This window comes from Triticum urartu, chromosome 7A, assembly GCF_056163025.1.
Source record: "Triticum urartu cultivar PI428250 chromosome 7A, HENAU_Tu73, whole genome shotgun sequence".
Taxonomy (NCBI): Eukaryota; Viridiplantae; Streptophyta; class Magnoliopsida; order Poales; family Poaceae; genus Triticum; species Triticum urartu.
The window spans coordinates 84992809-85136987 of NC_141879.1; the positions used below are offsets into that span (position 1 = coordinate 84992809).

The 144179-nt window shown below is 44.2% G+C and overlaps 7 protein-coding genes and 1 pseudogene across 11 annotated transcripts; 3 read left to right on the forward strand and 5 right to left on the reverse strand.

Annotated features, from left to right (window-relative positions):
• Window positions 1–22379: 22379 nt before the first annotated feature.
• COQ3 (coenzyme Q 3) lies at window positions 22380–27492 on the forward strand. Its single transcript, XM_048687577.2, has 9 exons — window positions 22380–22848; window positions 23495–23584; window positions 23832–23910; window positions 24737–24814; window positions 25221–25269; window positions 25471–25520; window positions 26177–26326; window positions 26858–26938; window positions 27016–27492. The coding sequence occupies exons 1-9, from the start codon at window positions 22571–22573 to the stop codon at window positions 27142–27144; spliced, it is 984 nt and encodes a 327-aa protein (XP_048543534.2). The 5' UTR covers window positions 22380–22570; the 3' UTR covers window positions 27145–27492.
• Window positions 27493–28132: 640 nt separating this feature from the next.
• On the reverse strand, window positions 28133–30533 carry LOC125524301 (transcription elongation factor 1 homolog). Its single transcript, XM_048689375.2, has 5 exons — window positions 30399–30533; window positions 29392–29532; window positions 29224–29294; window positions 28614–28635; window positions 28133–28521 (listed from the first exon to the last, which is right to left on the reverse strand). Exons 2-5 carry the CDS (start codon window positions 29502–29504, stop codon window positions 28458–28460), a joined length of 270 nt encoding a protein of 89 aa, XP_048545332.1. The 5' UTR covers window positions 29505–29532; window positions 30399–30533; the 3' UTR covers window positions 28133–28457.
• Window positions 30534–32745: 2212 nt separating this feature from the next.
• On the forward strand, window positions 32746–41580 carry LOC125521349 (uncharacterized). Of its 3 annotated transcripts, XR_015609633.1 has the most exons (6): window positions 32746–34935; window positions 36508–36831; window positions 38438–38750; window positions 39028–39116; window positions 39369–39990; window positions 40962–41580. XR_015609633.1 is itself a non-coding variant. In XM_048686415.2 (2 exons), the coding sequence occupies exon 1, from the start codon at window positions 32842–32844 to the stop codon at window positions 34927–34929; it is 2088 nt and encodes a 695-aa protein (XP_048542372.2). In that variant the 5' UTR covers window positions 32746–32841; the 3' UTR covers window positions 34930–34935; window positions 36508–37901. The 3 variants fall into 3 exon arrangements, 1 of the variants encoding a protein (XP_048542372.2); XR_007289212.2 differs by lacking the exon at window positions 40962–41580 and having other exon boundaries at window positions 39369–40936; XM_048686415.2 differs by lacking the exons at window positions 38438–38750; window positions 39028–39116; window positions 39369–39990; window positions 40962–41580 and having other exon boundaries at window positions 36508–37901.
• LOC125521350 (GDSL esterase/lipase At5g45910-like) lies at window positions 37878–39980 on the reverse strand. Its single transcript, XM_048686416.2, has 5 exons — window positions 39686–39980; window positions 39352–39555; window positions 39082–39227; window positions 38549–38822; window positions 37878–38118 (listed from the first exon to the last, which is right to left on the reverse strand). The coding sequence occupies exons 1-5, from the start codon at window positions 39978–39980 to the stop codon at window positions 37904–37906; spliced, it is 1134 nt and encodes a 377-aa protein (XP_048542373.1). The 3' UTR covers window positions 37878–37903.
• A 417-nt stretch (window positions 41581–41997) lies between the features above and the next one.
• Window positions 41998–44472, forward strand: LOC125521090 (F-box/LRR-repeat protein At3g26922-like; annotated as a pseudogene). Its single transcript, XR_015609634.1, has 3 exons — window positions 41998–43037; window positions 43214–43399; window positions 43692–44472. The product of XR_015609634.1 is annotated as an F-box/LRR-repeat protein At3g26922-like (transcript).
• Window positions 44473–46300: 1828 nt separating this feature from the next.
• LOC125524060 (GDSL esterase/lipase At5g45910-like) lies at window positions 46301–48886 on the reverse strand. Its single transcript, XM_048689134.2, has 5 exons — window positions 48577–48886; window positions 48290–48502; window positions 48051–48196; window positions 47418–47691; window positions 46301–46746 (listed from the first exon to the last, which is right to left on the reverse strand). The coding sequence occupies exons 1-5, from the start codon at window positions 48854–48856 to the stop codon at window positions 46526–46528; spliced, it is 1134 nt and encodes a 377-aa protein (XP_048545091.1). The 5' UTR covers window positions 48857–48886; the 3' UTR covers window positions 46301–46525.
• A 6445-nt stretch (window positions 48887–55331) lies between these two features.
• Window positions 55332–58535, reverse strand: LOC125523681 (uncharacterized). Of its 2 annotated transcripts, XR_015611919.1 has the most exons (4): window positions 57981–58535; window positions 57100–57186; window positions 56780–56993; window positions 55332–55635 (listed from the first exon to the last, which is right to left on the reverse strand). XR_015611919.1 is itself a non-coding variant. In XM_087537266.1 (3 exons), the coding sequence occupies exons 1-3, from the start codon at window positions 58372–58374 to the stop codon at window positions 56917–56919; spliced, it is 558 nt and encodes a 185-aa protein (XP_087393392.1). In that variant the 5' UTR covers window positions 58375–58535; the 3' UTR covers window positions 55798–56916. The 2 variants fall into 2 exon arrangements, 1 of the variants encoding a protein (XP_087393392.1); XM_087537266.1 differs by lacking the exon at window positions 55332–55635 and having other exon boundaries at window positions 55798–56993.
• Window positions 58536–63101: 4566 nt separating this feature from the next.
• LOC125522892 (uncharacterized) lies at window positions 63102–65169 on the reverse strand. The gene is made up of 6 exons (XM_048687937.2): window positions 64537–65169; window positions 64346–64435; window positions 64077–64229; window positions 63843–63967; window positions 63585–63714; window positions 63102–63425 (listed from the first exon to the last, which is right to left on the reverse strand). The coding sequence occupies exons 1-6, from the start codon at window positions 65113–65115 to the stop codon at window positions 63300–63302; spliced, it is 1203 nt and encodes a 400-aa protein (XP_048543894.2). The 5' UTR covers window positions 65116–65169; the 3' UTR covers window positions 63102–63299.
• Between the last annotated feature and the right edge of the window lie 79010 nt (window positions 65170–144179).

Here is a 144179-nt window from a genome sequence, read left to right on the forward strand (position 1 = left end):
CAAATCCCTGCTTCCCTCTGCGAAGGGCCTATCCATTTACTTTTATGTTGAGTCATCACCCTCTTATTAAAAAGCACTAGCTGGAGAGCACAGCTGTCATTTGCATTCATCACTATTAATTTATGTTGGGTATGACTATGATTGGATCTCTTTTACCATGAATTACAATGTCTAGTCAGTCCTTGATCTTTAAAGGTGCTCTGCATTTATGTTTTGCGGTCTTAGAAAGGGCTAGCGAGATACCATCTTATTATATCACATTATGATTGTTTTGAGAAAGTGTTGTCATCCGAGATTTATTATTATGACTTGCTAGTTGATTATGCTATTGATATGTGTAATTGTGAGACTTGAGAATTATTGCAAATGTGGTTAGTTATGATTTATGCTGAAAACATGAATGCTGGCTTGACATAGTTACAACAACAAGAGCAAACAGAGTTTATAAAAGTTTTGTTTCTTTCTTTCAGTTTGTCAACTGAATTGCTTGAGGACAAGCAAGGGTTTAAGCTTGGGGGAGTTGATACGTCTCCGTCATATCTACTTTTCCAAACACTTTTGCCCTTGTTTTGGACTCTATCTTGTATGATTTGAATGGAACTAACCCGGACTGACGCTGTTTTCAGCAGAATTACCATGATGTTGTTTTATGTGGAGAAAACAAATATTCTCGGAATGACCTGAAACTCCACGGGAGGTCTTAGAAAAAATAATAAAAAATCCTCGCCAAATATGAAGACCAGGGGGCCCACACCCTTCTCACGAGGGTGGTGGGCGCCCCCCTAGGGCTCGCCCCCCTATCTCGTGGTCCCCCTGGAGACCCTCTGACGTCAACTCCAACTCTATATATTTGCTTTCAGAGAGAAAAAAATCAGAGAGAAGAAATCATCGCATTTTACGATACGGAGCCGCTGCCAAGCCCTAAAACCTCTCGGGAGGGCTGATCTGGAGTCCGTTCGGGGCTCCGGAGAGGGGGATTCGTCGCCGTCGTCATCATCAACCATCCTCCATCACCAATTTCATGATGCTCACCGCCGTGCGTGAGTAATTGCATCGTAGGCTTGCTGGACGGTGATGGGTTGGATGAGATTTATCATGTAATCGAGTTAGTTTTGTTATGGTTTGATCCCTAGTATCCATTATGTTCTGAGATTGATGTTGCTATGACTTTGCTATGCTTAATGCTTGTCACTAGGGCCCGAGTGCCATGATTTCAGATCTGAACCTATTATGTTTTCATGAATATATGTGAGTTCTTGATCCTATCTTGCAAGTCTATAGTCACCTACTATGTGTTATGATCCGGCAACCCCGAAGTGACCATAATCGGGACCACTCCCGGAGATGACCATAGTTTGAGGAGTTCATGTATTCACTATGTGCTAATGCTTTGTTCCGGTTCTCTATTAAAAGGAGGCCTTAATATCCCTTAGTTTCCAATACGACCCCGCTGCCATGGGAGGGTAGGACAAAAGATGTCATGCAAGTTCTTTTCCATAAGCACGTATGACTATATACAGAATACATGCCTACATTACATTGACGAATTGGAGCTAGTTCTGTGTCACCCTATGTTATGACTGTCACATGATGAACCGCATCTGGCATAATTATCCATCACTGATCCGGTGCCTACGAGTTTTCCATATACTGGTTCTCGCTTATTTACTTTCCCGCTGCTACTGTTACAATCACTACAAAATACCAAAAAACATTACTTTTGCTGTCTTTACTTTTGTTGCCGCTACCACCACTATCATATTACTTTGCTACTAAACACTTTGCTGCAGATACTAAGTTTCCAGGTGTGGTTGAATTGACAACTCAGCTACTAATACTTGAGAATATTCTTTGGCTCCCCTTGTGTCGAATCAGTAAATTTGGGTTGAATACTCTGCCCTCGAAAGCTGTTGCGATCCCCTACACTTGTGGGTTATCAGGCCTCCAAGTGCAGAGGTTTGTAGGACAGTAGCAAATTTCCCTCAAGTGGATGACCTAAGGTTTATCAATCCGTAGGAGGCATAGGACGAAGATGGTCTCTCTCAAGCAACCCTGCAACCAAATAACAAAGAGTCTCTTGTGTCCCCAACACACCCAATACAATGGTAAATTGTATAGGTGCACTAGTTCGGCGAAGAGATGGTGATGAAGGAAATATGCCCTAGAGGCAATAATAAAGTTATTATTTATTTCCTTATATCATCATAAAAGTTTATTATTCATGCTAGAATTGTATTAACCGGAAACATAATACATGTGTGAATACATAGACAAACAGAGTGTGACTAGTATGCCTCTACTTGACTAGCTCGTTAATCAAAGATGGTTATGTTTCCTAACCATGGACAAAGAGTTGTTATTTGATTAACGGAATCACATCATTAGTTGAATGATCTGATTGACATGACCCATTCCATTAGCTTAGCACCCGATCGTTTAGTATGTTGCTATTGCTTTCTTCATGACTTATACATGTTCCTATGACTATGAGATTATGCAACTCCCGTTTGCCAGAGGAACACTTTGTGTGCTACCAAACATCACAACGTAACTGGGTGATTATAAAGGAGCTCTACAGGTGTCTCCAAAGGTACATGTTGGGTTGGCGAATTTCGAGATTAGGATTTTTCACTCCGATTGTCGGAGAGGTATCTCTGGGCCCTCTCGGTAATGCACATCACTTAAGCCTTGCAAGCATTGCAACTAATGAGTTAGTTGCGGGATGATGTATTACAGAACGAGTAAAGAGACTTGTCGGTAACGAGATTGAACTAGGTATGGGATACCGACGATCGAATCTCGGGCAAGTAACATACCGATGACAAAGGGAACAACGTATATTGTTATGCGGTCTGACCGATAAAAGATCTTCGTAGAATATGTAGGAGCCAATATGAGCATCCAGGTTCCGCTATTGGTTATTAACCAGAGACGTGTCTCGGTCATGTCTACATTGTTCTCGAACCCGTAGGGTCCGCACGCTTAAGGTTACGATGACAGTTATATTATGAGTTTATGCATTTTGATGTACCGAAGGTTGTTCGGAGTCCCGAATGTGATCACGGACATGACGAGGAGTCTCGAAATGGTCGAGACATAAAGATTGATATATTGGAAGCCTATGTTTGGATATCGGAAGTGTTCCGGGTGAAATCGGGATTTTACCGGAATACCGGGAGGTTACCGGAACCCCCCGGGAGGTATATGGGCCTTAGTGGGCCTTAGTGGAAGAAGAGAAGAGGCAACCAGGGCTGGGCCGCGCGCCCCTCCACCCCTAGTCCGAATAGGACAAGGAGAGAGGGGGCCGTTGCCCCCCTCCTTCTCTCTCTCTCTTTTCCCACCCCACGAATCCTATTCCAACTAGGAAAGGGGGGGAGTCCTACTCCCAGAGGGAGTAGGACTCCTCCTGGCGCGCCTCTCCTGGCCGGCCGGCCCCCCTCCCTTGAACCTTTATATACGGAGGTAGGGTCACCCCCTAGACACAAGTTGATCCACGTGATCATATTCTTAGCCGTGTGCGGTGCCCCCTTCCACCATAGTCCTCGATAATATTGTAGCGGTGCTTAGGCGAAGCCCTGCGACAGTAGTATATCAAGATCGTCACCACGCCGTCGTGCTGACGGAACTCTTCCCCGACACTTTGCTGGATCGGAGTCCGGGGATCGTCATCAAGCTGAACGTGTGCTAGAACTCGGAGGTGCCGTAGTTTCGGTGCTTGATCGGTCGGGCCGTGAAGACGTACGACTACATCAACCAAGTTAACGCTTCCGTTGTCGATCTACAAGGGTACGTAGATCACACTCTCCCCTCTCGTTGCTATACATCACCATGATCTTGCGTGTGCGTAGGAATTTTTTTGAAATTACTACGAAACCCTACAGTGTTATCCGAGCCTAGGTTTTACATGTTGATGTTATATGCACGAGTAGAACACAAGTGAGTTGTGGGCGATATAAGTCATACTGCTTACCAGCATGTCATACTTTGGTTCGGCGGTATTGTTGGACGAAGCGGCCCGGACCGACATTACGCGTACGCTTACGCGAGACCGGTTCTCCCGACGTTCTTTGCACATAGGTGGCTTGCGGGTGACAGTTCATCCAACTTTAGTTGAACCAAGTGTGGCTACGCCCGGTTCTTGTGAAGGTTAAAACATCACCAACTTGACAAACTATCGTTGTGGTTTTGATGCGTAGGTAAGATTGGTTCTTGCTTAAGCCCATAGCAGCCACGTAAAACTTGCAACAACAAAGTAGAGGACGTCTAACTTGTTTTTGCAGGGCATGTTGTGATGTGATATGGTCAAGACATGATGCTAAATTTTATTGTATGAGATGATCATGTTTTGTAACTGAGTTATCGGCAACTGGCAGGAGCCATATGGTTGTCTCTTTATTGTATGCAATGCAATCGCGCTGTAATGCTTTACTTTATCACTAAGCGGTAGCGATAGTCGTGGAAGCATAAGATTGGCGAGACGACAACGATGCTACGATGGAGATCAAGGTGTCGCGCCGGTGACGATGGTGATCATGACGGTGCTTCGGAGATGGAGATCACAAGCACAAGATGATGATGGCCATATCATATCACTTATATTGATTGCATGTGATGTTTATCTTTTATGCATCTTATCTTGCTTTGATTGACAGTAGCATTATAAGATGATCTCTCACTAAATTATCAAGAAGTGTTCTCCCTGAGTATGCACTGTTGCGAAAGTTCTTCGTGCTGAGACACCACGTGATGATCGGGTGTGATAGGCTCTACATTCAAATACAACGGGTGCAAAACAGTTGCACACGCGTAATACTCAGGTTATACTTGACGAGCCAAGCATATACAGATATGGCCTCGGAACACGGAGACCGAAAGGTCGAGCATGAATCATATAGTAGATATGATCAACATAGTGATGTTCACCAATGAAACTACTCTATCTCACGTGATGATCGGACATGGTTTAGTTGATTTGGATCACGTAATCACTTAGAGGATTAGAGGGATGTCTATCTAAGTGGGAGTTCTTTAAGTAATATGATTGATTGAACCTAAATTTATCATGAACTTAGTACCTGATAGTATCTTGCTTGTTTATGTATGATTGTAGATAAATGGCCCGTGCTGTTGTTCCGTTGAATTTTAATGCGTTCCTTGAGAAAGCAAAGTTGAAAGATGATGGTAGCAATTACACGGACTGGGTCCGTAACTTGAGGATTATCCTCATTGCTGCACAGAAGAATTATGTCCTGGAAGCACCGCTGGGTGCCAGGCCTACTGCTGGAGCAACACCAGATGTTGTGAACGTCTGGCAGAGCAAAGCTGATGACTACTCGATAGTTCAGTGTGCCATGCTTTACGGCTTAGAACTGGGACTTCAACGACGTTTTGAACGTCATGGAGCATATGAGATGTTCCAGGAGTTGAAGTTAATATTTCAAGCAAATGCCCGGATTGAGAGATATGAAGTCTCCAATAAGTTCTATAGCTGCAAGATGGAGGAGAACAGTTCTGTCAGTGAGCATATACTCAAAATGTCTGGGTATAATAATCACTTGATTCAAATGGGAGTTAATCTTCCAGATGATTGCGTCATTGACAGAATTCTCCAATCACTGCCACCAAGCTACAAGAGCTTCGTGATGAACTATAATATGCAAGGGATGAATAAGACTATTCCCGAGCTCTTCACAATGCTGAAAGCTGCGGAGGTAGAAATCAAAAAGGAGCATCAAGTGTTGATGGTCAACAAGACCACTAGTTTCAAGAAAAAGGGCAAAGGGAAGAAGAAAGGGAACTTCAAGAAGAACAGCAAGCAAGTTGCTGCTCAAGAGAAGAAACCCAAGTCTGGACCTAAGCCTGAAACTGAGTGCTTCTACTGCAAGCAGACTGGTCACTGGAAGCGGAACTGCCCCAAGTATTTGGCGGATAAGAAGGATGGCAAGGTGAACAAAGGTATATGTGATATACATGTTATTGATGTGTACCTTACTAATGCTCGCAGTAGCACCTGGGTATTTGATACTGGTTTTGTTGCTAATATTTGCAACTCGAAACAGGGATTACGAATTAAGCGAAGATTGGCTAAGGACGAGGTGACGATGCACGTGGGAAACGGTTCCAAAGTCGATGTGATCGCGGTCGGCACGCTACCTCTACATCTACCTTCGGGATTAATATTAGACCTAAATAATTGTTATTTGGTGCCAGCGTTAAGCATGAACATTATATCTGGATCTTGTTTGATGCGAGACGGTTATTCATTTAAATCAAAGAATAATGGTTGTTCTATTTATATGAGTAATATCTTTTATGGTCATGCACCCTTGAAAGAGTGGTCCATTCTTATTGAATCTCGATAGTAGTAACACACATATTCATAATGTTGAAACCAAAAGATGCAGAGTTGATAATGATAGTGCAACTTATTTGTGGCACTGCCGTTTAGGTCATATCGGTGTAAAGCGCATGAAGAAACTCCATACTGATGAACTTTTGGAACCACTTGATTATGAATCACTTGGTACTTGCGAACCGTGCCTCATGGGCAAGATGACTAAAACGCCGTTCTCCGGTACTATGGAGAGAGCAACAGATCTGTTGGAAATCATACATACAGATGTATGTGATCCGATGAATATTGAGGCTCGTGGCGGATATCGTTTATTTTCTCACCTTCACAGATGACTTAAGCAGATATGGGTATATCTACTTAATGAAACATAAGTCTGAAACGTTTGAAAAGTTCAAAGAATTTCAGAGTGAAGTTGAAAATCATCGTAACAAGAAAATAAAGTTTCTACGATCTGATCGTGGAGGAGAATATTTGAGTTACGAGTTTGGTGTACATTTGAAACAATGCGGAATAGTTTCGCAACTCACGCCACCCGGAACACCACAGTGTAATGGTGTGTCCGAACGTCCTAATCGTACTTTACTAGATATGGTGCGATCTATGATGTCTCTTACTGATTTACCGCTATCGTTTTGGGGTTATGCTTTGGAGATGGCCGCATTCACGTTAAATAGGGCACCATCAAAATCCGTTGAGACGACGCCTTATGAACTATGGTTTGGCAAGAAACCAAAGTTGTCGTTTCTGAAAGTTTGGGGCTGCGATGCTTATGTGAAAAAGCTTCAACCTGATAAGCTCGAACCCAAATCGGAGAAATGTGTCTTCATAGGATATCCAAAGGAGACTATTGGATACACCTTCTATCACAGATCCGAAGGCAAGACTTTTGTTGCTAAGTTCGGAAACTTTCTGGAGAAGGAGTTTCTCTCGAAAGAAGTGAGTGGGAGGAAAGTAGAACTTGACGAGGTAACTGTACCTGCTCCATTATTGGAAAGTAGTGCATCACAGAAAACTGTTTGTGACACCTACAACAATTAGTGAGGAAGCTAATGATAATGATCATGAAACTTCAGAACAAGATACTACTGAACCTCGTAGATCAACCAGAGTGAGATCCGCACCAGAGTGGTACGGTAATCCTGTTCTGGAAGTCATGCTACTAGATCATGATGAACCTACGAACTATGAAGAAGCGATGGTAAGCCCAGATTCCGCAAAATGGCTTGAAGCCATGAAATCTGAGATGGGATCCATGTATGAGAACAAAGTGTGGACTTTGGTTGACTTGCCCAATGATCGTCAAGCAATTGAGAATAAATGGATCTTCAAGAAGAAGACTGACGCCGATGGTAATATTACTGTCTACAAAGCTCGACTTGTCGCAAAAGGGTTTCGGCAAGTTCAAGGGGTTGACTACGATGAGACCTTCTCACCCGTAGCGATGCTTAAGTCTGTCCGAATCATGTTAGCAATTGCCGCATTTTATGATTATGAAATTTGGCAGATGGATGTCAAAACTGCATTCCTGAATGGATTTCTAGAAGAAGAGTTGTATATGATGCAACCGGAAGGTTTTGTCGATCCAAAGGGAGCTAACAAAGTGTGCAAGCTCCAGCGATCCATTTATGGACTGGTGCAAGCCTCTCGGAGTTGGAATAAACGCTTTGATAGTGTGATCAAAGCATTTGGTTTTATACAGACTTTTGGAGAAGCCTGTATTTACAAGAAAGTGAGTGGGAGCTCTATAACATTTCTGATATTATATGTGGATGACATATTACTGATTGGAAATGATATAGAATTTCTGGATAGCATAAAGGGATACTTGAATAAGAGTTTTTCAATGAAAGACCTCGGTGAAGCTGCTTACATATTAGGCATAAAGATCTATAGAGATAGATCAAGACGTTTAATTGGAATTTCACAAAGCACATACCTTGACAAGATTTTGAAGAAGTTCAAAATGGATCAAGCAAAGAAAGGTTTCTTGCCTGTGTTACAAGGTGTGAAGTTGAGTCAGACTCAATGCCCGACCACTGCAGAAGATAGAGAGAAAATGAAAGATGTTCCCTATGCTTCAGCCATAGGCTCTATCATGTATGCAATGTTGTGTACCAGACCTGATGTGTGCCTTGCTATAAGTCTAGCAGGGAGGTACCAAAGTAATCCAGGAGTGGATCACTCGACAACGGTCAAGAACATCCTGAAGTACCTGAAAAGGACTAAGGATATGTTTCTCGTATATGGAGGTGACAAAGAGCTAATCGTAAATGGCTACGTTGATGCAAGCTTTGACACTGATCCGGACGATTCTAAATCGCAAACCGGATACATGTTTACATTAAACGGTGGAGCTGTCAGTTGGTGCAGTTCTAAACAGAGCGTCGTGGCGGGATCTACGTGTGAAGCGGAATACATAGCTGCTTCGGAAGCAGCAAATGAAGGAGTCTGGATGAAGGAGTTCATATCCGATCTAGGTGTCATACCTAGTGCATCGGGTCCAATGAAAATCTTTTGTGACAATACTGGTGCAATTGCCTTGGCAAAGGAATCCAGATTTCACAAGAGAACCAAGCACATCAAGAGACGCTTCAATTCCATCCGGGATCTAGTCCAGGTGGGAGACATAGAGATTTGCAAGATACATACGGATCTGAATGTTGCAGACCCGTTGACTAAGCCTCTTCCACGAGCAAAACATGATCAGCACCAAGGCTCCATGGGTGTTAGAATCATTACTGTGTAATCTAGATTATTGACTCTAGTGCAAGTGGGAGACTGAAGGAAATATGCCCTAGAGGCAATAATAAAGTTATTATTTATTTCCTTATATCATGATAAAAGTTTATTATTCATGCTAGAATTGTATTAACCGGAAACATAATACATGTGTGAATACATAGACAAACAGAGTGTCACTAGTATGCCTCTACTTGACTAGCTCGTTAATCAAATATGGTTATGTTTCCTAACCATGGACAAAGAGTTGTTATTTGATTAACAGGATCACATCATTAGTTGAATGATCTGATTGACATGACCCATTCCATTAGCTTAGCACCCGATCGTTTAGTATATTGCTATTGCTTTCTTCATGACTTATACATGTTCCTATGACTATGAGATTATGCAACTCCCGTTTGCCAGAGGAACACTTTGTGTGCTACCAAACGTCACAACGTAACTGGGTGATTATAAAGGAGCTCTACAGGTGTCTCCAAAGGTACATGTTGGGTTGGCGTATTTCGAGATTAGGATTTGTCACTCTGATTGTCGGAGAGGTATCTCTGGGCCCTCTCGGTAATGCACATCACTTAAGCCTTGCAAGCATTGCAATTAATGAGTTAGTTGCGGGATGATGTATTACAGAACGAGTAAAGAGACTTGTCGGTAACGAGATTGAACTAGGTATGGGATACCGACGATCGAATCTCGGGCAAGTAACATACCGATGACAAAGGGAACAACGTATGTTGTTATGCGGTCTGACCGATAAAAGATCTTCGTAGAATATGTAGGAGCCAATATGAGCATCCAGGTTCCGCTATTGGTTATTGACTGGAGACGTGTCTCGGTCATGTCTACATTGTTCTCGAACCCGTAGGGTCTGCACGCTTAAGGTTACGATGACAGTTATATTATGAGTTTATGCATTTTGATGTACCGAAGGTTGTTCGGAGTCCCGGATGTGATCACGGACATGACGAGGAGTCTTGAAATGGTCGAGACATAAAGATTGATATATTGGAAGCCTATGTTTGGATATCGGAAGTGTTCCGGGTGAAATCGGGATTTTACCGGAATACCGGGAGGTTACCGGAACCCCCGGGAGGTATATGGGCCTTAGTGGGCCTTAGTGGAAGAAGAGAAGAGGCAGCCAGGGCTGGGCCGCGCGCCCCTCCACCCCTAGTCCGAATAGGACAAGGAGAGAGGGGGCCGGCGCCCCCCTCCTCTCTCTCTCTTTTCCCACCCCACGAATCCTATTCCAACTAGGAAAGGGGGGAGTCCTACTCCCAGAGGGAGTAGGACTCCTCCTGGCGCGCCTCTCCTGGCCGGCCGGCCCCCCTCCCTTGAACCTTTATATACGGAGGTAGGGGCACCCCCTAGAGACAAGTTGATCCACGTGATCATATTCTTAGCCGTGTGCGGTGCCCCCTTCCACCATAGTCCTCGATAATATTGTAGCGGTGCTTAGGCTAAGCCCTGCGACAATAGTATATCAAGATCGTCACCACACCGTCGTGCTGACGGAACTCTTCCCCGACACTTTGCTGAGTCCAGGGATCGTCATCGAGCTGAACGTGTGCTAGAACTCGGAGGTGTCGTAGTTTCGGTGCTTGATCGGTCGGGCCGTGAAGACGTACGACTACATCAACCAAGTTAACGCTTCCGTTGTCGATCTACAAGGGTACGTAGATCACACTCTCCCCTCTCGTTGCTATACATCACCATGATCTTGCGTGTGCGTAGGAAATTTTTTGAAATTACTACGAAACCCAACAGATGGATCGTTTGGACTCACTTGATTTTGAATCACTTGAGACGTGCAAATCATACCACGTGGGCAAGATGACTGAAAGGCCTCGTTTTCAGTAAGATGGAACAAGAAAGCAACTTGTTGGAAGTAATACATTTTGATGTGTGCAGTCCAATAAGTGCTGAGGCATGCAGTGGATATCGTTATGTTCTTACTTCACAGATGATTTGAGTAGATGCTGAGTATATTTACTTGATGAAACACAAGTCTGAATTATTGAAAGGTTTAAGTAATTTCAGAGTGAAGTTGAAGATCGTCGTGACAAGATGATAAAATTTCTATGATATGATCATAGAGATGAATATCTGAGTTACGAGTTTGGCACACAATTAAGACATTGTGGAAATTGTTTCACAACTAATACCTCCTGGACCACCATAGTGTGATGGTGTGTCCGGACATCATAACTGCACCCTATTGGATATGGTGCATACCATGATGTCTCTTATCGAATTACCACTATCGTTTATGGGTTAGGCATTAGAGACAACCGCATTCACTTTAAATAGGGCACCACACAATTCCGTTGAGACGACACCGTATGAACTATGGTTTAGAGAAACCTAAGCTGTCGTTTCTTAAAAGTTTGGGGCTGCAATGCTTATGTGAAAAAGTTTCAGGCTGATAAGCTCGAACCCAAAGCGGATAAATGCATCTTCATAGAATACCCAAAAATAGTTGGGTATACCTCCTATTTCAGATCCGGAAGCAAAAGTGATTGTTTCTAGAAACGGGTCCTTTCTCGAGGAAAAGTTTCTCTCGAAAGAATTGAGTGGGAGGATGGTGGAGACTTGATGAGGTTATTGAACCGTCACTTCAACTAGTGTGTGGCAGGGCACAGGAAGTTGTTCCTGTGGCACCTACACCAATTGAAGTGGAAGCTTATGATAGTGATCATGAAACTTCGGATCAAGTCACTACCAAACCACATAGGTCGACAAGGATGCATACTACTTCAGAGTGGTAAGTAATCCTGTCTTGGAAGTCATGTTTCTAGACAACAATGAACCTACGAGCTATGGAGAAGCGATGGTGGGCTCGGATTCCGACGAATGGCTCGAGGCCATAAAATCCGAGAGAGGATCCATGTATAAAACAAAGTATAGACTTTGAAAGAACTACTTGATGGTCGTAAGTCTGTTGGGTGCAGATGGATTTTAAAAGAAGACAGACAATGATGGTAAGTGTCCCCATTAAGAAAGCTCAACTTGTCGTTAAGATGTTTCCCGACAAGTTCAAGGAGTTGACTACGATGAGATTTTCTCACTCGTGGCGATGCTAAGAGTCTGTTGGAATTATGTTAGCAGTTACTACATTATTTATGAAATCTTGCAGAAAGGATGTCAAAACATTGTTTCCTCGATGTTTTTTTGAGGAAAGGTTGTATGTGATACAACCAGAAGGTTTTGTCAATCCTGAAAGATGCTGACAAGTATGCAAAGCTCCAGCATTCCTTCTAAGGACTGGAGTAAGTATCTCGGAATTGGAATGTACGCTTTGATGAGATGATCAAAGGTTTTGGGTTTATACAAAGTTTATGAGAAACTTGTATTTCCAAAGAAGTGAGTGGGAGCACTATAGAATTTCTGATGAGTATATGTTGTTGACTATTGTTGATCAGAAATGATGTAGAGTTTCTGGAAAGCATATAGGGTTATTTGAAAAGTGTTTTTCAATGGAAAACCTGGATTAAGCTACTTGAACATTGAGCATCAAGATCTATAAGGATAGATCAAAATCGCTTAATAGTACTTTCAAACAAACACATACCATGACAGAATTTTGAAGGAGTTCAAAAATAGATCGGCAAAGGAGTTCTTGGCTGTGTTATAAGGTATGAGTATTGAGTAAAACTCAAGACCTGACCACGGCAGAATAGAGAGAAAGGACGAAGGTCGTCCCTTATGCTTTAGACGTAGGCTCTAAAGTATGCAATGTTGTGTACCGCACCTGAAGCGTGCTAAGCCTTGAGTCAGTCAAGGGGTACAAGTGTGATCTAGGAATGGATCACAGGACAACGGTCAAGGTTATCCTTAGTAACTAGTGGACTAAGGAATTTTCTCGATTATGGAGGTGGTAAAAGAGTTCGTCGTAAAGGGTTACGCCGATGCAATCTTTGACGCTAATCTGGATGATTCTGAGTAGTAAACCGGATTCGTATAGTAGAGCAGTTATTTGGAATAGCTCCAAAAAGAGCGTGGTAGCTGCATCTACAAGATGACATAGAGATTTGTAAAGCACACACGAATCTGAAAGGTTCAGACCCGTTGACTATAACATCTCTCACAAGCATAACATGATCAAACCCAGAACTCATTGAGTGTTAATCACATGGTAATGTGAACTAGATTATTGACTCTAGTAAACTCTTTGGGTGTTAGTCACATGGGGATGTGACCTTGAGTGTTAATCACATAGCGATGTGAACTAGATTATTGACTCTAGTGCAAGTGGGAGATTGTTGGAAATATGCCCTAGAGGCAATAATAAATTAGTTATTATTATATTTCCTTGTTCATGATAATCGTTTATTATCCATGCTAGAATTGTATTGATAGGAAACTCAGATACATGTGTGGATACATACACAACACCATGTCCCTAGTAAGCCTCTAGTTGACTAGCTCGTTGATCAATAGATGGTTATGGTTTCCTGACCATGGACATTGGATGTCGTTGATAATGGGATCACATCATTAGGAGAATGATGTGATGGACAAGACCCAATCCTAAGCCTAGCACAAGATCGTGTAGTTCGTATGCTAAAGCTTTTCTAATGTCAAGTATCATTTCCTTAGACCATGAGATTGTGCAACTCCCGAATACCGTAGGAATGCTTTGGGTGTACCAAACGTCACAACGTAACTGGGTGGCTATAAAGGTGCACTGCGGGTATCTCCGAAAGTGTCTGTTGGGTTGGCACGAATCGAGACTGGGATTTGTCACTCCGTGTAACGGAGAGGTATCTCTGGGCCCACTCGGTAGGACATCATCATAATGTGCACAATGTGACCAAGGAGTTGATCACGGGATGATGTGTTACGGAACGAGTAAAGAGACTTGCCGGTAACGAGATTGAACAAGGTATCGGGATACTGACGATCGAATCTCGGGCAAGTGCTATACCGGTAGACAAAGGGAATTGAATACGGGATTGATTGAATCCTCGACATCGTGGTTCATCCGATGAGATCATCGTGGAGCATGTGGGAGCCAACATGGGTATCCAGATCCCGCTGTTGGTTATTGACCGGAGAGTTGTCTCGGTCATGTCTACATGTCTCCCGAATGAGATCCCGGACGTCACGAGGAGTTCCGGAATGGTCCGGAGGTAAAGATTTATATATAGGAAGTCCAGTTTCGGCCACCTGAAGGGTTTCGGGGGTCATCGGTATTGTACCGGGACCACCGGAAGGGTCCCAGGGGTCCACCGGGTGGGGCCACCTATCCCGGAGGGCCCCATGGGCTGAAGGGGCGTGGGAACCAGCCCCTGGTGGGCTGGTGCGCCCCCCCCTTGGGCCTCCCATGCGCCTAGGGTTGGAAACCTAAGGGGTGGGGGCGCCTCCACTTGGCTTGGAGGCCAAGCCACCCCTAGTGCTGCCCCCCCTCCCTAGATGGGATCTACAAGGGGCCGGCGCCCCCCTAGGCCCCTATATATAGTGTTGAACGCGGAGGTGCCGTCCGTTCGACGCTAGGATCATCGGTGATTTGGATCATGACGAGTACGACTCCATCAACTCCGTTCTCTTGAACGCTTCCGCTTAGCGATCTTCAAGGGTATGAAGATGCACTCCCTCTCTCTCGTTGCTAGTATCTCCTACATTGATCTTGGTGACACGTAGGAAAATCTTGAATTATTGCTACGTTCCCCAACATCTTCATCATCCCGGTGCTCTCCATGACGAGGAGGGAGTAGTTCTCCCTCGGGGCTAAGGGTATGTGCCAGTAGCTATGTGTTTGATCTCTCTCTCTCTCTCTCGTGTTCTTGAGGTGGTACGATCTTGATGTATCACGAGCTTTGCTATTATAGTTGGATCTTATGTTTCTCCTCCCCCTCTTCTCTCTTGTAATGAATTGAATTTCCCCTTTAAAGTTATCTTATCGGATTGAGTCTTTAAAGATTTGAGAACACTTGATGTATGTCTTGCCGTGCGTATCTGTGGTGACAATGGGATGTCATGTGATTCACTTGATGTATGTTTTGGTGATCAACTTGCGGGTTCCGCCCATGAACCTATGCATAGGGGTTGGCACACGTTTTCGTCGTGATTCTCCGGTAGAAACTTTGGGGCACTCTTTGAAGTTCTATGTGTTGGTTGAATAGATGAATCTGAGATTGTGTGATGCATATCGTATAATCATACCCACAGATACTTGAGGTGACATTGGAGTATCTAGGTGACATTAGGGTTTTGGTTGATTTCTGTCTTAAGGTGTTATTCTAGTACAAACTCTAGGGCTGTTTGTGACACTTATAGGAATGGCCCAACGGATTGATTGGAAAGAATAACTTTGAGGTGGTTTCGTACTCTACCATAATCTTTTCGTTCGTTCTCCGCTATTAGTGACATTGGAGTGACTCTTTGTTGCATGTTGAGGGATAGTTATGTGATCCAATTATGTTACTATTGTTGAGGGAACTTACACTAGTGAAAGTATGAACCCTAGGCCTTGTTTCAACACATTGCAATACCGTTTATGCTCACTTTTATCACTTGCTACCTTGCTGTTTTTATATTTTCAGATTACAAATACCTTTATCTACTATCCATATTGCACTTGTATCACCATCTCTTCATCGAACTAGTGCACCTATACAATTTACCATTGTATTGAGTGTGTTGGGGACACAAGAGACTCTTTGTTATTTGGTTGCAGGGTTGCTTGAGAGAGACCATCTTCATCCTACGCCTCCCACGGATTGATAAACCTTAGGTCATCCACTTGAGGGGAATTTACTATTGTCCTACAAACCTCTGCACTTGGAGGCCCAACAACGTCTACAAGAAGAAGATTATGTAGTAGACATGAAGGACGCCCATGGTGCGCCAACGGAAAGGCTGCGCATCTGCCAGCGCGTTCGGACGCTAGAGAGACCGCACCGCACTCCGGTGAGGCAGTGATGGCATCCCTACCGACGGATTCACGCACCATTTGTGCAGACGCAATAGATTCCGATGGAAGGAGTCCGAGTGCTGCCGTTGGGCGGCCTCCCCCGAGAGTGGCGGAGCGCAAACCATATAATCATCTTCTATCGAGGCCATGATAATCGAACTAGAGAGGAATCGTTTGGATCTATCATAAAAAATCGATGGTTCGAAAAGTAGCCTTTCCGGTGGTAAAAAAAAGGGTTAAATAGCTTGGTATACATTTGCTTTACAACAATTACACCGTGTCGAGCTTTTTCGGTGGTAAAAAAGGGTTAAATAGCTTGGTATACATTTGCTTTACAACAATTACACCATGTCGAGCCTGAGACCATACTTTGAATCTCAACATGGGAATAGTGTTTTTCTCCCTCCCGCAAGAACTTGAATTTGAGGGTCACCATTTCTTTGTCGAGAAAAAATTCGAGTGTTGCCATTTTTTTCTTGAGAAAATTTTCGAGTGTCACAAGCTTCTAACAGAAGGGGGGAAAAAACCTTGACGACTGAACCAGAGTAGTGGCCTACTGGCCTTGACGAATATAAACTGCCTAGCGTTTGTCATAACACTCAGCAAGGCCGGTCCAGCTGGTCACCGAGGGTGCCGCACTTCAATCCGAACGTGCAGATCGTGAGTTCAATTCCTTTTGATTTTTCCTTTTTACGCGAAAAAAGAAACGACCGACGAGAGCTACACGATTTAATACGTACGGAGATAAAAGCGTTCTGATCTGTCGCTAATTTACTGCCGACTAGAAAATAGCTTTCTCGTATAAAGTTTGATCAAAGTCAAGCTTTGTAAAGTTTGACTAATTTTATTTAAAAAATAGAGAAAAGTATACTTTTCATCCCTTAATTCTTGGCGAAGTCTAGATTTAGTCCCTCAACTTCAAAACCGGACAACTTGCACCCTTAACTACTGAAACCGGCCAAGATTCATCCCTGGTCACGGTTTTGACCGGTTTTGGTGCTGTCTCAACCCGGTTTTGACCGTGCCGACTCAAATTCGCATACCTTTTCCAAGTCCTTTTGATTTTTCCTTTTTACGCGAAAAAAGAAACGACCGACGAGAGCTACACGATTTAATACGTACGGAGATAAAAGCGTTCTGATCTGTCGCTAATTTACTGCCGACTAGAAAATAGCTTTCTCGTATAAAGTTTGATCAAAGTCAAGCTTTGTAAAGTTTGACTAATTTTATTTAAAAAATAGAGAAAAGTATACTTTTCATCCCTTAATTCTTGGCGAAGTCTAGATTTAGTCCCTCAACTTCAAAACCGGACAACTTGCACCCTTAACTACTGAAACCGGCCAAGATTCATCCCTGGTCACGGTTTTGACCGGTTTTGGTGCTGTCTCAACCCGGTTTTGACCGTGCCGACTCAAATTCGCATACCTTTTCCAAGTCCGTTTAATGTTTTCAAATTCGGGTATTTTTTTCAAATACGTGAACTTTTTAAAAATTTGTGTACTTTTCCAAATCTGCGTACTTTTTCCAAGTTCACGTACTTTTTTTCAAATCCACGTACTTCTTTAAAGTTCCTGTGGTTTTTTTTAAATTCATGTAATTTTTAAAAATTGACATACTTATTCCTATTCACGTATATTTTTTTGGGTTTGAAAATTTTATGTGAAATTGAAAACGTATGCGGATTTGAATATCTTCGCGAATTAGAAAAAAATGTGTGGATTTGAAAATTTATGTCAACTTGAAACAAGTATGTGAATTTCAAACAAAGTTCATGGATTGGAAAGGAACACGGATTTGAAAAAAATACACGAACTTTAAAAAGTATGCGGATTTGAAACAAGTACGCGAATTTTAAAAACAGATGGATTTGAAAAAAAATACTTGGATTCGATAAAATTACACGAAGTTGAAAAAATACACTGATTTGAGAAAATTACGCAAATAAAAAAAATCATGGATTTGGAAAAGTACACAAATTTCAAAATAGTTCACAGATTTGAAAAAGGTATGTTTATTTTTGAAAAAATTGCACGACCTTGAAAAACTATGTGGATTTGAAAAGAGTATGTGAATTTTAAAAAGTTCACGGATATGAAAAAATTATGCGAATTTTAGTCGGCACCGGTCAAAACCGGGGTCAGTCAGCACCAAAACCGGTCAAAATCGAGACCAGGGACAAACCTTGTCCGGTTTCGTTAGTTGGGGGTGCAAGTTGTCCGGTTTCGGAGTTGAGGGACCAAATCTAGACTTCACCAAAAGTTGAGGGACGAAAAGTATACTTTTCTCTAAAAAATATCAATATTCACAATATGCAATCAATATTATCAGATACGTCATGAAATGTATTTTTATACTATATTGTTTTAGTATTCTAGATGCTCATATTTCTTGATATAAAATTGGTCAAACTTTGTGTAGTTTGACTTTGACCAAAATTTATATGCGGAGTAAAAAGAAACCGATGAAGTACCACATAAGCAGCCACCGAGCACACCACATAACCAAATCATATCTATTGCCCTTCCTATAGAAATGGAAAAAAGCACATTAATCTATTTGTGTTTATTTCCATGTGATTTCTTCCCATGATTAAAAATATGCCATGGAAATGTGCATGCTTTTTGGACGACGTTTAGTTATGAAGTCTTACCCTTAAAGTCAAATAAATTACAGACCATAGATCTACTAAATCAAGAGACTTATATTTGTGCACTTATCTTAAGATTTTGAAATGAATGCAATACATACTTGTAGTTCAAAATCCCAATTTGAAGAAAATATGACTTTGTAATCCTTTGAGGAAATAAATACTATCTAAATGAAAATTCAATTCGGTGTCCGGACTCATCTGTAACCAATGAACAGTACATTGAAAACAAATTTAAAAAATCTGAAAATTTTACACATGAAAGTTTAGAGAATCTTCTAGGTAATGTGTCAAAGTTCGAGGTGTTTGGACATTTTAAGAGCTCGTGGCATAAAGAACAAAATCCGGTCTACACAGTGCACTTTTTGAAAGTTTCTTTGAGAAGCCAATTTTGTTATTTCTGCCACAAGCTCCTCAAATGTTTAAACACCTTGAAATTTTGCACGCGCCTAGAATATTCTCTAAACTTTCGTGTGTAAAATTTCAGATTTGTTTGATGTTTCTTTTTTCAATTTTACTATTCATCGGAAGGTGCAGCTGAGCCTGGGTGCAGAAACGTCACATCCCTATCTAAAAGACTATCTCTCTTTCCATACTTAATTATAGTCCCGCTAGCTCTATGTATCAGACAACGCATGGTACCGATATGAGACTGTGGGTGGCCTCTTCCTACTCCTAACTATGATACCACGCTTGGGTTGTTGTGGATGGGTCACGCGACGATACCATTGCTTTGCAAGGTGTCATGTTGGCCATAGGTGCGCTAGCAGCGGACCCTGTCACGCCACAGACATTAATATTGCGGTGATGGCTAAATTAGTTTTAGTAGATTCACCATTAAATATATGTTTGTATCGTATGTACACGGTGATATACATTTTAAGATTCTTTTCATAAATTTGATTAAACTATAAATGTCTGACTTAAGATAACGCTAAAACTTTAGTTAGGGTTCCTTCGATTCAAAATAATTTTATAGGATTCGAATCTTTAGAAAATTTCCCTAGATAGCATGTTTAATTCATAGGATTGGAATCCTTAGAAAGAATTCCAAAGGATTGCTTTGCACTTTGTTTTAAAGGAAATTTTCCACCCACTCAAAACTACTTTTATAATTCCTTGTTTTTCCTACTATTTGGCATCAAGCACTCTATGGAGGTGTGCGCTCGTTTCTCCTTCTTGAAGAAAAAAGAGGGGAAAACCTAGGCTCTATCTCACAAAAGAAATAAAAACCTTTTCACCTCAGCCAAATAGTAGATGACACGTGGCCCTCACATCCCTCTTGAAAAGGAAAAACCTCACTTTCATATTAAAAAAGGAAAAACAAAACTTTTCTAAAAACACATTCCACCGTGGTCAACCAGCAGGTGCCACTTGGCATAGTTGGTCGGTCGCCCTTTCTTTTCTCTTTAATGGGTTTAATTCCAATAATTTGCTTATCCTATAGAATTCAAGTGTGTTTGTAACTCGAATCTTATGTTTTTCCTATTTTTTTTCTATTCCTACTAATCAAATATCTAAAATCTAACCATGTGATAGGACTACTTGGGAAAGCAATGAATGAGAGAGTGTAGTTGTCCTTGACATGATGACCGCTGCTCAACATAATATGACCGGTCACTATTGTCGTGGGGTGTGTGCCTGGCAAACCAGAATGCAGTGTTTAAATGCGGCATGGCCCATGTTGGGCACAATTTGGATAATATAAGTTATTTAGGTAGACTTATACAATTCTTTTCACATTGCATGGAGACTTTGTGAGCCAACTCAATTCTCCCACATCACAAAGAAGTAGTCCATGTGCAACGCCTGGGTAACACCATATCTAACCTTTGTCATTCTTTGCCATATTAAGATTACAGACTAATTGCAAAAGTCATCTAACTTTCGCTATGTGCATCTACCCTCTGCTAGGCTCTCAAGCAACATACCGCCAAAATAAAAATATCATACACAACGTTTGAGATCAATCATATTGTTTATTTATCTCTACTACTATAGCGTAGCAGTTTTGAATTTGGATTTACCACTTCCCTCCCAGCTTCCCGCCAAAACGCTTTTGAGGTGCTTGGAGCCGTTGATTTCCCACATTAGGTTGACATCTACCGTTCATCAATTGTCAGTGCTACATATCCAACGGCCGGATTCGCCTCTCATGCCGTGAGTCGCAGGTCCACATTGAACCAGCTGCAGGAACCACCTAGAAGCTTTATGGTATTTCCCCCTTAAGAAAATATATAGAAGCTAGAAGGTTGTTCCAGAAACTTACCCGTCTGCGGCTGGCCGGCCGGTCGCAATGGATGGATTTTTTTAGCTTGACCGAGACAATACGTGTCTTATCACATAACTAGGAGTACTACGATTTTGATGTAAAAGAAAAGGAGTACTACGATTCAGCCGTAGTAGAAAAAGGGTATGACGCACCACTATCCAGGATATTTTGTGGCCAATTAATCTAGCTAGCGTGTAGGAGTCACATTTTTCTCAGCAAAGATAGAGATTTCTACCAATCCATAAACATAGAAGAAACTAAATAGATGCTTCACATTCTAATATGCTCACTATGTCATACTTCCTCCGTACCTAAATATAAGTCTTTTTATAGAGATTCCAATAAAAACTACATACGGATATATATAGACATATTTTAGAGTGTATAATCACACATTTTGCTTCGTATGTATTCCACATTAAAATCTCTATAAAGACTTATATATAGGAATGGAGGGAGTAATTTAGATGGTAAAGGTTTTATTAAGCAAGGCTAAAGCTTTGCATTTTCATTAAATGAGCAAGGATTAAAGAGCATGTACAAGGTCGTATTAAAAAAGAGCAAACAGACTACTCTCTAGCAAATTCACAAAAAAAAACTACTCTACAGGAATGATCGCCCCTAAGTGTTTCACCTCGGTGACATACCACAACCTAGCCCCTTTCTTGATATTGCTAAATACAGACGTAGCCAAAGATGCAAAATTGCGAAAAACTCGAGCATTCCTCATTCAAAATCTCCCATGACACGCGCTTAAGAAGATAAGCCATGTCATTGTTTGGCTGCTCATTTGAGTCGGCCGCTTTGGTCCACCAAGTGTGGGTGGAGTTGAATGATGCCAGTTTCCGAGGTCGAGGTCCTTGTTTCCAAGCCAACCTTTGATCATGCACCAAATTCTTTGTATATATTGGCATTGGAATAGGATGTGTCCCGAGGTCTCCATGTGACATTTGCAAAGATGGCAAAAGCTACAATTAGGCTATCCTCTTTTTTGCAATTTATCATTTGCCAAGCAAAAAAATTGCACTTTGAAGACGCCCAAGCTTTCCAAACCGTCAGCTTGATCAACGACGAAGTCAAACCAAGAAAATGGGCATTGGATGCCGAGACAGTGGAGTAGCAAGCATTGGAGATGAGCTTCCAAATGCAAACATATAAAACTCTCCAATGTGCTCCATGGTTAATTCATCAATCAAGCGCGTGCTTTATAGGTTAGCGTGCAAAGCAGCGTGCAACTTACTAGTACAGTATATAGACCTCTCTCCACGACGTTTTGCTTATTTTGTCACCAAAAAACAAAGTATGGGAATGTCTCGTGCGTTCGGCGTATCAAATTCCTTGTGTGAGCTCCGTTTAAGTTAACACGCTGCTGATCCACCTATCGAATACCTTCGATATATCTGTCATACCATATACTCCACACAAAGAAGCAATAACGGGAACATCTGCCTCCGTGTGCAGACACGCATTTTTCCAGGAGGAGAGCGGTGCCTTCCACGGAACTTTCCAACCCGAACCGTGGATCGGGATCGTACGGCCGTGATCTCGCCACGTCCAGCCAGACGACCCCTTCGAAGCGACGCGACAGATTCTAGAGCGCCGCCACCGTGGTCGCCGCCGGCTCCGCTCGCGCAACAGCACACGATGCTGCGCCGCGTCGCGCCGTCGCTCCGCCGAGCCCTCGCCGCCTCCGCCGTCCCGCGCGGCGGCTGCGGCGCGCGCCTTCCCGACCCGGGCCTCTCATCTCCCCACGCCCTACCCCCGCAATGGCGCCGCTGGGCTTCCGCCGCCGCCGCGTCCTCGCTCCCGCCGCCTCCGCCGTCCCCTCCCCAGGGCCCGCCGCGGCACGCGGGCGGGGGGTCCGCCGCGTCCTCGCTGAACCCCGCCGAGGTGGCCAAGTTCGCCGCCATCGCCGAGACCTGGTGAGATCCCTCCCTGGCCCTCTGAGATGGTGAACCCCGGTGCTTATGCTCTGAATGTTTGGTTAAAATTTTGGAGCAAATTGGAGCTGCAAAAATTGCTGGGCCTGTTTGTAGGATCCGAATAGCGAAATAGGTCTGCCACGGGTCACAATGATGAACATTGTGCACAGGGAATCAGTCACTGCTGGCATAGCGAACACCAGAATTAGGTGCAGCCATGAGTTTCTTAGAAGTTAGAATAGCCTGCAACAGCTAGTGTAGTTTGTCGACGCTTTCCAATGAATTTGTATACATTTTTGTTCTGTAGATATCAACATGCCTCTAGATATGTTCTATACGAGTACATATCAATGTGCCTCAACATGTTCAGGGAATTGCATGAAAAGTACTACGGTGTATGGGCTACTGTACGTTGAGAATGCCTACATAGTTTTTCCATGTTTAACAATGGTTATTAAAATCAAATCTGGTGTTTGGGGTCTTTCTATTATGTCATCTCTGTTCTATGAAGAAGCATTTGCTGCCACTATGCCAGTGCAGCACTTAGTATGTGTGTATGTTAAGATGCTCAAAGTGAAGGGTGTGACAAGTTTTTCCTTTGCATATGATTGGTTACTGATGATGATACTTCTTCTGGAATAAACAGGTGGGATTCTCAAGGTCCATTCAAACCATTGCATTTGATGAATCCGACAAGACTATCTTTTATTCGCTCCACACTCTGTAGACATTTCAGGTACATTTAATGTATCCTGTATTTTGTTTTCTGTGGAGCATTGCTGTTGTGGTTGTTAGTTTTTCTTTTCCCCCGAAGAGAAGACAAGTGCTGGACTGCTTATTGTACCGTTCCTTATTCCGTATTGTGATTATTTTCCCGTTCCTCAGTTCTCATCATCAATATCGCTGCCTTTTGTTGTATTTTGCCTAAGTTCATCCTACGGTATCCACATCTGTTCTACTTTGTCTAAAGTTAATTCTTCCAGGAGGGATCCATATTCCGCTAAGCCACTTGAAGGTCTTAAAGTTATTGATGTTGGATGTGGAGGTGGCATTCTCTCAGAGGTATAAAGCTTTGTCAGCCAATTTTTTTAATAATTAAAACCTTCTGGTGGTTTACATACTAGATGGTAAATACCCTTTGAGGGTTTTTCATCTGTGTGAAAGGGAGAATTAAGTCATCTAGTTCACTGATATAGAAATGGATAATGGATATGCAATATTTTCCTTCTTACTTGTCATATTTTTTTAATGTCAGGTATCACATTATGCAACTTACTCACATTGAACTTTTAGATTTAAATTCATATTCACAACTATAGCTATCTTCAGCATTTTGACTTACTAGTCTCTATAGCCTATAATGAATGTCTTATACTACCCATGGTATGTTCCCCTTGCCTACAGCCTGAGTTAAGCTTATTGATGTGTACTTATTGCATTTCTAATCTAGATATATACTCCCCCCTTTCCAGAATACTAAGTGCTAGGTGTGTCCTAACTTTATAGAAAACTTTGCTAATATGTGTGTGTGTGTGTGTGTGTGTGTGTGTGTGTGTGTGTGTGTAGTGGTAGTAGTAGTAGTAGTAGTAGTAGTAGTAGTAGTAGTAGTAGTAGTAGTAGTAGTAGTAGTAGTAGTAGATATTGGCATATTTTTCTACAAACCTGGTCGAACTTAAAGAAGTTAGACTTAGGACAAACCCCAGAACTTCAAGTACTTTTGAACGGAGGGAGTACTAACTAGTTGGTTTGAAAGTGTCAGTCTTTGCCTCGGATCAAAGTCTTTGTAGTGTTACAATGCAATTTGGACTTTGACATGTGTTTTCTTCTGTGATTGAACTGCCGGATAAAATATTTGTTGACCTTTTGGATCATCTTTGTTGGATGACAGCCTCTTGCTCGGATGGGAGCGACAGTTACTGGTATTGATGCTGTTGACAAGAATATAAAGATTGCGCACATTCATGCCGTATGTATTACTCATCTTCATGTCAATTGTTTAGTAGAAATAGCTGTGCTTATTTTCTTGTCACTTATTTTATGTATAATTTAGACGAGAAAGGTATACTGCTAAGTTTTATTTATTGGCTTCCTGCTGATAACTGTGAAACATATAATGCTAATAAATATGGTCTTATTCATACTTTGCCTGATGATATAGCACATGATAACTATGCATGCAGTATTAAGCCTTTTAGGACTGATGACTTCCATGTTTTTTTCTTTGCCTTTTAACTTTAGTCCTTTACTCATGTAAACATCAAATGCCCCTAAAAGTGCATCGATTGTTCATGATTTTACACTGCCGGAATTGCCAGAACCATGATGGATTTATTACATTTTTCACCAACGATTTTTGCTTCATACCTTTGCAGGCATCTGATCCAACAACTGCTTCCATTGAGTATTGCTGTACAACCGCTGGTAATGACTTCCAGGGCATATTCCAGTGACAGTTAGTTATGTAGCTCCTCTATGTAGAGTAATTAACCAGACTGTAAAGGAAGACCGGCAGCTTCCAAATTTAGACAAGATAGATTAAATTGAGATATACAAGTAATTTACATCTGCTGTTTCTTATGGCTGAAAATAGCAAAACTTATATGTATTATTGTTCATATGCAGAGGATTTGGTAAAAGAGAACAAGCAATTTGATGCTGTAATTTCTCTTGAGGTATGAACATTTTTCGTCCTGTCTTACACCCCTAGCCCCTGCTGTCTTCCAAAGGTCTTTGATCAAGAATAGATTGCCTCCATAGCTCATTTACCATAGCATTCACTATCAGAGAGGTGTTTTGGTAATTCATTGATGCGTGATCCCTTTTAAAACCTTTGTTTGATATTGAAGACTGCTTTTATCATGTATTACAGGCATATAGGCTATAGCTTCTGCTAGAATCATGTGTTAGGGGAGCTGCTGGCTCTAACCACTCAAAGAATGGATACAATCTAATAAGGGATACCATCCCATTAGTTAGGACAGTTTGACTTATATTTTATTTGTCAGGGGCATCAATACAAAGAGAAGAGCCATCTGCGCCATCCAATCAATTAAGCTACAAGAAGTTCATCAATCTATTCTGCCTGCATGTGTAGTCTCCCTCATTTTTTTGTCGTCTCTCAACCCCTAGAGTCAAGTCATGTGTTCATCGAAAAGGAGACACCAGTGCAAAATATTGGGAGAACTTTGTGAATATCATAACACATAACACACTGTATAAGCTCTTTGTGAATAGGATGATTAAGTACTGTGTGCCTTGCACGTACAGCTTTCTTAACTGAAACTAGTGTACTGGATCAAAAATAAGAATTGCCTTAATATCTTTGCAGGTGATTGAGCACGTCGCCAATCCTTTGGAGTTCTGCAAATCTCTATCAGCTTTGACAGCTCCTAATGGTGCCACTGTGATTTCTACAATCAACCGGTCAATGAGAGCATATGCGGCCGCCATTGTTGGTGCTGAGTATATTCTCAGATGGGTCAGTCTCATTGTCCATTTTGCATTTTTTTTTTGTTTCAATTCCTACAGAAGATTGATTCACATAGTTGGTAGTCTATTATGTTGGGAGTAATATGCCATTTCACGGTCGCTAGCTTAGCAAAATCTTGACTCCTGAGATTGTAAGATGTCCTAATGCTAATGCTCATGACCCATGAGCAGTCTCAAGCCAAAAGAAATGTCGTTCAATTCATCAGCCTAACATATGGCTTTGTGTATGCAAATGGTAGGAAGGGCCGTGTTATCTTGATTTTTAATATGCAAGGTTGCACAGCTCACAGATAAACAAAGGTGTATGGATATATTGATCTGTATAGCTGTGTTTGTTGGGCTAGAATTCAATAAGGGTTCAGATCCTCCAAGGAAATAGAGTGCTATCATGTTCATTTGCAAAATAATCAACAACCTGTTTCAACATATGCTCATTCCTACTAAGGTTGATGCTCCGATGAATCTGAATCAATGATACTGTACTCCTAAAGTCTTGATGGTTTTCTTTGTACTTTTACAGCTTCCTATAGGCACACATGAGTGGTCCAAACTAGTCACCCCCGAGGAGCTAGTCCTAGCACTGCAACGAGCCTCAATCTCCGTAAGCTACTAATCACTCCCACGCGATGATCTTGCCGGCACTTTATATAACTGACAGCTTTGACATCTTGTCTCCAGGTGGAGGAAATGGCAGGGTTCTTCTACAATCCGTTGACTAGAGAGTGGTCCCTGTCTGATGATACTAGTATAAACTACATTGCTTACGGCATCAAGAAAAGCGAAGCACCCTCAGCGACACCACAGTAGCAAGATTAGCTAGTCATGGTTGGAGAGGATGGATCGTTTGTGAATTACTGGAACAATTTTTGGGAAGCAAAACTTATGCCACTTAAGATCTTGGCAGTGATCACAACCAAGTAGCGGCAAAGAAAGGTTGTACTCCTGGAGTAGTCTTGTTTTCTTTGAGAAGTTGATGGGAGAGACCAGCTAACAAGTAGTGCTAGTTTAGTTTCCACTGTTTGTAATAAATGTATGCTTCATACAAGTTCATCAAGTTTGGGGTAATCCCCTGATCTACATCACATAAACAGAAATATACTACCTCTGGGCAAGCAGGAAATGTCAAGTCAAGTGAAGGCTAATGTTTTTTGGTCATGTTCATGTCTGCATTTCTATTTGCATTTCTTGTACTTGGTAGATTGACAATTTGTTATGCTAAATAAAACGGATTTTCTGGAGGGGAACTCAAAATATATTCTGAATTTCTTAAGACCAAAGCCATACTTCCAATGCCATTTTTGTGCCGTGAGGAAATATATAATAGTCAAATTTTGCTACTCCCTCCGTCCTTTAAAGTGTGTACTTTCTACTTTGTTGGAGGGTCAAACTATCTCAAAGTTTGTCCGAGTTTGTGAAAAAATATATCAATGTTTGTGAAACTAAATAGATATATGATGAAAATATATTTTACCATGAATCTAATGTTACTAATTTTCCTTTTTTCTGAACATAGTACAAATGCAAGCAACTCATACATACACGCACACTCATCCCTCGCACACCCTACCCATATGAGCATCTTCTAATTTGATGGCATAAATGTTGGTGTATTATTGTATAAATATGGTCAAACATAAAAAAAAATTGACTTTCAAACAAAGTTGAAAGTACACTCAGGACAGAGGGAATACTCCTTAACCTGCAAGCTTATTCTCCATTGCAGATTTCCACTCCATTTCAAACTTAAAACAAGCAAAGTCAGCCTGATGAAAACATGAACATACCAACCACAGGCTTGAGAACAACCACCAACATAGCATTCTTCTCTTGTACTAAAAATTAGTCCTAATCTCAACCATGATAACATACTGGAAGAGAACCAACCTTACACAGTCTCATATATGATGGATCCATACACATCGGACATGCAACACTACTATTAAGGTTCAAACACAAGTACACAATATCATCACTTGTTTATTAAACGCAGGATGAACTGCCTACTAACGGTTCGATCAGCCATAAGGCTAACTACAGGGATGGCTGAAGGTGGCAGCCAATAACACCAACGCATTACAGTCATAGTAGTAATAACCATTTCATTTTGCAACCAGACATGCTCATGCACCATCATCATCTTCAACAGTGTTGACGCGCTCGCACTCATCGATCCATTCGCTGTATCTGCAGGAAAATTAATATGATCTTCAGTTCCTGGTCTCTGACGTATTTGCACCAACTCACTAGTCAAGAGTTATTTGTTGAATTTGACTTACATATCAATAGGCTCAGTCAGCGCTGCACCAAAGAAAACAGAGAATTAGTACAATACCAGAAACATGTAGGTCAGCAAGGGTAAAAAATTCTACTGAACACTGTTTCCTTTACATGAGATAGTTATACACAAACTTGAAAACATGTGGCACAACAATGGTTAACCCTCTACAACACTGTTTTTCATTTAAGCAATATTATTATACAGGTTCAGTTCTGAACTTGTGATGATGCAGGTTTGTTTCAAGCAATTCAGTTAACTCAGACTTGGACACGATAAACATAGGGAGCCACATGACCTGCCTTACAGACATGATGGTGTGATTAATGGCAACCAGGTAAGAATATAACTGTACATGATTGCTACCTCGGCTCTGCTTCATTATGACCTAGTTGATTAGAATGACTAAATCCCCAAGAGTATATGAGATGGACATGGCTGTAGGAAATTTATAGATAAGCTATACCCTGTTCTTAAAGCTGTAAGCATTAGTTTGAGAAGAAACAAAAACAATTGAGATGTCTAGAGCCAAATTTCTAGCTGAGAATCAATCAGTACAACATCTGCATTAGGAGGTAAAATCTGCAGTTTTATGTAAAATTTGGGCATACCGTTTACGGTTGTGCTGAAGCTTTCCTGGCAGATTCGACAATTTGCCTCACCAATCAGATTCTTCATATCACTGAAGAAAAAAAGGGGGAAACCCCAGTCACAATGCTGAATTGGTAGCCATCCAATATCAACCAATGAACAGGAAAACGTGTGAAGGTAGTACTAACATTCGGCATTCAACACTGCTCCCGTGATTGCAGAACGGGCAGGAAAAGACCGTGTCGAGCTTGTCCATCCGCTTCTTAGGGGGTGGCTTAGCAGCTGACTTTCTCTTCCCCATGGTTCAACTTCTTTTCTTCCTTCAAAATCTACCAAGTGTAATTGTTATAATCCATCAAATGATGATAAGACAAATAAAAACATTAATGGAGTTGCTAGTCGCAAAGAGCATGCCACAACAAGTATTACTCCCTCCGTCCCATAATATAAGAGTGTTTCTGCGTTTTTGACACGTGTCAAAAACGCAGAAACGCTCTTATATTATGGAACCGAGGGAGTAGTTAATATCTTTTGAAAATGGCAACGATTATACACAAGGAAACCCAATGCAATCTGCGTAGTGCAGAATTGCAGAGTCCTAATTACCATAAAAGCAAGCACCGAAGGGATTTTAGCCAGTACCAAGCTATCTGGCACGCCATTTTCTTCTAGAAGCAACCAAAACTTGTAACCACACAAGATAGCAAACCAATCACCTACGAATTGGAATCCAGGAACACGATACCAATGCCTAATCCTGCCGCCATGAACAACGCATCCACTACCAAACTATCAACAAATCGACCAAGACGTGCTTAAACAAGAGATAATTTGGCACAAGCAGGGCCCCCAATCCAACCCAATCTACCTCTCCCCGTTGAGAATTCGACGAGAACGAGAAAATTTTGGGGGTAACCCTAGCCATCCATCCGTACCGCACGGGCCAACCCCAACCCACGACAAATCACGAAGACACCACCCGGGAACCCGGTCAAGAGCGCCGCCGCGACGGATCGCGCCCCTCCCTCCCAGAACGAACACGAATCGCGCCCCCGACACGAGCCAGGGAGAACCGCGAGAGAGAAAATCCACGGCGGGGGCGTCGGGACCTCGGGGCAATCGGCGAGGCGCGCGGGCAGGGGCCGAGAATGCACGCGGATTCGAAGGGTATTGGGTGGGGATTCGTCGTGCTCACCTCGGGGCGCGCGTCGCGTCGGGCGAGGAGGCTTCGGGAAACGCCGGGAGAGGAGGAGAGAGCCCGAACGGAAACCCCCCGTTTTATGACGCGACTCGCGACACGCGGCGTCGGCCAGAATCGCCCTAAACCCTAAGAAAAAAACAACTCAAAAAGAAAAACCCTAGGAAAAAAAAATACTTGGGCAAACACAAAATGAATATAAGTGCTATATCTCGCTTATAGCGAGTGTTCCTTCGGGGTCTATCATGAAGCATTTTCACCCCCTGCCGTATTGGGCCGGTCTGTTTCTCATCTGTTTCTTCCGTTCGCTGATTTCGATAGAGAAGATCCCTCGTGGTGGTTGATGTATATTGGTTGCTTTCAGGTCTTTTCTGTTTTATTTTTTTCTTTAGGTTTTCTCTATTTCTTCAACAGTTTTCTTCCGTCTTATGTTTTTTAATTGGTTTTTTTCATGATTTTTATTGGTTTTGCTTTTCTTTCTTTCTTTCTTTTGTCTTTCGTTGTTTCTTTCTTGGTTTTTATTTGGTTTTTGCTTTCAGATTTTCGGTTTTCTTTCTTTGTTCTCCATTCTTCTTTTGTTTATTTCTTGGTTTTCATTGATTTTCTTCCTTTTCTTTGTTTCTTTCTCGGTTTATGAATTGGTCAACATTTTTTGTATACACGTTTTTATTTTTTTCAAATGCTTAATTAACATTTTTAAAATACAAGATTTTTTAATAAATGGGCAACATATTTTTTATATAAATGTTAAACGTTTTCAAATGCTTCATTAACATTTATCAAATACAACATTAACATTTTTGTTATGCATGGTCAACATTTTTTCTATACACATTTGACATTTCTGAAATGCTTGATGAACATTTTTTCAAATGCAAGATTAACTATTTTTTAATACACAACAACATATTTTATATACATTTTTTTCAAATGCTTAATTAATTTTTTAATACAATACAAGATTAAAAAATTCAATACATGGTCAACATTTTCTTTATACATATTTTACATTTTTCAAATGCTTGATTAACATTTTTAAAATATATGTAAATAAATTGAATACATGGTCAACATTTTTTGTATATACATTTAACATTTTTTTAAATACTTGTTCGAAAAAATTTCAAATGCTTGATTTAAAAAAAATTACTCCCTCCATCCCATAATACTCTCTCCTCCTCCACCAAATCCCTCCCCAGCTTATGGATTCTCCTTAAAAAAAACTCCTCCAATTTTTTGCGGTTAAAACCTGCTATTTTAGGTGCATTGTTTTTGCTTGGTGGCCCTAATTTATGTTTTCCCTAACTTTTTTGAAGATTTTCTGGGTTAGATTTGGTTGAGAGAAAATAGATACGGTGTGTGCAATGACAAAAATGACCAACAATACTTAAAAGTCGCGGTTCATGGGTTGAACGTCCATAAGGTATGGTAAAACACTTAAGCATCATTCTGAGCTACATGATACATGCCTGAGTTTCTATAGGTCATCACTCTCAACAGCCTAGAAAGGTGGTTGCATGCTTCTTCGTACACCATTCTAGGGGCGATTTGCTTGTCCTTCTATGCCTTTCCATACTTCACTTTTATATCCAAAGAGAGTTTGCACCAAAGTAATCATCAACTTCAGCTAATGGTCGAGTCTACGACTATATGTGTCGTCAATTTATATCCGATGAATTCAGAGGCCAGCTGATAATGCGTCTTGAATGCATTAGTTGTTGGTGGTTTTGCACAGGTGAATAGCATGACAACTTGATATCTTTCACCATCCATTTTTTCATGATTCTTGCATGGACTTTCCATGAGCATCCTCGTCTCTAATATTTAACGGTGCATGTCTATGGTGCTTAACAACATTCCCACGCAACCACATCTTGTATTCTAGCATGTCCTCAGACCGCAAGCCTTTCTTTAGATAGGATTTACCGGTCTCCTCGGATGTACTAGTTGGGCACAATTTCGGCTCGATCACCTTAAGCATGCCGCCACCAGCTACAACCTTATGGGCCAGGCTAAGGTCACAAAACAATGGTATTCTGTACTCCCGACTAGTGACTTCTATGTAACAATCAGTTTCTTTTGCCGTGAATCCTTCTCGTAAAATCCTAACTCTAACCCTAGGTCATCCACATCACAAATCACTAATATTTGACAAAATCTAAGGGTTAGTACACATCACAAACCACAGTTTCAATAATTCAGCATGGACTTGGAAGAAATCTTCAAAAGTAGTGTCAGAGCTCACATTAAAAATGCCATCAAAATACACAACTCCAACCAACCAAATCGTGAGATTTTTGGCCCAGCGTTAAGGTCAAAACGGTGAATTTGGCCGGCGGCCGTTGGGTCAGTGGCCAGCTGACCACCGGGTCCCACCAAGTCGGCACTCCCAGCTGACCCAAATGCCGCAGGCCCGTGCGCCGCCGCCACGCACCTGAGCATGGCGGCCGCGCGGCAAGCGGCGGGCGCCTCCGGCAGCCACCACCAGCACCCGGTGCAGCACGCGCACCTCGCGGCGCTCCTCAACCCGACCCCGCGCACGCCGCCCCTCCCGTCCCCGCTCCGCCGGCGCCACCTCCCGCTCTCGCCCCAGGCCGCCTCCCGCCTCGCGGCCTCCTTCCCGCCGTTGCCGCTCCTCCTCGCCCTGCTCTCGGCGCTCCGCCTCCTCCCGTCCCCGCCACCACCGCGGCCCTTCGATGCGCTCATCAGGGCCTACGCCTCCCTCCCCTCCCCGTCCCTCGCCGCCGCAGCGCTCGCGTTCGCCAGGTCGGCGGGCTACGCCCCCTCCCTCCCCGCCTACAACGCCGTGCTCCTCGCGCTCTCCGACGCCTCGCTCGCCTCCGCGCGGCGCTTCCTCGAGGGCTCCATGCTCCGAGCCGGCGTGGCCCCCAACGTGTACACCTACAACATCCTCGTCCGCGCGCTCTGCGCCCGCGGCCGCCGAGAGGAGGCGCTCGCCGCCGTCGTGGACGGCGACATGCGCGCCGCGGGGTGCGCGCCCAACGCCGTCACCTACAACACGCTCGTCGCCGCGTTCTGCAGGGCCGGGGACGTGGGCGGTGCGGAGAGGCTCGTCGCCGCGATGCGTGAGGCCGGCGTGAGGCCGAGCCTGGTGACGTTCAACACGGTGGTGAACGGGATGTGCAAGGCGGGGAGGATGGAGGACGCCCGCAAGGTGTTCGACGGAATGGCGAGGGAGGGATTGGCCCCCGATGGGGTCAGTTATAACACCTTGGTGAGTGGGTACTGCAAGTCAGGCTGCCTGCATGAGGCACTGACGGTGTTCTCGGAGATGTCTCAGAAAGGGGTCGCGCCAGATGTTGTGACGTTCACGTCGCTTATCCACGCGATGTGCAGTGCTGGGAACTTGGAGCGGGCAGTTGCCCTGGTGGGGCAGATGAAGGAGAGGGGCCTCCGGATGAATGAGATCGCTTTCACAGCACTGATAGACGGGTTCTGCAAGAACGGGTTCTTGGATGACGCATTGCTCGCACTGAAGGAGATGAGGGAGTGCAGGATCAAGCCTTCGGTAGTGTGCTACAATGCGCTTATCAATGGTTACTGCAAGTTAGGAAGAATGGAAGAAGCGGGGCAGTTAGTCGATGAAATGGAGGCTAAAGGAGTGAAGCCTGACGTCGTTACATATAGTACAATTCTCAGTGGGTACTGTAAGATTGGTGATACAGATTCTGCATTTGAATTGAACCGGAAAATGGTGAAAAAAGGTGTGGTTCCAGATGCAATCACCTACTCATCGCTCATAAGGGGTCTTTGCGAGGAGAAAAAACTTGGTGATGCATGTGAACTCTTTGAGAAGATGCTTCAACTCGGCCTACAGCCTGATGAATTTACTTATACAACGCTGATTGATGGCCATTGCAAGGAGGGGGATGTTGAGAAAGCTCTTTCTCTGCACGATGAGATGATAAAGAAAGGAGTTCTCCCTGATGTTGTGACATACAGTGTGCTTATAGATGGGCTTAGCAAGTCAGCACGTACAAAGGAAGCACAACGGTTACTCTTTAAGCTGTACTACGAAGACCCTGTTCCAGACAATATTAAATATGAGGCCCTGATGCGTTGTTGCAGGAAAGCTGAGTTTAAGAGCGTGGTGGCTCTTCTTAAGGGATTTTCCATGAAAGGCTTGATGAATGAAGCTGACAAAGTTTACCAGTCAATGTTGGACAGAGATTGGAAGCTGGATGGTTCAGTGTATGGTGTACTCATTCATGGGCATTGTCGGGGAGGAAATGTTCTGAAGGCTCTCAACTTCCATAAGAAAATGCTGCAGTGTGGTTTTCCTCCTAATTCAACAAGCACCATTTCATTGGTTAGGGGCCTATTTGAAGAGGGGATGACTGTCGAAGCGGATACCGTGATTCAGGAGTTGCTGAATTGCTGTTCGCTAGCAGATGCAGAAACATCGAAGGCTCTTATTGATCTCAATCGGAAAGAAGGTAACGTGGACGCTGTGGTTGATGTCCTCCGTGGCATGACAAGGGATGGGCTACTTCCAAGCTCAGGGTGAATTGTGGTATGTAGGAACCTTGTTGTATTTGTGGAGCACTGAATTAACTGATGACCATTGATCTCTTTGGAGCACTTCTTGGCTCATGCCTTGCTGAGCGTTATTAATGATACAGGATGATATGCAGTGAACAAGTATTTGATTTATTATTTTTTCAGATCCTATCATGTGAATACAAGTTGTTTATAAATCCTTGACTAGGTACTAGCACACTGTTGCTTAGGTAAGAAGAATGGTTATTGCTGTTATCAGGTTAAGACATCATGTGATTATGTCCTTGTTTAGGACACTAGAAGATCACGATTAGATATTTGCGAACTGATTAAAGTTGTCTTGTACCCTGGTCTCAGTTAACAATTGACACATTGATCCCAGCTAGCACCTCTATTGGTCTATTAACATAATTCCTTTTTTTCTTCTTCCAAGAAACTGGGCAAGAGCACCGCCTACTTAAGGTGAAAATAGTGTGTGGTCACAATTGATGGTGGGGGCCTGTTTTAATGGGAAATGGAACAGGAACCATAAGCAAAAATATGTCAGATTACTCCAAAAAAATTGGACACTACGCCGTCCAACGGTGTCATGACCGGTCGATGGCATTACGAGTGAGGGAGGCCACCTCCTGGAAAGTGAGCCTTTTATGTCTGAATATTTTGTGGTTGTGTTCCTTCCAGGCGTTCCACAATGATACACAGCACAGCAGGATTCTGCTCTGTTCCTTGTTTGTCGCCTCAGGCAAATCATCCTGCCAAGGGGGGGTCATTTGGAAGCTGTCCTATCTATATTCATGTAAAATTTCTATTTGTATTTTGCCCAAGTTTTGTAAGACGGCACGGGATATCTTCTTATTTTTAACTCAACCTCGTAACAAGTTTTAATGCGCCAACTGCCCTTGTATATTGGTCTTGACTCTTGAGACAAATGTCTACATGGGCAATGACTTCAACTAATCTACATTCATTTCCTCCTTTTGTTTTTCATTGTTGAGCTAGGTTATAGTTATGAACTTCGTATGACTAAGGAAATCTGATGCAGAATCTACTAAACTCTGGTGAGTTAGACTTGCTAGCATGATGAAATGATGCCATTTTTCGGGGTGCCTTTCTCTTGGCAGCAAGTGCTATCCTTGATGACCTACCAGTTGTTTAGCCCCTTTGAGCAATATATCAAATTATCCTGACTTAATAACAATGAAAAATTGCTAGAAGAGCTCTTGACCATATCACTCGTGTTTTGGTTTTGTGTGCCCTTCTTTTCTGAATAGTTTGTCTTTTAAACATAACAATATACTCTAAATCTGTATACTGTGACACTGCCAGTCCCACACTCCCAGTTGGTTTATTATGGGCAGCCAACGGAAGATATGCTTCTAGTATTGTATCTTTTACTATGATAGGCTAAATGAAACAAGATGGCTCCTTGTTTTCACCATTTTATTTTACTTGGACAAGAGCTAATCTTGATAAAGAAGGGAATGCGCCATTGTTTGTATGTGCTGGTTGTGTGTTTCCTTGTTTTATTATTAGACAAATTACCTTGATTTCATTCACTGACTTCAACTTTTTGGTTTTGCTGCAGAATGAAGAACATAAGTGCCCAAGGGAGCTGCTTATGTTCCACCAACACCAAGGCACTTGAGAGAAAAAACGAACTGTGGAACAGGGATAATGAAAACTGGCAATCATGAGTCATACAACACTGTCAAATGGGGTGTTGAAGGTTTCTAATACCATTTTGTGTAATCTCTACCGCTACCAATGAAAAAGCTTTGCACATGATGTGCTTGCTGCTCATGGGAATGAGGAGCACGAAGAAAAAGGGATAGTAACTGCCGGTTCAAGTATGCATGCAGTTTGAACCTATCATTTAGGGATGCAAGCGGGAGCCTGCATAAACCCATATGTAAGTGTAGTAAAAGATAACCTAGTGTATTTTTTTAGATTAACATAGAATTGACTTTTGATATACTTGTATGTGGGCTTCACAACTTGCTTGCATCTTTACCTATCAGGTATGTATGTATGTGTTTAAATACCATTTATTTCAGAAGTAATTACTAACGATTTACAACTTCACATCAAGTAGTATTTTTGTCACCTCTAGCGACTTGATTTATATTCTCTACAAGGAAGCAGATTTAACACCTAGTTAGCTTCTGAAGAAGTCACCTAACCCAGTTACATAGTAACTATACGATGCTACAAGGAGCTTCTTCCAAGTGTCTTTTCTTAGGACGTTATAGATTCCTATATTCTAGACCCATATAATAATTGTGACATGAGTAAACTACAAAAAGCCACCACTTCTGGAAACCTTGTTACACGCGATTATTGCTATTTTTCTTCTGCGCGAAACCACCATGTTTGAGGCATGGTGTTACTAGTTACCAAAATGGCCGGTTCAAAGCTCTGATGGAATGCAACCAGTCAGCCTGACATGTCAACGCTTATCTGGTGGCTAGCCCTGAAGATTCTCCTACTCAGATATTAGAATCACATGATGAATAGTTGGATACAACTATTATCCAAGTTTTTCTTTGTTAGTTATTACAATAATTAAAATCACACAAATACAACTCTATTTTTAAATACAGATGCATGTAGCTGGGTGAGAATGTTGATTTACATCGGGGTATCTGCACATAACACCATGTAAGTCAAGTATGTGTGCACTAGTCTCTTTTACTCTGACCCATTCACTCTTTCACAACCGATAAAGCCGAGCGAATCAGCCGAACACATGGATAGAATTTGTGGTGTTGGGCGCGCATGGGAATCTGATGCCCCGCGTCCACTCGCATGTGTGTACATAGCTTGCATCAACCACATTAATCAGCACCAGAAAACAGCATGTTTCAATATTGTTTTGTAATCTCGGTACATAGGATATCCCTACAAAGGAAGTACAGACAACACATGCATACAGTTACCAAAGTCCGTTTGTGTGTTTATATGCACCCATTTAGCTAGGACCTTCACTGCAGAATCGGTGGGTGGCAGTACGGGCCGCTGAGCCAGCCCTCGGCAATCCGTCTGTTAGCGGTGTCGCTCAGGTGCATTCCATCCCAGAGGAGGTGGCTCGCTGGGTCATGGCAAACGCTCGAGCCATCCATCCCGCACAAGGTGAACAGATCAAATCTATGCGGTGCACCGGCCTTTCCGCAACAGCTCATGAAGGCAGTCTCAAAGCCTGCATACCGAAATCAGTCTAACAATATTTAGGTGACATTCAGGGTTCACGATTTCATTTTCTCAGTTTGAATTATAGCAACAACAGGAAGAGAAGAAAAAGAACACTGATATTGGTGTTTAATTTGCTCAAACTACTGAAATTACATTTGAATTTAACTGAAACCCAAGAAATACCGGCCTGATTTCCTTTAAAACCTGGCCCAAATTCAAGTGATATTGATTTTTAACTGAAACATAAATATTTTAGTAACACTGAAACGTTGAAATTTTGTTCCTATTCTTGAGCCTAGTAACGTTTGAATCATTGAATTTGGCAGGTTGCTCAATTATTCCTGAGTGAATTCCCAACTAATAATTGTTCTTTCGAAAGAAAGAATCACCGGCTGCTCATTTTGCAAGGCATCGCTAACATGGTTGCCGAGACTCACCGAATTTTCTGGGATCTTGCACTATTTGGTAGATGTGGCTTGCGAGGTCGGCATACATGATCCGTGCGTGTGGATGCTTCTTTTGAAGCTTTGGGAGGCTGCTCTGGAGGAAAGAGTTGTGCCTTTTGAACAACGCGTTGTGGTTTCTCAGGCACCCGTACTTGTCATAGTCACTTTTGTTGGAGCTCTCGAACATGCTCAGGTAAAATGGAAAGCAACCCATCAGAGCGATGTTTGACACCACAATGTCAACTGCGCCGAGTGTCATTAATTTCTGCATGTTTAGAGCATATGTTAGGATACAAACTGCATGGCTGGCCACTTTATTTGTTCATGTATTTGTCACTTTTCCATCTGTGAGGCATGGTTTCCAAAATAGTTGTACTTCTCGTGCTTGAGATATTGTTACTGTTGTAGCATACTTCGGTCCAACTGAACGTAACTAATTATTTCGTTGGTAACTTGGTATGCATGTTCAGGTAAAAAACGACAAGCCTGCAAACAGAGGGAGAACTATAAAGCTTTGCAGTTACCTCCACACCAGATATGATGGTGTTCACTGTTCTGGGTATGTTCTTGCTGGCCTCGTCTACCGTGGATCCATTCACCAGCTGGATGCTGTAGTCATTCTCCCCCAACTGAAACACAAACAGGGATTTGGCCAAATACATCTTGCAACCTATATACAGGCACATATTTAAGTTAGTAAACTTTAGTTATGGCACCAAAGAAAATATTCTCGTGTGCGTAAATCAGTCGATCAAATGATTGAATATATTAGAACGAGTTCAGTGTTTAATTACTCTGCTGTGTTCCACAGATTGAAGGCAACAATTGTTGGAAATTGTCGATCTGGGTGTTCATGGAGCCGTCGTAGGCAGTGAACTTGAGGCTGGCGTTGCTGTAGTCAAGTACGGTGCCGCCGATGATGGCCATGTTCGCCCCTCGCTGGAAGTCCTTGCGGGGCGCCTTGGATGGCAGGGGGAATGGCAGCCCGAACGCTCGCGCTGCACTCACTTAAACTATGTCAGTGTGATGACATTTTAACAAGAAGTTCACGGAATGCCCACATAAAATGGGCAACTCCAGGTTTTTGAAGCCAGTCAGATCAGAAATGTTTGGACACTGCATTTTTACCCAGGAAGTCGATGTTAACCCGGCCATCGCTGCACCGGCAAGTGGGCTTCCCGAAATAGGTGACACCGTAGGGGAGACGGGTGAAAATGCCCAACAGGCTGGCAGGCCCGGGCCGGCCATCAACACATAAGTTACCGGCATCGGACCCCGAATCGCCGAAGTTGAAGATGGCGTTGTACAGCGGTCCACTGCTGCCACCTGATCTGGCCGCAGCAGCGGTAGCTGGAAGTGCAACCATCAGGCAGCAGCATGAGAAGAGAGCGGTCGCCGCAACTCGGGCAATGCCTATGCTCATGATGGCCAAGGTACTTTATCTTTGCTGTGTCTCACCCTCACGTACTGCCGTGTATATATAGCACTTGCGGGTGCCATGGGTCCATGGGCCCTGCAGCAATTGGCTCGCTCGCATTGAACCTGATGGAGAGATGCGCATTTGATTTATCCCTGTGTCTGTAAACCACAAAGCCTGTGATACCCGACTGAGCCCCTTCCCTCTGGGCTTCGCTCCCCCGTCCCACCTCTCTCTCCCTCGACTTGTATGTGAGACTGCTGTTTCATCTGGACTTTGGGTCTATACATCTATAAAAGATTCAGGTGGGGAAAACTCCCCCCCGGTTAAAATTGAAAAAAAAAAAGCCTGTGATGATTGATCCATCCGCCCGTCTATAGTGTGGGCGCACAAGATCACTGAATCTTGTTGACCCTAATTGGTATGTTCATACTTCATACTACTTTTGGTGATGTATCGAGAAAATTAGTGAATCATGGTTGTGATTGTTCCCCACAAATGATATGATTTCTTATCATTCAATGATTCTGTTCCACAAACCATATGATTTCTTATCATTCAATGAGCATCTTGCATTTCATGAAAATTGGGGGTTATATAGTCCTTACATAAGGGCCAGCCTATCCAACTTTCAGACATTAGGATACGTTCAAGGCGTGGGTGTTTTTTCAACATGTATAGTGGTCGAGCCAGCCATATCTTGACAATTAACATCGGCATGGGTGCACATGCAAGATTAATTGGGATCTACTCCCTCCGTCCCATAATGCACGATTTTGGATGGGCTCCTAACGAGCTTATTTTCACTATTTTTGTTTGTAGTTTTGCAGGATGTTTTTTGGCACTAGTGTTGTGTCAAAAAACGTCTTAGATTATGAGACGGAGGGAGTAGTATCACAGAAAATTATGCAAAGGCATCAATGTTGTTGCTTGCACAGATCTACAGCAGAGGCCACATGCTTCCCTCTTTAACTCGTATGCATGCAGGTGGTAGGCATACTATCTCTATGTTAGGATGTGTACAATAAACACACAAAATTAAAGGTGACAAGCAGAAGCAAAGAAGGGGTGACTGAGATACAGTGACTTGCCTCTAGCAAGATGAGGCTTGGGTGTTTTGCAGCTTTCATTTAATGGGTTTTGGGTGTTTTGTAACTGCCCCCCTCTCATCTGCCCAGCAGTGAACTAAAGCAAACAGGATACCTCAAGTTGGTATGAGATTCAGAGATTCAGATGAGGCTTGGGTGTTTTGGGTAGAATATGGAGGTCACATAGGTTTTGATGCGAGGAAAAGATGCACCAACTTAAGCAAATTTGATCGGAAGGCGACTTCATGCAGATTTGTTTGTTCCAAAGAGGGCATTAGAAGGAAAGGGCAAACCCCGATCGTGAGCGTGAGCCAAAGCGTTTTAAAGCTGAAACAAGAACTAATTGTAGAGTTCAGATGGTTATTAGATCGAATGTTTATAGTACTGCTTGCTGCTACAAGCATGATCTGAATGTTTAGTTCATTGCTCATGTGTGCATCCAGTTCATTATTTGGATGAAATTGTAGCCAAGTGTACAAGCAGACTTGCCTAATATATCCAGTGTTCAGTGCTACACATTTGTTCAGTTGTACCGCTTGCTACAAATTTGTTGTTCTGTAGCGGTTCGATTTTTCGGTTGTAGAATCTGAAGCATCAAAATTTATGTATATACTAATGCTACACATTTTCAGTGTTCAGTGCTACTCCCTCCGTTCCCAATTACTTGTCGTAGATATGGATGTATCTAGATGTATTTTAGTTCTAGATACATCCATTTCTGCGACGAGTAATTTGGAACGGAGGGAGTACAAATTTGGCCAGTTTGTGCATTTCTGCAGCCGTTGTTTCTGTGCCATGTCGCTATGTTTCTATGCTTGTGCTTTTCTGTAGCTGTTGTGGCTTGTTTTCCCTTGGGACAATGTAAAGCGTTGGATCTGCATTGGAGGGCAGATGAAAGGGGGCCAGTTACCTCTGCATTTCGTTCCCCTTGTGCTCCGCCGTCCCCGCTCCAACTCCACTCCACCGCACGCGCCGCTCAAAACCCTCGGCATGCCGCCGCCGGCGACGGCCCAGGGCACCCTAGGGGCGAGGGCCGCGGTGCTGGCCGAGCTCTTGCACCCCGGGCGCGACCCAGACGAGGCGGACGAGATCTTGGCCCGCCTGCTCTTCTGCACCCACCACACCCTCCCGGACCCGCCCGTCTCCGCCGCCGTCCGCCTCGCCGCCCTCCTCCCCGGCGACGCCGTCGACCGCTTCAGCCGCCTCCCCGACGCGCTCCTCCGCGGCGTCGTCTCCCTCCTGCCAGTCAAGGACGCCGCGCGCACCGCCGCGCTCTCCCGCCGCTGGCGCGGGGTCTGGCGCTCCGCCCCGCTCGTCCTCGCCGACGCGGACCTCTCCTCCTCCCCGGCCGCCCCCGCCCTGTCCCGCGTCCTCGAGGCGCACCCGGGGCCCTTCCGCTGCGTCCACCTCACCGGCAGCTGCACGGAGGAGTCCCGCCACCTGCTCGCGCCCTGGCTCCAGCTCCTCGCCGCCAAGGCCGTGCAGGAGCTCGTCCTCGTCAACCGCCGCTCCCCGCTCGACGTCGTCCTCCCCGCCACGTTCCTGCCCACGGCCACCCTCACCCGCCTCCACCTCTGCTTCTGGAAGCACGGCCGGGCTCCCGCCGGGCGTCTCTTTCCCCAACCTCTGCGAGCTCGGGCTTTACAGCGTCGTCGTCGAGAGCCGGGATCTGGACTTCATGCTCGACAGGAGCCCGGTGCTGGAGACGCTCTGCGTCGAAGGGAACCTGTTCACCCTCCGGCTGCGCCTTGTCAGCCAAAGCCTCCGGTGCGTGCAGATCATCGGGTCCTTCTTGGAGGAGATCTTCGTGGTGAACGCCCCACTCCTTGAGCGCCTCATCAATTTGGAAGGTTGGACCGGTGATGCCAGATGCACCAAGGTCAAGATTGGCCATGCCCCCAAGCTGCAATTGTTGGCATACTTGCAGTTGGACACACGGAATCACGTCCTCGAGATCGGCAACACAATCATCAAGGTGCCTCGTCTGATCCTTCCATTTGTTTGGACACTGTAAACTCTCCATTTGTGGGGTTTTCCTCTCTTAATAATTTGGTTGCAATGTGAATTGCATTGGCCCTCTCCCTTCTCTCTACGCTCATCTGTAATCTCTAAAATGTACAGTTTTTTCCCTCTCCTATAATGCAATGACAGAGCTCCTGTTGGTTCGGGTCAAAAAAAGAATTGCATTGGCAGGCTGGTACAAGGGTGAGCCCAAGAACCATGGTAACAAGTGTGACAGTCCTGGCTTTGGAGGTGCGTTTCGGAGTGCGCAATGATGCCAAGATGATTCCCAGTGTCCTCAGATGCTTTCCTAATGTCGAGACACTCTACATCAAGGTGAGACCCTCTTTCAGCTTTCATGTGCATCAGTGCATGTGCCCATTATCATCCCATACTACTCCTTCCGTTCCTTAATATAAGACCTTTTAGCTTTTTCTTGATTCGTATGTATGTAGACACATTTTAGTATGTATGTTCACTCATTTTAGTACAATATGTATGTAGTCAATATTTCGAAATAGCTAAAAGGTCTTATATTGTGGAACGGAGGGAGTAGTATATTACTAATTCCTATCAATATAGCTGATGAAGAACTTCATGTGCATTTAACTGATGGGATTTTTTTCAGTCTGGAAAGCCTGATCAATCCACTGGCAAGCTCAACCAAAAGTTCTGGCACGACTCTGGTGCCATAGAATGCACCCGTTCACGCATCAAGCAGCTGATTTTCCATGATTTCCAAGGGGATTGAAGTGAGCTCGCCTTCCTCAAATACTTCGTCGAGAGTGCATTGATGCTCAAGCAGGTGGTGATCCTTTTGTCCTCTGGCTCCACTTTGGCGGCGGAGGAGGTGCATTCCAAAATGGCGAATGTGAAACGGGCAGGTGAAGTCTCCATAGCGCTGGTCACTGGCTATTCCGGTCTTCAAGGACGTTTCAAGAGAGGGTCTGAGTTTTCTCTTGGCGACCTTTTGTCTCTTTTGAAATTTTGAAATTTCCTTGTGCAAACTATTGAAGCCACAACAGGTGCGTGCGACGCAAATTGCCTTGGAAGTTATTGGAATGTCCTGTTCCTGTGGTCTGTGCATGCAAGGCACCGTTGAGGTTTGTTTTCAGTGTTTGGATATCCGCCCCGTCGACTCTTGTTCCATGATTAGCTATGTGTCCAAGTTAGTACACTACTTACAGTACCATTCTGTTGCAACCATGAAGTAATTGATGTTTGGTTGGCAATCACGGACCTCTGTACTCTGTGTTTCATGCTTGCTGTGGTCTGATGACATGACAGTGGTGTTACATTGCAGCGTTTTTTGCTTAACATATGAGGCTTGATGGATGCTAGTTTCTCTATGCATTAACATGGAAATAAAATTCCTTCCCATCTGGTTGCCAATTGTGTTGTGGTAGATTTGCATAGTTATGCCGAGTCAAGTATTGTGGCAGGTCGATTCTCCTTTATTTATCTGGTTCTTCAGTTGTGAAATTTTACTTGCTGTTGCTAGGGTGCATTTCATGGACATAACTCCGAATAGAAAACGAGCTGAATCGTTGTACTGTCATGTTGAGGTTGTCAAAACTACGCCCACTCGGACATATTCTGCTGAAATCTTTTTGAAATCACTATAGTGTGTGCTTTTGCTTTTCTGCACCCTCCTCATAGATAATTGCGTGCTTACTTCTTCCTTTCGGCATCTCCTTCTAAAACATTCCACCTTTTAGATTCTAGCCCCTCCGAGTGAGAAACACAGATCACACCTTCAGTCTACTGTGTCTCCTCCAAGTCCACTCCCTTCAAGCTGTGCCCATGTCATATTTTCTCCATGGTTGGTACTCTACATCTGAAGGTCATTTTACATGTTTCAACTGATAAGCTACCAAGGAGCTGTTCGGCAGTCCTCCCGCTCCGTGAAATCTCAGGATCTGTGGAGCACCTCTTTCCCCGCTCTGTGATTTTCAACTGCTGCTCCACCAGCTCCGGAAGCGGAGTTGTGGAGGGGAGAGACTCCGAACAGGCCTTAACTAAGAGTCAAACATCATAAACCGTGTCAGTTTAGGTGGAACTGAGCGGTATGCTACGTAGATGCAACTGAGGAGCATCACTGCTTAGAAGCGCACACAGCGGACTCATTTGTACCACTGGAATGAGTGGCATGCTACTTAACCAGTTAAACCATCGTGGTGGAGCATCACTGCCCAACGAGTGAACAAAACCATTCCACGGCTGGTTCTAAACACGTAGATGCAGTTTACCTCTCTAAACATATAGTCAACTGCAGAAAGCTGAAGCCATGTGATCCATATAATGTTTTGGCGTACATTTAAGGCGCAACAGAAAGCTGCAAAGTCATAATCGACACACTTCGTAAATCAGTTCAAATGTATTTAAGGAACAAATAAAGCTACAAGCTGGCATTTGGATTGGTCTCTTGAATGGACTTTGATCTACAGCCTAAAGTGTAGCTGATTGCTAGTACAGTGCTGCTAGAGTGCCTGTTGCTGTAGGTGCAGTAGTCATTGTTGACCTGCCTTGATTTGCCCTGATCGGGGGCAACCTCATCCAACAGGTGTAGCCCCCCCTGACCCACGGTGCTCCTCTAAGAGGAATGTTTCCCTACGGGAGAAAGTGGAATCTGCTCCCCTAAGCTACTCCCTCCGTTTGAATTACTTGTCGCAAAAATGGATATGCGACAAGTAATTGGGCGGAGGGAGTCCTATTTAAGGGCATCTCCAACCGGATATCTTAAATTGAGCACACTGTCCGTCCGCAGACACTTGTCAAAAACTCTTGAGATGAGTATGTAGAAATATTCTAAATACATACTCATCTTAATTGCATAACCTTTTTAGAGAGAGAAAAGACACTTGTCAAAAACTTCATCTTTTTTTCTCCGCGAATTTCCCATCTTTTCCCGCAATTTTTTTTGCATAACCTTTTTCTATGTACTGGAAATTGAAAATTATTTCAAAGGTAGCCCTTCCCCACAGGTGAAACTATGCAAGTAATCATCTACTATATATATTGTTTTGTGTCTCACCAAAATAGAAAACCTCACTTTTATGGAAAAAAAATAGGCCACACAAATGTTCAAACATACTACATAAAATAAGCTTCCAAGAGAAAAAAACATTGTCTGCTGCATATTGTATTGTTAAAAAACGCAATAAGATTAGGCACTACCCCTCTAATCAAATAAACATGGTGCGCCTTCTTGATTAGAATCTGCATAACATCTATGCCTCATATAAATACAACTTTATTCTTAATACTTTATAAAAATACAACTATATTCTTAATACTTCACAAATACAAGATGCATCTAACCCCACAAATAATATAACATATTTCAATATAACATATAACATATTTCAATATTATTTCAAACTTTGGGGTACAAGTGCGCATAGTTCTATAAAAGTTTGCCCGTGTGTGCGTGTATCTATGTACACATTTTGGCAAGGAGCTTCACTGCAGAATCGATGGGTTGCAGTACATGCCACTTAGCCAGCCCTCGGTGATCAGTTTGTTGGCAGCGTCGCTAAGGTGCATACCGTCCCAGGTTAGGTGGCTGCCCGGGTCACGGCAGATGCTCGAGCCATCCATCCCGCACATTGCAAGCAGATCAAATCCGTTTGGCGCATTGGCCTTTCCACAACATCCCATAAGTATGGTCTCAATACCAAAGCCTGCATGAAAGAAATAGATCAAACTGAAAATTGGGTGGCATATTTAGGTTCACGGTTTTACTTTCAGCCTAATATTTGGAAACCACTGAAAACAACTGGTGATTTTTGTTTGGATTTCAGAACAATGTAATTCATTAAAAGGTGTACTTACACAAAAAAATGTGCAATTAAACTAAAACCAAAAGGTGTAACTGAACTACACAAAAGTGCAAATGGTCTGGTGGCGGTCTATTGAGGTGCGAGGTGAGAGGTTGTTTCTAGTTGAAGCTCCTAATTAAGGACATGCCTAGTGGTTGACAAGGCGGTCTTTTTCGATGTATTCTATGTCATATAGATAAGCCAATAAAACATCTTATACAATTGAGTATCTCTTAGTATTATCTTTAAAATTAATGTTACGAGGTCATAAAATTGTCAGGTGATTAAAAACAAAATAAGAAAACATGTGAGTAAGAGAAGACATCTTGTAAGATAATATCTTATCTTACTTTGTAAGAGATCATCTCTTAACTAAGAGAAGACAAGACTCTTTTCTCGTTTCTTTCCCTTCCACGTCATGAAATTATCATACATGTCATCACTAAGTTAGCACCATTGTACGTAACCAGTTTATGTTTTAATAAAAGAATAAAACACTTTTTTCGCAAGCACATTTGTGGAATGAAACTTACCAAACCTTTTGGGATCCTGCACCATTTGGTAGACGTGGCTCGCGAGGTCAGCATGCATGATCCTTGTGTGTTGATGCTTCTTTTGAAGCCTTTTGAGCCCGTTCTTGAGGAAAGAGTTGTGCCTATCAAACAAGGCGTTGTGGTTTCTCAGGCACCCGTACTCGTCGTAGTCATCCTTGTCGGAGCTCTCAAAGAAGTTTAGGTATAGCGGGTAGCACCCCATGGGAGCAACGTTTGACACCACGATGTCAACCGCGCCGAGAGTGATTAATTTCTGCATGACATGTTAGTTTGGAATATAAGTTTGTTAGGTGCAAACTTCATTTTATTTATTGGTTGACATATTTACACTTGTCAATTTGTCATTTCTGCATTCGCGAGTTACTCTTTTTTGCTCCAAATACCGTCTTGTTTCAGACCATGACATCAAACAAATAATTACTCCCTTCATCCCAAAATATAAGATCATTTTTGACACTATCCGTCCTAAAATATAATATCCTTTTTTGGCAGTATCATATTGTAGAAAATGATTTTATATTTTGAGATGGAGGGGGTATTTGGCGGAAGCATCAATGAAAAGGATATATGCATGCTCAGGTAAAATTGACAAGTTTTAGCCTTTGCGGTTACCTCTACGCCGGATGTGATGGTGTTGACTATGCTGGGTATGCTCTTTCTTGCCTCGTGCACCGTGGACCCATTCACCAGCTGGATGTTGTAGTCGTTCTCCCCCAACTGAAACACAAACAGGGACTTGGCCAAATACTCCTTGCAACCTATAGATAGGCACATGAACAAAACCAAACTTTACTTGTTATTGCACCCCATCGGTCGAATGGTTGATCAGATGTGATCGATATTGTGTATACTCTGCCGTGTCCCGCAGATGGAAGGCAGCAGCCGGCGGAGGGCCTCCATCTGGCTGTCCATGGAGCCGTCGAGGTGCACGCCGTAGCCGGTGAACATGCTGCTGCCGCTGTAGTCGCGCGCGGTGCCGCCGATCATGGCCATGTTGGCGCCCCGCCGGAAGTCCTCGCCGCGCGCCTTGGACGGCGGGAGGAGCGGCAGCCCTAACGCTTGCGCTGCGATTCAGCCATGCATGCAGTTATGTAACTGGCTGGGGTCGTGACGATGCTACCACTAGGCTCTTATTTACCGAGGAAGTCGACGTTGAGGCGGCCGTCGCAGCAGCGGCAGCTGGGCTTGCCGAAGTAGGTGATGCCGTAGGGGATGCGGGCGAAGATGCCCAGCACGCCGGCCGGCTCGTGCCGGCCCCGGGGGCAGATGTTGCCGGTGTCCGACGTCGAGTCGCCCAGGTTGAAGATGGCGTTGTACCGCGGAGTACCGCCGCCGGCCGCTGCAAGCGCAGCCACCAGGCAGCACGAGAGGACGACAAAGGGTGCAACGCCGGCGATGCCTCTGCCCGCGACGGCCATGATGCATACACACTAGCTAGAGCTTCGCCAGCTGCGTCTAACTTAGCACACCCTCGCAGTGCACGTCCCGTGCATATATATAGCATTTGCCGGCGCTGCCATGGCTGATCGACGGCCCCAACCCGGAGTGAATTGAAAGCTGACGGAGATGTGACCAACCATACTACCTGTGATGATCGCATGCATCGATCCGTAACGTGTCGACCCATGGCTGCCGACCAGGCCGGGGCTTTGTCTTTTCCCCAAATCGAACAACAAAAAAAATGGTTGCCGACCTGCTGCCTGCTGGTTGCCCTTAATTAGTTTTGTTTTTGAGCGGTGGTTGCCCTTCATTATTCGCAAAATAAAAGTTGTCCTTAATTAGTTTGTTCGCCGGTAGCACTTTCCACTGAGCTAGACAGTCTGCACAAGCTTAGTGAAAAATAAATGGCGTATAGTCCAACAGCCTCTCTGTGCTTCTGGGAACTACTTTTTTTTTTAAAAAAAACTGGGCATTACCCCTTTCCATTACTAAGAACGGAAATACAAACCAGTTCAAGATAACAGGAGGAGGGAAAGAGGGTAGAGCGGGTTCAAGCATTACCAGGAAACCCACCACATCCGCCCGTCATCGAAACGGATGTCATGGGGCGAAAACCTGATAACACTAATATCAAGTCTATTACATCCAACTAAAAGAACGACCAGACATACGCAAACCACACATCAGACCGCTCGAATTGGCAGAACTAGACAAAAGTATCAGACGATGAAAAAGGACAGCGAAGATCTCCTCCAGCTCCCGCCACGCGCGAGGCCACAACTTGGACTTCATGTCTGGATCGATTGCTTGACGGAGTCACACAGTTTCATCAGCTGCAACATGCCGTTCCTGATCATCTCTGCACCTGTGCGAAGTTCTCCAGCCACCTCTCCTTTCTGTAAACCTGTCCAGTACAAAAGAAACGAACAAAGGGAGAAAACAATCTCAAAAGGAGTCTTAATCTGTTTTTTCTCAAAGGTAGCACGATTACGCGCCAGCCAGATGGCCCAACAAGTAGCAACTAAACCCACAGTATAGAAGGTATCTTTGCCAGGAAGAAATTTACTGCACCAGACGAAATACTGCCAATAGTTGTTAGGGCACACATCAGTGCCTAGCACCACCCCGATAGATCTCCAAACCACCCTAGCAACGGGGCAGGTGAAGAAAAGGTGGTTAGAGGTTTCTACCTCCCTGCAGAAAGAACAACAAGGATTCCCTGGCCACTTTCTCTCCCTCATCACTTGTCTTGTGAGCACTGCGTCTTGGGATAACTGCCATAAAAAGATTTTGATTTTAAGAGGAATTTTTGCTTTCCATATCCACTTATAGTTACACCCAGCGAGGGGTTTTTCCAACATCTTATACACAGATTTCGTGGAAAACTTGCCGTTCTGGTTAAGCCCCCAGGAGATTTTGTCACCATCACCGCTCTTAGCAAGAGGGGTGTTATTAATGATAGATCGCAACGCTTCCCATTGCTTAAGCAGATCAGGGGTAAGCATGCGTCTAAAGAAAGAGCTGGCATTGTTGCCGGCCAACTTGTTCACAGTACAATCTGGAAAATTACAGATATCAAACAACTGAGGGAACTGATCTTGAAGAGAAGGAGACCCATTAATCGAGTCTTTCCACAGCCTGGTGATGTCTCCTTTTTTTTGTTTCTATTTTTCTGCCCAACATATACACATTTTTTACTTTAAGCAAAGATTTCCAGCAAGGTGAGTCAGAAAATCTGGCAGTAACATCCGAACAGTTTTGTTGCGAAGGTATCTGGCCCGGACAATATCCTGCCAGAGTCCTTTTTGCGTTTCAAGTTTCCACCACCATTTAACCATTAAGCTAATGTTTTGTTTTCGCAGATCCTTGATACCCAGACCTCCTTTATCCTTGGATCTGCAAATTCTACTCCATCTCACAAGGTGGTATCTCTTTTTCTTATTACACCCTTGCCAGAAGAATCTCCTTATGTGTTTATCCAGTCTCTCAATAAAGGTTTTATTCATCAGCCACATCAACATATGATATAGAGAGATTTGTGTAACCACGGAATCTAGCAGGGTATGTCTCCCACCCATCGAAGCTGCATTACCTATCCAGGTCTCGAATCTCTTCAGGTATTTACTCACAATGAACTCCCAATCAGAGTTTTTCAGGTTTGCATAACTCATAGGCATGCCCAAGTATTTAATGGGAAAACTGCCTATCTCACAGTTAAACAACTCTGCATACTTTTTCACAGTATTTTCATCCCCCCCCACGGTGAGGATTTCACTTTTCTGAAAGTTCACTTTTAACCCAGACATCATTTCAAACAGATATTGTAGCAACTTCAGGTTAACTACCTTATCGATATCATCCTCCAAGCAAATGATGGTGTCATCTGCGTACTGCAGAACAGCCACCCCTTCAGGAATAAGGTCAGACGCCAGACCCGTGATCAACTTATTATTTTGGACGTTTTTAATCATTTTGGTGAGGCATTCCACAACCAAGTTGAACAGGAAAGGAGAGTGGGGGTCGCCTTGGCGGACCCCTTTAGCACTTTGAAAGTATGGCCCCGTACAGTTATTCAACTTAACGCTAACTGTCCCCTCGTATAGTATTTGTTTAATCCATCCACACCAGGTTTCATTAAAACCACGCATTTTATGACATTCAAGAAGGACAATCCCAGTTTACTTTGTCATAGACTTTTTCGAAGTCAAGTTTAAGGACAATCCCCACTTTTTTCTTGACATGTGTATAGTTAAGAATCTCATGGAGTGAGAGCACACCATCCATGATGTTCCTCCCTTTCACAAAAGCATTCTGGGCAAGGCTGATGAGTTTATCAGCGTATACAGCAACCCTACGGTCAAGTACTTTAGTTATGAGCTTATAGGGGCAACGGAGTAGACAGATAGGTCTAAATTGCTGGATTCTCTCAGCACTAGACACTTTAGGCAGAAGGGTAATAATCCCATAATTGAGGCGTTTCACATCAAGCTTACCTTGATGGAAGTGGTCGAAAAGGGCCATAATATCGTCCTTGACTATATCCCAACATACTTGATAAAATTCAACAGGAATATTATCAGGTCCGGGGGCTCTGTTTGGGGCCATGTCAAACAGAGCAGCCTTAACTTCCTGTTCTGTAAATTCTCGACAAAGATCCACATTATCTTCCGCAGAAAGTCTCTCATTATCAGTCCACGTCTCAGGACTAAGATGAAACAAATTGCCAGGAGCTGGGCCAAAAAGATCTTTGTAAAAAGTAGTGGCATGAGCAATCAGATTATCAGTGCCATCTACGGTAATATCATCCCCCACTTTAAGAGAATGGATGGTGTTTTTACGCTTTCGGCCATTAGCAATCTTATGATAGTAATCTGTGTTTAAATCTCCTTTAAGGAGCCAACGCTCATGTGATTGTTGCAGCCAAAAGATCTCTTCATTGACAAGCAACTCGTGCAACTCGAAGTTGGCATCCATCTTCCTACTATAGAGCTCAGGAGGAAGTCGTCCATTTTCTTCGAGCTCTTCGAGCATGGATAACTCCATTTTAAGGTCCTCTTTCCTCTTATTATTATGGCCATATCGATCGGAGCCCCACCCTTTGAAAAAGGTTTTGAATCTTTTTAGTTTGATATTTAGGATGTCAATGGGGTCAGAAGATTTAACTTTTCTAGTCCAGATCCGACTGACTAGCGGCAGGAAACTATCGTCTTTAATCCAGGAAAGATCAAAACAAAACTCACTTGATTTAGGGGCATCTCTCCCCTCCTCACCCATGGACATAAGCAAAGGATTGTGATCAGAGATCTCACGAACTAGTTTTCGAACAGAGACAAGCGGAAACATGTCTTCCCAATCTTCAGACATAAGGATGCGATCCAGTTTTTCCAAAGTGGGGTGGGCCTGTTGGTTCGTCCAAGTATACTTACCCCCATTAATGTGGATCTCACGAAGAGCCAAGGTATTGATGATAGAATTAAACAGGTCCGAGGATTTATGATTATTAAGTTTCTTATTCTTTTCACCGGAATGTCTCAGGATATTAAAGTCGCCCCCAACAATGTAGGGTACTTGCATCCCAATGCAAGTGGCAGCTAGTTCGACCAGAAAGTCCCCTTTCAGTTCTTCATAAGCTGGACCATAAACTACAATCAACCCCCACTTCAAATTCTTAGGTTTGTCCAGCAACACTAGTTGCAGCATATGTTTCCCCTTAATACAGGAGATGATATCAAGCTTGTCACACCTCACACCACAAAGGATGCCGCCAGATTTCCCAGCAGAAGGGATCCAGTTCCAATGGAAGGATCTAAAGGGGTCAATTCTCCTCAAGCACTTGGGGGAGAAATTTTTCTTCATAGTTTCTTGAAGACCCAGGAAATCAAGGGAATGGTCACTAATCATGTCGGAGAGGCAGGTGGCCATCCCTTTCTTGCCCACCCCTCGACAGTTCCAAATGAGGCCTCTCATTTGGAACACTTCTTATGAAAATTGGACCGAGTAACCCTACCAGGAGGCATTGTAGGGTTACAGATTATATCTGTCTCCAGGGCACAACTTTTTTGACTTCTAGTCACAGGTCTAGAAGTTTTAATACCTACTTTCTTTCTATTATTCTTTTTGGATTTACTGGAAAAGATCTTTTCAAGGACGTGTTCTTCTTGATCAAGCCATTCTAGATCCACAGGGTTACTTCTGCCCAACCCATCAATAACCACAATATCTTCATCCATGAGCAATGGATTCAGTTTTGCTCTTGTTAACTAGCTCGGCTCTAACAATCTCTAACTCTCTAATAACATCCACAGAAGTGAACGAGTCATTAGGAATATTCACCCCCATTTTACTAGCTCTACACACTAGTTCATAATTGGACAAGACATCAAAAGAATTTTTACAAGCAGGTTTGGAAGTACGTTCAAGGTATTTTTTGCAGGCCAGCTTCACCGCCCTATCTTCCATCTCGTCCTGCATTCTGGATGCGTTACGCTTGCTGAACCTGAGAGTAGCTTCAATTGCAAGAGGAGGTGTGAGGACAAACTCCTCAAGATGGTACGGGGATGGGAGTTGTACCACATAGTCACACGACGTTTTCATGCCTGGATCTGTTTCACCCACCACCTCCACAACCTGATCAAAGTTAGTAACATCAGCTACAGACTTTAAGATATCAATGTTACAAACATCGCCAGTCACCTGAACATCTTGTGAGTCTGTCCCAAAATTAGCAGATTCAATAGGCACGATCCACTTGGAGGAGTTCAACTCTTCCTTTCTAGCACAATCATCAATCTCCTTCTGCATTGTTTCAATAAGGAAGTGTCTGCCCCACTATCAGATGAGGCCTCCTCCTCAATTTCTTCATTATCACTAGGTAGCAGGCGACAGGCCTTGCCCCCACGATAAGAGTAGTCATTTTTGCCAGATCGATGTTTATCAGGTGGGCTCTCTTTTTTCTCCTGACCAGCACGTTTCCTTTTAGGAGTGTATTCAGGATTAGTTTTGTCATCAGCAACAGGATCCACAGGCTCCTCATTAACAGGGTTTTTAACAAGAATCTCTTCAATTTCATAGGTGAATTTATAGAAGCGTCCCCCAAGTACTCCTTCCGCAGTAACAGGCAGTTGGGATACAGATCTGCACCCTATTTTTGCTCTGACAGAAGAAGGGCGATTAATGGTCGACATATCCACCTCCAGAGTGATCCCAACCAATCCCCCCACATAGGCTACAACTTTATCAGATCTTTTGTTAGGTGGGATCTTGCCAATTCTGACCCATGCAACTTCCAGAAGTCCTTCAGAATCAATATCTTCGGACCAGGGAGAAAATTTAACACTAACTCCACATTGTTTAAGTCTAACATGTTCCACAAAAAGAGCTCTATCAACCTCTCTAGGGTTCGGCATTCTCATAACAAATTTTTGCGGAGCAAAGAATCTAGCCGAACACCTCCACCCCTGACCCACATACACGCTCAATTCATGTTCAATATCTTTAGTGAGAGCGGACCCTTCAGTAATAGTAACAACAATATTGAAAACTAGATGATACCCCGCGCGTTGCTGCGGGACGTTGTTGTGGGATGTTTGATTGATAAGTCTTAAAACTATCAATAAATTCAATTGTTTACCGAGCTTAGTTGTATCTATAATGATCAAACATGAGTTTCCTATTGTGCAATGTCCTCCCTAAAATATATGTGAACCAAATCCATGCATAAAATCACTCCTCCTAAACCGTTTGCGCCTGCCTTGTTTTGACTCAAAATACTACAACATCTTAATCAAGAATGAACATGGCCAGTCAGCTTCTTTCTGCTATGACTCAGATAAGCGTATGAATAGCGGAAGAAAAACTACAACCCTTTTGGTGGATTAGCATGGGAAAGTGACTTGAGAAGGGCAAACAAAATCTGCAAGCTCTAACACAAATACAACATGAAGCAATAAATTATGTGCAACTTTAGCTTACAACATGAAGTGACAAGGTAAAGATTGTGGAAGTTATAGTGACACCCTCACAAAATGACTACGTACAAATCTTTCCATATACTAACTTAAGACACCTTATATAATTGTAAAAGCATATCTGCTTAGTACCTCAATGATACTCACGTATGAATCCCACTATCAAAATGGACAATACTTAAATTTGCAAGCCTCATTATCAAAAGATGGTGGACGGAGGCACTAATAAGCTATGGCCATGCAGGGGCAGCTAACATCTTCAAGACAGAACATCTAAACCCCCCTCACTCCTGCAAGAACATCAAGTCAAACTAAGAAGTATTTTATAAAATGCTAGATAACAGGAAACATGCTTAACAAAAGTATATAACATAAATTCTCTAATCACTAAAGCTAGTAAGAGAGCTTTAGCGTTCAGAATATTATACCTCTTGAAGCTACTTAAACATGCTTCAAATTTCAAAAACCAACCAAGTAGGTAAACTCCTTGCATTATTATATCTCACGATAAAAACTTCTCAATGTTTAACCATTCATGGTGGAAAACTGGAAGGGAAATATAGATGCATTTTCAGGATATACATATTCGCCAATTTCTAAAGTACAGGGATGTTCAGATGTGCTGTGAATCACCCCTCATGGATTTCTACAAACAAAAGGTGCAGAAAATGATGGTAAGTTGGCTAAGGCCATATTAGCATATGCCTTATGGGAAGAAGGAAACAGAAAAGAAATGTGAAATATTGTGTTCAAATGTAGGCTGCCAACTGTCCTAACTCGATTTATAGACAAATACACTATGTGATACATGAAGACTTCAATGGTCCCATAAAAATTGGAAGAATTTTTTCACGACACAGACAAAAAATGGATCCTTATTGATCAAAAACTGTAGCAAAATCGATATATTCCTTCATCAAAGTAAATAAGTTTACTGAACTATAAGCATGCACATTATATGAATCAAAGAATGATGGCATGATGTGTAGATGAATTAATCAGTCCTGGTGTTTTTGCCATACCATTATTAAGTATACAACATCACCTAGTACTGCACTGGATTCTTGTACATGGTACTACACTGGATTCTTTTTACAATACATACAACTGTTACTGCACTGGAACTGGATTCTTGGTTGTAAGAGTTTTTTTGCCATCATTGTTGTTTCATGTCAACATCCTCTAAAATAATAACTAAGGGATAAGACGAAAACCATGCACAGTTACTTGCCTGTTTGTAATTGTAGTGCAATAGTAGTGAGTGTTTCCAAAATCCCATGGCAAAAATTCTAAACACAGCCTCTTAAGGAAAAAATCATTACAGGACCTTACCTTCTGAATGTATATGATCATGATTCAACAACACTTGACAAAAAATTGGATCAAATTCTCGATGAACTTGGCAGATAACAAACATCCGATATGTTTCCTCACCTTCTCTTTGGTATACATCTAGGGAGGCAGGGCTCGGTTGTAAAAGGGGGTTGCTGCAGGTCCTCACTCGAATCCGACTCGCACCTCCCGGCCATGGATTCTAGCGATCACAAGGGCTGGCGAGGTTGGATGCGGAATCATGGTCGTCGGGGTAGTGAAGAGCAGAAGGCATCCACCGATTCGTTGAAGAGACGGAGAGAGAGAGAGATGCGAACTGCAGATGAAAAAAATCGTTTAGACGAAGATGCAAGGCGGAAAACGTGGCCTCCTACCTTGTGAGGCGGCGCTGATCTTGAAGGGTGGAGGATACTGAGACCAACCTTGATCTTTGGGCGGGCTGTCGCTTCGATGCTGAACGGCGGCGCCCTTCGTGGCAAAGGAGATCAGACTAGCCACAGTGGGAGTAACTTCAGCAGTAACATCGAGTCCAACTCAGCAAATTTGCTTATGTGGCAATGAGTTAATGAGGAGACAGATAGTTGTAGTAACTTAGCTAGTTACTGTAACATCACATGTCCCAATGCAATATGAGTCTATAACCTAATAAATAAATCTTTGCATGTTACCACACTTAAGTTGCTACCTACTATGAAGGTAGTAACATAGTCTAGGGATATGTGTATGTTGCTAGTGTATGTTACTCTCTATTGTGGCTAGTCTCACAGCAGATGGGGGAGAAAAAGGAAGAGATTTATTTTTCAGCAAGAAGAGGAAGGGATTTATTTTTCAGCAAGAAGAGGAAGGGATTTATTTTTCAGCAAGAAGAGGAAGGGATATGGCCAGAGAATACGGGAAGGCAAGAAAGTAGAGACGGGTGGTGTCAATTAAAACTATTCCCTCTCTAATAAATTTTCACATGCAGGCTGATTTTGCAAACTGAATGATGATGTGGCAAAAAGCTGGTGTGGACAATGTGCATGGTGAGAGAATAGGTAGAAGTGGGGAGCAACTTCTTAAGAATGTTAGATGCGCTCTCTAGGCTGCCTATCCACACCAAAATCAGGGATGTAAAAAAACCCTTGCCCTTTGGACTGAAATGCACACATTGCAGGGGTGCATTCCCATGGAAAGAATTCATTGCAAACAACATATAAATGACCCTTCTTCTTGCAACGATCACAAAAAGCTTGTGGACATCTAGCAGTAAAGTGGCTAGGAGTATTGCAGATCTGACAGACATCAAAAGAGGGTGTATGAGTACCAGAGGAAGTGTGGAGATCTCGATCCCCCGCAGTGGCCTTGTTCTTGGTGGAGGCGCGCAGATCTGCGTCGTCGCTGTCCAGGGCTCCCTGCCTTCCATGTGAGGAAGGGGCCATCAGCTTCCCCGTCGCCTCCACCCCGGCATGCTCCTGTCCTGCCTCCGTGTTGTCGTCCCAGCGGGACAGACGAACATTGCTGGCGTGGCGTTCGCCGGCGGCCTCATCCCACTTGTCGAATCCGGACCCGGCAGATCCCGAAGCTCTGGTTGAGGACGAATGCACCGTCTCCGGCTTGCGCTTCCACACATGGTCGAATCCACGGTCGCGACCGCGACCGCGGTCGAAGCGACCAGCCCCGCGGCCATGGCGGCCCGCACCGAAGCCCTCTCCTCTCATCTCAGCAGCTCTAGGGGGAACGGGTGGATTTGTGGGGTGGGAAGAAGCAACTACTTGTGCAAAGGATCTGCTATCACCATAGATTTTGCCTTCCCACCAGACGAAGGATTGACGAACCCTAGATCTGACAGGAGGCGGAGCGCTCCAGAAGTGAGCGAAACCCTCGTCCAGATCCAAAATGGGGGAGGGGGCGGCGGATGCGTGATTTATATCCGCAGCGCCCCCGGGAACCCTAGGTCCGCTGCGCTCATGGCGGTCGGATGCGCCTCCCCCCACGTGTCGCGCATCAGGGCCATGGCGGGCCGGCGCGTGCCCAAGGACTCCGGGTCCATCTGTCACAGGAGGTGGGCGGCGACGCGCCCCCAGGGGCGTGCGATCGTGCCCGTGTACCGCGGTGGCCCTAGTCCCCGTACGTGACGGCCCCGCAACGTGTACCGACACGCCCTCGCCGGGGAACGCGGAGATCGCCGGAATCCTGTCCAAAATCCTCGCAAAATGGCACGGAAAAGGGACGATGCCACCAACATCGACGAACTCACCTTCCCTGAGAAAGCGCGCATCCACCGTGCAGCCCGTGCCGTCGAGGAGAACGATCCTGAGAGCCTCGGAGTGAAGCCACAGTTCGCCGTCGTCGAACCGGACCTGCCTCGCCGACGCGAGGTCGGCCGCGTAGCGGACTCGCCACCGTGCGTCGTGGGTCATGTCGTGGGTCACCGTGCGTGTTTCTGGGAACTACTCGCTTAAGCCCAATGGCACAGACCCAACTAGCAAACGCTGGCCGCGTCCTTTTTTTTCTTCTTTTTTTGGTTTTCATTTTCCCCTTTTATCTCCTTAGAAATATTCAACATAAATATAGCAGTATATATATATATATGTATATATATATATATATATATATATATATATATATATATAGAGAGAGAGAGAGAGAGAGAGAGAGAGAGTTGTCTTGTTTATTAATTCTTACAACTATGAAATAAGTGTACATATTTTTTAGAAATAAATAAAAAATATTTACCCATTTTAAAAAGTTAATGTAACAAAATAAATCACCAATTTTAAAAATAATTCATGTAATTTGGAAAGAATGCATATTCAAAAGCATTCATATAAAAGTAATAAGATTTTATATATTTTTATAAACGAAATATAAGGAATATTCATTTAAAATACTCATGCATTCCAAAATTTATTCTTTTCTTAAAGTACTATAGTATCTTTTTAATGTATTAGAATTAGTTTTTCATTTTAAGAAAAATATTCGTGCACTTTATAAATTGTTCACATTTTTTGTCTCTGAAAAATAATATAAAATTAAAAATAGAAAGGAAGAACATAAAATAAAATAAAGGTGAAAAGAGAAAAAGAACAAACAAATAAAAATATTATCGAAGAAACAGAAAATGAGACAAAATCGAAAAACGGAAATTCCTGTCTCAAAAGAAAATCAGGTGCTACCGCACCAAAGAAAAATACTGAAAAAATGGCCACATCGAAAGAAACCGGTTCCATGAGCCAACCCATGTAGGCTCATGGTGTGGTTGAGCATCCCTTATTGCTCGCAATGAGCAATATATACTCTTTGCAAGCAGTAGTTGCGTAGCATACCAAATGGTTCTCACTTTTAGTGTAATTTCAATGAAATTACAGAAATTTCATTATTTTTCTTATATACTAAAATAATTACCTTTTGATCAGAATGTTACAAAATTTCGGTAGTACATTAAGTTCAAAGTATTTTTAAGTTATTTTTTGAATTTAACAATGACACGGAAAATGAGGCAAAAACAAAAATGGAAATTCCCATCTCGAAAGAAAATCAGGTGCTAGCGCACCAAAGAAAAATGCTAAAAATGGCCACATTGAAAGAAAACAGGTGCCATGAGCCAACCCATGTAGGCCCATGGTGTGGTCGAGCATCCCTTATTGCTCGTAATGAGGAATATATACTCTTTGCAAGCACTACCTGCGTAGCATACCGGATGGTTCTCACTTTTAGTGTAATTTCAATGAAATTTTGAAATTTCATTATTTTTGGTATATACTACTACCTCCGTCCCAAAATATAAGAACGTTTTTTACACTATACTAGTGTCGAAAACGTTCTTATATTTTGGGATAGAGGTAGTAAAATAATTACCTTTTGATCAGAATGTTTCAAAATTTTGGTAGTAAACATAAATTCAATTTTAAGTTATTTTTTGAATTTAATGCAGACACGGAAAATGAGACAAAAACAAAAATGGAAATTCCAGGCTACAAAGAAAATCAGGTGCTACTGCACCAAAGAAAAATGGTAAAAATGGCCACATTGAAAGAAAACTAGTGTCATGAGCCAACCCATGTAGGCTAATGGTGTGGTTGAGCACCCCTTATTGCTCGTAATGAGCAATATATATTCTTTGCAAGCACTAGTTGCGTAGCATACCGAATGGTTCTACTTTTAGTGCAATTTCAATTAAAATTTTGAAATTTCATTATTTATGGTATATACTAAAATAATTACCTTTTAATCAAAATGTTTCAAAATTTTGCTAATATAAAAAAATCAAATTATTTTAAGTTATTTTTTGAATTTAACACAGACATGGAAAATGAGACAAAAACAAAAATGGAAATTCCAGTCTCGAAAGAAAATCAGGTGCTACTGCACCAAAGAAAAATGGTAAAAATGGCCACATTGAAAGAAAACTAGTGCCATGAACCAACCCATGTAGGCTAATGGTGTGGTCGGGCGTCCCTTATTGCTCGTAATGAGCGATATATACTCTTTGCAAGCACTAGTTGCGTAGCATACCGAATGGTTCTCACTTTTAGCGTAATTTCAATGAAAATTTTGAAATTTCATTATTTATGGTATATACTAAAATAATTACCTTTTTATCAAAATGTTTCAAAATTTTGCTAGTATAAAAAAATTCAAATTATTTTTAAATTTATTTTTTGAATTTAACGCAAACACATAAATGAGACAAAAACAAAAACAGAAATTCCCATCTTGAAAGAAAATCAGATGCTACCGCACGAAAGAAAAATGCTAAAAAAAGGGCCACATTGAAAGTAAACCGGTGCCATGAGCCAACCCATGTAGGCTCATGGTATGGTCGAGCATCCCTTATTGCTCGTAATGAGCAATATATACTCTTTGCAAGCAGTAGTTGCGTGGCATACCGAATGGTTCTCACTTTTAGTGTAATTTGAATGAAAATTTTAAAATTTCATTATTTTTGGTATATACTGAAATAATCACCTTTCAATCAAAATGTTTCAATATTTCGGTAGTACACAAAAATTCAAATTATTTTTAAGTTATTTTTTGAATTTAACATAGACACGAAAATGAGACAAAAACAAGAATGGAAATTCCCGTCTCAAAAGAAAAATGCTAAAAAGGGCCACATTGAGAGAAAACTGGTGCCATGAGCTTACGCATGTAGGCTCATGGTGTGGTCAAGCGTCCCTTATTTCTCGTAATGAGTAATATGTACTCTTTGCAAGCACTAGTTGTGTAGCATACCGAATAGTTCTCACTTTTAGTGTAATTTCAATGAAAAACTTGAAATTTCATTATTTTTGATATATACTAAAATAATTACCTTTTGATCAAAATGTTTCAAAGTTTCAGTAGTACGCATAAATTCAAACTATTTTTAAGTTATTTTTTTAATTTAACGCAGACACGGAAAATGAGACAAAAAAATTGGAAATTCCCATCTCGAAAGAAAATCAGGTGCTAGCGCACCAAAGAAAAATGCTAAATATGGCCACATTGAAAGAAAACCGGTGGTATGAGCTAACCCATGTAGGCTAATGGTGTGGTCGAGCGTCCCTTATTGCTCGTAATGAGCAATATATACTCTTTGCAAGCACTAGTTGCGTAGCATACCGAATGGTTCTTACTTTTAGTGTAATTTCGATGAAATTACAGAAATTTCATTATTTTTCTTATATACTAAAATAATTACCTTTCGATCAAAATGTTTCAAAATTTCGGTAGTACACAAAAATTCAAATTATTTTTAATTTATTTTTTGAATTGATCAAAAAATAAGACAAAAAACTAAAATATGGCAGAAAACTAAAATGAAAATTCCCGTTTGGAAAGAAAATCAGGTGCTACCGCATTAAAGAAAAATGCTAAAAAATGGGCACCTCGAAAGAAAAACGGCGCCATGGGCCAACCCATGTAGGCTCATGCTGTGGTCGAGCCACACCTATTGCTTATTGCTCAGAATGAGCGATATATATTCTCTACAAGCACTAGCTGCATAGAATACCGGATGGTTCTCACTTTTAGTGTAGTTTCAATGAAATTTCATTATTTTAAGCATATACTAAAATAATCACCTATCGATCAAAATCTTTCACCAATTTTGATAGTACACAGAAATTCAAATTATTTTTAAGTTACTTTTTGAATTTCAAAATATTTAATTGGATCCCTGTCAAATTCAAGTGAAACTTTTGGTCCTTTGGCCGAAATGAAAACCGAAATCACTTAATTTCACTGAAATTCTGTAATTTCAGTAATGACTGTAATTTTTCTAAAACTGAAATTCAAAACTATTCGGGCATGCGCTGGAAACCATTATCTCAAGTCTCAACGTTGACGCCCGATATTTTCTAGCTTAGTAAAACATTTCTATCTAGCTACCTCTTTTAAATACTTCACACACATTTGTTACAGCAGAGCTTTTTCTCAGAAATGTCCGAAGGGGCAGGAGATGTATCTGACCATGTAAATTTCATGGTCCTTTTCCACAGTTTCAGCCAATCATATGATTTGTAAGTTGTTTGTAACATGTATATAAAGAGTCTGTTCCAGTCCTCTGTCAAGCCATATGTACAAAACTAGCATCGACTATACATGCCTTTGTCGAGACGCAATGCCGCCTCGTATATTTACCTTTGCAACAATCAAAGATTCAGAACTCGAGCCCACTGTTCATCTGGATGGAGAACCATGGGCGCCCAAAACCGTGGAGCGGTGCGTCCACTCTCAACACTAGCCCCGAGCTCGTCGCGCCGCCATTCAGCTTGGATCTCCCAAGCTGCACACTCGCATAACAAGATCAACTGATTACCATCACGAAGTAAAACCATGTGTACCGAGTACAAGTAATGCACCCATGTGTTTATCCAAAAGTATGCAAAGTGTGCAATGTAGCTCAACGATACGAAAATGGCGGATCAACGGCGAAGCTACTGACCGACACGGAAGTGTAGGCTGAGGGGGAGGCGGTGTGGGAGTAGCCGCAGGCGACGCTGGCCTCCTCGCTGACCGAATGGACCAGCTCCGTCGACACGCCGGGCCGGCTCCCGCCGAATGTGGGGCACACGCTGTTCATCACAAAGAGACACCATGGCATTGACCAGCTTAGTTATATGATCATCATTCCAAACAAGATCAACTGCAGCATAATATGCAAGAAACAGAGAGGCTGCAACTTGCAAGTAAGTGGACTTGCCTGAGCTGCAGCGCTGGCTGCAGCATGAGGCCGCACCTCCTCCAGGAGAGCACCTGGGTTAGCCCCAGAGAGAGGGACTTGTCCGGCCACTGGACGGTCGGGGTGACGCTGCCCCCGCTGCCGTTCTGCAGAGCAACGGCTCAGATCATCTCTCGATCGGGTTTCTGTTGTGAATTTGTGATGTGTGCAGAAAATGCAGATGATACGTTTTGAGGGATCAGGTAGGCCGCTGACCTTGTAGGAGAAGCTGAGCCTCTTCTCCCCGGGGAACTTTCCGTGGGCCTGGACGATGCCGCCGCCGCCGAGGGGAAGGAAGCCGCGCGCCGTGAACCCATCGCCGGCCACGTATCTCAGCTGCCCGTTGGGGAATTGCATGTCCATGAACGACTGCCCAATTGATTTCCAAGGGAAAGTTCAGGCAAAGACAGTACAGAGATTGACTTGTCATCATCAGGAATGCAGGATTCAGGACAGAAAATTCAGAACGCCGATCGAACACTCACGCAGGCAAATGGGTTGAGGCAGATCATCGACATGAAGAAGCATCTCCGGCGAGCTGTCCAGTACGCCGGGCACACCGAGTGCACTCCGTTCTGCACACAAGCACATAGCATAAGATCTTACTCAGTCTTTTTTTTTGCAGATAAGATCTTGGCTCCTCAGACAGTGTGTTTGATGCTAGTCGTTTGATTACCTTGCGCTCGAAGCCGTACCAGATGAGGTGGCGCTTGGAGAGGTGCACGGGGAAGAGCAGCGTCGTGTCGCGGAGGAAGAGCACGGGGCCGAGCTGCACCAGGTACAGCGGCGCCGCGCCACCATCACCACCGCCTCTGCTGTTGCTGCTGGAGTGCGACGCCTCGGCGCGCCACAGGTCGCCGCGGGCCGCCACGGAGCTCTCCACGTCGTTCGTCCTGCTGTCGAACGCCGCCGACAGGACCATGCTCCCCTGCGACCGCGCGAACCTCCCGGAGCCGCCTACCACCGGACGATCGCCGCCATAGCCAGCGATCTGGTCCTGCTTGCTCCGCGCGCCATCACCTTCGGGCGTCGCGCCGCCTCTGCCGGGGACGACCCTCCGGTGCCGGCGCGCGTACGCGATGTCGAGGCCGTCGTCGATGCGCAGGCGGCGGAATACGTCGCCCACGGCGCGGCCGAGGCGGCCGCCCGCGCTGAGGACGGCCGCGGCGACGCCGGAGAGCTGCTGCTTCTGCGGGGGCGGCGGGAGCGGGAAGAAGGCGGCGATCCGATGGACGAGGTCATCGGAGGCGGACATCGGGGCGGGCGGAGAGCGCGACTGACCGATCGGGGAATGAGGCGGCGAGGCCTCGCCGTTGGTGGATAAGGGACTGGTGGCGGGAAAGAAGTTGGGGAGGAGGACGCTACGGGGTTCTGCGTGGACGCGGTGCACGGGGAGAGATGCGAGTGTGTCCGGCGTTTGTGTGGTGGCTCTGTGGGCGTGGTTCAGCAGAGGGGATGGCGGGAGCACGTTTGAAAAAAACTATTGGATGGTGTGACAGGGAGAGAGGATGGTACACGCTGGCCGCCACGATGCTTTTGCGGCCAGCGTGGCATTGTGAGGGCTTGTTCGGCTCAAGAGAACATTTAAAAAAAAACATTCGTGGAAGACGTGGCAAAATAAACAAGACTGATGCTCTAAAATGTTGTTGAAACAAAATTGATGCTCCAAAATGCTGTTGAAAATAACGTAAGCACATCCTCCTCAAAAACACCTCCCCTGCGCGGCGGCTAGGGTTTTGTCTCTCGGCGATCTCGATCGCCGCTGAGTCCTACCTTCTCCCCAACGATTTGCAAGGCTTCTATGCGACGGAAATTGCGATGGCGACCTCTTTGGACGCACGCTCGGCAGCGAGTGGCGGGTCTCGAGGTGGCAAACCGGATGACCTAGCGGATTTCTTCGGGCAACTTGACCCAGAAGATGAGGTGTTCAATGATCTGGTGATCGAAGAGGAAATTCCAGAGATCAATGACCGCGTACGCTAGATGGCTCTTGCTCGGGTGCACACTGATAAGACCTTCGGAAAGTCGACGTTCTTCAAGGACATGCAATCAGCTTGGAACCGGCGCAACCGGTGAGATTCCGGCCGGTTGGTGCCAATATGTTTGTGGTGCAGGCTTCATGCCTTGGCGATTGGGAGCAGATCATGTTCCAGGGGCCATGGCTTTTTAGATTTTGGGATGTACTTCTTCACCCATACGATGGATTCAGTAGGGCGGAGGATGTTCAGTTCGTTCATATTCCTATTTGGTTGCATACACACAAACATCCTGACGGGTATTGCAGTGAGGATATTGTGGAAAAATTGATTCGCATGGCTGGTGAGATCTTGGAGTTTAGGATTTTAGGAAATTCTAAAGGAGATTATGTGAGGATTAGAGTGAAACATGTTGTCAGAGAACCTTTAACAAAGCATGTCAGTATCATTAGAGGAAAGGAGAGGCAGGTGTATGCTGTGAGATATGAGAAACTTGCATGTTTTTGTAAGCACTGTGGTAAAATTGGACATGAGCATAAGGAGTGTGGATTGGGTGTTTACACAACAATGGTTTGAAGTTTGGGGATTGGTTATATGCAGATCTACCAAACATGAACAGAGCTGAGATTAGAGGAGGTGGTCGGGCTTTTGCTCCTCCACCGGCTGCAAGTGTTGATGAGGATTTAACTGATACGACAACTTGCCCAAGTAAAAACCTTGTTGCTGTGTTGGTTCCAGCGGGGCATGTGATTGACAATCATGTAAACATGAGTATGGACGAGGACAAAGGTGTAAGGAAATGCCTTCTTCTAGGGGGTGTGCAGTTCAAGTGTCAGGCCGAGGCAAAGGAACCATTGCTTGCTATAACTTCAGGTACCGGTGATGATATCCATAATTCTTCTCCAACCTAGAGCTCCGATGGTAAGAGGGGGAGAACGGTGTTTTAACTATGGTGATGATATTCATAATCTGGCGGCTCCCTTGAGGAGTCACGTCGGGAGCAATGCATTCCTTGATTTGGAACTGTCGGGGGGGGGGGGTGGGGAAACGCCGAACAGTTCGTGAGGTGTTGGCCCTCTCTAAAACCAACGTCCCCAAGCTTGTCTTTCTCTGTGAGATGAGGAAAGTAGCTGATAAGATGGAAAAGCTAAGGTGGATGCTAGGTTTGAAAGGTTTCCGTGGTGTTAGTTCTATGGGACAAAGTGTTGGCCTTGCTCTATATTGGGATGAATCGTTACTGGTCATGGTGTTGGACTCGTGTCAGCGTTTTATTGATATTTCCGTGGAGGACAAGGGTTGTGATAAAAAAGTGGCATATGACCCTTGTATTTGGAGAGACAAGGGTTGAGAATCGGCACCACACGTGGGATCATCTCACTCGTTTGAAATCGGTGTCGCAAGATCCTTGGCTAGTATGTGGTGATTTCAATGAAGCCTTATGGCAACATGAGCTAGTAAAGTGGTGTTTTTTCAAAACAATGGGTTTCTTAGATTATGGCATGTGTGTCCTCGGTGAAGTACTTGGTTAAGTTGAATGGAAAATTATTGGAGGCTTTCACCCCTTCCCGTGTCCTCAGACAAGGTGACCCGTAATCATCGTTTTTATTTCTCTTTGTTTCTGACGCCATTTCTCGTTTGGTCAACAAAGCTTGTTTGGAGGAGGGGACTACATGGGGTTACAATATGTCACCGGGAACTGACGATATCTCACTTATTGTTTGCGGATGACTCATTATTGTTGTTTCGAGCTTCAAAATAGCAAGCAACTGTTGTAAAAGGTTTGTTGAGCACTTATGCACCGGTTGAGGGTCAACTTGTAAACCCATCGAAGTGTTCCATCATTTTCTCTAGTAATTGCTCGAAAGTGGTATCTTCGAAAGTGAAAAATACTTTGGAGATCACTAGTGAAGCATTTGAGCCTAAATATCTGGGTCTGCCGGTTCCAGAAGGGAGGATGCATAAAGGAAAGTTTGAGACAACTCAGGAAAGATTGAGGAAAAGACTAGTTGATTGGAGTGAACAGTTTATGTCTATTGGAAACAAAGAAATATTAATCAAAGATGTAGCCCAGGTGATTCCTACGTACATTATGAGTGTTTTTCGCTTACCTGTCTCGGTTTGCGATGATCTAACTAAGATGATGAGAGAGTACTGGTGGGGTGTTGAGAATGTAAAAAAGAGGATGACGTGGTTGAGTTGGGATAAATTGAGGCTACCAAAGAATAAAGGAGGTATGGGATTTAGAGACATGCGAGCTTTCAACCAAGCTTTATTGGCTGAGCAAGCATTGAGATTAATTGATGCCCCTGCAAGTTTATGTGTTCATTTGTTAAAGGCGAAATATTATCCAAATGGCAACATTCTTGATACTGTGTTTACAGGACACTCTTCGGCTGTTTGGAAGGGCATAGTGCATGGATTGGAACTTGTCAAAAAGGTATAATTTGGGGAATTGGTGATGGGGCCTCGGTCAGGACATGGAGGGACCCCTGGGTCCCTCAACGATTTGATTTTCGCCCCATTAATCTTAAGAGGAACTGTTGTTTTAACAGTGTTTCTGATTTTTTGAATGAAACTGGTGCATGGATCATTGACCGCCTTGAGGAACATTTCTGGCCAATCAACGTTGTCGAAATTCTCAAAATTTGAACTTTGTCTAGGAACAGAAGCGATTTCATTGGGTAGTTTCCTGAATCACATGGCATGTTTACGGTCAAATCGGCCTATCATTTGGCAACATAAGCACATGATGTACTGCATGCTAGTGGAGCAAGTAGCACAAGTACAGAAGGTGTGCTAACAACCTGGAGCAATATTTGGATTTCACATGTTCCCCTAAAAATGCGGATTATGGCATGAAGGACAGCGTCGGGGTCATTGGCCACTAATTTGGCTAAGCACCAATGACATATTCCGGTGTCCAGTACTTGCCCGGTCGGCGGTATTGAGAGGGAAAGCAGTTTTCATGCTCTTATCATATGTTGACATGTGTGGGAGGCTCTACGCATGATTTGTCCCTTGCTAGATGACTCAATTCTTGTGGATACAGGAAAGGATTGGCCGTTTCTAGTGCTATCTAATTGTCCAGATCATATTCGTGATCGAGTAATCATGACTATCTGGCGAGTTTGGCAGCTTCGCAATGACATAGCACATGGCAAAAAAGGATACCCCGGTGGAGGTGATTGTGCAATGTTTGAACAGTTACTATAAATCTCTGAATCCTGTCAGCAGATATAGTATGGAGGAAATTATAAAAGGAAGGTATGGCGATGTGTGATGACAGCCGAGTTTATCAAGTAAAAACGAACCTCCTACGTAAGTTGTGGCCACCACCGCAGTCGGGTTGGGTGGCACTTTCTGTTGACGGCTCCTTTTCGAGCATGGATGGCCGAGTATCGGCTGGAATGGTCTTACGAAGGGAAGATGGCTCGTTGATTTTCGCGACATACTGATACATATTTCATTGCAATGACGCCCTTGAAGCGGAAATACATGCGATTATGCAAGGTATGACACTGGCCATTCAGTTCGAATTTTCGGTGGTGCTACAATCAGATCTGTTAATGCTTTAGCCATTCTTGTAGGCAACACCTTGTCCAGGTCGGCTTATGGACACTTATCTGCTGAGATTAGAGAAAATATGGCTGTTAGAGAGTTTGTTCTATGAAGATTAGTAGGGAACAAAATAGGGTAGCACATATATTGGCATTTTATAGCCGTACCGAAGCTTGTAGTGCGATGTGATTGAACTCGAGTCCTCCGTGTTGTGAGGACTTGTTGTCTCGAGATTCTAACCCTATCATTATGGAATAAAACTCTCTTTCACCCCGCAAAAAAATGTTTTTGAAAATAACATTTTTGGAGCATTGTTTTGGTTTGTCTTACCGCGTCTTGCACGAATGTCATCCAATGATGAAACTTTGCAACCAATCAAAACATTTGTCAAAGTTTATTAAAAATAATAATTCAATTTAACTCTCCACCCATCTCACATGAGCACGAGCGCAGTTTAACTATGTCCCATACCTTCCCGCTATAAAGGATTAAAAACATTTCTTAACTAAGAAACTGTTTGCAAAATTATTTCCTTGGAAATAAAACATGAAATCATTTGGTATAGGGGGCACTTGCAATGGCCGGGAGATATTGCATGATCTTGTGGTCCGTGTCCAAGCGACGCCGGACATATCCTTTGATGTTCAACCCATTATTTGTAGTGTTTACAACTTTGTTGGACTCTATCTTCATACTTGGCGAATTACAATGGGGGAGGTATGTACTTCTTCCAATGTTGTAATTCTGATCCCAGTAAAAGGATACTTCTCTATAATTGGTACTGTTGAGTACAAGTCGAATTAAACTATTCTTCTTTCTTCTAATTTGTGCAGCCTAGTTGGAACAACAATAACGATTGTTGGCTTCTACATTTTCATATGGGCAAAACCAAAAGATACATGAAAAATAGATCTCGTCGGTAGGTTCATCAAAAAGTTTGACAAGGGACTAGATATCTTGAGAGTGGGATTTTCTCCTCCGACATGAAGAAATATTGTTGGGGCCCTCCCCGTGTGACATCACCCATCATCGTCTGGCCAGACACACGTGACTACATCACGGGGATGCCGGAACATGACAAGGAGAAAGAAGAACAAAACCAATAACGAGGATAACGGTATAATGAGGGTGTGATGACTCAGGAGGATACTGATGCATCCTGGGTTTTGTGAAGTATTTTGAAGCAAAGGGAACATCTCATGATAACCAAAGGTTCACTCGAATGTCATTCATGTAATCCCAGGGATCGATATGGACGTCCACGGTCCCGCTATCGGTCATTAAACGAAGGAGTTTCATTCATGTCTATGTTTTACCGAACCTACGGGGTCACAAGCTTAAGGCAATCATGATCTGCTGAGTGTTAGTAGGATGAGAGTATCGAGGATTTATTTCTTGAATTGTTTCATTAATATTTGGAATAGTTCCTAGAGGAACCTGAAGCATTTCAGGGTTTATCGGGCAATACCGGGTATCACCGATAAATAATATATCGGTGGAAATTGTTTCCAAAGATGTTAAATTAATAATAAAAGCCTCTAATAATAGTTAGGTGGATTTTATATTTGATTTAATATCAACGGGTTTTAAAAGGCCAAGAGGTGGAGAGCTACTTGGGCCCAAATATGTGGAGGCACCCCCTTCCTCCTTGTAGAAGGAAGTGGTACCGAATTGGAGGGGAATTCCCCCTCCTAGGACGGCCAAGGGGAGAGTTTGTCCTCCCTTGTGGTGTATAATTGAGGACTTTGGCCCTTTGGAGACACAAGTTTTGGGGCCTCCTTGCTACTTGTGAGTTGCGTTGGGATTTTCCCGAAGAGGAGAGGATGATACAGTACAGTAGAGATAAGTATTTCCCTCGGCGGTCGCGGCGGCGAGGTGGTCCTGCTCCTTCCTGGGCGCGATGCAGTCCCTCGAGAAATGCCCGTAGTCTTGGCAGTTGTAGCAGCGGACCTTGCGGATGTCGAAGTTGCTCCTCCTCTTGCCAGCACCGCCTTGTTTCTTGGAGCGAGCAAACCACTCCTCCTCCGTGAGGAGCAGCCGAGTGCCACCGTTGCTGCTGCCTGCGTCGTCCATGTCGAAGCTCTCCTCCACGGCCAAGAAGCGACCCGCGAGCTCTTCAATCGTCAAGGTCTTGAGGTCGAGTAGAGACTGGATGGAGTGGGCGAGCTGCCGGTAGCGTTGTGGTACGCAACGGAGAAACTTGAGCACCACCTTGTGCTCGGTGATGCCGTCGCCGAGGGCCTCGAGGTCGTTGACGATGCCGGTGAGCCGGACAACGAACTCCTCCATCGACGCGTCTACGCCCGGACTTCGCGGACGCGCTCGGACCCCATCCTCAAGGTCTTGAGGGCGTCCCGAGCCTCCTTCGCCGAGTCCTTCGCAGCCAAGGAGCGCAACATATCCGGCGGCACAGCCTGGAGGATGATGCCCAAAGCTTCACGATTGTCGCGGTAGTCGATGACGGTGCCATGCTCGACCACCTCCCACAGGCCTTGCGCCTGCAGCCACACTCGCATGACAAATGCCCACTCGGTGTAGTTCGTGCGGGTCAGCGGGGGGAGCTACACCATCGGCGAGGTTTTCCAGACGACACGCTCGACGATGCGAATCTCGCCACTGCCGCTGCCGTCGGTGAGCCGCGCCTTCGGTGGAGTCGCCGGCTCCCCCGACTTCCCCTTGGACAGCTCCGCCGCCTTGGATGCATCGTCTCCCTTGGTGCCTGCCATCATAGGGACGGATCAAACCGTAGCTCTGTATACCAAATGTTGGAGCAGCCCGAGGAGGAAGAAGCACACACATGTCTGGAGGTAGAAGAAGAACACACACAGGCTTTGGCATGCACACAACTTGTGCCACTTTTCTGTATTTCTTCTCGCACTTGATGCAACCGGTTACATGTCTTAAATAGCCGACTCATTTGGCTATCACACAGCCACTAACCCACTACCTGCATGTACACACACATACACCTATTTGTGGGCAGGCCACTAACGGTCTGATCCACAACACTGGTAGCTGACCATACGACGTCGCTTGAAACTACGTTGGTATTTACCTAAAGAGGAAGAGATGATGCAACACAACGGCGATAGGTATTTCCCTCAGATATGAAACTAAGGTTATCGAACCAGTAGGAGAACCAAGCAACACATCGTAAACAGCCTCTGCACACAGATAACAAATCCTCACCACCCGACGTGTTAAAGGGGTTGTCAATCCCTTTCGGGTAACGATGCCAGAAATTGGTGCGTCATGGTAAAAAGGTTGTAATAGATTATATAAATAGATCGCAAATAAAATAAAGTGCAGCAAAGTATTTTCGGATTTTTGGATTAATAGATCTGAAAATAAAAGCATATAAAAGTAGATCGGAAAGGCAAATAATATGAGAAAGAGACCGAAAGGCTGTAGGTTTGACTAGTGGCTTCTCTCGATAAAAATAGCAAAATGGTGGGTAAACAAATTAATGTTGGGAAATTGATAGAACTTCAAATACTCATGACAATATCCAGGCAATAATAATTATATAGGCATCACGTCCAAGATTAGTAGACCGACTCCTGCCTGCATCTACTACTATTACTCCACACATCGACCGCTATCCAGCATGCATCTAGTGTATTAAGTTCATGGAGAAACAGAGTAATGCAATAAGAACGATGACATGATGTAGACAATATCTATCTACGTAGAGATAGACCTCATCATTTTATCCTTAGTAGCAACGATACATACGTGTTGGTTCCCTTTCTGTCATTGGGATCAAGCACCGTAAGATCGAACCCACTACAAAGCACCTCTTCCCATTGCAAGATAAATAGATCAAGTTGGCCAAACAAAACCCAAATATCGGAGAATAAATATGAGGCTATAAGAGATCATGCATAAAAGAGATCGAAGAAACTCAAATACTTTCATGAGTATAAAAACATAGATCTGATCATAAACTCAAAGTTCATCGATCCCAACAAAGACATTACAAAAGAGTTACATCATATTGATCTTCAAGAGACCATTGTATTGAGAATCAAGAGAGAAAGATGAAGCCATCTAGCTACTAACTACGAACCTGAAGGTCTACAAAGAACCACTCACGCATCATCGGAGAGGCACCAATGAAGGTGGTGAACCCCATCCGAGATGGTGTCTAGATTGGATCTGGTGGTTCTGGACTCTGCGGCGGCTGGATGAATATTTCGTTGACTCCCCTAGGGTTTTGAGAATATTGGGATATTTATAGAGCAAAGAGACGGTCCGGGAGGCACCCGAGGTGGGCTCAAGCCACCAGGTCGCGCCTGGGCCTCCTAGCGCGCCCTGGTGGGTTGTGCCTCCCTCGAGGCACCCCCTAGGTGCAGCCAGTGCCCGTTGTGTTCCTTCTGGCCCATAAAAATTCTCCGTAAAGTTTTGTGGAATTTGGACTCCGTCTGATATTGATTTTCTGCGATGTAAAAAACATGGAAAAACAGCAACTGGCACTTGGCACTATGTCAATAGGTTAGTACCAAAAAATGATATAAAGTGACTATAAAACATCCAAGATTGATAATATAACATCATGGAACAATCAAAAATTATAGATACGTTGGAGACGTATCATCATCCCCAAGCTTAACTCCTACTCGTCCTCGAGTAGGGAAGTGATAAAAACAAATTTTTTGATGTGGAATGCTGCCTAACGTGTCATAGCATATTTCTTTCTTTATAGCATGGACATTTGGCCTTTTATATTGTTCAAAGCAATAGTCTAGCTTTGACATGATAATTTAAATACCCAAGCATATCAACAAGCAACCATGTCTTTCAAAATATCAACGCTAAAATAAGCTATCCCTAGCCCATGCTCAACCATTGATTCATTTGTGAAACACACTCGCATATTAGCTACACCCAATACTCAAGTACAATCATATTGCCTCCTAGTTGGTGATTTTATAAGAGAAGATGGAGACTCAAATTCAAAATAAAAATTGCATAAAGTAAAAGAAAGGCCCTTCACAGAGGGAAGTAGGGATTTGTTGAGGTGCCAGAGCTCAAAGCGAAAAATTTAGAGATAAAAATATACTAGGAGGTGTATCCATCCCACCAACAAAAACGACTTAGAGTTCCTAATACTTTCCATGCATAGATATATCATAGGCGGTTCCCAAACAGAAAATAAAGATATTCCTTTTTCCACCATACTTTCATTTTCCATGGATAACCGTATCCACGCGTGCCCTCCATACCAACACTTTCCAAGGAATTTATTATTTGACAACATAAAGTAAATTTATTTTTTTGCATTTCGGGACCGGGCATCCCTAATACCTTTGCCTTACTCTCGTGCAATGACAAGTGAATAAACACTCATCTTAAGAATAACACATCTAGCATGGAAAATATTCGCCACCCCTCACCACTCCGTAAGCGAAACAAACACACAAAAGAAAAGTTTATTTTTGAAAATTAGAGATGGCACATGCAAATTTGCTTAGAATGACAAAAGAATACTGAGGGAGTCCAGGATTATGGGGTCCTCGGGCGTCCGGGCTATGTGATGTGGGCCGGACAGATGGGCCGTGAAGATACAAGATAAAAGGCCTTCCCCCATGTCCGGATGGAATTCTCCTTGGCGTGGAAGGCAAGCTTGGCGTACGGATATGAAGATTTCTTTCTCTGTAAGCCGACTCTGTACAGCCCTAGCCCCTTCTGGTGTCTATATAAACCGAAGGGTTTAGTCCATATAGGTAATCATAATCATACATGCTAGACATCTAGGGTTTAGCCATTACGATCTCGTGGTAGATCAACTCTTGTAACCTCTATACTCATGGAAGTAAATCAAGCAGGAAGTAGTGTATTACGTCCATCAAGAGGGCCCGAACCTGGGTAAACATCATGCCCCCTGTCTCCTGTTACCTTCGATCCTTGGACGCACAGTTTGGGACCCCCTACCCGAGATCTGCTGGTTTTGACACCGACATTAGTGCTTGGTGCTTTCATTGAGAGTTCCTCTGTGCCATGAACTGAAGGACCGATGGCTCGCCTTGTCATCAATGACAATATCACTTCCGAAGGAGCCCTGATTCTAGGGCAAACCCTCCGGCTCGGCGACTTCAATGTGGGTGCCCGTCCGGCCATTAAGCCAAAGGCAACCCCCCAAGTCGCCGAAAATCCCCTCCGTATCAGCCTCGAATATTCTGACAAGATGGATCCGACAGATCTATCGTCTTTGAACGAGCTGCTAGATCGCATCGCTGCCCTTGGGAGTCTCAACCGACTATGATCGGATCAGGCTTAAACCCGATCAGAGAGAAATTAAATCTCCTCCGATCACCCATCAGGCAGCGGTTGTGGAGGAACAGGCTGACAATAACTCCTCTCCTACGTTGAGAACCAACTATGTTCGGATTTCCAAACCCGGAGAACCGTACACCCACCCTTGAGAGGACACTCCCTGTCCTCCGAACACAAAATCAGACATTAAGCCTAAGAATTCCCCAGACACTCCGGAGCCTGGGCTGGTAACCTTGGAAATTCTTCAAGCTCTGGATTCCACAGTGGGTCAAGGTGTGAATTTGAGCCCGCCCACCCACCACAAGCAATATTCTCCAAGCAACATCGGCCCTCCGGACATATGCGACCTAATGTATGTGCGGCAGCAGCCTCGAGGAACAATGCATCACTTTTGGGCTTGATTCCTCCTTGTTAGAAACAAGATAAAAGACTAATACGACGATGACGCAATTTCAGTATTTCGCAACAACTGTACGGATGAGGGAATCCTTAATGCCCTCAATCACCGTCGTGTCTTGCACTTCACAGATTTGGCACGCATAGTACAGAAGTACTATGCAATGGAAAGCGCCTGGAAAACTCAGACAGCCCGCTGGGAACCGCAGGCCTTTAAGCCATCTCCTGGACGGGCAAAAAGGGTGGACCCTCGTGGGTCACCTAATCATCATCGCGTGGACAAGAAATTCAAGCCCTTTACGGGACACAGAACTGTCTTTGAAGAATGGTTCGATAGGCCCTGTCAAATACACATGACGCCGAACACCGAACCAACGCACAGCCTACGGGCATGTTGGATACTCCGGCAGGTGGCCAAGAGCGGCGAGGGTATCCTCACCAACACTACACCAGAAAAGTACTCTTCGGAACACAATCCCGAAGTACGCACAGTCTTCGAGACCTTCTCATCAAATAATTGGTGCAAACGGGCGCTTCGCGACCTTGCCGAAGTCTGCCATGTGGCAGCAATAAACCCTTGGAACGATACAACAATTACTTTCAATGCCGATGACGAACCAAGATCCCGCTCAGTCCGGGCACCAGCCGCTCTGGTCCTCAACCCAATTGTGGACGTTTTTCGTCTCACTAAAGTGCTAATGGACAGTGGCAGCGGACTGAACCTCATCTACGTGGACACGCTCAATAAAATGCAAATGGATAGCATTCACATTGAGAAGAGCAATACATCCTTTAGGGGAATCATTCCCAGCAGGGAAGCAAGATGCTCGGGGAAAATTAAGCTGGATGTGGTACTCGGCACACCAGAAAACTATAGGTCCAAAGAGATAATCTTCCAGGTGGCTCCTTTCAACAATAGATATCATGCCCTATTAGGGTGAGACGCATTCACACGCTTTCAAGCTATACCTCATTACGGATATATGAAGATTAAAATGCCCGGGCCCAATGGTGCTATCACTATCTCCAGTTATCCGGACATAGCACTCCGCGCTGAAAATAAAACCGCATCCCTGGCCCATGAGGCACTATCCGAAGCCCTAGAGGCCGAGGAACTCACTGCACTGCGTTCCACAGTGGATAGGGACAACGTAATCCTTGATAAAAGGTCCAAATCCACCTCTTTCAAGCCAGCGGATGAAATAGTCAAATTCCAAGTCCACTCGATGGATCCCAAGAAAATAGCCTCCATTGGGGCACAGTTGGACCCCATTGTCGGTGTCAAAACCGGAGGATCTCGGGTAGGGGGTCCCGAACTATGCGTCTAAGGCGGATGGTAACAGGAGGCGGGGGACACAATATTTACCCAGGTTCGGGCCCTCTCGATGGAGGTAATACCCTACTTCCTACTTGATTGATCTTGATGATATGAGTATTACAAGAGTTGATCTACCACGGGATCGTAGAGGCTAAACCCTAGAAGCTAGCCTATGATTATGATTGTTTTTTGTCCTACGGACTAAACCCTCCGGTTTATATAGACACCGGAGGGGGCTAGGGTTACATAGAGTCGGTTACAAGGGAGGAGATCTACATATCCGAATTGCCAAGCTTGCCTTCCACGCAAAGGAGAGTCCCACCCGGACACGGGACGAAGTCTTCAATCTTGTATCTTCATAGTCCAACAGTCCGGCCAAAGTATATAGTCCGGCAGTCGAAGGACCCCCTAATCCAGGACTCCCTCAGTAGCCCCTGAACCAGGCTTCAATGACGATGAGTCCGGCGCACAGATTGTCTTCGACATTGCAAGGCGGGTTCCTCCATCGAATACTCCATAGAAGATTTCGAACACAAGGATAGTGTCCGGCTCTGCAAAACAAATTCCACATACCACCGTAGAGAGTATAATATTTCCACAAATCTAATCTGCTGACAACTTTTCATGACGTGACACCACGCCATAGCCCGGTCATTATTCGAACCGTTTTTCTCAACCAGCTACTGCACATATTGCGAGGCGGTTTTCTTGGCACGTCTTGTCGAAGCAGAGATCGTGTCCCCTTATCACGGGATTCTCATCAATATGGGTGTGGGTAACCCAACCGCGCCATCAATCACGGCGCTTGGGGAATAAGCGAGTTTACCAGGCAGGTGGGGAGGCGCGTAGTTTCTTCCGCCCTTATAAAGGGGCAAGGACTCCTCCTTTTCACTCACACCTTCTTCTTCCCTGCCCATCCATTCTTGCGCACTCGAGCTCAAGCGCCCAAGTTCGCATTTTTCTCCGCAAAACCACTCCAAACATGTCCGGAGCGGGAGGCAAGTGGATGGTCTCCTCTGTTACGGAGGAGAACATTACAAAGCTCCGGGAAGTCGGATACCTGGCCGCAGATATCGCGCACCGGCTCCGAGACGTGGGGCAGATCATCCCTACCCCCGAACCCCACGAAAGGGTTGTATTCCTTACCCATTTCGTCCGCGGGCTGGGATTCCCCCTCCACCCGTTTGTCCGCGGGCTCATGTTCTACTACGCGCTGGACTTCCACGATCTGGCCCCCAATTTCATCCTCAACATCTCGGCATTTATCGTCGTGTGCGAGGCCTTCCTCCGCATCAAGCCCCACTTCGGCCTGTGGCTGAAGACCTTCAACGTTAAATCGAAGGTGGTGGTCGGCCAGCAAGAGGAGTGCGGAGGCGCCATGGTGGGAAAAATGCCCAACGTCACCTGGCTCGAAGGCTCCTATGTGGAGACCGTGAAGGGGTGGCAATCGGGGTGGTTCTACATCACCGAGCCGCGTGACACCATCTGGGTGGCGGCCCCCGAATTTCGATCCGGCATCCCCATGCGGCTCACCTCCCGAAAATAGAAGGGCCTATCCTGGGGTTCGTCGGTGGAGCTGACCGGACTCCAGAACTGTGTTAAAAACATGATAAGCAAGAAAATCAAGCTTGTCAACGTGGTCCAGGTCATGCTCTTCCGCCGGATCCTCCCGTGTCAAAGACGGGCATTCAATATGTGGGAGTTCGACCCAGCTAAGCACCAGACGCTGCGAGAGCTCTTCGACACGACGCACCAGTACATCTGGAAGGTGCTATTCAAGTTCGCCGAGGTACCTCCTCCCCTTACCGAGGATCGCGGACTCAGCGCAAAGCGCCCTGCCAATCCGGTGAGCTCCTTATATCTCGTGAGATGTTTCTTTCCCCAGTATAATCATGTGGGGGATCTAAGCCTCCACGCTATTTAACAGGAATGGGTCGCGAGAGCGGAGTGGATCGATTGTCCGGCCCCACTGCCCGAAGATCCAGCAAGGGCTCTCTTAATGGAGATGCTGGTTCCGGTGCCCTATGAGGTGCCGGAGAAGAAGGCCACGGGGACTAGGAAAGGTCTCCGGCGCAAGGTCGTATCGGACTCATCGTCCGATAACACCGAGGTGCCCTCCTCCCATGAAAACAAGGAGGAGGAAGAGGAAAGTTCTCCCCCCAGCCGGGGGAGACAAGAAAAGGAAGGTCGCCCCGTCAGGGGAGGCCGAAGGGTCCAAGAAGGGAAGGACTCTCCTTCCGGACTGCTCCACGGCGGCCGCTTTTAGCGACGAGGAGTGGTTACCCAGGGACAAGCCCCTGGCGAATTCGTAAGTATCCAGATACCATAATAGTTCTTGGTATGTTTTATTTTATTGCTTCTTATCATGCCGAACATGATCATGCAGCCCATCCAAAGCCCATATCAACGTATCCTCTTCGGAGGAGTCTTTGGGCCCGTCGGAGATGAACAACGATTCACTCCCGACTGCCTCATCCCCCGGCCTACGGACGACGTCGAGGTGTTGTCTCAAAGGGTACTGAACCAAGGGGAGATAGTTCCGGAGGCGCCCCAAGGCGATATTTCGGACGCTGGGCGCACGAGGGGCAAGACTCCCATGGGCTCTAATGCCGGGGGCAACAAGTCTTGCCCCCAGCCGAATACTGCGCCGGAACCTCCAGTGGTTCCGGATTCTGTCAGGCGACCCCTCGCCAAGGGGGGCAAGCCGTCTGTGCCGCTGACCTCTGTCCATCCAGAGGCATTAGACAATTTGTTGGACGCGCTTTGCGATGCTTCCATTGACGAAGAGCACCGCACTATCATGAGTGCGGTGGTCGAGAAGGTTCGGTCTGCCAAAAGTGGACTGACTGAAGCCTGTGCCAGCCTCCTAATAGGCTTTGAGGTAAGTAATCAAATTATGAGAAAATGTTACAGCATAGACAGTAGCCCCTGATGCTCTGTTTGGTGTTCGCAAAGAAAGTCCGAACAGAGGATCAAATAATAATCACAGGAGTCTAATCAGAATATGTCTATGTGAATAAGCAGGCTTCACTGCTGGCCGTTGCCACTCGCACGGTGGAGGTCTCCCCACTGAAGCGGGACCTTGAGCGGTCTGAGGAAGAGCTCGGCCTTACCAAGAGGTAGTTTGAAGAGAACACAGGTAAGTAATACCTCGTCTGTTTATTGATAAAGAAAAAGGAAAGTGGTTGTTAGATCACAGGATCGTCATGAATTTTGCTAGGGGCCACAACCGAAGTGCCGGCCCTGAAGAAGGCGCTGTCCGAGGCCGAAGGCAAAACGGCCAAGGAGCGCGCCGAGCGCGAGAAGCAAGAGGCCCGAGTTGGCAAGGTTTAGCAAGAGCTCCAGGAGTTTGTCAAAAAGTACGAGTCCTTGGAGCGTGACTCTAAGACGCAAGGGTCCGAGCTTGCGAAGGCCCTCGAGAACGCACAAAATGCCAAGGCCGAAGCCCAAAGGCCCTCCAGGAAATTGAGGCGGTCAAGAATATAGCGGCGGGTAAGGCATTCATTATGCAAAGCAAGCATGTGAAGGAAACTTTCCTTTTACTTACCCGAATTCGAAGTTCTCCAGGAGCATTCGCAGATCTACCCAGCAGTGTGTCGGATGCCGCGGAGTTCTACCGGGCCGAGGAAGGGAGCTCGACGGAGAAGTTGTTCTGGTCTTAGTATACTGGGACCGAACATCCGATGCCCTTGAGCGATCATTTGAAGCAACTGGTCGAGCTTCACAAGGCGGCCGAACTGGCCATGAAGGGCCTCATAGTCCGGATGTGGCCTGGCGAGCCCCTGCCTGGCAGCTATTTCGGCCTGGTAAGGCGGCTTGTGAACGCCTGCCCACGGTTTGAAGTCATAAAGAGGTCCGTCTGCATTGAGGGTGCGCGCAGGGCTTTTGCCCGGGCGAAAGTGCATTCGGTGAAGATGGACGCAGAAAAGCTGGTGAAGGAGGGGCCGTCGGAGGGCAAGGAGCATCGCCACCCCGAAAAGTATTATGATAGTGTCCTGAAGGGTGCTCGCCTTGTGGCAGAGGAATGTGCTAAGGATGTAATATTTGAATGAATGTATGATGGCCCACAAGTATAGGGGATCTATCACAGTCCTTTCGATAAGTAAGAGTGTCGAACCCAACGAGGAGCAGAAGGAAAAGATAAGTGGTTTCCGCAAGGTATTCTCTGCAAGTACTGAAATAAGTGGTAACATATAGTTTTGTGATAGGATAATTTGTAACGAGAAACAAGTAACAAAAGTAAATAAAATGCAGCAAGGTGGCCCAATCCTTCTTGTAGCAAAGGACAAGCCTGGACAAACTCTTATATAGAGAAAAGCGCTCCCGAGGACACATGGGAATATCGTCAAGCTAGTTTTCATCACGTTCATATGATTCGCGTTCGGTACTTTGATAATTTGGTATGTGGGTGGACCGGTGCTTGGGTACTGTCCTTACTTGGACAAGCATCCCACTTATGATTAACCTCTATTGCAAGCATCCGCAACTACAACAAAAGTATTAAGGTGAACCTAACCATAGCATGAAACATATGGATCCAAATCAGCCCCTTATGCAGCAACGCATAAACTAGGGTTTAAGCTTCTGTCACTCTAGAAACCCATCATCTACTTATTACTTCCCAATGCCTTCCTCTAGGCCCAAATAATGGTGAAGTGTCATGTAGTCGACGTTCACATAACACCACTAGAGGAGAGACAACATACATCTCATCAAAATATCGAACGAATACCAAATTCACATGACTACTAATAGCAAGACTTCTCCCATGTCCTCAGGAACAAACGTAACTACTCACAAAGCATAATCATGTTCATAATCAAAGGGGTATTAATATGCATATAGGATCTGAACATATGATCTTCCACCAAATAAACCAACTAGCATCAACTACAAGGAGTAATTAACACTACTAGCAACCTACTAGTACCAATCCCGGACTTGGAGACAAGAATTGGATACAAGAGATGAACTAGGCTTTTGAGAGGAGATGGTGCTGGTGAAGATGTTGATGGAGATTTCTGAGGGAGTCCTGAATTAGGGGGTGTTCGGGTAGCCGGACTATACCTTCAGCCGGACTCCAGGACTATGAAGATACAAGATTGAAGACTTCGTCCCGTGTCCGGATGGGACTTTCCTTGGCGTGGAAGGCAAGCTTGGCGATGCGGATATTCAAGATCTCCTACCATTGTAACCGACTTTGTGTAACCCTAACCCTCTCCGGTGTCTATATAAACCGGAGGGTTTTAGTCCATAGGACAACTTCATCATACAACAATCATACCATAGGCTAGCTTCTAGGGTTTAGCCTCCTTGATCTCGTGGTAGATCTACTCTTGTACTACCCATATCATCAATATTAATCAAGCAGGACGTAGGGTTTTACCTCCATCAAGAGGGTCCGAACCTGGGTAAAACATCGTGTTCCTTGCCTCCTGTTACCATCCGGCCTAGACGCACAGTTCGGGACCCCCTACCCGAGATCCGCCGGTTTTGACACCGACATTGGTGCTTTCATTGAGAGTTCCTCTGTGTCGTCGCTTTTAGGCCCGATGGCTCCTTCGATCATCAACAATGATGCATTCCAGGGTAAGACTTTTCTCCCCGAACAGATCTTCGTCTTCGGCGGCTTCGCACTGCGGGCCAATTCGCTTGGCCACCTTGAGCAGATCGAAAGCTACACCCCTGGCCATCAGGTCAGGTTTGGAAGCCTAAACTACACGGCCAGGGACTTGATCTTCGACGGATTCGAGCCACAACCAAGCGCGCCGCACTGTCTCGATGGGCATGATATAGCTCTGCCGCCGAACAGCGCCTTGGAGGCCGCACACGCATCGGTTCCGACCATCGATTCGGAGCCTACTGCGCCGATCGAGGATCAGCGGTTGGACGCTGCCTCAGGGGCTACGATCTCAGAGGCGATCGAGCCAAACTCCAGCCCCGCACTCCGCATGGCCTGTGACTCCGAGGAGCCGGATTCCTCTCCGAACTCCGCGCCCCCCGCGCCCCTGCCGATCGAATCCGATTGGGCGCCGATAATGGAGTTCACCGCCGCGGACATCTTTCAGCACTCGCCCTTCGGCGACATCCTTAATTCTCTAAAGTCTCTCTCTTTATCAGGAGAGCCCTGGCCGGACTATGGTCAGCAAGGTTGGGATACGAACGATGGAGAAATTCAAAACCCACCCACCACCCACTTGGTAGCCACTGTCGACGACTTAACCGACATGCTTGACTTCGACTCCGAAGACATCGACGGCATGGACGACGATGCAGGAGACGAACAAGAACCAACACCTGTAGGGCGCTGGAAGGCCACCTCGTCATATGACATATATATGGTGGACACTCCAAAGGATGGAGATGGCGATGGAACAGCGGGGGACGATACCTCTAAGAAACAGCCCAAGCGCCGGCGTCAGCGGCGCCGCTCTAAATCCCGCCAAAGCAAAAACGGTGATTCCGGCACGGGAGATAATACTACTCCGGATAGCGCCGAAGAACACCCCCTCCAGCAAGATTCAGCACAGGAGGACAGAGAAGCCAGCCCTCACAAGAGGGCGGTGGACCAAGAGGTTGAGGACGATAATTATACGCCTCCCTCCGAAGACGAGGCAAGCCTCGACGACGACGAGTTCGTCGTGCCAGAGGATCTCGCCGAACAAGAGCGTTTTAAACGTAGGCTTTTGGCCACGGCAAGCAGCCTCAAGAAAAAGCAGCAACAGCTTAGAGCTGATCAGGATTTGCTAGCTGACAGATGGACTGAAGTCCTTGCGGCCGAAGAGTATGAACTCGAACGCCCCTCCAAGAGTTACCCAAAGCGCAGGCTGCTACCCCAACTAGAGGAGGAAGCACCTACATCACCAACGCATGACATGGCCGACCGGCCACCCCGTGGCCGCGACAGAGAGGCCTCTTGGCCCTCCGCTCAAGCCATGCCCCGACGCCGCGTCAAGCATACTAAGGCACGGGAAAATGCGCCCGACCTGCGCGACATACTGGAGGACAAGGCAAGGCAAACAAGATTGATCCACGGATCGCGCAGGCGCCCCACGGCACGTGACGGTGATCGTCACTCCGGATGCAATAAATCCGGCCGGGCCGAACTCAACAGACAAAGCTCCTTCGAGCTGCGTCGTGATATAGCCCAATACAGAGGCGCCGCACACCCACTATGCTTCACAGATGAAGTAATGGATCATAAAATCCCTGAGGGCTTCAAACCCATAAACATCGAATCGTACGATGGCACAACAGATCCTGCGGTATGGATCGAGGATTATCTCCTTCATATCCACATGGCCCGCGGTGATGATCTACACGCCATCAAATACCTCCCACTCAAACTTAAGGGACCGGCCCGACATTAGCTTAACAGCTTGCCAGCAGACTCAATCGGTTCTTGGGAGGACCTGGAAGCCGCATTCCTTGACAACTTCCAGGGCACTTATGTGCGACCACCGGACGCCGATGACCTAAGCCACATAATTCAGCAGCCAGAGGAATCGGCCAGGCAATTCTGGACACGGTTCCTAACAAAGAAAAACCAGATAGTCGACTGTCCGAACGCAGAGGCCTTAGCGGCCTTCAAGCATAATATCTGTGATGAGTGGCTTGCCCGGCACCTGGGACAGGAAAAGCCGAAATCTATGGCAGCCCTCACGACACTCATGACCCGCTTTTGCGCGGGAGAAGATAGCTGGCTGGCTCGCAGCAACAATTTAACCAAGAACCCTGGTAATTCGAATACCAAGGACAAAAGTGACAGGTCGCGTCGGAACAAACAAAAGCGCCGCATTAACAGCGACAGCAACGAGGATACGGCAGTTAATGCCGGATTTCAAGGCTACAAATCCGGTCAACGGAAAAAGCCATTCAAAAGAAATACTCAGGGCCCGTCCAGTTTGGACTGAATACTCGACCGCTTGTGCCAGATACATGGCACCCCCGAAAAGCTAGCCAATCACACCAACAGGGATTGTTGGGTGTTCAAGCAGGCAGGCAAGTTATGAGCCGAAAACAAAGACAAGGGGCTGTATAGCAACAACGAGGAGGAGCCCAGGCCGCCGAACAACGATGGACAGAAGGGATTTCCCCGCAAGTGCGGACGGTGAACATGATATACGCAACCCACATCCCCAAGAGGGAGCGGAAGAGTGTGTTACGGGACGTATATGCGATGGAGCCAGTCGCCCCAAAGTTCAACCCATGGTCCTCCTGCCCGATCACCTTTGATCGAAGGGACCACCCCACTAGCATCCGTCACGGCGGCTTCGCCGCATTGGTTCTAGACCCAATCATTGACGGATTTCATCTCACAAGAGTCCTCATGGACGGCGGCAGCAGCCTGAACCTGCTTTACCAGGATACAGTGCGAAACATGGGCATAGATCCCTCGAGGATCAAGACCACCAAAACGACCTTTAAAGGCGTCATACCAGGTGTAGAAGCCAACTGTACAGACTCAGTCACACTGGAAGTGGTCTTCGGATCTCCGGATAACTTCCAAAGCGAGGAGTTAATCTTCGACATAGTCCCGTTCCGTAGTGGCTATCACGCACTGCTCGGGCGAACCGCATTCGCAAAATTCAACGCAGTACTGCACTATGCATACCTCAAGCTCAAGATGCCAGGCCCTAGAGGAGTAATCACGGTCAATGGGAACACCGAACGCTCCCTCCGAACGGAGGAGCACACGGCAGCGCTCGCAGCAGAAGTACAAAGCAGCCTCTCTAGGCAGTTCTCCAGTTCGGCCTTCAAAAAGCCGGACACTATCAAGCGCGCCCGGAGTACCCTACAACAAGACCGCCTGGCACGTTCTGAGCTAGCGTAGCAATGCGGCCCCAACCCTAGCCCTCGCGATATAGCGAAACCAGTGCTTCGCGTACATAACTACGCTCTTGAAATACCATGGGCACAGGGGAAGGGGCACTATCACGGCATGCCCTAAATACGGCTTAAACCGCACCAGGGGCTGCCGGATTCCTTTTTTTTTTCTTTTTTTCTCTTACTCTCAGGAATCCATACTTCGGATGACCCGTTCGGCAATTCAACTGCCGCACAAACGATGCAAGATCCAGGAAAGCAGACAAGCCACGCTGCATTATGGAACTCCCGAGTGGTCTCTATTGCGAGCAGTATACCTGTTTTTTAATACAATTCCGCGGCCTGCCCCTGGCCAGGACATGTTAAATAGTCCAATTTCTTTTGCTTATCGCACTATTTGTATCGTTCCGCTTTCATAGCAGTCTTTCTATAAACAATGCATAGCTTTTTGTCTATTTTTTGCATTATCCTCTTTTTATATATGTTTATCAATAACATGTTGCATCCGTACACTGTGGTACGGCAAAAATACGCCAGGGGCTTCAGTACCCATCAATATGGCGTGAGAAGTCCGTACACTTTCACAAGTGCGGCACCCCGAACTTATAGCACTATATGCATCGGCTCCGAATCATGATTTGGGTCAATAGTTGGGTTTGCCCGGCTCCTATGTTTTGGTGCCTTACGTTCCACTATATCGGCCAAGGTAGCACTAGGAGAACTACTGTGATTGTGCCCCAGTTGAGCTGGGCTGAGCACCTCAGTAGAGAAAGCTAAAACTGACTGTCATGATGAGGCAAGAGACCGATCGCTGTTCGAGAGGTTTTTCGAGTCCTTAAAGACTTATGCCGCTTCGAGTGAGGAACCGGCTTTGTCCGGCCAAGGCATGGGTAGCGCCCCGAACTCGGTCTTCCGAATACTAGGGGCTTCGCCGAAATTTAAAATTATAGAGTTCTATGGCTAAGTGAGAGTGTTCAAGCATTATAGTCCGATTGCCTTGTTCGTTGTGCTGAGCGCCTCCCTCGACGGACCCAATCATGGGAAAAAGAGCGCTCAGGTTTATCCCAAACACCCCAGCACTAGTGGCATGGGGGCAGAAGCCGACGACTGGCCATCTCTCAATTTTTTATAAACGGCCGCACAGAAAGTAATATTTTAAATTCAAGCATTGCTTAGCGCATATGAACAAGTTTTCAGCGCACAGGATAACACGAGCGAGTTCATTCAAAAATTACATCCTTGGTGCATTCATCCGCCATAAGGCGGGCACCGGCCAGAACATCCTTGTAATAGTTCTCGGGCTTGCGATGCTCCTTCCCCGGCGACGGCCCGTCCCTCACAAGCTTCTCACCGTCCAGCTTACCCCAGTGCACCTTCGCACGGGCAAGGGCCCTACGGGCACCTTCGATGCAGATGGAGCGCTTGATGACCTTGAGCCTTGGACAAGCCTCCACCAGCCGCCGCACCAGTCCGAAGTAGCTCCCAGGCAGGGCCTCTCTAGGCCACAGCCGAACTATGAAGCCCTTCAGGGCCTGTTCGGCCGCCTTGTGGAGCTCGACCAGCTACTTCAGCTGGTCACTCAAGGGCACAGGGTGTCCGGCCTCAGCGTACTAAGACCAGAACACCTTCTCCGTCGAGCTGCCTTCCTCGGCTCGGTAGAATGCGGCGGCATCGGATACGCTGCGGGGAAGATCTGTGAATGCCCCTGGAGAGCTCCGGATTCGGGTAAGTAACAAGTAGTTTACTTTTATATGTCTGCTTTGCATAGAGAATGCCTTACCCGCCGCTATCTTTTTCACCGCATCCAATTCCTGGAGGGCCTTCTGGGCTTCGGCCTTGGCAGATTTGGCAGTTTTAAGGGCCGCAGCAAGCTCGGACGCTCGCGTCTTCGAGTCGAGCTCCAAACTCTCATGTTTTTTCATGAGAGCCTGAAGCTCTTGCTGCACCTCGCCGACCTGCGCCTCAAATTTCTCCCGCTCGGTGCACTCCGTGGCCGCTCTCTTCTTGGCCTTGGACAGCGCCTGCTTGAGGGTCGCCACCTCAGTTGTGGCCCCTACAATAAGCAGTATACTCCTTTCATTTTTTGCAATTGCGTCTTCTTATGGGCATTTTTTTCTATAAGGTATCTCTTACCTTCTTTCTCCTCGAGCTGTCGTTTGGCAAGGCCGAGCTCTTGCTCGGTCCGCTCGAGGCCCTGCTTCAGGGCACCCACCTCCGCAGTCAGTGCGGCGGTGGCCAGCAGCGAAGCCTGCATACGTATATTGACTCCTTTTTAGTTAGACTCCTGCGATATTTAATAGATCCTCTATTCGGCTTTTCTTTCCGAACGCCAAACAGAGCATCAGGGGCTACTATCTATGCGGTAATATTTTTAAATATTTCTACTTACCTCGAAGCCTGTTAGAAGGCTAGTACAAGCTTCAGTAAGTCCGCTTTGGGCGGACCGAACCTTCTGGACCACCGTACTCATGATGGCACGGTGCTCCTCGACGATGGAGGCGCCCTTAAGCACCTCCAGCAAATTGTTCGGCGCCTCCGGTTGGACGGAGGACGCCGGCTCAATAGGCTTGCTCCTCTTGGCAGGAGTTCGCCTGCCGCGGTCCGGAACCGTTGATGATTCCGGCACGGTGTTTGGCTTAAAGCCGGACTTGGAGCCCTGGGGGGTCTTGTCCCCTTTACTCCTGGAGTCCGGGAGGTCGCCTCGTGGCTCCTCCTGGACCACCTCCTCTTGCCCCGGAGCTTGTCGCGACGCCACTTCGGCGTCATCCGCAGCATAGGGGGAGGCAGCGGGCGGAACTGAATTCACGTCCGATGAATCCAGGGAGCCGCTCGATGACTCGTCGAGCCCGTCCTTGGGCGGGATGCATGATTATATTCGACATTAGGGAAAGCTGCACAACAAAAGGAATATCATGAGTTACTCTGGTATCCGAACACTTATGATTTCACCGGATGCTTGGCCCTGTCCGGCCACTCCTCTTCGTCCTCGTCGGCGTCGGGGGCGTAGTCCAGCGGAGGGGTTTTCCTCTTCTTGGACCCTTCGCCCCCCCTACTAGGGCGGCCTTCCTCTTCTTTCCTCCCCCCACTGGAGGGGGAGAGGTCTCTTCTTCCTCCTCCTCGTCTTCACGGGAGGAGTGCGTCTCGGACTCATCGGACGACAAGTCCGACACCACCATATGCCGGGAAATCTTTCGAGTCCCCGTAGCCTTCTTCTTCTTGGCCTTCTTCTCCGGCACCACATAAGGTGCCGGAACCAGCAGCTTCACTAGGAGAGCAGGGGCTGGGTCTTTGGGCAAGGGAGCCGGACAGTTAATCAGTCCGGACTTCGCCTGCCAATCCTGTCAAAGGTGAGGGAGTTTAGATCCCGCATAGAGTCAAACTATGAAGAAAACTTAACATCCTGTAAAAGATGAAAATATTTTACCTCGCCAGCAGGACGCTGCGAGCTGAATCCGCGGTCTTCGGAGGCGGATGTGGGAGCCTTGGCGCGTTTGGTTAGCCCCTTCCAGACATCTTCGTACGTCGTGTCGAAGAGCCTACTCAGAGTTCGGTGTTGCGCCGGGTTGAACTCCCACAAATTGAAGTCCCGTTCTTGACACGGAAGGATCCGGTGGACGAGCATGACCTGGACTACGTTGACAAGCTTGAGCTGCTTGTTCACCAGGGACTGGATGCATTTTTGCAGTCTGGTCACCTCTTCTTCGTCGCCCCACGACAAACCCGTCTCCTTCCAGGACGTGAGCCGTGTAGGGGGTCTGGATCGGAATTCAGGGGTTGCGATCCACTTTGGATCGCGTGGCTCGGTGATGTAAAACCACCCTGACTGCCACCCCTTCAAGGTCTCCACAAAGGAGCCCTCGAGCCATAGGACGTTGGCTATTTTGCCCGCCATGGCACCTCCGCACTCCGCCTGGTTGCCGTGCACCACCTTTGGCTTGACGTTGAAAGTCTTGAGCCAGAGGCCGAAATGGGGGCGGATGCAGAGGAAAGCCTCGCACACGATGATAAACGCCGAGATATTGAGGATGAAGTTCGGGGCCAGATCGTGGAAATCTAGGCCATAGTAGGACATGAGCCCGCGGACAAATGGGTGGAGAGGAAAACCCAGTCCGCGGAGGAAGTGGGGAAGAAATACTACCCTCTCATGGGGCCTTGGGGTGGGGACAAGCTGCCCCTCCTCAGGAAGCCGGTGCGCGATGTCTTTGGACAGGTATCCGGCCTTCCTTAGCCTTTTGACATGGCCCTCCGTGACGGAGGAGACCATCCCATTGCCTCCCGCTCCAGACATTGTTGGAGAAGGTTGAGGTAGGAAGTGCGGGCTTGGGCGCTAGAGCTCGGGTGCGCAGAAGATGGATAGGCAAAGGAGGAAGAAGGCGTAGGTAAAAAGGTGGATCCTTATCCCCTTATATGAGCGGATGCGACTATGCGTCCCCACCAGCCTAGTAAAACTCGCTTGCCTCCCAAGCACCGTGATAAATGGCGCGGTTGGGTTACCCACGTCCGTATTGGTGAGAATCCCGTAAATGGAGGACACGATCTCTGCTTTGACAAGACGTGCCAAGGAAACCGCCTCGCAAAACACGGTGAGGTGGAAAAGTGAAAACGATTCGAATAAAGGCTTGGCCGTAGTGTGATGTCACGCTGCGGAATACGTCAGCAGATTAGATTTGTGTTAATATTATTCTCTCTGTGGCAATACGTGGAAACTTATTTTGCAGAGCCGGACACTACTCTTGGTGTTTACAAACTTTTATGAAGAATTTGGAGGAGGAACCCGCCTTGCAATGCCAAAGACAATCTACGCGCTAGACTCGTCGTCATTGAAGCCTGGTTCAGGGGCTACTGAGGGAGTCCTGGATTAGGGGGTGTTTGGGTAGCCGGACTATACCTTCAGCCGGACTCCAGGACTATGAAGATACAAGATTGAAGACTTCGTCCCGTGTCCGGATGGGACTTTCCTTGGCGTGGAAGGCAAGCTTGGCGATGCGGATATTCAAGATCTCCTACCATTGTAACCGACTTTGTGTAACCCTAACCCTCTCCGGTGTCTATATAAACCGGAGGGTTTTAGTCCGTAGGACAACTTCATCATATAACAATCATACCATAGGCTAACTTCTTGGGTTTTGCCTCCATGATCTCGTGGTAGATCTACTCTTGTACTACCCATATCATCAATATTAATCAAGCAGGACGTAGGGTTTTACCTCCATCAAGAGGGCCCGAACCTGGGTAAAACATCGCGTTCCTTGCCTCCTGTTACCATCCGGCCTAGACGCACAGTTCGGGACCCCCTACCCGAGATCCGCCGGTTTTGACACCGACAATTGCCCTCTCCCGATGAGAGGAGCGTTGGTGATGACGATTGCGATGATTTCCCCATCCTGGAGGGAAGTTTCCCCGACAGAACAGCTCTGCCGGAGCCCTAGATTGGATCCGCCAAGGTTCCGCCTCGTGGCGGCGGAGTTTCGTCCAAGGAGTTGGCTTACGATTTTTTTCCTCATCGAAAGACTCCATATAGCAGAAGATGGCCATCGGAGGTCCACCAGGGGGCCCACGAGGTAGGGGGTGCGCCCAGGGGGGTAGGGCGCGCCCCCACCCTCGTGGGCAGGGTGTGGCCCCTGGTGAACTTCTTGCGCTCAGTATTTTTTATATATTCTGAAAACGTCTTCCATGAAGTTTCAGGACTTTTGGAGCTGTGCAGAATAGGTCTCTAATATTTGCTCCTTTTCCAGCCCAGAATCCCAGCTATCGGCATTCTCCCTCTTTATGTAAACCTTGTAAAATAAGAGAGAATAGGCATAAGTATTGTGACATAATGTGTAATAACAGCCCATAATGCAATAAATATCGATATAAAAGCATGATGCAAAATGGACGTATCAACTCCCCCAAACTTAGACCTCGCTTGTCCTCAAGCGAAAGCCGAAATCGAAAAATATGTCCACATGTTTAGAGATAGAGGTGTCGATAAAAGTAAAATACGGACATGAGGGCATCATGATCATTCTTAGAACAACAACTTACATAATTCTTGTCATATGATTTCTTATGCTAGAGTAATAATTCAATCACAATTTCAAGTATGAATTGTAAAGTTCATTGAAAACTAACAAACTATAATCTCAGTCATTGGAGCAATTGCAATTTATCATAACATAGGAAAGAGTCAATATATAAGAGCTTTTCAACAAGTCCACATACTCAACTATCGTATAGTCTTTCACAATTGCTAACATTCACGCAATACTTATGGGTATGGAGTTTTAATCGGACACAGAGAAAGATAGGGGCTTATAGTTTTGCCTCCCAACGTTTTACCTCAAGGGTAATGCCAACAATAATAGTTCATGAAAACTCACATCCAATTAGCCATATATACCAGGATCTTTCCAACATACTGTGCTTGCCAAAGGATAAAATGTAAAAAGGAAGGGTGAAGGTCACCATGACTCTTATGCAAGGTAGGAGATAAAAGTAAAAGATAGGCCCTTCGCAAAGGGAATCAGAGGTTGTCATGCGCTTTTATGGTTGGATGCACAAAATCTTAATGCGAAAGAACGTCACTTTATATTGCCACTTGTGATATGGACCTTTATTATGCAGTCTGTCGCTTTTATTTCTTCCATATCACACGATCATATAAAGCTTATTTTCTCCCACACTAATAAGTCATACATATTTAGAGAGCAATTTCTACTGCTTGCACCGACGACAACTTACTTGGAGGATCTTACTCAATACATAGGTAGGTATGGTGTACTCTCATGGCAAAACTGGTTTAAGGGTATTTGGAAGCACAAGTAGTATCTCTACTTGGTGCGATGAATTTGGCTAGCATGAGGGGGAAAGGCAAGCTCAACCATGTTGGATGATCCATGACAATATAATTTATCTCAGATGTAAGAAAACATAACCCATTATGTTGTCTTCCTTGTCCAACATCAACTCTTAAGCATGCCATATTTTAATGAGTGCTCACAATCATAAAAGATGTCCAAGATAGTATATTTATATGTGAAGACCTCTCTTTCTTTATTACTTCCTATTAATTGCAACGATGACCAAAACTATGTTTGTCAACTCTCAACAACTTTTATTCATCATACTTTTTCTATGTGAGCTCATTACTCTCCATAAGATCCATATGATCTCTTTGTTTTTTTATTTCTTTCTCTTTTCTTTTATTCACTTAGGATCATGGCAAAATAATCAAGCCCTTGACTCAACACTAATCTTTATTATATATAGCTCACGGACTCTATTACATAGAGGGATCATAAAGCAAAACTCAAAACTAGATCATGCCATAAACATTATTCTACTAGATCAAGATATTACCAAAAGGATCAAACTAAGAAAAACGGTAAATATAAAAGTGATGGTGATACGATACCAGGGCGCTCCCCCAAGCTTGGCAGTTGCCAAGGGGAGTGCCCATACCAGATACTCAATTCTTCTCTGTTGGTGGAGAAGGTGATGGTTTTGTTGATGGCGTAGGCTTGTCGTCCTTCTTCCAAGGCATAGGCTCACCATCATAGAAGGATGATCGAGTCTCCTGAAACCTCAAATCTGCAGCCAAACTCATCCTCTTGAATCTATATTCATACTCACAATTTTGATTTTGCAGGTCATAGATCTAGGCTTGGAGGTGCTCGATTTTCTCATTAAGCTTGAAGATGGCCTCCCCAATGTTCTTGACGTCCAGCTTGTGGTTGTTGGTGAACTCCATGATCATAATGTGATTGGAATCGAGTCCACGCTCCACCATCTCCTAACACTTGAAAACGTCTTGCTCCAATGCCTCGAGCCTTTCCTCCATGCTTCCGGTCTTCCTTGGTCCCTCAACATCGCGGATGTGCAACAACCCCTCATGCATCTTAATGGTTTGAGGGTGTTGCAGCACCTTCGTGAGGTAGGGGTTGATGACCTTCTCGAAGAACTGGTCCTTGGGGGCACTTGAAGACGACATGATGTCCTAGATCTGTCAGAAAAACAGCTCGAAACAAAGACATGAGATTTTTGCGTGATACGGGAGTCAAAACCTCCGGGAGATTATATAATGAATTTTTTACCGACCAAATTACGTGTCGTGTAAGAAAACAGAGTCCGGAAAGCGCACGAGGTGCCCACGAGGTAGGGGGGCGCGCCCAGGAGGGTAGGGCGCGCCCTCCACCCTCGTGTCCTTCCCGGACTGCTTCTTATTTTTCTATTTTTCTAAACATTCCAAAACGGAGAAATATTGCCTTAAAACTATTTTGGAGTCGGTTTACTTACCGTACCACATACCTATTCCTTTTCGGAGTCTGAAACGTTCCGGAAAGTGTCCCTTATGTATTCCTCTGGGGTTACGGTTTCAATAACATTGGTTTCAACATTTATGGGATTAACTAAGATATAATGTTTGATTCTTTGACCATTCACCACCTTCGGATTTGTGCCTTTGAAGTTGTTGATTTTTATGGCACCGGAACGATAGACCTCCTCGATAACGTAAGGACCTTCCCATTTAGAGAGAATTTTTCCTGCAAAAAATCTTAAACGAGAGTTGTATAGCAATACATAATCACCTACATTAAACTCACGCTTTTGTATCCTTTTATCATGCCATCTTTTAACTTTTTCTTTAAACAACTTGGCATTTTCGTAGGCTTGGGTTCTCCATTCATCGAGTGAGCTAATATCAAATAACCTCTTCTCACCGGCAAGTTTAAAATCATAATTGAGCTCTTTAATAGCCCAATATGCCTTGTGTTCTAGTTCAAGAAGTAAGTGACATGATTTTCCATAAACCATTTTATACGGAGACATACCCATAGGATTTTTATATGCAGCTCTATAGGCCCATAATGCATCATCAAGTTTCTTGGACCAATTCTTTCTAGACCTATTGACAGTCTTTTGCAAAATTAATTTGAGTTCTCTATTACTCAATTCTACTTGACCACTAGACTGAGGGTGATAAGGGGATGCAATTCTATGATTAACATCATACTTAGCAAGCATTTTACGGAAAGCACCATGAATAAAATGTGAACCACCATCAGTCATTAAATATCTAGGGACTCCAAATCTTGGAAAAATAACTTCTTTAAGCATTTAATAGAAGTGTTATGATCAGCACTACTAGTTGGAGTAGCTTCTACCCACTTAGTAACATAATCAACAACAACTAAAATATGTGTATAACCATTAGAGGCAGGAAAAGGTCCCATATAGTCAAAGCCCCAAACATCAAATGGTTCAATAACGAGTGAATAGTTCATAGGCATTTCTTGACGTCTACTAATATTACCAATTCTTTGACATTCATCACAAGGTAAGACAAACTTACAGGCATCCTTGAAGAGAGTAGGCCAATAAAAACCAGATTGCAATACCTTATGTGCAGTTCTATCTCTAGCATGGTGTCCTCCATAAGCTTCGGAGTGACACTTGCATAGGATCTGTTCCTATTCATGCTCAGGTACACAACGTCTAATAACACCATCTACTCATTCTTTATAAAGATGTGGGTCATCCCAAAAGTAATGTCTCAAATCATAGAAGAACTTTTTCTTTTGTTGGTATGTGAAACTAGGTGGTATGAATTTGTCAACAATGTAATTAGCATAATCAGCATACCATGGAGCAGTATGAGAAGCATTTATGACATCTAATTGCTCATCAGGAAAGCTATCATCAATAGGTAGTGGGTCATCAAGCACATTTTCTAACCTAGACAAGTTGTCTGCAACGGGGTTCTCAGCTCCCTTTCTATCAACAATATGTAAATCAAATTCTTGTAGCAAGAGAACCCATCTAATAAGTCTAGGTTTGGCATCTTTGTTTTCCATATGATATTTAATAGCAGTATGATCAGTGTGAATAGTTACTTTAGAATCAACAATATAAGGTCTGAACTTGTCACAAGCAAATACAACTGCTAAGAATTCTTTTTCAATAGTAGCATAATATCTTTGAGCATTGTCTAGGGTCTTACTAGCATATTGAATAGCGTTTAATTTCTTATCAACTCTTTGCCCTAGAACAGCACCTACAACATAATCACTAGCATCACACATAATTTCAAAGGGTAAATTCCAATCAGGTGGCTGAACAATAGGTGCAGAGATCAATGCTTTCTTAAGTATTTCAAATGCTTCTACACAATCATCATCAAAGACAAATGGTATATCTTTTTGTAATAAATTAGTCAGAGGCCGAGAAATTTTTGAGAAGTCCTTAATGAACCTCCTATAAAATCCGGCGTGACCAAGCAAACTTATTATACCTTTGATGTCCTTGGGGCATGGCATATTTTCAATAGCATCAACCTTGGCTTTATCAACTTCAATACCTCTTTCAGAAACTTTATGCCCCAATACAATACCTTCATTAACCATAAAGTGGCACTTTTCCCAATTCAAGACAAGATTAGTTTCTTCACATCTCTACAAAACTCGATCAAGGTTGCTCAAGCAAATCAAAAGAAGATCCATAGACGGAGATATCGTCCATGAAAACCTCAGAAATATTTTCACAAAAGTCAGAGAATATAGCCATCATGCATCTTTGAAAGGTAGCAGGTGCATTACATAAACCAAAAGGAATACATCTATAAGCAAAAGTACCAAAAGGGCAAGTAAAAGTAGTCTTTGATTGATCCTTGGCTGACATATGTATTTGAGAGAAACCAGAATAACCATCTACAAAGCAAAAATGTGTATGTTTGGATAATCTTTCTAGCATTTGATCGATAAAAGGTAAGGGGTAATGATCCTTTTTAGTGGCCTTATTTAATTTGCAGAAATCAATTACCATCCTATAACCTATAATAATTCTTTGAGGAATCAATTCATCTTTATCATTAGGAACGACAGTAATACCTCCCTTCTTAGGGACACAATGGACAAGACTTACCCACTGACTATCAGCAACGGGATAGATTATACCTGCCTCAAGTTGCTTTAGTATTTCCTTTCTTACCACTTCTTTCATTTTAGGATTCAGCCATCATTGATGATCACGAACTGGTTTAGCATCTTCTTCCAAATTTATTTTATGTTGACATAGAGTGGGACTAATGCCCTTAAGATCATCAAGAGGATACCCAATAGTAGCACGGTTCTTCTTCAGAGTTTTCAATAATCTCTCTTCCTCATGCTCTGAAATGTTAGCACTAATAATAACAGGATATATCTTTTTCTTATCAAGATAAGCATATTTAAGAGTATCAGGCAACGGTTTAAGCTCAAACACGGGATCACCCTTGGGTGGAGGAGGATCCCCTAGGATTTCAACATGCAAATTGTGTTTTAGAATAGGTTCCTGTTTAAAGAATACTTCGTCTATTTCCCTTCTTTCATTCATAAACATATCATTTTCATGGTCTAGCAAATATTGTTCTAAAGGATCACTAAGAGGTACGGCAATAGAAGCAAGACCAATAATTTCATCCTTACTAGGTAATCCTTCTTCACGGTGTTGTCCACTAAATTTAGAGAAATTAAATTCATGAGACATATCATCTAAACCGATAGTAACAACATCCTTTTTGCAATCTATCTTAGCATTAACAGTGTTTAAGAAGGGTCTACCAAATATAATGGGACAAAAGCTATCTTGTGGGGAACCAAGAACAAGAAAATCACCAGGATATTTAGTTTTCCCACACAAGACTTCAACATCTCTAACGACTCCCATTGGTGAAATAGTATCTCTATTGGCAAGTTTAATTGTGACATCAATATCTTCTATCTCAGCAGGTGCAAGATCATGCGTAATTTCTTTGTATAAGTCGTAAGGTATTGCACTAGCACTAGCACCCATATCACATAAGCCATGATAACAATGATCTCCTATTTTAACAGAAATAACAGGCATGCCTACCACATGTCTGTTTTTATCTTTCGCACAAGGTTTAGCAATTCTAGCAGTCTCATCAAGGAAATGAATAACATGCCCATCAATATTATCAGACAAGTGATCTTTAACAATATCAATATCAGGTTTAACTTTAAATTGCTCAGGAGGTGTATAAGTTTTAATATTGCTTTTACAAACCACAGTTGAAGCTTTAGCATGATCCTTTATCCTAACAGGGAAAGGTGGTTTCTCAACATAAGAAGTAGGAACAATAGGATCATTATAAGTGATAGTCTTTTCTTCAACTTTAATAGGTGTAGCTACTTTTACTTCTATGGGAGGATGATATTTAAACCACTTTTCCTTGGGGAGATCAACATAAGTAGCAAAAGATTCACAGAAAGAAGCTAATATCTCAGAGTCAAGTCCATATTTAGTGCTAAATTTACGGAAAACATCGGTATCCATAAAAGATTTAACACAATCAAACTTAGGTGTCATACCTGACTCCTTACCTTTGTCGAGGTCCCAATCTTCAGAGTTGCGTTTAATTCCTTCCAATAAATCCCATTTGAATTCAATAGTCTTTGTCATAAAAGAGCCAGCACAATAAGTATCGAGCATGGTGCGATTGTTATCAGAAAGCCGAGCATATAAATTTTGAATAATCATCTCTCTTGAGAGCTCATGATTGGGGCATGAATATAACATTGATTTAAGCCTCCCCCAAGCTTGAGCGATGCTTTCTCCTTCACGGGGCCAAAAATTATATATATATATATATATATATATATTTGCGATCACGATGAACAAGATGCATAGGATAAAACTTCTGATGAAATTCCAATTTCAATCGTTTGTAGTTCCATGACCCCGTATCATCACATAGCCTATACCATGTCAATGCATATTTCTTCAAAGATAAAGGGAAGACCTTCTTCTTAACAACATCTCCGGGTACACCTGCAAGCTTAAATAATCCACAAACTTCATCCACATATATTAGGTGCTCATCAGGATGAGTTGTTCCGTCTCCTGCAAAAGGATTAACTAGCAGTTTTTCTATCATACCTGAAGGAATTTCAAAGCCGACATTTTCATTTTCAATAGGTTGAGGAGCAACTCTTTGCTCTACTGGTCGGGGTGAAGATACCCCGAACAAGCCCCTCAGAGGATTACTTTCCATAGTAACAAGTGACAGTAAATTTCAGCACACTATATAAATTTTCCTTACCAAATTCCACCTACCAAAGGCGCTTCACTCCCCGGCAACGGCGCCAGAAAAGAGTCTTGATGACCCACAAGTATAGGGGATCTATCATAGTCCTTTTGATAAGTAAGAGTGTCGAACCCAACGAGGAGCAGAAGGAAATGATAAGAGGTTTCCAGCAAGGTATTCTCTGCAAGTACTAAAATAAGTGGTAACAGATAGTTTTGTGATAGGATAATTTGTAACGAGCAACAAGTAACAAAAGTAAATAAAATGCAGCAAGGTGGCCCAATCATTTTTGTAGCAAAGGACAAGCCTGGACAAACTCTTATATAGAGAAAAGCGCTCCCGAGGACACATGGGAATATCATCAAGCTAGTTTTCATCACGTTCATATGATTCATGTTCGGTACTTTGATAATTTGGTATGTGGGTGGACTGGTTCTTGGGTACTGTCCTTACTTGGACAAGCATCGCACTTATGATTAACCTCTATTGCAAGCATCCGCAACTACAACAAAAGTATTAAGGTGAACCTAACCATAGCATGAAACATATGGATCCAAATCAGCCCCTTACGCAGCAACGCTTAAACTAGGGTTTAAGCTTCTGTCACTCTAGCAACCCATCATCTACTTATTACTTCCCAATGCCTTCCTTTAGGCCCAAATAATGGTGAAGTGTCATGTAGTCGACGTTTACATAACACCACTAGAGGAGAGACAACATACATCTCATCAAAATATCGAACGAATACCAAATTCACATGACTACTAATAGCAAGACTTCTCCCATGTCCTCAGGAACAAACGTAACTACTCACAAAGCATAATCATGTTCATAATCAGAGGGGTATTAATATGCATATAGGATCTGAACATATGATCTTCCACCAAATAAACCAACTAGCATCAACTACAAGGAGTAATTAACACTACTAGCAACCTACTAGTACCAATCCCGGACTTGGAGACAAGAATTGGATACAAGAGATGAACTAGGGTTTTGAGAGGAGATGGTGCTGGTGAAGATGTTGATGGAGATTGCCCTTTCCCGATGAGAGGAGCGTTGGTGATGACGATGGCGATGATTTTCCCCTCCCGAAGGGAAGTTTCCCCAGCAGAAGAGCTCTGCCGGAGCCCTAGATTGGATCCGCCAAGGTTCCGCCTCATGGCGGTGGAGTTTCGTCCGAGGAGATGGCTTATGATTTTTTCCTCATCGAAAGACTCCATATAGCAGAAGATGGCCATCGGAGGGCCACCAGGGGGCCCACGAGGTAGGGGGGGCGTGCCCAGGGGGGTAGGGCGCGCCCCCACCCTCGTGGGCAGGGTGTGGCCCCCATGGTGAACTTCTTGCGCTCAGTATTTTTTTATATATTCTGAAAACGTCTTCCATGAAGTTTCAGGACTTTTGGAGCTGTGCAGAATAGGTCTCTAATATTTGCTCCTTTTCCAGCCTAGAATCCCAGCTGTCGGCATTCTCCCTCTTTATGTAAACCTTGTAAAATAAGAGAGAATAGGCATAAGTATTGTGACATAATATGTAATAACAGCCCATAATGCAATAAATATCGATATAAAAGCATGATGCAAAATGGACGTATCAGTGTACTCATGTGATCCTGTAATGTGGAACAAATTCATGTGCACTATGTAACGCTTGTTAATTTAAAATATTACCTTCTGTGCGGCTGTTTATAAAATTTGAGAGTTGGCCAGTCGTCAGCTTCTGCCCCCATGTAACTAGTACTGAGGTGTTCGGGATAAACCTGACCACTCTTTATCCCAGTTTTGGGTCCTTCGAAGGAGGTGTTCAGCACAACGAACCATGCAATCGGACTATAAAGCTTTATCACTCTCACTTAGCCATAGAAGTCTACAATTTTAAATTTCGGCGAAGCCCCTAGTATTCGGAAGGCCGAACTTGGGGCGCTATGTACGCCTAAGTCGGACAAGGCCGACTCCTCGCCCGAAGCGAAAAAATCTTTAAGGATTTGAGACCTCTCGAACAGCGACCAGCTCTCGCTGCATCATGACAGTCAGTTTTCGGCTTTCTCTACTAAGGTGCTCGACCGGAAGAACCGGGACACAATCGCAGTAGTTCTCCCAGTGCTAGCTTAGCCGATATAGCGGAACGTAAGGTACCAAAACATGGGAGCCGGGCAAACCCAACTATTGACCCAAGACATGATTCGGAGCTGATGCATATAATGCTATAAGTTCGGGGTGCCGTACTGTCGAAAGTGTTCGGACTTTTCTTGCCGTGTTATGGGGTACACCGAAGCCCCTGGCGCACTGGACGTACTAGAATGTACGGGTGTAATTTGTCGTAAATAAGCAGACAAGGAAAAAAGATGAAGAAATGCAATAATAAGCTAATGCTGTACATTGTTATTTAAATGATACGTCAAAGCATATGTATACAAATAGTGCAATAAGCAAAAATAGGACTATTTGACATGTCCTATCCAAGGGCAAGCTGCGTGTGGGTATGTAAAACAGGTATATTGATCGTTATCAGAGACCACCTGGGGATTCCCTTGTGCGTCAAAGCTTCTTGCTTCCTTGGTGTTTCCTTCCCGTGATGGGTCCGATAATCAGACGATCGGAGAGGGCCTTCAGAGAATAGGGGCCTGTAAGGAAGAAAATGTTAAAGGTATACGGGTCCTGAAGTGGTTGAGCCGCATTGTGGGCCGTGCCATGGCCGTGCCTCCGCCTATGCCCATGGTATCTTGAGTGCGTAATTATGTACACGCGGCGCAAATTTCGCCGCTTGACTGGGACTTGGATGGAGGCCGAATTGCTAGGCGAGCTCTAAACGTGCCTGGCAATCCTCTTGCGGGGTACTCCGGACTCGCTTGAAGGTGTCCAGGGTCTTTTTTGTCGAATTGGCGGTTTGCCTCATAAGGATGCTTTGTGCTTCTGCTGCGAAGGCCGCAGTGTGCTCCTCCGTGCGGAGCGAGTGCTCTGTGTTTCCATTAACTGTTATAACCCCGCGAGGTCCTAGCATTTTGAGCTTGAGGTATGCATAATGCGGTACCACATTGAATCTGACAAACGCGGTTTATTCGAGCAGTGCGTGATAGCCACTGCGGAAGGGGACGATATCGAAGATTAACTCCTCGCTTCGGAAGTTGTCCGGAGATCCGAAGACCACTTCCAGTGTGATTGAGCCCGTACAACATGCCTCTACACCTGAGATGACACCTTTAAAGGTGGTTTTGGTGGGTTTGATCCTTGAGGGATCTATACCCATTTTACGCACTGTATCCTGATAGAGCAGGTTCAGGATACTGCCACCGTCCATAAGGACTCGAGTGAGGTGAAATCCGTCAATGATGGGGTCAAGGACCAATGCGGCAGAACCGCCATGACGGATACTGGTGGGGTGGTCCCTACAATCGAAGGTGATCGTACAAGAAGACCATGGGTTGAACTTTGGGGCGATTGGCTCCATCGCATAGACGTCTCTCAGTGCACGCTTCCGTTCCCGCTTGGGAATATGGGTTGCATATATCATGTTTACCGTTTTCACTTGGGGAGGAAATTTCTTCTGTCCTCCGGTGTTCGGCAGTCGGGGCTCCTCGTCGTCATTGCTATGCAGCCCCTTTTCCTTGTTTTCGGCATTCAACTTGCCGGCCTGTTTGAACACCCAGCATTCTCTGTTGGTGTGGGTGGCTGGTTTATCGGGGGTGCCATGAATATGACACGAACGATCGAGTATGCGGTCCAAGCTGGATGGTCCCAGATTGCTTCTTTTGAACGGCTTTTTCCGCTGACCGGATTTAGAGCCATTGAATCCGGCATTAACTGTCGTGTCTTCGATGTTGTCGCCGTTGTTGCGGCGCTTGTGTCCATTGCGACGTGGCCTGCCGTTGCTATCTTCGGCGTCTGAATTCCCAGGGTTCCTTGATGTGTTGTTGCTGCGAGCCAGCCAACTATCCTCGCCTGCACAAAAGCGAGTCATGAGTGTCGTGAGGGCTGCCATGGATTTCGGTTTTTCTTGGCTGAGGTGTCAGGCGAGCCACTCGTCGCGATATTATGCTTAAATGCCGCTAAGGCCTCGACATCCGTACAGTTGACAATTTGGTTCTTTTTAGTTAGGAACCGAGTCCAAAATTTCCTGGCTGATTCCCATGGCTATTGGGTTATGTGGCTCAAGTCATCGGCATCCGGTGGTCGCACATAAGTGCCCTAGAAGTTGTCAAGGAATGCGTGTTCCAAATTCTCCCAACTGCCAATGGAGTTTGCCGGTAGGCTATTGAGCCAATGCCGAGCAGGCCCTTTGAGTTTTAATGGGAGGTACTTGATGACATGTAGATCGTCACCGTGGGCCATGTGGATGTGGAGGAGGAAATCTTCGATCCATACCGCGGGATCTGTTGTACCATCATATGACTCAATGTTCACGGGTTTAAAACCTTCTGGGAATTCGTGATCCATTACTTCATCAGTGAAGCATAGGGGGTGTGTGGTGCCTCTGTGCCGGGTTATATCACGACGCAGTTCATACGAGTCTTGTCTGCTGTATTCGGCCCACCCAGATTTGCTTTTAGTATATCCGGCGTGACGGTCGTCGTAATGCGTTGGGGCACGTCCCCGTGATCCGTAGATCGATCTTGCATGTCCTGCCTTGTTTTCCAATACGTCTCGCAGGTCCTGCGTGTTACCCCAGGCCTTGGTATTTTTGTTTAACTGGCGACGGGGTGCGGGTGATGTCTACTAAACAACCTTCTTCTTGTAGACGTTGTTGGGCCTCCAAGTGCATAGGTTTGTAGGACAATAGCAAATTTCCCTCAAGTGGATGACCTAAGGTTTATCAATCCGTAGGAGGCGTAGGATGAAGATGGTCTCTCTCAAGCAACCCTGCAACCAAATAACAAAGAATCTCTTGTGTCCCCAACACACCCAATACAATAGTAAATTGTATAGGTGCACTAGTTCGGCGAAGAGATGGTGATACAAGTGGTATATGGATAGTAGATAATAGTTTTTGTAATCTGAAAATATAAAAACAGCAAGGTAACGAATGATAAAAGTGAGCGTAAACGGTATTGCAATGTGTTGAAACAAGGCCTAGGGTTCATACTTTCACTAGTGCAAGTCCTCTCAACAATAATAACATAATTGGATCATATAACTATCCCTCAACATGCAACAAAGAGTCACTCCAAAGTCACTAATAGCGGAGAACAAACGAAGAGATTATGGTAGGGTACGAAACCACCTCAAAGTTATTCTTTCCAATCAATCCGTTGGGCTATTCCTAGTGTCACAAACAGCCCTAGAGTTCGTACTAGAATAACACCTTAAGACACAAATCAACCAAAACCCTAATGTCACCTAGATACTCCAATGTCACCTCAAGTATCCGTGGGTATGATTATACGATATGCATCACACAATCTCAGATTCATCTATTCAACCAACACATAGAACCTCAAAGAGTGCCCCAAAGTATCTACCGGAGAATCACGACGAAAACGTGTGCCAACCCCTATGCATAGGTTCATGGGCGGAACCCGCAAGTTGGTCACCGAAACATACATCAAGTGAATCACGTGGTATCCCATTGTCACCACAGATACGCACGGCAAGACATACATCAAGTGTTCTCAAATCTTTAAAGACTCAATCCGATAAGATAACTTCAAAGGGGAAACTCAATCCATTACAAGAGAGTAGAGGGGGGAAGAAACATCATAGCATCCAAATATAATAGCAAAGCTCGCGATACATCAAGATCGTAACACCTCAAGAACACGAGAGAGAGAGAGATCAAACAGATAGCTACTGGTACATACCCTCAGCCCCGAGGGAGAACTACTCCCTCCTCGTCATGGAGAGCACCGGGATGATGAAGATGGCCACCGGAGAAGGATTGCCCCCTCCAGCAGGGTGCCGGAACGGGTCTAGATTGGATTTCGGTGGCTACGGAGGCTTCTGGCGGCGGAACTCCCGATCTATTATGCTCCTCGATAGTTTTAGGGTACGTGGGTATATATATGGCTGAAAGAGATACGTCAGGGGAGCCACGAGGGGCCCACGAGGGTGGAGGGCACGCCCTAGGGGGGTGGGCGCGCCCCCTGCCTTGTGGCTCCCTCGTTCCTTTCCTAACATGCACTCCAAGTTTTTCCGGTAGCTTTCCTTCCAAAAATAACTTCTCCAGTTGGTTTCATTCCGTTTCGACTCCGTTTGATATTCCTTTTCTTCGAAACACTGAAATAGGAAAAAAAACAACAATTCTAGGCTGGGCCTCTAGTTAATAGGTTAGTCCCAAAAATAATATAAAAGTGGATAATAAAGCCCAATATTGTCCAAAACAGTAGATAATATAGCATGGAGCAATCAAAAATTATAGATACGTTGGAGACGTATCAAGCATCCCCAAGCTTAATTCCTGCTCGTCCTCGAGTAGGTAAATGATAAAAACAGAATTTTTGATGCGGAGTGCTACTTGGCATAATTTCAATGTAATTCTTCTTAATTGTGGTATGAATATTCAGATCCATAAGATTCAAGACAAAAGTTCATATTGACATAGAAATAATAATACTTCAAGCATACTAAGTAAGCAATTATATCTCTTCAAAATAACATGGCCAAAGAAAGTTATCCCTACAAAATCATATAGTCTGGCTATGCTCCATCTTCACCACACAACATATTTAAATCATGCACAACCCCGATGACAAGCCAAGCAATTGTTTCATACTTTGGATGTTCTCAAACTTTTTCAATCTTCACGCAATACATGAGTGTGAGCCATGGACATAGCACTATAGGTGGAATAGAATGGTGGTTGTGGAGAAGACAAAAAGGAGAAGATAGTCTCACATCAACTAGGCGTATCAACGGGCTATGGAGATGCCCATCAATAGATATCAATGTGAGTGAGTAGGGATTGCCATCCAACGGATGCACTAGAGCTATAAATTTATGAAAGCTCAAAAGAAACTAAGTGGGTGTGCATCCAACTTGCTTGCTCACGAAGACCTAGGGCATTTTGAGGAAGCCCATCATTGGAATATACAAGCCAAGTTCTAGAATCAAAGATTCCCACTAGTATATGGAAGTGACAACATAGGAGACTCTCTATCATGAAGATCATGGTGCTACTTTGAAGCACAAGTGTGGTAAAAGGATAGTAGCATTGCCCCTTCTCTCTTTTTCTCTCATTTTTTATTTTTTATTTGGGCCTTCTCTTTTTTATGGCCTCTTTTCTCTTTTTTTATTTGGGCTTCTTTGGCCTCTTTTATTTATTTATTTTCGTCCGGAGTCTCATCCCGACTTGTGGGGGAATCATAGTCTCCATCATCCTTTCCTCACTAGGACAATGCTCTAATAATGATGATCATCACACTTTTATTTTTCTTACAACTCAAGAATTACAACTCGATACTTAGAACAAAATATGACTTTATATGATTGCCTCCCACTACAAGAAATATGCTCAATTGTGACCTTCTGGCAGTGACCGTGGAAGAAATCGTCATAAATCTATGACCATTTCGATCCAATTGGTCATGGCCTGTTTAGGAGAGTCGAAACCATAAACCATAGTGACTATTTTGGTCAAAAAGGTCATAATTTCCTTACACAAAATGGTCATAAGCAGACAACAGTGGTCGATAACCTTATTTCTAGCTGATTACGACCAATCCAGATGGTCATGGTGTTGTAACATGGATGACTGGATCTCCACATCATCAATTTTACCTATGTGTCGTGTCATTTTTGCTTATGATTCGGTTGTAGCGTCAGTTCTTCCATAGATTGACTTGTTGACTAAAATGGGTCTACATTTACAGATGGGGCCAACTAACACAGTAGAAATGACATGTGGGACCCGTCCCACAAAGGTGAATAAAGCAGAAAAAGGCAAAAAATTCACTTTGCCTAATAGGTTTATATGCACCCATTGTCTAAATACATATTTTAAAAAGTTAAAAAAATTCGAGAAAAAATCCAGCATGTAAATCCGGACACTATATGTGTGTGCACCAAATTTCGATGAAAAATGTCATTTTTTGTGGCTTGTGTGAAAAAGACAATTTTCGATGGTTGATTAGAGCTATTAATATTCACAAGCCATTTGTAATCTTTTTTACACATGCAAAAAAATGCCCCTGTTCACCGAAATTTTGTGTGCGAACATAGGATGTCCAGATGTACACACGAGATTTTTTCTATACATATTTCATAATAGGTGTATCTACATCTAAGATCCAAAATGCCACTCAAAGAAAAAAGGACCCGTCCCACAAAGGTGAATAAAGCAAGAAAGAAAGGCCACTGCGCCAAAACGCCACTCTCAAAGAAGAAAAAGGACCCGTCCCACAAAGGTGAATAAAGCAAAAAAGAAACCACACCACGTGATTCGAACTAGCTACCAGTCGAGTTCCCCTAAGGAGACAAACCACCACACCATAACAAAGACATTGGTACATTCTCACCCGTAACCTATTTAGGCCCGTTCGGATACTATCCGCTCTGCCCTAGCATCTCCCGAAGCGGACGGAGCGCCAACAATATTGCTGGGAGCGGCTCAGACCGCGCTCCTCGCACGGAGCTGAGTTAGCAGACGGGAGAGATTCCGAACACGCCCTTAATGGGTAGTGTCGAGTGGGCTTGGGCCTTTGGTGGGACAAGGGCACCTTTTTTTCTTTTATATTTTTCGTTTGCCGAGTGGGCCAAGTACTAGGCCGCGGCTCGTTTTTTGGTCTGTTTTTTGTTCATTCATTCTTTTTTTACTTTTGTTTATTATTTATACTTCCAATTATTATAAATATATATATTGAAAAACGAACTTCACATAAAATGTTTGAAAAAATGTTAACCAATCATTTGAAAATCTTACATGTGTATAAAGAAAATGATTACCATATGTACAAAAAAGATACAACGTGTGTGGAAAAAGTTGATCATGTACTTAAAAATGTTAATCGAGTATTTAAAAAATGTTAAACAATTATATAATAACGTAAATCAAGCATTTGAAAATGTTAAAATGTGTAAATAAAAAATATTAACAATGTATTAAAAATATTAATCTTGTATTTAAAAAATATTTAAATGTTCTATAAAAAAATGTTGACTATGTATTCAAAAAGTTCTAACCAAGCACTTGAAATTGTTAATTGTGAGGTAGCTGTAGTTAAAAATTGATCCAGTTACTGCTAAATCGGCAGAAATTTGTCAATTTGACGAGATGTGGATGGAAAGCTATTAACGTGCGACCATTTGGTTACTTTGACATAAAATATGGTCTAATATTTTTGAAAAATTGAATGGTGCTATTTTGCAACAAATATTTGGTAGTTTCTTAAAAAACAGTTTTTCGCACTCGGGAAATGAAAAATGAACTTCTTGTGCAAAAAGAAAATGAAAACACCCTTTGGCAACATTGGTTCAGGAAATTGTACTTGGTTTAGCAAAAGAAATGTTATGAACAATCTTAATTGTTCCACATGTTCTGAATTAGTCAGTGTTATTTCATTTTTGGTTGTCTTCTCTACTTAGAAGAAGTGATAAATATCTATAGTTAGAACAACTTTATTCACATTAATTCTCTGATCTAACAATTTCCTCATATATGATTTCAACAAATATATACTCCCCCCGTTCCATAATAAGTGTCGTGTCTGCAGTTCATTGAGATCCGGACATGTTGTTTTTATAGTTTCTCTTGCATGATGAGCTATATGCCTGTTGTCTTTGCCAAGGTCGGCTTGCCTGGATGAGCATGCATGGATATGATTTTGATTAATAAAGATTTAGATACAATTGAAATTATATTCATGTTGATCTATTACTGCGAATGACTGTATCAACCATGGAATAGAACGACCCGTTTCTGTTTTTGAATTCCAAAGTATCTTTACATCGAGCTATTGAAATTCTATAAAAAACAAATCTTTCTCAAAACTGATGTAGGAAAAATTTCTATCGACTTACACTTTCCATATTCAAATGTTGTTACTTGTTTTTTACTTTAGATTCTGAACTATATGCCGCTTAAGATAGCATTTGTTTGTACTTTCCAAGGAGTAACAAGAAACAAGTTGCAATCGAGCCCCTCCAATATGGATTCATCTAGGACATCCCGCCACCATATGCACGTCTTATGGTTGTTGCCAAAACTCCGAGTGAATTTGAAATAGGCCATGGACATGGATCACCGAAGTGAAAAGAATGCCACCGAGATTCAATCATAAACCGCGACGTTGCTAGAGTTTTTGGTATAATGCCAATTCTTTGTCCTCTATATAGCTATTCTTGCATTGATGCATGCATGAAAAAATATTTTAGTATTACCAATGATTTTGTATGTAAATTAAATTGCTAGCCCGTGCAGCAGTGATGACCACTAGCTTAATTTTCATTGGTTACTCATTTGTGACATGGATCGATGACGTGGCGAACATCCGACCATCCATGCCCAGGAAACCCACATCCATCCATCGTCCATCCAGCTATATTTGGATAAATAAAGCTACCCATCCATCCACCGCACCCAAGCCCCTCGTCACCTCCTCTGTCCCTCTCCCACGAGACTCTCCTCACCGCCGGCAGCGCCCAGCACACCCACGTGATCCCCTCGGCCCGCTCCTCCATCTCCTCTGGCCAGATTCGACGGGCCGTCCTCCTGCGACCATGCGCAAAACTCTCCATCCACTAGGGTTTGGGCCACCGCGTCGCAGGTGTGGCTCCGGCGTTGCTCCGGTGATTCAGATCCACTCTCTTCCCTCGTCACACCACTCCTTCATTCTCCTCCTCACCACGTACCCTCTAACTCTCAGATTCGTCGTCGCTCGAGCACCGTATGCCATGTACGGGATGGCTGCTTCCTCCCCTGCCCAGATGCCATGGAGCGGCTAGATCTGGGCGTGTACGACGACGCCCAGTGAGACGGCCTGGCCTACCACCCCGAAGCCATAGCAAGGCAGGTGAGGGAGGAGTAGACCGCAGTCATATGGGAGCCAAGAGGGATCTGAAGCGTTCGTCTCCTTCGAGCACCAAGACGGGTCTGCGGTGGATGCTGGGTTGGAGCTCGGGTCGATGGCGTGGCCATGGACACGACCTCCTTGACCTCGACAGCCAAAGCATCGGCAGTGGAACATCTGATTCCTGAACCTTTTCTTCTCCTCTTTTAATTTAAAGTTCTTATTAGCTTAGTTGTAGATTTCTTCTAAGCATGCCATCTTGTTGTGATTAATTATGTTAGTTTAGTTCTAGATTTCGGTTGCTACTACTATTGCATAATTGTGAATATTCTGTCATCTCATGTGCTTCCATGGCCTGCCTACCAACCTGCTCGAGCAGTAACATAAACCGAGTTATTTGAGCAACCAACCAACAACAACGATAGTAGCACCAACTGTGTTCCTATTCTACTCTCTGTTGGAGACTGATGAATGTTTAGCACTTTATGGCAGCCCCATATGCAACAGGAGACCAGCAAAAGCAGCGAGTGAGAGCGGCTGTGAATGCATAGTTGGCGTCGACGACTGCATAGAGTAGTGTGAGCTAGGCTACATCTGATGCGAGTGGAAGAGCGTGGCTTATAGTCAACTCCCACAATGGTCTGTCACCTAGCTCTTTAAATTGTGTTAATTTGCTGTCATCTAGATTTAGAGTTATATAAGAGTATTGATATATTTGGAGTTAGTTGTTAGCTTATTCGTACAATATATAAGAATATAGATAGATTTGGAGTTAGTTTTTAGCTGCCATCTAGCTCTTTAAATTGAGTTGATTTGCTTACTGAAATTAGGTCGATGCCTTGATGTACTGTTTTTATTGATATGTTTGATGTTCATCGATCGTCCAGATTTACTAGCACACCAGATATAAATCTAGACTGATGCCATTCAATAGATTTTTCTAGACATTTTATTGGATCATGAGATGATTGGCATGGCAGGGTGTGTTTGGCTAACATATTGCATTGGAAATATATTGTTCTTCATCGCCTAATGTCATTGTTGCAGATTATAGGGCATGTAGATAGCACATTATTTTGCTAGTGGCTACTTGTGCTTATTGTGTCTCACACTGAAAAATAAAATGCACGATGAGCTTGTTTGACTTTTTCGATGTTATAGTATACTTGATCAGGGTAGTCTATTTCCTGTGATCTTTCCTATCACGTGCACATATTAATTTTTGTTGACTTGAATCTGTTATGCCCTTGATATGCCCTTGATTTTTTTACTTAGCTTGACCCAGAACAGTAGCATCCTTGATTTTTACTGACCCCACCTCGCTCTAGCTCTCGTAGACCCAAAGGAGCTTGTATGCAATGCACCTCCTCTCTGGTGGTGAGAGCGTACACGGGTCGTGGGTCCGACTAATTTCCATGTTTGTGGCCGCTCCTGCCACTGCCCTCTCCTTAAGGACACAACCAGAAAGACGCTCAATAAACAGATCGTCGTCCTCTCAAAGCGGAGGGGTCAGCTCAAGCGATAGTCAGTTTCTAGTATTCTCTACCGTGTCAATGTGGCTTGTTTACCTCGTCCTTGCTACACTTGATCGCATTATATGATCTCTGCTCGAGGATCTGATAGAGATGGTTCATTCAAAATAGTAGAGTATATGATTCATGTTTTGTTATAGTTTGTTTGTTTGTCCCAGTCCTCTGTTTCATGGCTGCTATGTTTCCTTTCCTAATCGCATTGCACATATTTTTGGTACTCAAAATGTGACATTATTCAGTCAATTTCAGTCCCTGTCGCAGTCCAACAGGTATTGCTTTGTCGTTGGACACTGGTAATTAAGAGAGAGCATTGTATACTCTCTGATTATTTGTCTATTGATTGCTTGAAGCATCTATCTTACTAGCTTTTATAATGGAGAAACTCATGTCATTTCATATATGATCTGAATGAAATGATTAGGACTTGTTGCAGTGGATTTATTTGATATTGTATATTGTACTAAAGAAACAACATATGTGCTCCTGAAAAGTACTATGTTCTTGTCTGCTACATGTTCCCATTTAAGCTACGTGCCTGATTTAAATTTCAACAATGGTTTGTTTTGCATGCTTACCTGTTTGGTAAACTTGGTGCCATGCTTATTTCATGTAGCTAATAGTAACCTACAAAAAAATTGTAATTGCCAAGATTGATTTGTTCTGCTTGCCTACTACAAACTTTTTGAATAACTACTACTTAATTAGTAGCATGTATATTGGATTATTATTTTGTAAATATTCTATTCCAGAGATATATACAAAATCATGTGTTGGCCATCCCATGTAGCAATCACTGCTAGTCTGTATTGAGCAAACAGTGCACCGCACTGTAGCTAATCTCGTGCAGCAGTTGCCTCCTGGGACGCGGGTGTGCGTCATGTGCAGTTTAGATTTTCCAGTCTTTCTTTCAAAATGTCAGGTGTTGTATTAGTATCATGATGTTAGCTTCTTAAATTCTGCTACTAGGACATCTATTCTTGAATAGTTTGCTTATAAAGTTTCCTAGTCATTCATAACCAACTGCAATATATTGATGGACATAGTACTCTGCTCATGTGTAGATCTTTCTTTAAATGTCAGGCTAACATGGAAAGTGCTATGGAACAAGAGGTACCAGAAGGTGAAGAACCAAAGAGTGATGTTGTTGCTCACCTTTTCTCACTAAAGAATGGCCCTCCAGCAGATTCCCTCACTGGATGTGTTGTTTTGGTTGGTGCCATCTTATGTTATTGGTTACTAGTGCACAATATGGACATGTGCCATCTTATGAACATGGGGTAATAATACTAAGCTACTGGTTGTGTTATATTGGTTGGTGCATCTTATGAACCTATGGTGTAATGATACTGTTGGGCCTAACTTATTGAAATCCTGGAGAATTATATTATTATTATCATCATTATATTCTCATGTGTTGGCTGACTGCCAAATTGCCAATGTATTTTTGTTTTTGAGATACTGTTGGTTGTTGTTGGTCGCATTTCAATAAGGGCTGGATTGAAAAAATAAATTGTGTGAGTGGGTTGGACCGTTTCAAGGCCAAATATATTTTTTTATGGAAAAAATCAAAATGTTTTTGTTGGGTAGATAAAAGGGCTGGCCCAGTTAATGATGGATTAAATAAATGGGTTGCACACCACAGCCCAAGAACTGATCTATTAGGCTCGAGCCCATTAAAACAACTGATTAGGACCGATCCTACATGGTATCCATGTCATCGCATGTGCCAAGTTGGCTCGGCCACATCAGATCCTACATGGTCTAGGCTCATTAGTAGTGACCATAATTTTCGTCAAAGATTTAATGACCAAAATTTTGGTCAAGGGCGGCCATGACCAAAATTCCAGAGAAGGTCACGTTTGTTCGTTCTTGACGGTCAACTGTTGACCTTCCAAATTTGGTCAAAAAGGTCAATAAACGAAAACAATGACAAATTAACGACCAAAATGGGGAGTCATAATTGGCCGTATTTCTTGTAGTGTCCGGCGGTGCACCGGGATGTGCAATGATGCATGAGTGACATGTATGAAAGAATTATGAACGGTGGCCTTGCCACAAGTACGATGTCAACTACATGATCATGCAAAGCAATATGACAATGATGAAGCGTGTCATAATAACGGAACGGTGGAAAGTTGCATGGCAATATATCTCGGAATGGCTATGGAAATGCCATAATAGGTAGGTATGGTGGCTGTTTTGAGGAAGGTATATGGTGGGTTTATGGTACCGACGAAAGTTGCGCGGTACTAGAGAGGCTAGCAATGGTGGAAGGGTGAGAGTGCGTATAATCCATGGACTCAACATTAGTCATAAAGAACTCACATAATTATTGCAAAAATCTATTAGTTATCAAAACAAAGTACTACACGCATGCTCCTAGGGGGATATATTGGTAGGAAAAGACCATCGCTCATCCCCGACCGCCACTCATAAGGAGGACAATCAATAAATAAATCATGCTCTGACTTCATCACATAACGGTTCACCATACGTGCATGCTACGGGAATCACAAACTTCAACACAAGTATTTCTCAAATTCACAACTACTCAACTAGCATGACTCTAATATCACCATCTCCATATCTCAAAACAATCATCAAGCATCAAACTTCTCTTAGTATTCAATACTCTATATGAAAGTTTTTACTATTCTTCGATGCCTAGCATATTAGGATTATTTAAGCAAATTACCATGCTATTTAAAACTCTCAAAATGATATAAGTGAAGCATGAGAGTTCATCTATTTCTATAATACCACCACCATGCTCTAAAAAGATATAAGTGAAGCACTAGAGCAAACGACAAACTACTCCGAAAGATATAAGTGAAGATCAATGAGTAGTCGAATAATTATGCAAATATGTGAAGACTCTATAACATTTAAGATTTTCAGATCTTGGTATTTTATTCAAACAACAAGCAAAACATAATGAAATAAAATGACGCTCCAAGCAAAACACATATCATGTGGCGAATAAAAATATAGCTCCAAGTAAAGTTACCGATGAATGAAGACGAAAGAGGGGATGCCTTCTGGGGCATCCCCAAGCTTAGGATTTTGGTTGTCCTTGAATATTACCTTGGGGTGCCTTGGGCATCCCCCAGCTTAGGCTCTTTCCACTCCTTATTCCATAGTCCATCGAATCTTTACCCAAAACTTGAAAACTTCACAACACAAAACTTAACAGAAAACTTGTAAGCTCCATTAGTATAAGAAAGTAAATCACCACTTCAAGGTACTGTAATTAGCTCGTTCTTTATTTATATTGGTGTTAAACCTACTGTATTCCAACTTCTCTATGGTTTATAAACTATTTTACTAGCCATAGATTCATCAAAATAAGTAAACAACACATGAAAAACAGAATCTGTCAAAAACAAAACAGTCTGTAGTAATCTGAATCAAATGTATACTTATGGAACTCATAAAATTCTCAAATAAATTTCTGGACCTGAGGAATTTATATATTATCATCTGCAAAAATAATTAACTAAATAGCACTCTCCAAATAAAAATGGCAGCGATTCTCGTGAGCGCTAAAGTTTCTGTTTTTTACAGCATGATCAACAAGACTTCTCCCAAGCCTTCCCAATGGTTCTACTTGGCACAAACACTAATTAAAAGCATAAAACCACATCTAAACAGAGGCTAGATGAATTATTTATTACTAAACAGGAACAAAAAGTAAGGAACAAGAATAAAATTGGGTTGCCTCCCAACAAGCGCTATCGTTTAACGCCCCTAGCTAGGCATGATGATTTCAATGATGCTCCCATAAAGGATAAGAATTGAAACATAAAGAGAGCATCATGAAGAATATGACTAGCACATTAAGTCTAACATACTTCCTATGCATAGAGATTTTGTGAGAAAACAACTCGTGGGAACAAGAATCAACTTGCATAGGAAGGTAAAACAAGGATAACTCAAAATTTTAAGCACATAGAGAGGAAACTTGATATTATTGCAATTCCTACAAGCATATTTTCCTCCCTCATAATAATTTTCAGTAGTATCATGATTGAATTCAACAATATAACCAGCACCTAAAGCATTCTTTTCATGATCTACAAGCATAGGCATTTTATTACTCTCCACATAAGCAAAATTCTTCTCATTCGGGATAGTGGGAGTATCATAAGAGACTTGAATACTATAAATTGTTTCCACATTAAAAGAGTAATTCTCAGAAAAGGGGTAACCATAATCATGGCAAGTTTTATAAATATAATCACTACTTTTTATAGCATAAGTATCATCACAATAATCATCATAAGTAGGAGGCATGCTATCATCATTATAAATTTGCATATCGAAACTTGGGAGACTAAAAATATCATCTTCATTAAACGTAGCACCCCCAAGCTTGGGACAAACATTAATTTCAGCAAATATATTCTCAAATATGTCATCCTCATCAAACATAGCATCCCCAAGCTTGGTCCTTTTCGTATCATAAGCATAATCACTTTCATCATCAATAGTATGGATAGCACCAAGAGTATAGCAATTATCATATTCTTCCAAGCAAGTGCCAAAAAGATTTTCAAGATCATAAGAAGTATCATTATCTTCCACAATTATATTTTCATGATGAACAATAGTAATAGGAGCAGCATTATTTGGGGGTGATATCTTTTTTTTTTGACTGTGAACTATGGGGCAAAACCCCCACAGCAGATCAAAACTTTATTGAGAATATAACAGGTACAACAAGTTGATTACAAGGAGTAACCAGGTTACAAGGAACAAAAAAAGAAAAGAGAAAGCCCTACCAAACTAGCTTAGGGTGGGAGGTAAGAGATCCATTTGATTAGGTCATCCTTGTAAGCAGCTCTGATCCTGTGCTGCATGAGACTAATATCCTGCCGAAAAGCAAACCTCCATTTATTGAAACTGGCCCTCTCATTTCTGAACACTTTGGCATTTCTGACTAGCCAAATATGCCAGCAAGCAATGAATACCACTTCAGAAAAGAAAGGCCTAGCAAAACCTCTCCTTGCCTGAGTAACCAGCTAAATCATGGATGTGCCAGCAGTCCAATCAATCTGCAGATAATTCCAGACCCTTACACTGAAATTGCAATTGAAAAATAAGTGGTCTCTTGTTTCCCTAGCCTGCAAAGGGCATAGTCTACAGTGGACTCCATCCTCCATGTGCCAGTGTCTCCTTTCAACTATATCCTTGGTGTTTAACCTGTCCATAATAAGCAACCAAGCAAAGACCTTGATCTTGAGAGTACAAGAGGATTTCCATATCCAACAGAGCAAAGGATTGAAGGACTCAAACTGAAAGGAGAGTAAGTAAAACATCTTGGGTTTGTAAAACTTGGAGGAGCCCTGCCAGAACCAACAATCCTTCAAGCTGGGGTCCCTTCTGTGTGAGTTCATTAAAGCCTTTATCAGATTTAACTCATCAAAGGCTTGAGCCGATAAGGGTAGGTGAAAAAATTGGTGCAGATCCTGTGTGTTGAAAATTTCTTTAATTGAGACCCAGGGGTCCTTGGCAAAAGAGAAAAGCCTTGGGAATCATGCCTGCAAACTGGATGTCTCAGAGCCAAGGTTCCAATTATCAGACCAAAAGAGAGCAGTGTCCCCTTCATTGATCTGTACCCAGGAGCAGTCCCTAAAATGCTGCATGACTTTGCAAATATCTCTCCACCAGAAGGAGCCACAGTCATTTGTTCCCTAGGGAATTCTCTCAAAATAATATGAGTCCCAAACTAGAAATACCCAAGGAATTTGTCGTTTGTTCAGGAAATTGCTGGCATGCTTGAGAAGGAGAGCCACATTCTGAACCCCCAGATTAAGAATACCAAGACCTCCTTTGCTTTTTGGCCTACATATGAGTTTCCAAGCCGCCAGAGATGGAGCTGGCTCATCTCTATGCTTTCTCCACAAGCACTGCCTTTGAATTCTTTCCAACTGCTTCAGAATACCAGCTGGGAGGGCAAGACTACCCATAAAGAAAATTGGTAAAGAGGATAGAGCCGAGTTTAGGAACTGTAGCCTTTCTCCTTGGTTAAGGAAAGAAGAACTGGCAGTCATTCTTCTCTCCATACAGTCAACCAGTGGCATGAATTCTACCATTTTGGGTCTGGTGGTCCCCACAGGTAATCCCAGATAGGTAAATGGCATTGTACCAATTTTGCAGTCAAAAGCAGTTGCTAAATCCTTCATTACAGCAGAGTCAACATTGATTGGAATAATGGAAGACTTTTGATAGTTGACATCCAGACCAGTGGACTGAGAGAACACCTGTAGCATATCCTTCAGAGCTAGGAGTTGGACCCTGTCTGCAGGGAGGATGATCAAAGTATCATCAGCATACTGGATCATAGGGTAGTCTGTATCATGGCAGGGAATAGGTAAATGCAGAATTCCCCTCCTGTACATATCATTAATCACTGTTTGTAGCAGGTCAGCAGCTATGACAAATAGCAGGGGAGATACAGGGTCACCCTGTCTAACTCCTTTCTTACAAACAAACTTCCTCCCAGGGACTCCGTTGAGCAGGACAGAAGAAGTACCAGTGGTAAGGAGCTGTTTCATCCAAAGAATCCACTTATCATTAAAGCCCTTATACCTGAGAATTTGAAAGATAGCTTCATGCTCAATGGAGTCAAATGCCTTTTCAAAATCCAATTTAAGGATTACTATTGGCCTCTTGGACTGGTGGCATTGATGTAAGTACTCGAAAGTCCAACCCAGGCAGTCCTGTATTGTTCTGGTTTTGATGAAACCATATTGGTTCTTATGGATGCACTGCATGATTATTGTTTGAAGTCTATTTGCAGCCATTTTGGACAAAAATTTAAGCCCCATACTAGTGAGAGAGATGGGTCTGAAGTCTCCCACTTCCTCAGGAGAAAGTTTTTTGGGCACAAGAGTAATAAAAGAACTATTGATGTTATCTAAGACAGCCTTCCCCTCATGAATGGCCTGGGCTAGCTCATAAAAATCCCCAGAAATAAGGTGCCAGCATTTCTTAAAAAAAAGCCATTAAATGCATCCGGACCAGGTGCCTTATCCACAGGCATATGCTTGACCACATTATCCATTTCCTCCTTTTCAAAAGGCCTAGTGAGCACCTCAAGGCCAGACACTGGTGAGGTTAGTGAAGATAAGTCAAAACCCATCACAATCCCTCTAGAGGTGCCCATTCTATTCTTAAAACAGTTCCAGATAAGTCCAGCCATTTGGGAATGATCAGAGACTACAGTTCCATCAGGTAGTCTTAGACTAGCTATGGAGTTTCTCCTATGCCTCTCAGTGGACATAGCATGGAAAAACTTAGTGTTTCACCCCCACCTTAAAGTATCTGATAGAGCATCGCTTCTTCCAGTACAGAAACTGTAAGTGCAGAAGCTTTTCCAAATGTGTTTTGACAATTCTTCTGAAGTTGTTCTCCTGAATAACAAGAGGCCTCCACTCCTCTAATTCATCCAAAAGGAAAATGACATGATTGCATTTGCTAATCAATAGCCTCAATTTGGAAATATTCATTTGCCATCTCTTAAGACACATTCTCAAACACTTAAATTTGTCTGCAATTTTAGCAGTTATGCGTGTCTTCCGAGAGGGCTGCTTCCAAGAGGATTCAATACAATTCATGAAACCTTCCAGTTCAAGCCAATAGTTTTCAAACCTAAAGATGTTTGATTTTGGAATGGAAGTTTTGATGGATACTAGACAAGGCACATGATCTGATGCAGTCCTAGCCAGGGGCAGAACTTCAGTCATGGGGTAATCAGAAATCCAATCTACAGAGGTAAAAAACCAGTCTAGCCGTTCAAGAAGTGGGGTATCCTGCATATTGGACCATGTGTAGGATCTGCCTTTGATTGGAAGTTCAAGGAGGCCCAGGTGATCGATAATCTCATTAAAAATGAACATGTCATTTATGTCCCCACCCGGTAAGTTTCTGTTGTCCATAGATCGGAGGAAATTAAAATCACCAAGTAGCAACCAATGCTCATTAACAGGTATAGCTAGGTTGTATAACCAATTAACAAAGTTGTCCCTGGCTACACCCTGACAAGGACCATAAACAGCCACAAGAGTCCAAGTTTCATTATTTTGCCTGGAAGTAAACTGAACCACCACAGCAAACTGTTGCACCTCAATTATAGTGCCACTAAAAACTGCAGAATTCCAGACAACAATAATTCCACCAGAAGCCCCAATTGAGGGAGAACAGACAAAAGAGTCAAATCTTTTAGGGCAGAAAGATTTGATTGTCCGCGAGTCAAAAGAAGTACATTTCGTTTCTTGCAGACAAGCTATTGAACATTGGCTCTCCTCAATTTTCTGCCTAACAGCTCTCTGTCTAGCTTCAGAATTCAGGCCTCTCATATTCCAACAAAGAACATTCTAGTTTCTACAGCTATTACTCATTATAGCAAAAGTTAAAGGCCAGAAACCACATGGCACACAATACCACATTTTTAAAAGACGACAGTTTAGTCTGTCCCAACATCACCAAGCACCAAAGTTCCAGAAGCAGGAAACTGCCTAAAAATAGAGAAAAGGCAAAATTAAGGGCTTGCAAAACCCAATATTCCAGGGACACACTAATCATCATGTTTAGGCGAAGCTACAGCAGGTGGGTCCACCATAAGTGCATCCACAGTTAGTAGAGCAGCATCAATCTGAAGCTCACGTCCAACTTCTTGTAGTCTACTGACAGGGGTTGCAGGAGGAATTCCATCAGAAGCAGGCTCTTCATGCATCTGGGCCGTGAAAGGCTTGGCCTTGGGCTTCTTCCTCTTGGGCTGAAGTGCGAGCTCTTGGAAAGTGGGCTTGAAACCATCCCGCTGGGCCGAGCTTCTGGTGTAGGGTCGAACTGTGGTGTCAACAATTGGAGTTGGCGCCAGAGTCTTCCGTGGCTTGCGAGTTTTGACCGCAGCAGAATAGGGCACCTGCACAGGCTGCACAGCAATAGGATCAGAAAAAAGCGCCCTGGCAACTGGCCGAGCTGGCTCCTCTTCCCTCCATGTAAGACGTGGCAGGTTCGAATCGCTGAAAGCCAAATCCCAGCTCCTCTTAGACAGAACAATAGGTGACAAAGGTTGCAGCATCACTGGCCTGGGTACAGAAAATGCTACAGGAGCTTGCAAAATGTTCTCAAAAGACCTCCTCCAAATCATCTCCGGGGGCAAAGGAGGCCCAAAAGGAATCACAGGTAGAGCAATCTCCTTCGTGACAGTAGGAGGATGATACACCACAATTGCCCAATTGTTCGCTGTATCTTCATTGACCACAGGCTGCATAATTGATTCAGATAGATCATCCTCCACCACAATGACAGGTGGATCCTGGTCAGTAGCGGAGCTTGGCTGGGCGGAGAGATCCACCACCATTGACTCTTGATCTTGAATAGGTTCAGGCTCAACATTGTCCTGGCCATTCCCCCAATTGTCCTCGGCCACTTCAATGATCACAGGCTCTGGTGGCGGAGGAGGGACTGCATTCCACCCCAAGGCGGGGTAGACAGGAAGATTAACCGGGGGCAAATCCGGGAAAGGAACACCCGGAACTGGATGCGGATTACCATTGAGGGGCATCCAATCTTCATCCTGGGGCATCTGCTCAGCAAAGTTCGCTCCCAAAATGTATAGAGGCGCAGTCCAAGAAACCCTCGCCCCACCATAGGCCGCAAAATCCATGAAGACCACATCACGTGGTACAAGGAAATCCTCTGGGAAGGAAGCGAAGACCAAAGAGCGAACCAAATAGGGGTCCTCACTGACCCAATGGTGGAATTTGCCAAAAGTATTCACCGCTGCCCTAATGCATTCAGTGTTACGAAGGTCCAACGGAATACCAAGAAACATAATAAGTCCCTGACGAAAACCCTGAACTCCCCGAAAATTTTCACCCTCGTCATGCTTCATAAAACGCACAAAACGGTCATTACCCAGCGGCTGAGGCGGAAGTTGTAGCAGAGAAAATCTGACGGCAGCATCTCTAAGCTCAAAGAGCCCAACAGACCGGATCCAAGGCTGAGCTGACCGAACATGAACCCCATGCCCATGCAACCACTGCACTACTTCCTCTCTAGCAGCACCAATCTCATCTGGTTGAGGAATATGCATTACCTCCGCAAGCATGAACTCCTCATGGCGGCGCACAATTGGGGTATGTGGCGTCACAAAGGTTCGCGGCAGACGATCTTCTCCCCCATCGACGATGTGGTGACCAGCAGGTACATACCGCAGGGGATCCAAATGGAAGTTGGCCATCGGAGTCGGGAGCTCCGCCTCCAATGACGGCGAGTGAAGGGGCGGGGGAGGGGTTGTAGGCGGCGAAGTCGGTGGTGTCTTGGGGCCAGGGCTGATGGAACTGGACGATGGTGTAAATGCGGAAGTGCAAGGGAGGTCCAAGTTTGGTAAAGGATTTGTCAGAGAGATATTCCCGCAGCGCGCCTCGGAAGATGGAGCATTAACAGGTTTGGCTTGCCACACGAGCCCCAAGATACTAGCAAATTTGTTGCAATCTTTTTTGACGTGACCAGACCGGAGGCAAGAGATACACCAAAGTGTAGATGTGCACGCAGAAGAAAAATGACCCTTCTCCAGGCACTGCTGACACGTAGAAATTTCATCGACCATATCAGAAATTAAGTTGTCGAAATCTTCCCTTGCTTGTTGAGACGAGGGGATATCCAGCTGCTCCCCAAAGGAAACCGGCGAAGCCCGGCCCACCTCAGAGGAGGATGATGGCTTATCAAGGCCCTCCGAGTCCACAAAAGTGGGCCCAACATGGCCCGGCACGTCCTCATTCGAAGGAACAGAATTCCCGCCCGATATTGGTGGCGTGCGATCAGCATGGGGCCGAAGATCATGCACCGTACCAAACGAGATAGATGGTCTCGCCGACGTCCACCGGAGAGTCGCCGGCAAGGTTGGACGAATAATCACCCGCTCATGAGAAGAAATTGAGTAGCCCGCCTGTTCAACTTCGCGAATGCAACTTTCCGTAGCTGGATAACGATAATCCTGGCAAGCACCATAGCTTTGAAAAACTACAAATGAGAGCTTCTTGCGAATTGAATGAGCCGATTTGAAAGAAGACTTAGAAGGCTTAGAGCGCAGGGCTAAAACCCCAAGAGCAGCACGTCTCTTTGAGGGACTCACTAGGATCCACTCAGCATCACACTCCAAATTCCAGATCTTGAACTCACGACTCCAATTAGGACCACCGTTACTCCATAAATGAAAGTAACATTTGAATTGTTCGCAAGAAAAAGACCGAAGGCGAAGAATAATCATGGCAACAACCTTGCAAGAGACTTGAAATCCAAATACCTTGTCCTTAATCGAAAACACCATGAAATCAATGCCCGATCCACCAATAGCTGCTTCCAGAGCCGCAGCCACAGAATCTTCGTTCAAACGAAAGTTGTGGCGCCCAAACGAAACCACCATGGTGAAGATGTGGGAGTCCTCCATGGGGAGTACCGAAAAGCCCGTAGATCTGAAAACCTTCTCCGCAAAAGCCAAACCCTTGGAAAAGTCCAGGCCAAGGGTGGAACCCTCCATGGAACCCATTAAAGATGGGTATGAACGTGTAGATCTCGGAGCGCCAAAGAGATCCACTGGAGAAGAACTAGATTTTAGTGGCTAGTGGAGTGGATCGCCGGAAGGGGGTGGAGATCGCCGGGGTGGGGGTGGGAGCGCCATGGGGTCTCAATTATGAGAAAATGTTGAGGGGTGATATCTTTTTACCTCTCTTTCTTTTTCTTTTTGTTTTCTTCTTCTTCACCACATCATGTGTGGGTTCAATCCTCTTTTTGGAGCTCCTTATTAATGAGATTGGTTGAATAGGAGGCTCCTCCTCATTACCTGATTCATCATCAGAAATAATAGAAGGATATTGGGAAGTCTCTTCCCTTTCATTAGTATTCTCTTCATCTTCTATTTGCTTTCTTTTCTTTATGTAATTGGCAATATAAGGATTTTCAATACAATTCACCGCACAATACATATAAATTTTCTCTAGATCAAAATCAAGAAATCTATCAAGATTAAACTTTGGAATACTCTCAGTTATATGTTTCATTTCCTCATACCCCAAAAGAAGACTAAGCTCTTTATGATGCTCAAGGGTAATCAAATTATCACAATTTTTGGATACGATTCGGTCATGAAACAATTTGCATTGGAGATTTAAATGACCATGTTCATTGCAAAGTTCACAAGGGGTGCGAAAAATATTGAATTTTTCAGCACAATCATCAGGACTTTCTTGCAAAAATTTAGTTTCTAAATACTTATGCCTCTTGCCATATCTATCTTCCCTATTTGGTGTATACTTGCAAACCCAATGCACTCCACAAAAATTGACATGTTTATAGGAGACATTTTCATCATAACTAGTGCAATCATCATTAGTATCATGGATATTCAAAGAATTCGTACTAACAACATTGCAATCATGCTCATCATTCAAAGATTTAGTGCCAAACATTTTATAGACTTATTCCTCGAGCACTTGAGCACAATTTTCCTTTCCAACATACTCACGAAAGATATTAAAAAGATGAAGCATATGAGACAAACTCAATTCCATATTTTTGTAGTATTCTTTTATAAACTAAACTAGTGCTAAAACAAGAAACTAAAAGACTCGATTGCAAGATCTAAAGATATACCTTCAAGCGCTAACCTCCCCGGCAATGGTGCCAGAAAAGAGCTTGATGTCTACTACACAACCTTCTTCTTGTAGACGTTGTTGGGCCTCCAAGTGCATAGGTTTGTAGGACAATAGCAAATTTCCCTCAAGTGGATGACCTAAGGTTTATCAATCCGTAGGAGGCGTAGGATGAAGATGGTCTCTCTCAAGCAACCCTGCAACCAAATAACAAAGAATCTCTTGTGTCCCCAACACACCCAATACAATAGTAAATTGTATAGGTGCACTAGTTCGGCGAAGAGATGGTGATACAAGTGGTATATGGATAGTAGATAATAGTTTTTGTAATCTGAAAATATAAAAACAGCAAGGTAACGAATGATAAAAGTGAGCGTAAACGGTATTGTAATGTGTTGAAACAAGGCCTAGGGTTCATACTTTCACTAGTGCAAGTCCTCTCAACAATAATAACATAATTGGATCATATAACTATCCCTCAACATGCAACAAAGAGTCACTCCAAAGTCACTAATAGCGGAGAACAAACGAAGAGATTATGGTAGGGTACGAAACCACCTCAAAGTTATTCTTTCCAATCAATCCGTTGGGCTATTCCTAGTGTCACAAACAGCCCTAGAGTTCGTACTAGAATAACACCTTAAGACACAAATCAACCAAAACCCTAATGTCACCTAGATACTCCAATGTCACCTCAAGTATCCGTGGGTATGATTATACGATATGCATCACACAATCTCAGATTCATCTATTCAACCAACACATAGAACCTCAAAGAGTGCCCCAAAGTATCTACCGGAGAATCACGACGAAAACGTGTGCCAACCCCTATGCATAGGTTCATGGGCGGAACCCGCAAGTTGGTCACCGAAACATACATCAAGTGAATCACGTGGTATCCCATTGTCACCACAGATACGCACGGCAAGACATACATCAAGTGTTCTCAAATCTTTAAAGACTCAATCCGATAAGATAACTTCAAAGGGGAAACTCAATCCATTACAAGAGAGTAGAGGGGGGAAGAAACATCATAGCATCCAAATATAATAGCAAAGCTCGCGATACATCAAGATCGTAACACCTCAAGAACACGAGAGAGAGAGAGATCAAACAGATAGCTACTGGTACATACCCTCAGCCCCGAGGGAGAACTACTCCCTCCTCGTCATGGAGAGCACCGGGATGATGAAGATGGCCACCGGAGAAGGATTGCCCCCTCCAGTAGGGTGCCGGAACGGGTCTAGATTGGATTTCGGTGGCTACGGAGGCTTCTGGCGGCGGAACTCCCGATCTATTATGCTCCTCGATAGTTTTAGGGTACGTGGGTATATATATGGCTGAAAGAGATACGTCAGGGGAGCCACGAGGGGCCCACGAGGGTGGAGGGCACGCCCTAGGGGGGTGGGCGCGCCCCCTGCCTTGTGGCTCCCTCGTTCCTTTCCTAACATGCACTCCAAGTTTTTCCGGTAGCTTTCCTTCCAAAAATAACTTCTCCAGTTGGTTTCATTCCGTTTCGACTCCGTTTGATATTCCTTTTCTTCGAAACACTGAAATAGGAAAAAAACAGCAATTCTAGGCTGGGCCTCTAGTTAATAGGTTAGTCCCAAAAATAATATAAAAGTGGATAATAAAGCCCAATATTGTCCAAAACAGTAGATAATATAGCATGGAGCAATCAAAAATTATAGATACGTTGGAGACATATCACGGGCTGGACTTCGGCCTCATATGCCGCTTTGTCTCGGCCACGAGGTGGTCGGTCAGCCGCATCATACGCTCGGAGCATAGGCTTTAATGCTTCCTCCTCGAGTTGGGGTAGCAACCCGTGTTTTGGGTTAACTTTTGGTTGGTCGCTCGAGTTCATATTCCTCGGCCTCCAGGACCTCAGTCCATCTATCCGCTAGCAGATCTTGGTCAGCTTGAAGCTGCTGTTGCTTTTTCTTCAGGCTTTTTGTTGTGGCTATAAGCCGACGCTTGAAGCGCTCTTGTTCGGCGGGATCCTCAGGCACGATAAATTCTTCGTCGCCGAGGCTCACCTCGCCTTCGGAGAGAGGCATGTAATTGTCATCCTCTGATTCTTCGTCTGTTGCCTGTTCCTTAGGGCTGGCTTGCACATCCTCCCGCTCGAGGCCTGGCTGGAGGGGATCGTCTTCGTCTTCGGCGCTATCCGCAGCGTTATTGTCTCTTGTGCCAGTATCGCCGTTTTTGCTATGGTGGGGCTTAGAGCGGCGCCGTTGACGCCTGTGCTTAGATTGCTTCTCGGGGGGATTATCCTCTGTTGCCTTATTTCCATCGCTTTTTGGGGGTGTCCACCATGAGGTGGCAGTCCAGCGCCCTGTGGGCGGTGGTTCCTGTTCTTCTCCTACATCGTCGTCCATACCATCGATGTCTTCCCAGCCAAAATCAAGCATGTCGGTTAAGTCGTCGACAGTGGCTATTAAGTGAGTGGTGGGTGGGGGAAGAATTTCTTCGTCATCCGCTTCCCACTCAAGCCGGACACAGTTCGGCCAAGGGCCTCCTGACAAGGAGAGAGACCTTAATGAATTTAGCACATCGCCCAAGGGCGAGTGCCGAAAGATATCCGCGGAGGAAAACTCCATGATCGGCGCCCAATCAGATTCGATAGGCATGGACGCAGGTGGTTCGGAGCCCGTGGCCGGGGACAAATCCAAGGATCCGGCAACACAGGTCTCATAGGAGGTGAAGTCAGTAATCGGCTCTATTGCCGCTGAGTGTGCGGCCTCCATGGCGGGGTCCATCCACCCGTCCTCGGACGGCGCGATCTGTTCCGGATCGAGGGCCAGAGTTGCCACAGGTGTGATCTCCTGAACACTGTCCGTGGTAGAGCTAATTCATGCTCGTCATGGCTGTGGGGCGCACCTGACACGGGTTCGAATCCGTCGAAGATCAAGTCTCCGCGGATGTTGGCAGTATAGTTTTAGTTTCCAAACCCGACCCGACGGCCAGGGGCGTAGCTCTTGATCTGCTCTAGATGGCCAAGCGAGTTGGCCCATAGTGCGAAGCCGCCGAATACGAAGATTTGTCCAGGGAGAAAAACCTCACCCTGGATCGCATCGTTGTCGATGATCGAAGGAGCCATCAAGCCTTATGGTGACGACACAGTGGAACTCTCAATGAAAGCACCAATGTCGGTGTCAAAACTGGCGGATCTCGGGTAGGGGGTCCCGAACTGGGCGTCTAAGGCGGATGGTAACTGCAGGTGGGGACACAATGTTTACCAAGGTTCGGGCCCTCTCGATGGAGGTACTACCCTACTTCCTGCTTGATTGATCTTGATGATATGAATATTACAAGAGTTAATCTACCACGAGATCATAGAGGCTAAACCCTAGAAGCTAGCCTATGATTATGATTGTTTTTTGTCCTACGGACTAAACCCTCCGGTTTATATAGACACCGCAGGGGGCTAGGGTTACACAGAGTCGGTTACAAGGGCGGAGATCTACATATCCGGATTGCCAAGCTTGCCTTCCACGCAAAGGAGAGTCCCACTCGGACATGGGACGAAGTCTTCAATCTTGTATCTTCATAGTCCAACAGTCCGGCCAAAGTGTATAGTCCGGCAGTCCGAGGACCCCCTAATCCAGGACTCCCTCGCCAACGGGCGACACCGCATTACGCACGTTCTTGCGTGAAAACTGGGACATTTTCGCCTGGCACCCCTCGGTTATGCCAGGAATCCCACGCGTGCTGGACGAACATAGTCTCAACATACTAAAGGGATACAAGCCGGTCAAGCAAATGCTCCGGCGATTTTCCAAACCCAAATGACAGGCTATGGGGGAGGAGCTAGCCAAGCTACTCGAAGCCGGGTTTATCAGAGAGATCAAACATCCGGACTGGCTAGTGAACCTGGTCATGGTACCAAAGAAGGATAAATCCTGGCGCCTGTGTGTCGATTTCAAAGACCTTAACAAGGCCTGCCCTAAAGACCCCTTCCCACTACCTCGCATCGACCAGATTATTGATGCGACCGCGGGACACGATTCACTGTGTTTCCTCGATGCATACTCCGGATACCATCAAATCAAGATGAAGGAATCCGACCAAGCCGCAACGGCATTCATCACCCCGTATGGGCCTTTTTTGCTTCAACACTATGCCTTTCGGGCTCAAGAACGCCGACGCCACTTACCAACGCATGATTCAAACGTGCCTGGAAAAGCAAACCAACACGACTGTGGAGGCATACGTAGATGACACAGTCATCAAAACCAAGCACGTTGAATCATTGGTGGATGACTTACGCCTCACATTTGACAACCTCCGAACATATGACATAAGGCTCAATCTGGAAATGTGCATTTTCGGCGTTCCCGCCGGCAACCTGCTCGGGTTTATTGTCTCCAATAGAGGAATGGAAGCAAACCCAGCCAAATTCCGAGCCCTATCACAATTGGCAACGCCAACTAACCTCAAACAGGTCCAAAAACTATCCGGGTGCATGGCAGCCCTGAGCCGCTTTATCTCTAGACTAGGAGAAAAGGCACTGCCACTGTATCGCCTGCTCCGACGCACCGACCACTTTGCGTGGATGGACGCTGCAACAGCCGGACTGGAGGAAATAAAAACTTTGTTAGCAAGTAACCCCGTCCTGGCCGCACCAAACGTCTGCGAACCAATGCTGCTTTACATATCGGCAACTCACCAGGTGGTGAGTGCGGTGCTCGTCATCGAACGAGAAGAGGAGGGACAAAAATTCCTACTACAAAAACCAGATTACGTATCGATGGTCCTTACACCATGCAAATCCTAATACCCGCATTATCAGAAGATAACATATGCGGTCTTTATGGCATCCCGAAGCTACATCACTACTTCCAAGAGTGCTCAATCACGGTGGCTTTTGAAGTACCACTCAATGATATTATAAACAACCGGGACGCCACCGGCAAGATTGCCAAATGGGCCATTGAGACCATTTGAAATAATGTACAAACCACGCCGAGCCATTAAATCTCAGGTGTTGGCTGACTTCGTCGACGAATGGACAGAGGCCGAACTCCCTAAAGAGTACGACATGTATTCCAACTGGGTGATGCACTTTGATGGCTCTAAAATGTTACTAGACTAGGGGCTGGTGTTGTCTTGACATCCCCCACAGGAGACACAGTTCGTTACGTGCTCCAAATACTGTATACATACTCTAACAATGCAGCCGAATATGAGGCCCTATTGCATGGTCTCCGGATGGCTGTCTCCATGGGCATACAATGCCTTGAGGTGCGCGGGGATTCCAACCTCGCAATATCCCAAATAAACGGAGACTCCGATGCAAAATATCCAAAGATGGCGGCTTACCGCAACGCCGTACTCCAAATATCATCTCGGTTCGAGGGTCTCGAGTTTCATCACATGGCTCGAGAGAGTAATCAAGCCGCGGACATCCTTGCTCGCATGGGCGCTAAATGCGACCCCGTCCCACCTAACACCTTTGTGGAAAGGCTCTTCAATCCATCCGTGGTGTGGCAGGACGAGAACGGGAGCACCGACCCAGAGCCGATCATACCCCCCAATTCCGAACACAGTCCCATATCATCGGGGGCTCAGGCACCGAAATAACACCATCAACCCACGAAATTATGGTTGTAATTGCCCCATGGACCGAGCCTTTCCTTGCCTACCTCACTAGGAATGAGCTCCCTGAAGATCAGACTGAGGCATGTTGCATCATTCGATGTTCGAAAGTCTACAAAGTTCATGAAGGATAATTGTACAAGAAAAGGACTACCGGGGCCCTTCAACGATGTATATCCGAAGACGAGGGACGACAACTCTTGGCTGAAATACACACTGGTCTTGGCGGCCATCATGCCGCAGCCCGGGCCCTTGTAAGTAAAGCCTTCCGCACGGGTTTCTTTTGGCCCATAGCCTAGGCAGATGCACAAGACCTCGTGGAGCGCTGCATTGGATGCCAGCTTTTCGCTAACCAAAGCCATATGCTGCCCACTGCCATCCGAACAATCCCCATTACTTGGCCCTTCGCGGTCTGGGGGCTCGATATGGTCGGACCTCTCAAAGGGGGAAGCCATAAGAAGAAATACTTGTTGGTAATGGTCGACAAGTTCACTAAGTGGATAGAAGCCAAACCAATTAAAACGGCTGAAGCCGGACTGGTGATACACTTCATATCCAGCGTCGTACACCATTACGGTGTCCCACACAGTATTATTACTGACAACGGCTCTAACTTTACAGCCGACCAGGTGAAAACTTGGTGCTCCAACTTGGGCATTGATACGTCTCCAACGTATCTATAATTTTTGATTGCTCCATGCTATTACATTATCTGTTTTGGATGTTAATGGGATTTATTTTACACTTTTATATCATTTTTGGGACTAACCTACTAACCGGAGGCCCAGCCCAAATTGTTGTTTTTTTGCCTATTTTAGTGTTTCTCAGAAAAGAAATATCAAATGGAGTCCAAACGGAATGAAACCTTCGAGAACGTGATTTTCTCAACAAACGTGATCCAGGAGACTTCGAGTGAGCGTCAAGAAACAATCAAGGAGGCCACGAGGCAGGGGTGCGCGCCTACCCCCCTGGGCGTGGCCTCCACCCTCGTGGGCCCCTCGTTGCTCCACCGACCTACTTCTTCCTCCTATATATGTCCATGTACCCCCCAAACATCCAGGAGCACCACGAAAACCTAATTCCACCGCCGCAACCTTCTGTACCTGAGAGATCCCATCTTGGGGCCTTTTCCGGAGCTCCGCGGGCATTGATCATGGAGGGCCTCTACATCAACTCCATGGCCTCTCCGGTGATGTGTGAGTAGTTTACTTCAGACATTCGGGCCCATAGTTATTAGCTAGATGGCTTCTTCTCTCTCTTTGGATCTCGATACAAAGTTCTCGATCTTCTTGGAGATCTATTCAATGTAATCTTCTTTTGTGGTGTGTTTGTCGAGATCCGATGAATTGTGGGTTTATGATCAAGTTTATCTATGAACAATATTTGATTCTTCTCTGAATTCTTTTATGTATGATTGGCTTATCTTTGCAAGTCTCTTTAAATTATTAGTTTGGTTTGGCCTATACTAGATTGATCTTTCTTGCAATGGGAGAAGTGCTTAGCTTTGGGTTCAATCTTGCGGTGTCCTTTCCCAGTGACAGCAGGGGCAGCAAGGCACGTATTGCATTGTTGCCATCGAGGATAAAAAGATGGGGTTTATATCATATTGCATGAGTTTATCCCTCTACATCATGTCATTTTACTTAAAGCATTACTCTGTTCTTATGAACGTAATACTCTAGATGCATACTGGATAGCGGTCGATGTGTGGAATAATAGTAGTAGATGCAGAATCATTTCGGTCTACTTGTCGCGGACGTGATGCCTATATACATGATCATACCTAGATATTCTCATAACTATGCTCAATTCTATCAATTGCTCGACAGTAATTCGTCCACCCACCGTAATTCTTATGCTCTTGAGAGAAGCCACTAGTGAAACCTATGGCCCCCGGGTATATCTTCCATCATATTAATCTTCCACTTAGCTATTTCTATTGCCGTTTATTTTACTTTGCATCTTTATTTATCTTTATCATAAAAATACCAAAAATATTATCTTATCATATGTATTAGATCTCACTCTCGTAAGTGACCGTGAAGGGATTGACAACCCCTTTATCGCGTTGGTTGCGAGGTTTTTATTTGTTTGTGTAGGTGCGTGGGACTCGAGCGTGATCTCCTATTGGATTGATACCTTGGTTCTCAAAAACCGAGGGAAATACCTACGCTACTTTACTGCATGACCCTTTCCTCTTCAAGGGAAAACCAACGCAGTGCTTAAGAGGTAGCAAGAAGGATTTCTAGCGCCGTTGTCGGGGAGATTCATGCCAAGTCAAGTCAAGATTTGACTCCCGACAACGAGCCATTTCTGGCGCCGTTGCCTGGGAGTCTACGCACAAGTCAAGACATACAAAGTACCCATCACAAACTCTTATCCCTCGCATTACATTATTTGCCATTTGCCTCTCATTTTCCTCTCTCCCACTTCACCCTTGTCGTTTTATTCGCACTCTCTTTTTCCGTTCACCTTTTTTTCGCTTGCTTCTTGTTTGCTTGCGTGTTGGATTGCTTGCGTGTCACGATGGCTCAAGATAATACTAAATTGTGTGACTTTACCAATACCAACAACAATGATTTTCTTAGCACTCCGATTGCTCCTCTTACCGATGCTGAATCTTGTGAAATTAATGCTGCTTTGTTGAATCTTGTCATGAAAGATCAATTTGCCGGCCTTCCTAGTGAAGATGCCGCTACCCATCTAAATAGCTTTGTTGATTTGTGTGATATGCAAAAGAAGAAATATGTGGACCGTGATATTGTTAAATTGAAGCTATTTCCTTTTTCCCTTAGCGATCGTGCTAAAGCTTGGTTTTCGTCTTTGCCTAAAAATAGTATTGATTCATGGAATAAGTGCAAAGATGCTTTTATCTCTAAGTATTTTCCTCCCGCTAAGACCAACTCTCTTAGAAACGATATTATGAATTTTAAGCAACTTGATCATGAACATGTTGCACAATCGTGGGAGAGGATGAAATTAATGATACGTAATTGCCCTACACATGGTTTGAATTTATGGATGATTACACATAATTTTTATGTTGGGTTGAATTTTGCTTCTAGAAATCTTTTAGATTCGGCCGCAGGAGGCACTTTTATGGAAATCACTTTAGGAGGAGCTACTAAACTCCTAGACAATATTATGGTTAATTATTCTCAATGGCACACCGAAAGATCTACTAGTAAAAACGTGCATGCGATAGAAGAAATTAATGTTTTGAGTGGAAAGATGGATGAACTTATGAATTTTTTTGCTAATAAGAGTGTTTCCTCTGATCCTAATGATGTGCCTTTATCTACCTTGATTGAGAATAATAATGAATCTATGGATGTGAATTTTGTTGGTAGGAACAATTTTGGTAATAACGCGTATAGAGGCAATTTTAATTTTAGGCCGTTTCCTAGTAATTCCTCTAATAATTATGGTAATTCCTACAACAATTCTTATGGAAATTTTAATAAGATGCTCTCTGAATTTGATACTAGTGTTAAGGAGTTTATGAATTCGCAAAAGAATTTCAATGCTTTGCTTGAAGAAAAATTGCTTAAGGTTGATGAATTGGCTAGGAACGTTGATAGAATTTCTCTTGATGTTGATTCTTTGAAACTTAGATCTATTCCACCTAAGCATGATATCAATGAGTCTCTCAAAGCCATGAGAATTTCCATTGATGAGTGCAAAGAAAGAACCACTAGGATGCGTGCTAAGAAAAATTGCTTTGTGAAAGCGTGTTCTTCTAGTATATATGAAAATAAAGATGAAGATCTAAATGTTATTGATGTGTCTCCTATTAAATCTTTGTTTTGCAATATGAATCTTGATAATGATGGGACTGAAGATGAGCCACCTTTACCTAGGAGGCGTTCCAAAAGTTCGGAGTCTTTAGATCTTGATGCAAAAATTGGTAAAAGTGGGATTGAAGAGATTAAATCTTTCGATAGCAATGAACCTACTATTTTGGATTTCAAGGAATTTAATTACGATAATTGCTCTTTGATAGATTGTATTTCCTTGTTGCAATCTGTGCTAAATTCTCCTCATGCTTATAGTCAAAATAAAGCTTTGACTAAACATATCATTGATGCTTTGATGCAATCTTATGAAGAAAAACTTGAGTTGGAAGTTTCTATCCCTAGAAAACTTTATGATGAGTGGGAACCTACTATTAAAATTAAAATTAAATATCATGAGTGCTATTTTTTGTGTGATTTGGGTGCTAAGGTTTCCACGATTCCAAAAACTTTGTGTGATTTGCTAGGTTTCCGTGATTTTGATGATTGCTCTTTAAACTTGCACCTAGCGGATTCCACTATTAAGAAACCTATGGAAAGAATTAATGATGTTCTTATTGTTGCAAATAGGAACTATGTGCCCATAGATTTCATTGCTCTTGACATAGATTGCAATCCTTCATGGCCTATTATTCTTGGTAGACCTTTCCTTAGAATGATTGGTGCAATTATTGATATGAAGGAAGGTAATATTAAATTCCAATTTCCATCAAGGAAAGGCATGGAACACTTTCCTAGAAATAAAATTAAATTACCATATGAATCTATTATGAGAGCCACTTATGGAATGCCTACCAAAGATGGCAATACCTAGATCTATCCTTGCTTTTATGCCTAGCTAAGGGCGTTAAACGATAGCGCTTGTTGGGAGGCAAGCCAATTTTACTTTTATTCCTTGCTTTTTTATCCTGTTTAGTAATAAATAATTTATCTATCCTCTGTTTTGTTTTTTTTTCTGTTTAATTATTGTTTGTGCCAAGTAGAACTGTTGGGAAGACTTGGGGAAAGTCTTTTTGATCTTTCTGTAAAAAACAGAAACTTTAGCGCTCACGAGAATTGCTGCCATTTTTATTTGGAGAGTGATATTTAGTTAATTCGTTTTGCATATGATTAATAGATAAATTAGTCACGTCCAGAAATTTATTTTTGAATTTTTGGGGTTCCAGAAGTGGTCGAAACCTACAGATTACTACAAACTGTTTTGTTTTTGACAGATTCTGTTTTTCGTGTGTTGTTTGCTTATTTTGATGAATCTATGGCTAGTAAAAGAGCTTATAAACCATAGAGAAGTTGGAATACAGTAGTTTTAACACCAATATAAATCAAGAATGAGTTCATTACAGTACCTTGAAGTGGTGTTCTATTTTCTTTCGCTAACGGAGCTCACGAGATTTTCTATTTTAAGTTTTGTGTTGTGAAGTTTTCAAGTTTTGGGTAAAGATTTGATGGATTATGGAACAAGGAGTGGAAAGATCCTAAGATTGGGGATGACCATGGCACACAAAGGTAAAATTCAAGGACACCAAAAATCCTAAGCTTGGGGATGCCCCGTAAGGCATCCCCTCTTTCGTATTCGTCCATCGGTAACTTTACTTGGAGCTATATTTTTATTCACCACATGATATGCGTTTTGCTTGGAGCATCTTGTATGATTTGAGTCTTTGCTTTTTAGTTTACCACAATCATCCTTGCTATACACACCTTTTGAGAGAGACTCACATGATTTGAAATTTATTAGAATACTCTATGTGCTTCACTTATATCTTTTGAGCTATATAGTTTTTGCTCTAGTTCTTCACTTATATCTTTTAGAACACAGCGGTGGTTTTATTTTATAGAAATAATTGATCTCTCATGATTCACTTATATTATTTTGGGAGTCCTTTAGAACAACATGGGAATTTTCTTTAATATAAAAACTTTCATAGAAGTGCATTGAATACTATGAGAAGTTTGATACTTGATAATTGTTTTGAGATATGGAGATGGTGTTATTAGAGTCATGCTAGTTGAGTAGTTGCGAATTTGAGAAATACTTGTGTTGAAGTTTGTGATTCCCGTAGCATGGACGTATGGTGAACCGTTATGTGATGAAGTCGGAGCATGATTTATTTATTGATTGTCTTCCTTATGAGTGGCGGTCGGGGACGAGCCATGGTCTTTTTCTACCAATCTATCCCCCTAGGAGGATGCGCGTAATACTTTGTTTTGATAACTAATAGATTTTTGCAATAAGTATGTGAGTTCTTTATGACTAATGTTGAGTCCATGGATTATACGCATTCTCACCCTTCCACCATTGCTAGCCTCTCTAGTATCGCGCAACTTTCGCTGGTACCATAAACCCACGATATACCTTCCTCAAAACAGCCACCATACCTACCTATTATGGCATTTCCACAGCCATTCCGAGATATATTGCCATGCAACTTTCCACCGTTCGTTATTATGACACGCTTTATCATTTTCATATTGCTTGCATGATCATGTAGTTGACATAGTATTTGTGGCAAAGCCACCGTTCATAATTCTTCATACATGTCACTCATGCATCATTGCACATCCCGGTACACCGCCGGAGGCATTCACATAGAGTCATATTTTGTTCTAAGTATTGACTTGTAATTCTTGAGTTGTAAGTAAATAAAGTGTGATGATCATCATTATTAGAGCATTGTCCCAAGTGAGGAAAGGATGATGGAGACTATGATTACCCCACAAGTCGGGATGAGACTCCGGACGAAAAATAAAAAAAAGAAAAAAAGAGGCCAAAAAAAGAAAAAAGGCCCCAAAAAAATGAATGAGAGAAAAAGAGAGAAGGGACAATGCTACTATCCTTTTTCCATAGTTGTGCTTCAAAGTAGCACCATGATCTTCATGATAGAGAGTCTCCTATGATATCACTTTCATATACTAGTGGGAGTTTTTCATTATAGAACTTGGCATGTATATTCCAATGATGGGCTTCCTCAAAATGCCCTAGGTCTTCATGAGCAAGCGAGTTGGATGCACACCCACTTAGTTTCTTTTGTTGAGATTTCATATACTTATAGCTCTAGTGCATCCGTTGCATGGCAATCCCTACTCACTCACATCGATATCTATTTATGGGAATCTCCATAGCCCGTTGATACGCGTAGTTGATGTGAGACTATCTTCTCCTTTTTTGTCTTCTCCACAACCACCATTCTATTCCACTTATAGTGCTATATCCATGGCTCACGCTCATATATTGCGTGAAGATTGAAAAAGTTTGAGAACACCAAAAGTATGAAACAATTGCTTGGCTGGTCATCGGGGCTGTGCATGATTTAAATATTTTGTGTGGTGAAGATAGAGCATAACCAGACTATATGATTTTGTAGGCATAACTTTCTTTGGCCATGTTATTTTGAGAAGACATAATTGCTTAGTTAGTATGCTTGAAGTATTATTATTTCTATGTCAATATTAAACTTTTATCTTGAATCTTTCGGATCTGAACATTCATGCCACAATAAAGAAAAATTACATTGAGAAATATGTTAGAAAGCATTCCACACCAAAAATTCTTTTTTTATCATTTACCTACTCGAGGACGAGTAGGAATTAAGCTTGGGGATGCTTCATACGTCTCTAACGTATCTATAATTTTTGATTGCTCCATGCTATTATATTATCTGCTTTGGATGTTAATGGGCTTTATTTTACACTTTTATACCATTTTTGGGACTAACCTACTAACCGGAGGCCCAGCCCAAACTGCTATTTTTTTTGCCTATTTTAGTGTTTCGTAGAAAAGGAATATTAAACGGAGTCCAAACGGAATGAAACCTTTGGGAACGTGATTTTCTCAACAAACGTGTTCCAGGAGACTTGGAGTGGGCGTCAAAAAACAATCGAGGAGGCCACGAGGCAGGGGGGCGCGCCTACCCCCTGGGCACGCCCTCCACCCTCGTGGGTCCCTCGTTGCTCCACCGACCTACTTCTTCCTCCTATATATATCCACGTACCCCCCCAAATGTCCAGGAGCACCACGAAAACCTAATTCCACCGCCGCAACCTTCTGTACCCGAGAGATCCCATCTTGGGGCCTTTTCCGGAGCTCCGCCGGAGGGGGCATTGATCACGGAGGGCCTCTACATCAACTCCATGGCCTGTCCGGTGATGTGTGAGTAGTTTACTTCAGACCTTCGGGTCCATAGTTATTAGCTAGATAGCTTCTTCTCTCTCTTTGGATCTCAATACAAAGTTCTCCTCGATCTTCTTGGAGATCTATTTGATGTAATCTTATTTTGCGGTGTGTTTGTCGAGATCTGATGAATTGTGGGTTTATGATCAAGTTTATCTATGAACAATATTTGATTCTTCTCTGAATTCTTTTATGTATGATTGGTTTATCTTTGCAAGTCTCTTTAAATTATTAGTTTGGTTTGGCCTATACTAGATTGATCTTTCTTGCAATGGGAGAAGTGCTTAGCTTTGGGTTCAATCTTGCGGTGTCCTTTCCCAGTGACAGCAGGGGCAGCAAGGCACGTATTGCATTGTTGCCATCAAGGATAAAAAGATGGGGTTTATATCATATTGCATGAGTTTATCCCTCTACATCATGTCATTTTACTTAAAGCATTACTCTGTTCTTATGAACGTAATACTCTAGATGCATACTGGATAGCGGTCGATGTGTGGAGTAATAGTAGTAGATGCAGAATCATTTCGGCCTACTTGTCGCGGACGTGATGCCTATATACATGATCATACCTAGATATTCTCATAACTATTCTCAATTCTATCAATTGCTCGACAGTAATTCGTTTACCCATCGTAATACTTATGCTCTTTAGAGAAGCCACTAGTGAAACCTATGGCCCCCGAGTCTATCTTCCATCATATTAATCTTTCAACACTTAGCTATTTCTATTGCCGTTTATTTTACTTTGCATCTTTATTTATTTTTATCATAAAAATACCAAAAATATTATCTTATCATATGTATTAGATCTCACTCTCGTAAGTGACCGTGAAGGGATTGACAACCCCTTTATCGCGTTGGTTGCGAGGTTCTTATTTGTTTGTGTGGGTGCGTGGGACTCGAGCGTGATCTCCTACTGGATTGATACCTTGTTTCTCAAAAACTGAGGGAAATACTTACGCTACTTTATTGCATCACCCTTTCCTCTTCAAGGGAAAACCAACAGAGTGCTCAAGAGGTAGCAGGCATCAAGCTTGATTACGCCTCCGTATACCACTGATACGTCTCCAACGTATATATAATTTTTGATTGTTCCATGCTATTATATTATCTGTTTTCGATGTTTAATGAGCTTTATTATACACTTTTATATTATTTTTGGGACTAACCTACTAACTCAAGGCCCAGTGCAAATTGCTATTTTTTGCCTATTTCAGTGTTCCGCAGAAAAGGAATATCAAACGGAATCCAAATGGAATGAAACCTTCGGGAGAGTTATTTTTGGAACAAACATGATCCAGGGGACTTGGAGTAGACGTTAAGAAAGAAACGAGGTGGCCACTAGGCAGGGAGGCGCGCCTGCCCCCCTGGGCGCGCCCCCACCCTCGTGGGCCCCTCGTAGCTCCACCGACCTACTTCTTCCTCCTATATATTGAAGGAAATATGCCCTAGAGGCAATAATAAAGTTATTATTTATTTCCTTATATCATGATAAATGTTTATTATTCATGCTATAATTGTATTAACCGAAAACATAATACTTGTGTGAATACATAGACAAACAGAGTGTCACTAGTATGCCTCCACTTGACTAGCTCGTTGATCAAAGATGGTTATGTTTCCTAGCCATAGACATGAGTTGTCATTTGATTAACGGGATCACATCATTAGGAGAATGATGTGATTGACTTGACCCATTCCGTTAGCTTAGCACTTGATCGTTTAGTATTCTGCTATTGCTTTCTTCATGACTTATACATGTTCCTATCACTATGAGATTATGCAACTCCCGTTTACCGGAGGAACACTTTGTGTGCTACCAAACGTCACAACGTAACTGGGTGATTATAAAAGTGCTCTACAGGTGTCTCCAAAGGTACTTGTTGGGTTGGCGTATTTCGAGATTAGGATTTGCCACTCCGGTTGTCGGAGAGGTATCTCTAGGCCCTCTCGGTAATGCACATCACTATAAGCCTTGCAAGCAATGTGACCAATGAGTTAGTTGCGGGATGATGTATTACAGAACGAGTAAAGAGACTTGCCGCTAACGAGATTGAAGTAGGTATTGAGATACCGACGATCGAATCTCGGGCAAGTAACATACCGATGACAAAGGGAACAAGATATGTTGTTATGCGGTTTGACCAATAAAGATCTTCGTAGAATATGTAGGAGCCAATATGAGCATCCAGGTTCCGCTATTGGTTATTGATCGGAGACGTGTCTCGGTCATGTCTACATAGTTCTCGAACCCGTAGGGTCCGCACGCTTAAAGTTAGATGGCGATCGCTATTATGAGTTTTGTGTTTTGATGTGCCGAAGGTAGTTCAGAGTCCCGGATATGATCACAGACATGATGAGGAGTCTCGAAATGGTTGAGACACAAAGATTGATATATTGTAAGCCTATATTTGGATGTCGGAAGTGTTCCGGGTGAAATCGGGATTTTATCGGAGTACCGGGGGTTACCGGAACCCCCCGAGAAAGTAATGGGTCTAGTGGGCCTTAGTGGAGAAGAGGAATGGCGGCTAGGGCTGGCCGCGCGCCCCCTCGCTCTCTAGTCCGAATTGGACAAGGAGGGGGGCGCCCCTTTCCTTCCCCCTCTCTCATTCTCTTCCTTTCCCCTCCTACTCCAACTAGGAAAACAGGGAGTCCTCCTCCCGGTGGGAGCAGGACTCCTCCCTGGCGCGCCCTCCTCCTGGCCGACCGCCCCTCCCCTTGCTCCTTTATATACGGGGGCAGGGGCACCTCTAGATACACAAGTTGATCTATTGATCTATTCCAGCCGTGTGCGGTGCCCCCTCCACCATATTCCACCTCGTTCATATCGTAGCGGTGCTTAGGCAAAGCCCTGCGTCGGTAGCAACATCATCACCATCACCACGCCGTCGTGCTGACGGAACTCTCCCATGAAGCTCTGCTGGATCAGAATTTGCGGGACGTCATCAAGCTGAACGTGTGCTGAACTCGGAGGTGTCGTACGTTCGGTACTTGGATCGATCGGATCATGAAGACGTACGACTACATCAACCGCGCTGTGCTAACGCTTCCGCTTTCTGTCTACGAGGGTACATGGACAACACTCTCCCCTCTCCTTGCTATGCATCACCATGATCATGTGTGTGCGTAGGGAAAATTTTGAAATTACTACGTTCCCCAATAGTGGCATCTGAGCCAGGTTTTATGCGTAGATGTTATATGCACAATTAGAACACAAGTGAGTTGTGGGCGATACAAGTCATACTGCTTACCAGCATGTCATACTTTGCTTCAGCGGTATTGTTGGATGAAGCGGCCCGGACCGACATTACGCGTACGCTTACGCGAGACTGGTTCTACCGACATGCTTTGCACATAGTTGGCTGGCGGGTGTCAGTTTCTCCAACTTTAGTTGAACCAAGTGTGGCTATGCCCGGTCCTTGAGAAGGTTAAAACAACACTAACTTGACGAAATATCGTTGTGGTTTTGATGCGTAGGTAAGAACGGTTCTTGCTCAGCCCATAGCAGCCTCGTAAAACTTGCAACAACAAAGTAGAGGACGTCTAACTTGTTTTTGCAGGGCATGTTGTGATGTGATATGGTCAAGGCATGATGCTAAATTTTATTGTATGAGATGATCATGTTTTGTAACCGAGTTATCGGCAACTGGCAGGAGCCATATGGTTGTCGCTTTATTATATGCAATGCAATCGCCCTGTAGCGATAGTCGTAGAAGCATAAGTCGGCGAGACGACAACGATGCTACGATGGAGATCAAGGTGTCACGCCAGTGACGATGGTGATCATGACGGTGCTTCGGAGATGGAGATCACAAGCACAAGATGATGATGGCCATATCATATCACTTATATTGATTGCATGTGATGTTTATCTTTTATGCAACTTATCTTGATTTGATTGACGGTAGCATTATAAGATGATCTCTCACTAAATTTCAATATAAAAGTGTTCTCCCTGAGTATGCACCATTGCGAAAGTTCTTCGTGCTGAGACACCACGTGATGATCGGGTGTGATAGGCTCTAGGTTCAAATACAACGGGTGCAAAACAGTTGCACACGCGGAATACTCAGGTTAAACTTGACGAGCCTAGCATATGCAGATATGGCCTCGGAACACTGAGACCAAAAGGTCGAGCGTGAATCATATAGTAGATATGATCAACATAGTGATGTTCACCATTGAAAACTACTCCATCTCACGTGATGATCGGACATGGTTTAGTTGATTTGGATCACGTGATCACTTAGAGGATTAGAGGGATGTCTATCTAAGTGGGAGTTCTTAAGTAATATGATTAATTGAACTTAAATTTATCATGAACTTAGTACCTGATAGTATTTTGCTTGTCTATGTTAATTGTAGATAGATGGCCCGTGCTGTTGTTCCATTGAATTTTAATGCCTTTCTTGAGAAAGCAAAGTTGAAAGATGATGGTAGCAATTGCATGGATTGGGTCCGTAACTTGAGGATTATCCTCATTGCTGCATAGAAGAATTACGTCCTGGAAGCACCGCTTGGTGCCAGACCTGCTGCAGGAGCAACACCAGATGTTATGAACGTCTGGCAGAGCAAAGATGATGACTACTCGATAGTTCAATGTGCTATGCTGAAAGGATCGAGATGGACCTAGAGGGGGGGTGAATAGGTACAATTACAAATTTTAATTGTTACTTAGCAATTTTAGGCACAAATGCGGAATAGAAAGTGAGCCTAACAATTGTAAGTGTAGTACTAAGTGCTAAGCAAAATAAATAAGTAATACAAGTAAGTAGATAAAGAAACACAATAGATATAAGTAAGTGCTAAGAGACAAGTAACCACAAGTAGAGAGTTAGGGTTAGGAATAACCACAACTCCGGGAGACGAGGATGTATGCCGATGTTCACTTCCTTGGAGGGAAGCTACGTCAACGTTCGAGAGGTGGATGTTACCACGAAGGCACACCAACGCCACGAAGGCTCACCCTATGTCGGGGGTTGGGTGCGACATATGCCAATGGATGGCTTATCATGGTGGGGGCGAGTAGAACGTCGCCGGTGCCTGGAAACGGGATGAGGCGTAGACACTAACGCTGGCGTACTTTACCAAGGTTCGGGGCTCTCCTTGGAGATAACACCCCTAGTCCTGCTCTGCGGGGTCTCCGCATGATCACTAAGGCAAAGTGAGTACAAAGATGCTCCTCGAGCTATATCTGTGGAAAGGAGAAGGCAGGGCTAGCTCTCTCCTCTCTCTAAGGTCTGGTCTAGTTCTAATGAAGCGGAACCCTTTGCATGGGTGTCCTGGGGGGGGGGGTTATATAAGCCTACCCCCAGGGGTACAATGGTAAACTGTATGGACTTAGGGCCCAGCTGTCAGTCTCTTCGTCTGCGGGCCCCCCGGCCGACTGCTGGGGCCCACCGATTGGGGGGCCCAGCTGACTGGTCTGGTACGGAGCCGACAGGCCGCACCCGCCGCTGGCGGGTCCTGCCGGCTGCTGATTACTGTAGTCGTGCCTCTAATGACGGAGGCTTAGTCCTGGGGTCGTGGCTACAGGCCTATCGCCTGGTAGGCGATTACTGTAGCCACTCCCCGTCTCGTCTGGTTAATGGCGCGTGGGACCCATGGGAGGGGCAGGCCGACTTCCATGGGCCGGCTCCCTACGGGTCCGACTGGTGGCACCCTTGCCGTCTTCCGGACTCTCACTGACTGGTAGGGCCGTCTTCCGTGGATCGTACTGTCACACCGTCGTGGGTATAGGACTCCGCCCACTGTGGCTGACGTCAGGGACAACATGGCAATAGTGCTGCGCCAGGCGGAGATCTCTGCTGGTACAATGCACTGTGCCCTGGCCATCCCCCGGAAAAAGGGGAGGGAGTGGGCTTCACTGTTGCCACTCCCTGTCCCATCCCCCCTGATGAGGGCATGGGCTTTGCTGATGTCGTGGGCCGACTCCCGGTGGCCGGCTTCTCTGGAAGCCGCCAGTCGGCGTCGGCCGGTCTTGATCTCTTCTCTAGGACTCGGACGCATATAGGCTGCCGGCTGTTCCTCCAGCCGCCCTCCTGAAGTCGGCTCTCCGTCTGTTGCCTTGAGGGGCGCAGTCAGCCCCGATGTCTGGAAAGGTCATGGGCCTCGGGTTAGCCTACCCATGGCCCATTACTCCGACAGTAGTCCCCGAAGCTGATGAGGCGCGGTGGACATTCAGCCGAGGAGCCTCAGTAGCTTCATTCT

Excerpts from the sequence above, each read along its gene's own strand:
- LOC125521350 (XM_048686416.2), bottom strand. The coding sequence starts at position 39,980 with ATGAGCATAGGCATTGCCCGAGTTGCGGCGACCGCTCTCTTCTCATGC. Across the intron at positions 39,556-39,685 it reads GGTTAACATCGACTTCCTGG|CGCGAGCGTTCGGGCTGCCA; the intron begins GTAAAAATGCAG and ends AAGTGAGTGCAG. Across the intron at positions 39,228-39,351 it reads AATCTGTGGAACACAGCAGA|GTTGCAAGATGTATTTGGCC; the intron begins GTAATTAAACAC and ends GCCTGTATATAG.
- LOC125524060 (XM_048689134.2), bottom strand. The coding sequence starts at position 48,856 with ATGGCCGTCGCGGGCAGAGGCATCGCCGGCGTTGCACCCTTTGTCGTC. Across the intron at positions 48,197-48,289 it reads CATCTGCGGGACACGGCAGA|GTTGCAAGGAGTATTTGGCC; the intron begins GTATACACAATA and ends GCCTATCTATAG. Across the intron at positions 46,747-47,417 it reads GCAGGATCCCAAAAGGTTTG|GCTTTGGTATTGAGACCATA; the intron begins GTAAGTTTCATT and ends TCTTTCATGCAG.
- LOC125522892 (XM_048687937.2), bottom strand. The coding sequence starts at position 65,115 with ATGTCCGCCTCCGATGACCTCGTCCATCGGATCGCCGCCTTCTTCCCG. Across the intron at positions 64,230-64,345 it reads GCCTCAACCCATTTGCCTGC|TCGTTCATGGACATGCAATT; the intron begins GTGAGTGTTCGA and ends TCAATTGGGCAG. Across the intron at positions 63,715-63,842 it reads CAGCCAGCGCTGCAGCTCAG|CGTGTGCCCCACATTCGGCG; the intron begins GCAAGTCCACTT and ends TGTGATGAACAG.
- LOC125523681 (XM_087537266.1), bottom strand. The coding sequence starts at position 58,374 with ATGAGAGGAGAGGGCTTCGGTGCGGGCCGCCATGGCCGCGGGGCTGGT. Across the intron at positions 57,187-57,980 it reads AGATCTCCACACTTCCTCTG|TTACTCCCACTGTGGCTAGT; the intron begins GTACTCATACAC and ends TTACTGCTGAAG. Across the intron at positions 56,994-57,099 it reads CAGCCCGCCCAAAGATCAAG|TTCGCATCTCTCTCTCTCTC; the intron begins GTTGGTCTCAGT and ends TTTCATCTGCAG.
- LOC125521349 (XM_048686415.2), top strand. The coding sequence starts at position 32,842 with ATGGCGGCCGCGCGGCAAGCGGCGGGCGCCTCCGGCAGCCACCACCAG.
- LOC125524301 (XM_048689375.2), bottom strand. The coding sequence starts at position 29,504 with ATGGGGAAGAGAAAGTCAGCTGCTAAGCCACCCCCTAAGAAGCGGATG. Across the intron at positions 28,636-29,223 it reads CTTCAGCACAACCGTAAACG|CGCTGACTGAGCCTATTGAT; the intron begins GTATGCCCAAAT and ends TCTTTGGTGCAG. Across the intron at positions 28,522-28,613 it reads CTGACTGAGCCTATTGATAT|ATACAGCGAATGGATCGATG; the intron begins GTAAGTCAAATT and ends ATTTTCCTGCAG.
- COQ3 (XM_048687577.2), top strand. The coding sequence starts at position 22,571 with ATGCTGCGCCGCGTCGCGCCGTCGCTCCGCCGAGCCCTCGCCGCCTCC. Across the intron at positions 23,911-24,736 it reads GAGGTGGCATTCTCTCAGAG|CCTCTTGCTCGGATGGGAGC; the intron begins GTATAAAGCTTT and ends GTTGGATGACAG. Across the intron at positions 26,939-27,015 it reads TGCAACGAGCCTCAATCTCC|GTGGAGGAAATGGCAGGGTT; the intron begins GTAAGCTACTAA and ends TCTTGTCTCCAG.